This window comes from Oncorhynchus keta, chromosome 31, assembly GCF_023373465.1.
Source record: "Oncorhynchus keta strain PuntledgeMale-10-30-2019 chromosome 31, Oket_V2, whole genome shotgun sequence".
Lineage (NCBI taxonomy): Eukaryota > Metazoa > Chordata > Actinopteri > Salmoniformes > Salmonidae > Oncorhynchus > Oncorhynchus keta.
This window is the reverse complement of record NC_068451.1, coordinates 2,406,496-2,550,674: the sequence shown is the minus strand read 5'-3', so window position 1 is coordinate 2,550,674 and position 144,179 is coordinate 2,406,496. Positions and strand designations below refer to the sequence as shown.

Below are 144,179 nucleotides of genomic sequence, written 5' to 3'. Positions count from 1 at the left end.
GGAGATGTATAGATAAACCACTTAAGGGCCACAAATATTGGTTATAACTAAGAACAAACAGCAAAAACATATACATGATCCATTATACATTTTAGAATCAGCTATTAAAGACTACCAGAACCTACTACTAGATTATCCAATTCCATTGAACAAGCTACAGGACAAAATACAAACCCAACCCAAAAAAGGCCTATAGTCGATGGTATCCTAAATTAAATTATAGCCAGACCAAAGTCCATCCTCAGCTCTGGCATCTTCCCCAACATTTGGAAGCTAGGACTGATACCCCAATTTCTCCCCCAATAACTACCGTGGGATATGCATCAACAGCAACCTCTGGAAAAATTATCTGCATCATTAAACAGCAGACTCCTACATTTCCTCAGTGAAAACAAAGTCCTGAGCAAATGTAAAATTGTCTTAACAAATTACAGTACGACAGGCCACGTATTCAAATGACTGTTTGCAGATTATCTAGTTCTTCTGTCCCCAACCAAGGAGGGCTTTTCCTCAGGGCTGTGGGGTGGAACAGGGTTGCAGCTTAAGCCCCATCCCTCTTCAACAGATATATCAATGAATTGGCGAGGGCACTAGAATAGTCTGCAGCACCAGGCCTCACCCTACTAGAATCTAAAGTCAAATGTCTACTGTTTGCAGATGATCTGGTACTTCTGTCCCCAACCAAGGAGGGCCTACAGCAGCACCTAGATCTTCTGCACAGATCGTTAACCCTGGGCCTTCCTTGAAAGAGAATCTCAGTAAGACAAAAATAATGGTGTTCCAAAAAAGGTCCAGTTGCCAGAACTACAAATTCCATCTAGACACTTACCTTGGATCACACAAAGAACTAAGTCTACCTCGACCTAAACGTCAGAATCACAGGTAACTTCAACAAAGCTGTGAATGGTCTGAGAGACAAGGCAAGGGCCCTTTAACATCATCAAAAGGAACATAAAATTCAACATCCCAATAAGGAGCTGGCTAAAAATACTTAAATCAATTGTAGAACCCATTGCCCTCTATGGTTGTGAGGTCTGGGGTCCACTCACCAACCAATAATTCACAAAATGGGGCAAACACCAAATTGAGACTGCATGCAGAATTGTGTAAAACACAACACCCAAAATGATGTATGCAGAGCAGAATTAGGACGATACCCATTCAAAATCCAGGAAAGAGCAATTAAATTCTACAACAAACGAAAAAGGAAGTGACTCCCAAATTAAGGGGAGACAGATGTATTTTACTCAAACCACCTACTGTTAACCACCTTACCTACCCTCTGGTTGTAAGGACATTACTGGATGGATTTGGTTTAGTCAGTGGCTGTTCTGGGTAAGGGAAAACTGTAAAGAACAGATGACCGTGAGAGAGGCAGAGAAAGAGAGGTCTGAGCTAGATATAGGTTATGTGACAGTGGCAACCAAGGATGACCACAGGCTACCCAAGAGGACAAGGTGGGTGAATTACAACTGACACGAAGTGTGTGTGTGTGTGTCTGTGAAAGAAATGAGATTGGGGGAAGAGATGTGGAAACACTCAAGGCTCAAACTTCAAGATGAAACACTGATGGTCCCTGTAAGGCAATAAGATATAGAGTGTATATATTATATATATATACACTCTGCTAAAAAAAAATAAAGGGAACACTAAACTAAACATCCTATATCTGAATGAATGAAATATTCTTATTAAATACTTTTTTCTTTACATAGTTGAATGTGCTGACAACAAAAATCACACAAAAATGATCAATGGAAATCAAATTTCTCAACCCCATGGAGGTCTGGATTTGGAGCCACACTCAAAATTAAAGTGGAAAACCACACTACAGGCTGATCCAACTTTGATGTAATGTCCTTAAAACAAGTCAAAATGAGGCTCAGTAGTGTGTGTGGCCTCCACGTGCCTGTATGATCTCCCTACAACGCCTAGGCGTGCTCCTGATGAGGTGGCGGATGGTCTCCTGAGAGATCTCCTTCCAGACCTGGACTAAAGCATCCGCCAACTCCTGGACAGTCTGTGGTGCAACGTGGCGTTGGTGGATGGAGCGAGACATGATGTCCCAGATTTGCTCAATTGGATTCAGGTCTGGGGAACGGGCGGGCCAGTCCATAGCATCAATGCCTTCCTCTTGCAGGAACTGCTGACACACTCCAGCCACATGAGCTCTAGCATTATCTTGCATTAGGAAGAACACAGGGCCAACCGCACCAGCATATGGTCTCACAAGGGGTCTGAGGATCTCATCTCGGTACCTAATGGCAGTCAGGCTACCTCTGGCGAGCACATGGGGGGCTGTGCGGCCCCCCAAAGAAATACCACCCCACACCATGACTGACCCACCACCAAATCGGTCATGCTGGAGGATGTTGCAGGCAGCAGAACGTTCTCCACGGCTTCTCCAGACTCTGTCACGTCTGTCACATGTGCTCAGTGTGAACCTGCTTTCATCTGTGAAGAGCACAGAGCGCCAGTGGCGAATTTGCCAATCTTGGTGTTCTCTGCAGACACATGCACATTTGTGGCCTGCTGGAGGTAATTTTGCAGGGCTCTGGCAGTGCTCCTCCTTGCACAAAGGCGGAGGTAGCGGTCCTGTTGCCCTCCTCCACGTCTCCTGATGTACTGGCCTGTCTCCTGGTAGCACCTCCATGCTCTGGACACTACGCTGCCAGACACAGCAAACCTTCTTGCCACAGCTCGCATTGATGTCCCATCCTGGATGAGCTGCACTACCTGAGCCACTTGTGTGGGTTGTAGACTCAGTCTCATGCTACCACTAGAGTGAAAGCACCGCCAGCATTCAAAAGTGACCAAAACATCAGCCAGGAAGCATAGGAACTGAGAAGTGGTCTGTGGTCACCACCTACAGAACCACTCCTTTATTGGGGGCGTCTTGCTAATTGCCTATAATTTCCATCTGTTGTCTATTCCATTTGCACAACAGCATGTGACATTTATTGTCAATTAGTGTTGCTTCCTAAGTGGACAGTTTGATTTCACAGAAGTGTTCACTTTATTTTTTTGAGCAGTATATATATATATATATATAACTTCTAAAAATGTATGTTACCCATTAGATGGAAATTCAGCTGTTACATTCTACGAAGGAGAATTTCAGGAGTTATCCACATTCATATAGAGCAATTCTGCACAGGAGAGCCTCTCTGGAGTATGTCACGTTCATTAGCGAGAGGTAAACGACTAACGAGGTAAACACTTCACATCATGTGCCTGTCAGTGAACTCGCTGGACCATTCCGACTTGACATGGAGCCAAGTCTTTCTGAGAGCCTTTCTGTGTAACACATCATCTCAGTTGACTAATTGAGCTTAATGGAGTAAAATCACTAGGAACTAGTCTCAGTCTCTGGCTGACTCCTGATGTCATACTGTATCGACTTAGGACTATTAGGACCCCTTAATCACCACCCTTCCTCTCTTTCCATGACAGGGTCATCACGGGTAGGCGTTTAATAGTTGTTTATTTATGCAGAGCACAGATGTTCGAGTGGAGAGAGGCACTGTTGTTTCCATTGAGATAGATTCAGCGAGAGCTACATTTGTCAGGGAGCTTGAGGGAGATTGCCTCCATTCTTGTGGGGACACTACAGACATCATACAGAACTATATAATTAGCCTTGGACATTCACCCACTTTCTGTTTCGCATAACACAAGACGGGTCTATTGTAATATAGCACAAATAATTATAAGACCAATTCTACAATAAGAGTAATAGAACCAGGAAACATGGTCATTGCACAGGTGAGTTTATTGCATGCCATTTTCTCACATCCAAAGTCCCAAACGAAGGGTGCTGCATGGAATAAGACTGGGTTTACATGGTCCGAGTCTGGGTTACCAAGCCAACACATCAGCTCCAGAACACAAAATAAAGCAAAACAACTAAAATACAGCCAGCAAGGAAGTAGTGAAATTATTAGTGTGTGTACATCAGAGGATCGTTAGGGTGGAAGCAAGGCACAAACACTCATCAGCTTGTCCTATAACTCTGATAAAAGGGAAACACCAGCGAACTCTCATATGCAATTAGCTCAAATGAGAAAACGGCAGGATGCATGACAGTCACTCGCTGCTACCCTCCTTTCATGATTCAACTACACTGCATCACACAGTATATCCAGAACACAAATAATTCCCCAACTCATAAAGTAGAACCAGGTAGCAACCAGATTAGGCTAGCCTCTGAACTCCAGGCTCTGACTTCCTTTCGTCCTAGTTCTTCTCAGAGGAACTCGTGCTGTAGGACTTTCCCTAATTGGCACACATGCTGAAACAGACCAATCCTTCTGGGTAATGTAGTGTTGGACCCAATTTGTAGTTTGGACTGCTCCACTTCCTTAAATGCTTTGTCTTTGGCAAATTCTTAACTACTGTGAACATACTTTAAATGGCTGAAACTTTTTTGGAAGAATATCTTTACTCATGTTTTGATTGCAAGGTGCAAAAAACGTGCATAACATGAGATCTTAACTTATATACCTCGATCTTTTCTCCCCCACTGTTCCTTCCTCAGGGACACTCGCAAAAGGTTAACACGAGAAAAGAACACTGGAGTTAAGCATAAAAGACCTGCGTCAGAACCAGCCCACTGGCACAACTGGGCACGGGGTATATCTTAACACTGACTGACAGGAGACATAAGGATATGTGGGTGTGGCGTCTCGCAACGCATGTGGGTGTGGCGTCTCGCAACGCATGTGGGTGTGGCGTCTCGCAACGCATGTGGGTGTGGCGTCTCGCAACGCATGTGGGTGTGGCGTCTCGCAACGCATGTGGGTGTGGCGTCTCGCAACGCATGTGGGTGTGGCGTCTCGCAACGCATGTGGGTGTGGCGTCTCGCAACGCATGTGGGTGTGGCGTCTCGCAACGCATGTGGGTGTGGCGTCACAACCACATGCGTTGTAAGACGTCTCAGTGTTTGTTCCAGAAGGGGGTGGCGATGGGCCCCTGGACAGACCTCTCCACCACAATCATCTCGTTGGGGTTGTTGCGGGCGCCATAGTGATGCAAAAGCTCTTGGATCGCTGCCTCCTCAATCTGAAAAGTGGAGAGAGGGGGAAATACAAGCACAGTTGGAGTGTTTTAAAGCCACAGCCAAGTCAAGGCAGCTGTCAAACGGCACAGCTGGAAACAAGTCATTTCTACTGACATTAGACAGAGGTGATGAAACTACATATTTCTGATTTCCCCTTAGAGACACTTATCAAGGTACCGAGTTGAGTATGTGCGTTGGACAGACAAGCTCACAGTGAAAGGAAAAGCACAGTGTGCATAGTAAACATTTGCTACAAATTTCTGCACACACACACACGTTACCTGAATGAGTGCAAGCAGTTTCTCTCGGCTACGGATTAGTGCAGCCTCCTGCTGTTTCTCCTCCTCCACGATCGAAGCAAAGGTTACCATGGAGGCCGTAGGGGGGCTGCCCGCCGCCCCCAGCACCCAGGGGCTGGTCAGTAAAGAAAATTACCTTGAGTTTGTGACAGGTTGAACATTATCCCCCTCAAACAACTGTTCCTTTTTCCCCCCTGTGGTTGTTCAGGTTGTTTTTTTTACGGTTGGGACAAGTTGACATGTGTTCGGTACATCCCGTAATAATTCTGACGCTGATCTGACAGAGTAAGACACAAACAGAGAAAGACCGGTCTGAACTAGATATATCATGTGACAGTGGTAACCAAGGATGCCCACAGGCTACCCAAGAGGACAAGGGTTGGGTGAATTACAACTGACACGCACACAGAGAGAGACAGAGTGTGTGTGTGTGTGTAAGAAAACGCTAATGAAACAGATGGTCTCTGTAAGGCAATAGAGAAACCATTCTACTATAAAAATATAAAAACTACACATATGGATATTACACTTTCCCCAGCCCTGAACTTTCCCTCCTTCCATCCCTCCCTCAGTGCTCATCAGCATGAGTAGATGAGAACCTGAATCAGACTTCCTGTTCTGAGTGATCACTTGTGACATGGAAGTCTTCTCTTATCAATGCTGATTAGGATCAGAAGCCAACAATACATCAGACTCACTGGCTGATTCATATTCAGGGCCCACTACTAGGTTACATCCCAAATAACCCCATATGCCCTACACGGTGAACTACTTTTGACCAGAGCATGGAGTGAGTCATTTGGGCCATGGTTAATTTTGTTTTGTTTTTTAACTAGGCAAGTCAGTTAAGAACAAATTCTTATTTACAATGACGGCCTACCCCAGCCAAACCTGGACGACACTGGGCCAATTGTGCGCTGCCCTATGGGACTCCAAATCACAGCCAGATGTGATACAGCCTGGATTCAAACCAGGGACTCTAGTGGCACCTCTTGCATTGGGATGCAGTGCCTTAGACTGTTGCGCCACTCGGGAGCCCAAATGTAGTGCACTACATAGGGAATAGGGTGCCATTAGAGACTGCAGTGGGAGCGGACGTCACAGACCAGAACGAGAGCGTTTCCAGTCTGTGGGCTCTAATCCATCTTGGCTCTGGGCATAGATAAAAGATCTACGTCTGGAAGACAGATGCCCCGAATGACCCTGATAGAAGAGGAAGTAAGCGAAAGTCAAGAGCTTCTGCAGAAACAGAGAGATAGACACCATTGGGTCACACAAGTGCACACACACACACACACTTCCTGTAATTCTTTGGCCTGATAATACTTGAGAGATGTCACAATTCTAAACATTGCTACCAAAGTTAAATTAAAACATCCACCCATTGGTTTCACAAGCATTCCTCAAACACCTCTGCCCATATTATGTGTTAATCTAGATGTCAACGTTATAGGATACAGCACCAGTACATAAACAATCTATCCCAAACTTTTTTGTTATGTCAAAACACCCATTCTGAAGTCGTATCGTTTACTGTCATTTCAAATCAGGAGCACACAGTATTCAGTTACCCTGGTCTCAGATCGGTTTGTGCGGTCTTGCCAACTCCTATGGTTATTTTCATCGTAGCGCAAACAGATCTGAGACCAGGCAAGTATTCAGCTCTTTTGGCATCTAAAGCTCTACCAATCCAGCTGGTGTCTGAGTGGTGGTGTAGTTCACAGTGCAGGTTGAAGTTGCACTTAGGGAAGCTGATCATAGGATCTGTTCTTATGAGAAAGTTCACCCGAGGCAAAGTCGACTAGGCAGTTCTTCTAACTGACGTGTCAGTCTTGTTGAATGGGAAGTGAAAAGGTCATAGTGACCATCAGCACCACAGCCCTAGCAGTGAGTCACACCCTGCTTCAGGCAGCTGCCTCCCTTTCAGTACATTGACCATTCACTAAGCCCCACCCCACTTGATTACTGTTGGAACCTCGGACAACATCCCAGGAAGCCAAATTCCCCCTTCCAATCACTGGCGAAATCCCATCACAATGATCTAAAAATGCGTTTTTAATACACAATGAAAAAAAAAAAAAAAAAGACTATGATTGGGTATGTTGTGGACTGTCATTACCAGTATTGATGCACAGACCGGTTTGGGTTTTTACTTTACATCCTATAACGGTATTTGAATGTCTGGTTTTTAAAATGTGATACGCCATGTGTAACATACACTGCTCAAAAAAATAAAGGGAACACTTAAACAACACAATGTAACTCCAAGTCAATCACACTTCTGTGAAATCAAACTGTCCACTTCGGAAGCAACACTGATTGACAATAAATCCTCCAAATCCAGACCTCCATGGGTTTATAAATTTGATTTCCATTGATCATTTGTGTGATTTTGTTGTCAGCACATTCAACTATGTAAAGGAAAAAGTATTTTATAAGAATATTTCATTCATTCAGATCTAGGATGTGTTATTTTAGTTTTCCCTTTATTTTTTTGAGCAGTGTACATTTGTAGTTTACTTCGCTACTTGAGTCATCCGGTCTCGCAAACGTAATTAGATATATCTATCACTCACACACACACACCGGTGACAGTGTAGACCTAAATCAGCATATCGTTTGTGCAACAGTATCTTATAAACCAGAGAGGAATACACAAAGCATGAATATGTTAAATACAAGAAGTAGCTAAGAGAAAACATTAAAAGTAGCAAAAGATTATTGGGTCCCCTCGGTAACACTTAACAAATTTGGTTCCTACCCTGTCACAATAACTCCTCCTTGGCATTTTTTAATTGTTGTCATGTCAAACACTATATTCAAAGCTCCCACTATTATATTTTATCTATAGAATTAGAATAATCATTATATTTCAATGACGCCAACAGTTCATGCAAGTGTTTTGCACTAAATCACATGTCAAATCGCAATTGCATAATTTGGTTAAAAAATAATGCCTATAAAAGTGTGGAAATACAGAACTTTATGAAAATAAAAATGGGTTGACTTGAACAGCATAAACAAAATCAGAAAGGAGCAAGACCCATTGAAATCACTTCGATTTGACAGTCACGTGTAACCGATGACGTGTAACCGATGTGAAATGGCTAGCTCGTCAACAGTGGTGCGCGCTACCAGCGTTTCAATCGGTGACGCCTTTGTGGAGCGACGGGTAACGATGCTTCGTGGGTGTCAGTTGTTGATGTGTGCAGATGATCCCTGGTTCGGGCAGGGGACGGACTAAAGTTATACTGTTACACACGCACTCGTATAGCAAATGTAGAACTTGTATTATTCAAAAACGTTATACCAACCCACCCTATGGGAACCTGGTAAAATGATCTTTAGGTTTAGAGTGTGGTTAGTCACTGAAGGGCTCAATGTACTGTGCATGCCGTGGCTTTTTGTGACACAGGCGATAGCGCGCCGGAGCTCGGGCTAGAAGGACGAGGGTTCGAGACCTGCTCCTTGCTGTATCATTACAGTATTAACCACGTTTGGTGCCAAGTGCTCTCAAATATTTTGCTGATGTCGATAGCAGATAAGTTACATAACTAATATAGCCAACATAGCAAGCTAACTTAGAGAAAAAGTTATATTAAGTAGTTAGCTAGCGAGGCAACTTTAGCAATGTTTGGTGCTCAATGAGAAATATGCTAGTAGTTAATGTTAACCAGTTGAGCTAGCAAAGTACAATTTTGTGTTAGCAAAATACTCCAAAAGTCTGCATTTCATGAATCACAGTGGCAAGTACCTCTCATGAATAGTTCAATTATTTAGCCATCCCCACTGGTTTGCATGTGCTCACAAGGTGCTGGACTCGACGACAGTCGCTATCCATTTGAGTGCTGCGATTGGTTGCCCAAAATTCCAGGGCAGGTTTAGCGAAGGCAGTTAGGGCTATATTTTTCCTCTCGCGAAAAGAATGACGACTTCGCCATTTTTTTGTGCCATCTGTGCATCTGCATAGATCACTTTGCACCCATGTAGGCAGGAGTTTCATGAGAGTGAGTGTAGAGAAGGCGGCTTCTTACCTTCTGATGACATTTGAACATTTCCTGATGCATCTGCTCAAACAAACCACAGACTCAGGGCTGGTTTCCCAGACAAGCTTAATCCTGGTCAATAGAGAGTCCAGGATTTGGCTTAATCTGTGTCTGGGAAACCGCACTCCAGAGCGTTTCATTTGGAGAGTAAAAGCTTAACATAGTCAACTCTAAATTCTCTGTATAAAAACAAGTAGTCCTCCAAATCCATTATTCCTTCTTTCGTCTGCTTCCCTTTGGAATAACAGAGAATCATCATAGAGAAACTCTGCCAGTCATTTGCTGCTTTCTTAGTGACTAGGTTTATTCTTAAAGAGATACCTCACAGAGTTTGAACTAATTCCTGTATGGTTAACCATCAGCTATAACATAGGCCTAATTAAGGCACAATCACCATAGATACAAGCTTTACCATCTCCTTACTATAACAAATTTGTTTCTCACCAAGGTAACCAAATGACATTTATGCTAGTAGATATGTTATTGTGTCAGATTCCTGTCTGATAGAAACAAGAATATGCATGAGCATGGCAACACACTAGAGACATCTGGTGGACAATCTGGGTACTTTGGGGTAAAGACTAGTTCATAGATTCTTATTTAATTTAACTCGGCAAGTCAGTTAAGAACAAATTATTATTTACTATGATGGCCTACTGGAGAACAGTGGGTTAACTGCCTTGTTCAGGGGCAGAACGATACATTTTAACATTGTCAGCTCGGGGATTCGTTCCAGCAACCTTTCGGTTACTGGCCCAACGCTCCAACCTCTACCTGCCGCCCCAAAATTAATCAGCCATAAGGGCATTCATCCCTTGGCCATACACAAATGCTAGTCTATATTGTGTGTTTATATAATGGACACCTCTGTATGTTGGTGACAAAATAAAATATGAGAGACAGCATATGTGTGCGTGTCTGTGCGTGCATAGTCTTACCCGGCGAGTCTCTCTGGCTCACTGGGGGGCTCAGCCGTACATTTGAAGGTAACCCTCCGAGCAGCAGAGACTGGAGGCCCCTGAGCTACTGGCCTTCCCGGGGCCCCTGGCCCCCCGTTCCTGACCCGGCTCTCCTCCTCCACCAGGAGGTCCCGGAACGCTCGAGACGAAGGAGGTGTTTGGAATGGAGTGGCCCTGAAGAGGTAGGTGGAACCACATTTGATAATCAAAAGTTCTACTTCAAAGCATTAAAAAAGTACTAACAGCTGAGGGAATAGGCAGATTTTGTATTTGTACATTTTCAACACAAAATGAGAGACCGGGACAGGACCTATTCTATTACATAGGGATTGTCGCACCAACCCACCACCTTCTGTGCTGGCTCTGATATTAGGAGCAATCCTTATGGAGAGGGGCTTACCATGTTTTCGCACTCTTCGAGGGAGTAGTCACTGGTGTCGATTTGGATAGGGTGCACTCAGCACTGCCCTCCTTGGTTGCCATGGCGATCATCTTCCTCTGCTTCTGGGAGAGCTTGGCTGGGAGAGGGGACTGCTTGCTGCTGCTGCCAACACTGCCAGGACTTTTGGGAGTGGCTCCGAGACTTTGTGTCTTTGAGCTGGCTTCCATATCCATGATTGCCCTGAGATCCAAGACAGGAAGTGGCAGAGCAGGACTGGAGAAAGAGAGAAATGACACAATGTCACATACAGTTCCACCCCTGACCTGGTCCACAGTGACCTGGCTCACCTGGCTGTGATCTTGGGGATGTGCTCTAGAGCAGAACTCTTTGGAGGTTCTGCAGGGAGGCCGTTCCTCATGGTGGTGGTGCTGGGTGGAGTCTTCAGCCTGGAACCTCCTCCAGCCCCCTCCTCCTCGGGCCTGTCGTGGAACACGGGACTCTGGAGGTCTCGGGGGCTGCCCACACCCATGTAGCTGCCCTCAGAGTCAGATGTCATCAGCTCCTGCAGAGACTCCATGGAGTTGGTCTTTCCTGACTTTACCAGGCTGGGAGAAAGGACTGAGACTAGAAGAGAAATATCATAATCCATATCAGCCCAACTCAAATGAAAGGAAATAATTATGTGCCGTGACAGAGTGTGTGTGTGTGTTCTACCTGCAGCAGGTGGGCTCTGGATGATGTCAGAAAGGGTGTAACCCCCTGAGCTGTCGGAGCGTCGCCTAGGTTTTCTCTTGGCCTTTAACTTAGCCTTCTTCAACAGAGTCTCCCTGAGAGGAGGAAGATGAGACAGATGATGAAGAGGAACAAATTCAACCACGGTTCAAATGTTAGGGAGGTTACTGGCTGGATGCATTTCATGCCAAAACATTGGAACCTAGCTTCAGCACCAATCCAGTCCCATCTCATTCATGACAGGGAGTGAACGAAGGAGCAACTTTGTGGAATGAGATGCAGCCACAGTGTTGTACATAGTTTGATAGATGGTATAGTACCTGCAGGAGTAGTTCAGTTCAGTGTCAGCTTTAGAGCTGAATGAAGAGTCCCAGTCCTCGTACACACTGAGGTCTGGGGCGTCTGGGTAAGGAGTGATCAGTCGCATCTGCATAGCGGGAATCTGACAGGAACAGGATGGTAACAGGTCAGTTAGTCAGAACCAACAGTCGTGTTCAGTAGGAATCAAATGGAAGAAACAAGTGAAATAGGGAGGGACTATCTGAGGAACCATCCAATAACAAACACCTATTGTAGTTTTCTGTTTGGAACAGTTTCTGTTGAGTTCCCCTAATGAACATATGCCAGGTATCTCACCATGCAGTTGATGCAGGTATGGTAACGGCACTGAGGAGAAGTGACTCACCATACTCCTGTAAGAGGCAGAGAGCTCCACCAGCACGTCATCACTCAAGATATCCAGCGCTCTGAAGAGAGAGTGTTACGGATATATAAACAGAGAGAGACGGAAAAAGAGAGGGAGAGAGAAAGAGAAGATAGTCTATTGAAGAATCCATAGACTAGCCACTTCTGGGAAGATTGGAAAACAAACAACACGAAGAGTTATTGATCCAAAATGGAGATGTATGGATAAACCACTTATCCAATCTTTTTGGCCATATAAGAAAGTAAAAACAGCAAAAACATATACATGATCAAATACAAATCAACTATTAAAAGACTACCTGAACCTACTGGATTCTCCAATTACATTGAATGAACTACAGGACAAAATACAAACCCTCCACCCCAAAAAGGCCTGTGGTGTTGATGGTATCCGTAATGAAATGATAAAATATACAAGACAACAAATTCCAACTGGCTATACTGAAACTCTTTATCATCATCATCCTCGGCTCTGGCATATTCCCCAATATTTGGAACCAAGGACTGATCACCTCAATCCACAAAAGTGGGGACAAATTTAACCCCAATGAGTCAACAGCAACCTTGGGAAAATCCTCTGCATTTCAGTAACAGCAGACTCCTACATTTGTCAAATTGGATTTTTACCTAATTACCATACGACAGACCACGTAGTCACCCTGCACACCCTAATTGACAAACAAATCAAAACAAAGGTAAAGTGTTCTCATGCTTTGTTGATTTCAAAAAAGCTTTTGACCCAATGTGGCACCAGGGTCTGCTAAACAAATTGGGGGAAAAACATACATCATAAAATCCATGTACACAAACAAGTGTGCGGTTACAATAGCAAAAAAACATTTATTTTCACAGGGCCATGGGGTGAGACATGGATGCAGCTTAATCCCCACCCTCTTCAACATACACAAATTAATTGGCGAGGGCACTAGAACAGTCTGCAGCACCCTACTAAAATCTAAAGTCAAAGTCTACCGTTTGCTGATGATCTGGTGCTCCTGTACCCAGCCAAGGAGGGCCTACAGCAGCACCTAGATATTCTGTACAGATTATGACAGACCCGGGCCCTGACAGACCCGGGCCCTGACAGTAAATCTCAGTATGACAAAAATAATGGTGCTCCAAAAAAGGTTCAGTTGCCAGGACTACAAATACAAATTCCATCTAGACACAGTTGCCCTAGAGCACACAAAAACAATACATAGCCTAAACATCAGCGCCACAGGTACGCTGTGAACGATCTGAGAGACAAGGCAAGAAGGGCCTTCTATGCCATCAACAAGGTACAAAATTCAACGTGCCAATTAGGATCTGACAACAACAACAAAAATACTTGAATCAGTTCTAGAAGCCATTGCCCTTTATGGTTGTGAGGTCTGGGGTCCGCTCACCAACCAACAAATCACAAAATGGGACAAACAACAAATTGCTAAATTCTGCAAAAACATCCACTGTGTGCAACATAAAACATCAAATAACGCATGCAGAGCAGAATTAGGCCGATACCAGCTAATTATCAAAATCCAGAAAAGAGCCGTTAAATTCTACACCCACCTAGAAGGAAGCGATTCACAAACCTTCCGTAACAAAGGCCATCACGTACAAAGAGATTGACCTGGAGAAGAGTCCCCTAAGCAAGCGGGTCCTGTGGCTCTGTTCAAACAGACTCCACAGAGCCCCAGGACAGCAACACAATTAGACCCAACCAAATCTAGAGAAAACTAAAAGATAATTCTTTCCAATGTGTCAACTAATTAACATAAAAAAACTGAGCAAACTAGAATACCATTTGGCCCTAAACAGAGAGTACACAGTGGCAGAATACCTGACCACTGTGACTGACCTAAACTTAAGGAAAGCTTTGACTATGTACAGATTCAGTGAGCACAGCCTTGCTATTGAGAAAGGACACCAAAGACAGACCTGGCTCTAAAGAGAAGACATTTTGTGGGCAATGTACACATAGCCTGAGGTGGAAACTGCCAAATATATGACCATATTAGAGACACATATTTACACAAAGAATTCAAAAACAAATCTAATTTTGATAACCTCCCATATCTTCTGGGTGAAATACCACAGTGTGCCATCACAGCAGCAAGATGTGTGACCTGTTGCCACAAGGGAAACCAGTGAAGACCAAGCACCATTGTAAATACACAGAGAGCGAGAGCAAGAGAATCATCATCGGTTTCCTAAGTAGTATACAGCATGTTCACATAACCCGTACGTCCAACAGAAATATCTTATTTACATACGTATTCAGACCCTCTGCTGAGACTCAAAATTGAGCTCAGGTACATCCTGTTTTACACTGATCATCCTTGAGATGTTTCTACAACTTGATTGGAGTCCACCTGTGGTAAATTCAATTGGTTGGACATTATTCTGAAAAGGCACACACCTGTATATTTAAGGTCCCACAGTTGACAGTGCATGTCAGAGCATAAACCAAGCATCGAGGTCGAAGGAATTGTCCATAGAGCTCCAGACAGGATTGTACAGATCCAGGGAAGGGTACCAAAACATTTCTGCAGCAATGAAGGTCCCTAATTAACACAGTGGAATCCATCATTTTTAAACAGAATATTTTTTTGTTGCCACCAAGACTCTTCCTTGAGCTGGCCAAACTGAGCAATCAGGGGAGTATGGCCTTGGTCAGGCAGGTGACCAAGAACCCAATGGTCACTGACAGAGCTGTAGAGTTCCTCTGTGGAGATGGGAGAACCTTCCAGAAGGACATCCATCCCTGCAGCACTCCACCAATCAGGCCTTTATGGTAGAGTGGTCAGATGGAAGCCACTCCTGAATAAAAAAGGCACATGACAGCTTGCTTGGAGTTTGCCAAAAGGACAGACCATGAGAAACAAGACCCTCTGGTCTGATGAAACTAAGAGTAAAACTCTTTGGCCTGAATACCAAGCGTCACATCCAGAGAAAACCTGGCATGGTGGTGGCAGCATCATGCTGTGGGGATGTTTTTCAGCGGCAGGGACTGGGAGACTAGTTAGGATCAGGGGAAAGAGGAACGACTCGGGTCCTCAGACTGGGGTGAGCCAAGACGACGCAGGAGTGGCTTCAGAACAAGTCTCAGAATGTCTTTGAGTGGCCCAGCCAGAGCTCAGACTTGAACCTGATCAAACATCTCTGGAGAGACCTGAAAATAGCTGTGCAGCGACAGTCCGCATCCAACTTGACAGAGCTTGAGAGGCTCTGCAGAGAAAAAAGGGAGAAACTCCCCAAATATAGGTGTGCCAAGCATGTAGCGTCTTACCCAAGAATACTCGAGGCTGTAATCGCTGCCATAGATGCTTCAAAAAATTAATGAGTAAAGAGTCCGAATAATTATGTAAATGTAATATGTCAGTTATTTTATTTGTAATACATTTGCTTTATGGGGTATTGTGTGAAGATTGAGGGGACTTTTTTATATTTTTCGTATATTTTTTAAATCCATTTTAAAATAAGGCTGTAACATGACAAACTGTGGAAAAAGTCAAGGGGTCTGAATACTTTCCGAACGCACTGTATACACACACACACACACACACACACACACACACACACACTCACTTGGACTCGAGCAAGGCAGCCATGTTGAGCACAATGAACTGGATGCAGGACAGTTTGAGCTGCTCAGCGTTGTACATGGCAGAAAACTGCAGCAGCTCCGCAGCGTTCTTCAGTGTCACTGAGGAGACGGAAGAGAAAGCCTTTTTTTTTTTTTTAAACAAACAGGACAGTGCTCTCACACGAGTGCTTTTTAAGACACAACAAAGCTGTTTGATATCATGTTGAGAGGCATGAGAGAGAGGAGAGGACAGAGGGATGAGACGAGAGCAGAGGAGGCTAAAAGGACAGAGGGAAGATGAGAGGACGTACGGTTCTCAGTAATGGCCACTTCACACATCTCCTTCAGTCGGGTGATGAGAAGCTGATCGGCCACCACCAACACGTTGCAGACAAACTCCACATTCAGAGACTCTGGAAGAGGAGAGAGAGAGAGAGAGAGAGAGAGAGAGACTTTGCTTCCACCATGTAGCTTTCAACTAACTACCTTGTGCATCAAGATCAAAGTCAACACGATGAGGTTCATAAATATTATTATGGGTAGCCACATGACACTTATTTTTAACTCAATATTTATTTAGTGCACTTATTTGACAGGGACAGCGCACACGTATTTCAGAGTCAATGTATATGTACCCAAGTTGGCAAAAGAGCTATTTTCCATCCATATTCCCAAAGCATTTTTTTCACTGAGTATGTGTGTGTGTGTGTGTGTACAGGTTGTATATGCATGATCTGGTGTGTCCTGTGTACCTTTGATAGTGGGAGACTCGTCACTGTACACATATTCGAGGATGACCTGCAGTATCTCTGAACTGGTGGGCATCTCCAGTGCACTACATGAAGTGGCCTGTTGGGAGCGCACGACAACAACATTAGCAACACTGTTCACAAGTAGCAGCACACTTACTCAAGCACAATGTGAGACAACGTTTTCAGAGACAACGGTTACTTATGGCAATATTAAAAGGAAGCTTTCGCGTACAATGAGCAAGACCTCCCAATTGCCAGCGACTAAAACAGACATTTGATCATTTGTATAAACTAATACAGATTGATAAAACTGAAATAACATCAAACAAAACATTAGGACATACCTCTATCCAGGGGTTCGCCAGCATACTGTGGAAGTACTCTGAAAACACATACATGACATGTTTACAATGCAACCGCCACTAAGACATTTCTATTATTTCTATTTCTATTTTTTGACATATTAAAATCATCTCCCAGATACTGATTCATCTTAGTGCTTAATTAAAAATAATCTTCAATTTAGATTTTCCATTGAGCATGCTTTTAGGCTAGGCTCAATCTGTGTACGGAGAACCGGCCCCCATAGCTTCAACAAATGACTGGAAAATCTAGCGTCAGATGTCGACAACATTGAATAACCCAAACCCGTTCACCCCTCACACTCCCAAGAAACGCAACAATATGTTGACACACTGAAGCTCACCAAGTCTGGCACACAGCACACACTTGTGACAGGGGAACTCCTTGCCATCCACAGATCTCAGAGTGACGTCACAGAGGTAGGAGCTTCGGGGAGACAATTGAATAGAGTCACAGAACATTGACTTGAATAAGAATGTCCATTCTAGTAGTTATCTTTCTATGAACACAATATTTTCTCACGTAAATCTGCCACATGGCAATTACTCACCACTTTTTCTGGTTACATCGTGGCTTGTTGGCCGTCATCTTACGCGCCAGATTGATCTTCCCGTTTTCATATTTCACTCCATCCAAACTGTAATGAATGTGTTTGACAAAATACACTACATGTTAGTAACCCCACCCTAAGGTCAATGCCCGTGCGGAAATCAATTTGAACATAATATAAAATTGCTATCCAAATCCGACGGAGTTAGACTTTTATGTGCATGGGGTTGTGTCTCAATCTAACGCATACGGCGATGTCCTCCTGCCGCATCCGCAATGGAAGATGGCAGAGCTACAGAGGTGTTTATCAGACCAGGAGACTTCCAGAAAAAAAATGTGTTTTTCACGAAATGTCCGCAGTGTCAAAACAGTTGTGGCTAGAAACTATTTGAACACAAATGGTGTTCTCTGTTTTGCTCTACGACACCCACACGCTTCACAGGACTAGTCTCATGTCGCGAACACCGGGGTCTCAACTCCGGACACTTTTATCACGTCCGAACGGTTTGAGCTACAAACTTATATGACCCCACCATCAAAAGCGAAGACTCACAAATGTGTTCTCCGTTTTGCTCATTAATGCCCACAAGTTTCACGAGACTCTTCAAGGTAACCCGGTAAAAAATGAATGAAAATTAATAGGATTTTCTGGCACAAGGTTACACATGTAACCTTTTTTTTAATGTTTTCCTATATACACACTCACACTATCTCAGATGCATTTCAGACACCTCAACCCATACTTAATTTTGATACATTTTTTGACTGTATTGTCACGTATGAACGTTATCAAATGTATCTATAAATCCCTATACAGAAACCCAACCTAAAACCCCAAACAGCAAGCAATGTAGGTGTAGAAGCACAGTGGCTAGGAAAAACTCCCTAGAAAGGCAGGAACCTTGGTAGAAACCTAGAGAGGAACCAGGCTCTGTTATTCAATGTGTTTAAGGCTAATAGCAGAAGCCCAAATTCAATGTTTCAAATATTATTTTTTGTATATATATTTTTTTATACCTACAGGGGTCCTAAAATTCCAAATCAAATAGCTAAATGATCTATGGTATGACCATCTAAAAACAATTCCAAATGTTAAACCCCCAAAGGCTGATGGGGTTAATAGCAAGACAAATAACAGTAAACATGTTGTCCCCCACAAATGTCAAAATTGGGCAAGTGGTGTCTGAGAGAACGTACAGATGATTACTATAGCGCCCCCCTTGGGCCAATCAGTGTAATTTTGCAAATGCTGGATTTCTATGGCAAGGCAAAAAGTCACACGAGACAAAAATCAGCCAGTGTTGACTGAGATATCTCATGGGTTAGCTAGACTCATATCCTGAGCAAATGTGCCAAATTCTCACGCCGAGTCAAACAGATCAAGAGATATAACATATGCCTGTAATGGCGCCACCGTGTGGTCGATATGAGTCTTGACAGTGTTTGCGAAAATGTGTACTTTTTTATATATATATTTTTTTATAAATACAAATATCCTGGACTGATTCATATGCCTTTATGTGCCAAACTACACCAACCTGAATGTTTATTGGTCATGTTTCAGGTACTATTTTAAAAATATTGCATTAAGAGACATTTTTCCATTGATGCCACATATCAAATTTCATCAGTCGGTGCCAGAAGAGCATCTTAAGTGTTTTTCACTCAATTCTAAATGACAGAGTATCCATCATGGCAGACATTATGTGTCCCCGAGGCAAATTTGTTCCTTGTGGGGATAAGAACCTGTTTTTGAATTTCATGACTTCAGGTCAAACCGAGGTGAGGTGCATTACCTTTCAAACTTGGCATTTTCAATCTCATTTTATAGCACCACCACCTGGCCAATCAGTATAATTTTTGAAATGCCGGATCTCTATGGCAAGACATCATTCACCAAAGTTGTCAAAAATCGGGCCAGAGCGGTCTGAGATATCGCGTGTGACGAAGGTACTTACGGACAAAGACAGACGCACAGTACACTACCCGATTTCATCGTGGGGGACAACAATCATAACCAACTCAGTCCTCACCGTGCCGACAGACTGCCCATGCCGAGCTTCTTGGCAACACCCTGTAAGGTCTTGACCGGGTTGACTTTCCCTCCCTCTCCAGCCTTGCCTCCCTTGCCTTTTTTCCCAGGCTTGGTACTCTTGCTTTTGGGCTTGTCTCCGTCTCCTCGGGCCGAGGGGGTCAGCGAGCGGTACACTTCCAGGGCCGAGCGGTCCCTCAAGTTGCCCTCATGGAAGCCCAGGTCCTGCAGGCTGCTGATCAGCTGCTCCTGCTCCAGGTCCTGTTGTTTCTGGTTCTGGCCGAAGACCCGAGCACAGTGGCCCTGCACCAGCAGATCACAGGAATCCGTATAGATGAACTTCAGGACGTGCTCCAGCATCTCAGGGCTCACCGTCTCCACCACCAGCAGGTCACAGCCCACCGCATCCTCGCTCCTCCTCACCTCCCGGTCTCCCTCCTCCCCATCCAGCACCAGCTGCTTCCTGAAGAACTCGGACCTCATGGACAGGAGGTACTTGTGGGCGGGGAAGGTGCGGTCTCCGGCCTGCAGGGTCACGTCGTGAATACTATCCGTCTCGTCCGCTTCCTCCAGCAGGCTCTGGAAGTGTTGGGAGAAGGAGGAGGGAGATACGCTGGGAATCTCATACAGGCTGGGCGGGGGGAAGGAGAGAAATCAGACATTTTGTTCAGTAGGCACAAAATGCTCCAAAAATGAGTTAGTACATCCCTGTTTATGTGAATTTACCCAACAAACACTTCTTGTCCATTTCAAAACTTTGTTACAGTGTGGCCTAATGACGACGACATAGTTCAAATGTTTTAAAGAAGCGACAACACACAGAGGAACAGTACCTGGTTTTGGGGTCCGACTGCAGCACTCCAAAGTTGCGTCCCTTGGAGTCCATGGTGATGCTGACCGCACGGTGGACATAGGGGAGCTTCTCCAAGCGGATTCGCTCGTACACACTTCCACCCTCTGGGTAACCACACACCTCCACACTCCCCTCTAAAGCACACAGGGGGAAAACGCTTTAGTCAAATTACGATGCAGTGATTCCAACTTACAAAACAATTCTGATTTATCTTAGATGATACACAAGTACAGAGAAATAGTAAACAACATTACTTTTGAATCCAAGTCTTGTTTACTATTTTTCCATAATTCATTAAGTTTATCATCCACCATATATGTAAAGGAGGAAAGTGTGAAATACTGATAGTATCATTATGTCGTCGCTGAGCTATGAGAGTAAACCACTTTCTCATCTCACCTTTCTTCTCCACACTCTTCCTGTACTCGCCGTGCCACTGTCCGCTGAAGCCCTCCCCTTCCCGTGTGACAAACATCATGTTGTTCCTGCTCAGGGCGATGTCCGACATGAACACCTGGCGCCCGTACACCCACCTGCATTGTCTCACCGAACCGCCCACTGAACGCCAGCAGAACACCTGATGGCGGGAGACGGAAATCAATTGAATACAACTTTAAATAATCCAGAGGGACAATTAGAAAGGCATCGTCAAGCGAGTGGCGACAACAAATACATCGGATAAACACACAAGACCATACAGATCAACACACAACATCCAAACTTCATAACATCCAGACACAGAAAAAAAACACAGTGAGAAAGACTGGGATAAGATGATCAATGACTCAAATACATTGGCTTGAGGTGATCATATGGAGTGAACATTAAGAATCCACCAACAACCGGCTGTAGCTAGTCACTACTAAGTACTAGGTATTTTTTCAGTGTATCGGAACCAGCTGGTCCTTACCCGCCCAGCTTCATCCAGGGCCAGGATGGCCACCTTCTCTCCACCTCCCTCGTTCAGGACCTGGGGGTCCACACGATGGTCCAGGCTGCCTCCGCTCACAAGGACCTTCCGGATGTTCAGTTGTCTGAAAGAGGCATCGGGCATGGGAAAGAAAACGGAGTTGACAGCGAGCGAGTGACTGAGTAAAATTATCACATCTCTCACGCTCTCCCTCTCCTGTTAACCCATGAGTCTAAACTGAAGATCCCGTACAACGCTGTGTACAGAACAGCAAGAGGATAAGTACATTAGAGTGTCTAGTTCGAGAAACAGATGCCTCACAAGTCCTCAACTGGCAGCTGAATTAAATAGTACCCACAAAACACCAACACAAGTATCAACAGTGAACAGTCGTTTCTAGCTACAATAGTCATTTACAACATTAATAAATGCCAACACTGCATATCTGATACGTTTTATGTTATTTTAATGGACAAAAATGTGATTTTCTTTCAAAAACAAGGGCATTTCTAAGTGACCCCAAACTTTTGAACGGTAGCGCATGCGTTCATGAGTCTCACCTTTACACAGAGGGGTCAATTTAGTATGTTGCCTAAACTGTTCTGCCACTACAGACAGAAGCTGGGAGACCGGCTATACCGACTTCAGACGAGTCCTAAGACACTTGTGGGGGTCGTAGAGGAAACACTATCGTGTTTGTGAGAGTAACCTTTCCATAGAGTGGACATAATATTTTGTAGGCCACAAACTGGTCAGATGCTCCAGAAGATTTGGTGATTAGACTAATTTTCGGGATGTCTCATGGTCTGACAAACACCCCTCAAGCTCTGTCACCTTTTACAGCAAATGTGGAAGTGTTAAATAGGCAGATGCTGTGGATTGTGACGCATCCAATGCAAAACAGATATCTCTAGCTTAAACTGACATGTTTGTATTATGCTAATTAGAGGGATCTTAGGTTAATGTCATCTCTATCATAAAGAAAATGTCATTTGGAATTCAGTCAATTCAGGAGGTAAATTTGAATTACAATTCTCCTCAATGAGAAATTGGAATTGCAGTTTACTTCCTGAGATGACCGAAATGGAATTGACGTCAACCCTGGTAGTCACTTCTCGGTGAAGTCACCTGGATGCCAACTTCTTGCACTGATAGTTAGCCAGCAAGTAGACATCTCCCTTCTCTGTCACCACCAACGTTGCCCCATTACTGGCCACTGCCATGGCGATGGTGACATCCTTGTGGTAGAGGGCAGACACCTGGCGAGGCGTGGTCACACACCTCTCCCCGTTTGGGTCCATCAGGTAGCCTAGATGTCAAAAGTCAATCATCACCATGTATAATGGTAGGGGAATAATAGAGCATATCATTATAGTGGCCGTGGCTTAGCTTCAAGTTTCATGTTTTGCTATGGTGTGCCAGTCATAATGACTTACCCAACTGCCCTCCATTCAGTCCCACTGTGTAGAGAGCCTCCCTGGTCCACAGCACTGTGTGGAATCTCCCTGCAGCTACACCAATCACAGTCCTGCCTTTGAGGGTCTTGGAGAATACCTGTATCCAATTGGTCAAGACCAATGTCAGTCAACAACCAATCCAAACTCGAATTCAGCATACCACACATTCAAGTGTCTGCTCTGTGTACGCGTTTGCCTTATGATGGGGGCCGGGGGCCGTGAATGTCACGTTCATAAATCATTAATATAAAACAGCATTTACATAAGTTTAAGTTGATTGAAAAGGAAAACAACATTTATGCAGTAAGTATTCTTGCATTGATTTTGTTTATGCAATTGTCATAATAAATGAGACCCCAGGAGTTTCTTAGCTTGTCCTACTCCGGTCACATGGTAAGGGAAAACTCCCCATCTGGCTGCCTTGCTATGATGGCCAGGTGCTCTCTTACCTGTTTTGGCAGGTGGCTAGAGGCGGGCGGGGGAGCCAGGCCCAGCTGGTGGAAGGTGTTGAGGCCGAAGGTGTAGACATAGCCCTCCTCGGTCAGCACCACTGTGTGATCCTTGGCTGCAGCCACCTGGGAGCAGTGATGAGACAGGAGCCCCTCCACCATCCGAGGAACCTGCCAGATAGGCACATGAGCCCAAAAATCCACAGCCCTATTTGACTTTTTAAATATATCAAATACTTTGAGCGTTTGCTTGAGCCTGCCCTGGAGTACCTTCAAAAATGGGGCAATATTGAAGTTGACACTTTTGGAACTATTCCATTGGTTCCATTGTGCCAGACAAGCTCAAACATATCAAAAACTGTTTGAACCCAGGTTAACAAAATGGTGTTAGAGAGAGGAGGCGGCAACTAAACCCCAGGTACACTCAGGGTGGAGTGGTTACCGCTAACCAAGCTAGAAAGAAGCATGTGAACACAGGCAGCATTACAACAGGTAGCCTAGCAGTTAAGAGCGCTGGTCCAGTAACCGAAAGGTTGCTGGTTCGAATCACCGAGCCAACTAAGTTAATAATTTGTCAATGTGCCCTTAAGAAGGGCACTTAACCCTAATTGTTCCAGGGTCGCTGTCAATAATGGCTGATCCCTGGTCATGACTCCCTCTCCAAGGGTGTCTCAGGGAGAGTAGGATATGCAACAAAAAAACACATATCCAATTCACACGCGCGTGGAATATACATGTGAAAAAGGACAAAATGTAAGCACCAACAGAATTATTATAATACAGGTCTAAACAGTCGGAGTAGGTCAAGCATTTCGCTACAACCGCAATAACATCTGCTTATCACGTGTATGTGACCAATAAATGATGTTAGGTCAGATATAATACAGCAGAGGCGTGGCCTCCAGTCACATGACTTCAACACCAATGACTCGACCCTGAGCCTTGTGAGTCGACCCTGAGCCTTGATACCCTTCCCAAGCCCAAACATTTTTTTTAAAGTATGAGATTTAAAAAAAAACTCCTCATTTAACGGATTACAGTTTGAATCGGACAGCAGCCAATCAAATTGTGCCAGCTGAGAAAAAGCTGTGCGTGGAGGAATGTCGGCGGGTGAATTCAGATGGAGCCCTTGGAAGGATGATACCCCAAATTATTATTTTAGGATATATAGACTACGCTGTATCAACAAAAAACAGATTGCAACTTGCAAAACATGTGGTAAGAAAATCAGACGGAGGCGCAACAATGTCCAACTTTGTTCGACATTTGAAGCTGCACAAAGAACGGTAAATCGTGGCTAATATAGCCGACAGCTACAGCGGGGAGAACAAGTATTTGATAACCTGCAAAAATCGGCAGTGTTTCCTTCTTACAAAGCATGTAGAGGTCTGTAATTTTTATCATAGGTACACTTCAACTGTGAGAGACGGCATCTAAAACAAAAATCCAGAAAATCACATTGTATGATTTTTAAGTAATTAATTTGCATTTTATTGCATGACATAAGTATTTGATACATCAGAACTTAATATTTGGTACAGAAACCTTTTTTTTTTTGCAATTACAGAGATCATACGTTTCCTGTAGTTCTTGACCAGGTTTGCACACACTGCAGCAGGGATTTTGGCCCACTGCTCCATACAAACCTTCTCCAGATCCTTCAGGTTTCGGGGCTGTCGCTGGGCTATACGGACTTTCAGCTCCCTCCAAAGATGTTCTATTGGGTTCAGGTCTGGAGACTGGCTAGGCCACTCCAGGACCTTGAGATGCTTCTTACGGAGCCACACCTTAGTTGCCCTGGCTGTGTGTTTCGAGTCGTTGTCATGCTGGAAGACCCAGCCACGACCCATCTTCAATGCTCTTACTGAGGGAAGGAGGTTGTTGGCCAAGAACTCGCGATACATGGCCCCATCCAACCTCCCCTCAATACGGTGCAGTCGTCATGTCCTCTTTGCAGAAAAGCATCCCCAACGAATGATGTTTCCACCTCCATGCTTCACGGCTGGAATGGTGTTCTTGGGGTGGTACTCATCCTTCTTCCTCCTCCAAACACGGCGAGTGGAGTTGAGACCAAAAAGCTCTATTTTTGTCTCATCAGACCACATGACCTTCTACCATTCCTCCTCTGGATCATCCAGATGGTCATTGGCAAACTTCAGACGGGCCTGGACATGGGCTGGCTTGAGCAGGGGGACCATGGCGTGCGCTGCAGGATTTTAATCGATGACGGCGTGGTGTGTTACTAATGGTTCTCTTTGAGACTGTGGTCCCAGCTCTCTTCAGGTCATTGACCAGGTCCTGCCGTGTAGTTCTGGGCTGATCCCTCACCTTCCTCATGATCATTGATGCCTCACGATGTGAGATCTTGCATGGAGCCCCAGACCGAGGGTGATTGACCGTCATCTTGAACTTCTTCCATTTTCTAATAATTGCGCCAACAGTTGTTGCCTTCTCACAAAGCTGCTTGCCTATTGTCCTGTAGCCCATCCCAGCATTGTGCAGGTCTACAATTTTATCACTGATGTCCTTACACAGCTCTCTGGTCTTGGCCATTGTGGAGAGGTCGGAGTCTGTTTCATTGAGTGTGTGGACAGGTGTCTTTTATACAGGTAATGAGTGGAGAACAGGAGGGCTTCTTAAAGAAAAACTAACAGGTCTGCGAGAACTGGAATTCTTACTGGTTGGTGGGTGATCAAATACTTATGTCATGCAATAAAATGCCAATTAATTACTTAAAAAACATGCAATCTGATTTTCTGGATTTTTGTTTTAGATTCAGTCTCTCACAGTTGAAGTGTGCCTATGATTTTAAAAAAATACAGACCTCCACATGCTTTGTAAGTAGGAAAACCTGCAAAATCAGCAGTGTATCAAATACTTGTTCTCCCCACTGTATATATTTTATTACTTTACTAGTGTATCATGTATGCTAACATAACGTTTAATCAATGAGCCTCCAGAGTCAGTCAGGGCGTGAATGCGATCATTGCACCCAAGATTGAGCAACAACTGGCTAGGCAGTTGGTAGCCTAAATCCTGCCTGATGTTATTGCTATTCCTAAAACAAAGGTTGGGTGACGGTGTACAAGCCTACATCGCCCGATTGCACCCCATAGCGATCCTCGATAGTAATACACTATTGGGGGAGGGGTAATAAATAGATATTTTTAGAAGCATTCATGATTTGCGTAAATGTAATATACTAACTATTACTCTTGTTAAAAATATGAAATGGTATTACATTTGGTGAAGAGTACATTATGAATTGTTTAGGACTCGAAACTTAATGGTCTTGACTTGAGACTTGAGTGCTCAGAGTAAGTTGTGACTTGTAAAACAATGACTTGGTCCTACCCCTGCAATACAGTATAGTATTCTCACCAGATATGTTTGTTCGTCCCCGTGTCCCAGCCGACCTCCCTGCCCGTGTCCACAGGTATACACCTGTCCCTTCTGAGACAGGAACACTGTGTGGAACTTACACAGCACCACCTGAGAGGAAAGGAAACACATTTTTTTTGGTCATCAATAACGTAGGTCGATTCATGGAGACAAATTCTGCTCCGTTGTCAAATTGTCTTTACAAGAACTCAAAGACATCAGCATGTTTGATTGTTGATTGTGCGCTTCTTCCATTTCCGTGGCCAAAGCCCTCTCGTAGTAATAGTCAAATAGTGGTGATACTTTAGGCCGGGGCACAAGTGGAAAAGTAAACATCATTAATAATGCATCACTCCCCTCCAGCTCGCAATAGGGCGAAAGGGATGTTTCCCCCGAGTATCACATTGATAACGAGACAGCCCCACACACACACAGCCGTGGCTCATTTAATTAAAGCATGGCATACTGGATTAAATATTTAACACCCAGCACCTGCTGAACTGTGAGCAGGTAGCATTGAGGACAACGGCTCTCTGCTCCATGTAGGGGGTACCAGTAGGTCGCTGAGAGGTCTTGAAATGGAGTCTGCTCCCCACTGAGCAAAGGTCATGAAAATGCCCAGGTCATGAAAAGGTGTATAAAATATAGAAGCTCAATAGCAACCTGCCAGAAGACAATTATGAAACTCAAAAGTTGTCATTACATTTCAATATGACATCTGATATATCTATAATGTATCTAACCCAAAGACTTTTGTCAAAATCTGTAGTAAACTAGGAATGCATGCCACCCTATGACATCATGAGCTGTAGCAGAGCACTAGAGCTGATGTCATAGGATTGCATTCCCTAGCATAAGTCTAAATAACCGCTGGAAAACGGTTCTAACCACAGTTAGGGTCTACATCTTTACAACGTTATATCACAGATCTCTAGAACATTACCTAAAAAAAAATACAAAGTTACCTTACAAGGTTTCTTCCTCAGACCTCTCAACGCCCTCTAAACCAGTGCTGGATTCTGGGTTCTAACTCCTAAACTTTGAATAGGGTAAATTATCAGGTATCATACTGAAATTTTAAGTGATTAGGTTTAGGTCTACACCAGAAGTTAATGATCACGTGGAAGCACTGAAAAAAATGGAGAGAGCAGTGGATTAGTGATGAAGGGGGTTGAGGTCAGGTCACGTTAAGGAAGAGTTTATTGCCCGCGTCACTTCATTTCCTGCCTAACAGAGAAGTAGTGTTTAGAGAGGAGGAGAATCCACATACCACCACCACCATTGTAAACATGTTGTCGTCTGTCCAGCTGTTTGATCCTTTAGGAAGAATAAACTTGGTTTAAGCTTTCAAAGTGTCCGTCGAATTCTTACTCTGATAATTAAAACCTAACACATGGGACCATTAACTAGATTCAGCCGCGGCCCGATTTGTTTTTGAGCGGATGATAGGGGCCGGAACATACAGTTGAAGTCAAAAGTTTACATACACTTATGTTGGAGTCATTAAAACTTGTTTTTCAACCGCTCGACAAATGTCTTGTTAACAAACTATAGTTTTGGCAAGTCGGTAAGGACATCTACTTTCTGCATGACAAGTAATTTTTCCAACAATTGTTTACAGAGATTATTTCACTATCACAATTCCAGTGGGTCGGAAGTTTACTTACACTAAGTTGACTGTGCCTTTAAAGAACTTGGAAAATTCCAGAAACTATGGAATGGCTTTAGAAGCTTCTGATAGGCTAATTGACATCATTTGAGTCAATTGGAGGTGTACCTATTGATGTATTTCAAAGCCTACCTTCAAACTCAGTGGCTCATTGCTTGACATCAAAGGAAAATCCAAAGAAATCAGCCAAGACCTAAGAAAAAAAAAAAATTGTATAGCTCCACAACTCTGGTTCATCCTTGGGAGCAATATACAAACGCCTGAAGGTACCACGTTCATCTGTACAAACAATAGTACGCAAGTATAAACACCATGGGACCACGCAGCTGTCACACCGCTCAGGAAGGAGACGCGTTCTGTCTCCTAGAGATGAACGTACTTTGGTGCGAAAAGTGCAACTCAATCCCAGAACAGCAGCAAAGGACCTTGTGAAGATGCTGGAGGAAAACAGTAACAAAAGTATCTATACCCACAGTAAAATTAGTCCTATATATCAACATTACCTGAAAGGCCACTGAGCAAGGAAGAAGCCACTGCTCCAAAACTGTCATAAAAAAGCCAGACTATGGTTTGTAACTGCACATGGGGACGAAGATCGTACTTTATGGAGAAATGTTCTTTGGTTTATGAAACAAAAATAGAACCGTTTGGCCATAATGACCGTCATTATGTTTGGAGGAAAAAGGGGAACGCTTGCAAGCCAAAGAACATCATCCCAACCGTGAAGCACAGGGGTGGCAGCATCATGTTGTGGGGGTGCTTTGCTGCAAGAGGGACTGATGCACTTCATCAAATAGATGGCATTATGAGGGAGGGAAATAATGTGGATATATGGAAGCAACATCTCAAGACATCAGTCAGGAAGTTGAAGCTTGCTCGGAAATGGATTTTCCAAATGGACAATGACCCCAAGCATACTTCCAAAGTTGTGGCAAAATGGCTTAAGGACAACAAATTCAAGGTATTGGAGTGGCCATCACAAAGCCCTGACCTCAATCCCATAGAAAATGTGTGGGTAAAACTGAAAAAGTGTGTGCGAGCAAGGAGGCCTAAAACCCTGACTCAGTTACACCTGCTCTGTCAGGAGGAATGGGCCAAAATTCACCCAACTTATTGTGGGAATCTTGTGGAAGGCTACCTGAAACGCTTGACCAAAGTAAGACAATGTAAAGGCAATGCTACCAAATACAAATTGAGTGTATAAACTTCTGACCCACTGAATGTGATGAAAGAAATGAAAGCTGAAATAAATCACTCTACTATTATTCTGACATTTCACATTCTTAAAATAAAGTGCCGATCCTAACTGACCTAAAATAGGACATTTTTACTAAGATTAAATGTCAGGAATTGTGAAACAGATGTTTAAATGTATTTGGCTAAGGTGTATGTAAACTTCCGACAACTGTAATTACAAATCATTTGTAAACTGCAAATTGACTGCAAGATGCCCAAAAAGATAGTTTGACTAAAACAATCATTTCAAACCTTGTTTAAATTTGTATACGATGACGTCTCCATTTTGCGTGGGAATACTTGGAACAGATTTCTTAAATTAAAATCACTTCGAGCAGATTTCCTGGTGTTTTTACAGTCTTATGTCCAACAATGAAAACTCATTTTATCTCCGAAAACTTGGGGGGCCAAATAAAACAAGGGGCCAACAGTTAAGAGAACCCTGCTCTATACTAAAGAGAGAGACAGACTGGGCAGTGACACAGGTGCAGTCTGGTGCCAATAGCTATAGTCACAGTAAGAGCCTCCACATGGCCATCAGTGACACTGTAGAGCAGATCGCACATAAGGCCAACGTGGGTTAAACCATGCAGAGCTGGGCTTAGACAAAGCCAGACACAGAACCCAAGCCCAGTGCACCTGTCCTACTCCTCTCATTCATTCACCCTCTCACTCAGCAGCTCACTCCTGATATTTCAATTTCTAAAATCTCCCAAATCCATAGTGATAGGAGGACAATGATGTCAGTCAGTGTTTCCCCTGTATTCGCATTACACCAAAAAAAAATAAGCAATGCTAATGATAACTGTCTTCTGGTAGATGGAAAGGCTTTCCCAAAAACCTAATCAATTATAACAATAACTAACTGGAGTAGCCTCTGCCTACCTGGTAGAACTATTTCAGGATTATTTTCATCAGTGCAGTAGGCATTTGTTTTGCTAACACTATCACGTGTGCTACAGAGAAACACAGCTAACGAAACAGTGCTCGGTGCATGTGCACTTGAATTAAAAGGTAACTACACAAAAAAGTGTGTCTTATATGTTTCCCAGACTTCAAAAGTGGTGCCCTGATGTAGTTTTTGTTAATAGATGTAGTTTTTGTTAATAGAGAGCTTCATAATAGCCAGTTACCATTGCTGTGATTTTACCCCTTATACTATACACAACCACCCAATAAGAACAATGCCAACTGATACAAAACATGCCCGTTGTTCCTGGGAGAGCAGCCTGTTGTGAGGGCAATATCCCAGGAGGGGGTCTGTTTTGCAGGAGGTGCGGGGGGTGGGGGCAGGTGACGTGCCTGTTATCCAGGAGACGCCGCAGATGGTACAACCGTGTTTTTACATAAGCATTGTTGTGATGGATCCCCCTGGTGAACCATAAATTGAGGCCAAGTCTGTGTGGGGGGGTGGCCCAGGAGACTAGGGTGTTTAAGGTGGGGAAGCCCTATAATGACTCATGTGACTAGCTAATGGCTGGTGGCTAAGAGAGGCAGAACATCTTCTCCACTTAAGAAGAACGGAACAGAGCGTAGACTGAAAATAATTCAAGAGAACATTTATTGGATCTCTATAGTCTCACTGTTGCAGCTTGCTATTGACCTCCCTCTGCCCCCAGCTGTGCCCTCGACACTATATGTGAACTAATGGAAACTAAGCTTGATGCCCTCAATCTCACACAAATCATCAATGAAACTACCAGATACAACCTCAAATCAGTAAACACGGGCACCCTCATAGATGTCATCCTAACTAATTCACCCTCCAAATACACCTCTGCTGTTTCCAATCAAGATCTCAGCGATCACTGCCTCATTGCCTGCATCCGTAATCGGTCTGCGACCAAACGACCACCCCTCATCACTGTCAAACGCTCCCTGAAACACTTCTGTGAGCAGGCCTTTCTAAATCGACCTGGCCCGGGGTACCCTGGAATGACATTGACCTCACCCAGTCAGTAGATGATGCCTGGCAATTCTTTAAAAGTACCTTCCTCACCATCTTAAATAAGCATGCCCCTAAAAAAAAATCTGAACTAGGAATAGATATAGTCCTTGGTTCACGCCAGACCTGTCTGCCCTTGACCAGCACAAAAACATCCTGCGGCGTTCTGCATTAGCATCGAATAGCCCCCGTGATATGCAACTTTTCAGGAAAGTTAGGAACAAATATACACAGGCAGTTAGAAAAGCTATGGCAAGCTTTTTCAAACAGAAATTTGCATCCTGTAGTACTAACTCAAATGTTATGGGACACTAAAGTCCATTGAGAATAAGAGCACCTCCTCCCAGCTGCCCACTGCTGAGGCTAAGAAACATTGTCACCACCGATAAATCCACTATAATTGAGAATTTCAATAAGCATTTCTCTACAGCTGGCCATGCTTTCCACATCGCTACCCCTACCACGGTCAACTGCCCGGGCACCCTCCACAGCAACCCGCCAAAGCCCCCACCATTTCTCCTTTACCCAAATCCAGATAGCCAATGTTTTGAAAGAGCTGCAAAATCTGAAACCCTACAAATCAGCCGGGCTAGACAATCTGGACCCTCTCTTTCTAAAATGATCTGCTGAAATTGTTGCAACCCCTATTACTAGCCTGTTCAACCTCTCTTTCGTATCGTCTGAGATTCCCAAAGATTGGAAAGCTGCCGTGGTCATCCCCCTCTTCAAAGGGGGTGACACTCTAGACCCAAACTGCTACAGACCTACATCTATCCTAACCTGTCTTTCTAAGGTCTTCGAAAGCCAAGTTAAACAGATTACTGACCATTTCGAATCCCACCATACCTTCTCCGCTATGCAATCTGGTATCAGAGCTGGTCATGGGTGCACCTCAGCCACGCTCAAGGTTCTAAACGACATCATAACCGCCATCGATAAGAGACATTACTGTGCAGCCGTATTCATCGACCTGGCCAAGGCTTTCGACTCTGTCAATCACAACATTCTTATGGCCTATTTCCTTAACTTACCTCATTTGCACTCACTGTATATAGACTTTTTGTTTTCTTTTGTTCTACTGTATGTTTTGTTTATTCCATGTGTAACTCTGTGTTGTTGTATGTGTCGAATTGCTACGCATTATCTTGGCCAGGTCACAGTTGCAAATGACAACTTGTTCTCAACTAGCCTCCCTGGTTAAATCAAATAAATAAAAAATAGTAGTCGGTTTGTTTACCTGTTTGACGTAAACCCCGGTCCGGGAAAACAGATCCACAATCTCAGGATGATGCCTGCTCTCCTGGTTCCCGTGCCCCAGACTGAAATTGGTGTTGTTCCCCCAGGTATAAACCTCAGTGGGGTCTGAGAGAGAGAAAACCAAAAGTTTGGTAAAAATGCCTGCCACAGCCAAGACTTCCAACACTATTTCCTACAAGTAGGCAACAACGATTGACAACAGTCTTGACTATGTGCTTAAAAGAAACATCCGCTTTTCCCTTATCATGCATAGTACAAATGAGAGATCGATATGAAATGATAAGCGATCCTCACCAGTCTTTGTAAATACAACGTGTGCTGGTCTGTCCTTCATGGTTAAGTCCAGGACAGAGAGGCCCTCCTTATCCTGGGTGGAGAGAATGCCGCCATGCTGCAACACAGAAGCACCATTCTAGACTAGAGCCACAATATTATTTCCATTTAACTACACCTAGCTGTAGGCCAGTGATGAAGCAAGCAAGAAAAGAGTAGCTACAGAACAAAAGTACTGCCAATGGAAGTCATCCTCCACATACCAATCATTTACAGTGGCAAGCAAAAGTATGTGAACCCTTTGGAATTAACTGGATTTCTGCATAAATCGGACCTAAAAATTTGATCAGCTCTTCATCTAAGTCACAACAATATACCAACACAATATGCTACAACTAATAACACAAAAAATATTGTATTTGTCTATATTTAATACATAATTTAAACATTCACAGTGTAGGTTGGGAAAAGTATGTGAACCCCTAGGCTAATGATTTCTCCAAAAGCTCATTAGAATCAGGAGTCAGCTAACCTGGAGTCCAATCAATGAGACGAGATTGGAGATGTTAGTTAGAGCTGCCCTGCCCTGTAAAAAAAAAATCTCACAAAATGTGACTTTGCTGTTCACAAGAAGCATTTCCTGAAGTGAACCATGCCTCGAACAAAAGATCTCAGAAGACCTACGATTAATAATTGTTGAAAGGCCTAAACCTGGAAAAAGTTACAAAATGATCTCTAAAAGCCTTGATGTTCGTCAGTCCACGGTAAGACAAATGGTCTATAAATAGATTAAGTTCAGCCCTGTTGCTACTCTCCCTAGGAGTGGCCATCCTGCAAAGATGACTACAAGAGCAGTGCAGAATGCTCAATGAGGTTAAGAAGAATCCTAGAGTGTCAGCTAAAGACTTACAGAAGTCTCTGGAACATAATAACATCTCTGTTGACAAGTCAACGATACATAAAACACTAAACAAAAATGGTGTTCATGGGAGGACACCACGGAAGACACTGCTGTCCAAAAAAAAACATTGCTGCACATCTGAAAGAGCACCTGGATGTTCCACAGTGCTACTGGCAAAATATTCTGTGGACAGAATAAACTAAAGTTGAGTTGTTTGGAAGGAACAAACACAACACTACGTGCGGAGAAAAAGAGGCACAGCACACATCAAAACCTCATCCCAACTGTAAAGTCTGGTGGAGGGAGCATCATGTTTTGGTGCTGCTTTGCTTCATGCTATCATCGAGGTAAAAAATGATTTGCTAAGTTCATCAAGACATTTTGCAGGAGAACGTAATGCTATCTGTCTGCCAATTGAAGAACAGAAGTTGGGTGTTGCAACAGGACAAAGACACAAAACACACAAAAGAATTCAATGGCTTCAAAAGAAGCAAATACACCTTCTGGAGTGGCCCAGTCAGAGTCCTGACCTCAACCCGATTGAGATGCTGTGGCATGACCTCAAGAGAGTGGTTCAACCAGACATCCCAAGAACATTGCTGAACTTAAACAGTTTTATAAAGAGGAATGGTCCAAAATTCCTCCAGACCGTTGTGCAGGTCAACTACAGAAAACCTTTAGTTGAGGTCATTGCTGCCAAAGGAGGGTCAAGGGTTCTCATACTTTTCCCACCCTATAATGTGAATGTTAACACTGTATGCTCAATAAAGACATGAAAACATAATTGTTAGTGTGTTATTAGTTAAAGCACACTGTGTTTGTCTATTGTTTGACTTTGATGAAGATCAGATCAAATTTGATGACCAATTTATGCAGAAATCCAGATAATACAAAAGGGTTCACATACCTTTGTCTTGCCACTGTGTTGTAGAGGCCAAAGGAGGCCCAGTCATCTCAACATTAGTTCTGAAACACAGAGGGAGACTCACCTTAACAAGTGACATGAGGCAGTGGATGTGTCCGTAGAAGACGCTGCGGTGCAGGGCAGTCCAGCCAGACTCCTTGTCCTTCACCATGAGGTCAGCGCTCTTCGTCTCCAGCAGCCACTCCAGCAGGGCCCTCTTGCCCAGCGAGGCGGCCAGGTGCAGGGCCGTGCGGCCGAAGGCGTCCCTCAGTGTGGCCGCATTGTGGCAGTGAGTGTTGAGGAAGGCCCGCAGGCGCCCCTCTGAACCCTGCGTCAGCGCCGCCACCACCTCATCTGCATGACGCATGGAGCGGCATTTTGGCGTGCAGTCTGGGGTTGCCATCACCATGCTCATCCTGAGTGTCTTCTAAACCTTGCTGTGAACTCCCCGCTCTAACGTGTTCAGGGAGATCCTGCTCCCCCCAAACTCCAAACTCTAAAACAAACACTGAAACACCCTTCAGTACAACAACAAAACCTAAGATAACGCTTTAGGGCAAGTCAGTTTGACTTTGAAACTATAATGTTTTAATGTAGCTGCTCTCGGAAGAAAATAGAAAAAGGTGGGAGATTGTTTTGGGGTGCTAGAATTGTGCTTGTGTTGAGGTTCCACCGCACCCTAGCAACCCCAGGGCCTTGTTTTAGGTCATCTCAGTCCACCATGTCAACCCAAAACTCAACACAACCAAATGTGTTTGAAACATTCAATGGCATCAGGAATTCATTAAATAAACATCTATAAATACTATACTTATATAAAATACAAATATACTACAAATATTTTCAAAAATACCTTCTTTTACAATTGTTATTATATATATTTTTTTAAATACAATATTTTACAAAGGGCAACAAGTTCATTAACCCTCCAGAAGGTCCCTTCAAATAGTCCATCCAAATTGAGGGGAAAGGCCCCCTTTCCCCCCAAGACACACAAAACCCTTCTCAAAACTCCATAATTGTATTCGGAACCTGGGGGAGAAAGGGTGGACAGTCATTAGTTGCATGTACTTCCAGTGTTTTACAAGGCAGAGAAAACAACTGCTACACAACATAAACATGGCATGTACTAAATGTGTCCACAAAGCCACAGAACAAGCTTATTCAAAGCACAAAGAACAAGTACATGCTCTGGAAAATCCAACATACCCATCTTGCTCTTTAACTGTACTATGCTACATAGATGAAATGGTTCAAACCTAGCAAGACATGTGGAAAGGTCAACGTGCAGTTCAGCACCCCAGATATACAGAAACAACCATCAAGGGTCAATTGACTTGGCACTACTATGCCTATAATAGCAGCCGAGCTAGGCTGTCTATTGACTCCAGGCCAAAAATATTGCACAAACGTTTTAGTAACACGAAAATGGGTATCAAAACAGGAACATGCAACAGTTTGACTGTTTCCACATCATGCACCGTTTGGAGTTGTGAAAGTGAAAAACATGAGTATAATAAAAAGGTATTTAAATAAAGATGCATTGGTCTGCAAAATACCTGTCAGGTGTATGGTGTGCATTAAAATGTCCACCATGTAGTGAACATAGCTAACATATATTGATTAGCTAAGTTAGAAGCGGATACAGTCGATGCTGCTTCAATCTACCCCACTTGCTACTTAGCTAGCTGACTAACATAGTTACCTAAACGTTAAGACTCTTAGGGAGAACTGCACCAGACAATAGGCCACCATTTGTATTCATTGTGCTGCTAGTTAAAGTAATCCAGTGTTATTGCAACCAGCTATATACATGTACACCAACGTTTTTCACCATGATTTAACAGTTTCCTTTAATCTTTCATTCTCTAAATCATGGCTAGTTACCTGCTAACGTTACATTGATAGCTAGCTAGCATTTGAATTTGGAAAGATAAAAAATTAGCTACAAACTATTAACATATTGGACAATATCTCAAATACTTTAATCTAAATCAAACTTGTTATATACGGCACAGGTGACAATGTATCGTTGGTTGTTACTCTGATGTGACCATCGAGGTCTGAATGATGTTACTGACGTGATGATGTTTAGTTAGATTAGCTATGCTAGCGAGTTGCATTGAAAATAGATTGCCACGATCACATTTCACTTTCTCACCTGTCGCTAGATGAAGACGAAAGTGCTTATGAAGCTTGCGCCAATGATACACATCCACTGTGTCATCGTTTCAAAAATATACATTGCTAAAAGCTCTTATTAAACCTAGATATTTGAACAAAACAGATGCTATTCCACTGTTAAGTAAGGATCCAAGAAGGAGGGAGGCTGGGCAACACGGAGACTTCTGATTGGTTGAGAGATCTTGCAATCCCGTTTTCTATTGGACGGTTTCACTATAATCGCTTAAATAATTCCTCTCGATGATTGACGTCACTGCTTAGAGAAATATACTTTTTTTTAATTAACGAAAAGTGACACCTACACTGAGTTACGAGTTGGGAGTAGACTAATTACATGAACGTATTGATTGTTATATCAACACAATATGTTTTTTTTTTTTTACCTTATCACTGGTTTCTCTGGTCCTGGGGGTGCCCAGAGTAGGTCCAGGTTTGCCTACCCTTGGGCCACTGGTTTACAACTTGAAAATAATACATTATGGCCTCAAGTAATAAATGCATGAAGTTTCCTGCAAAGGAAGAATGATTTCTCCTCCACATCTCTTAGTTTCAAATGATGGTCACTTGGGCTCCAGTTAAGAATAGATAAGGGGTCAAGGTTGGAGTAAAGGTTAGACTTGTGGTTCACACCAGGGCTTGACACACATTTACATATTGATGAGTCGTTCCTTCTCTAGTCATACATTTACTTTTTTTGCGACAATAGCAGCATTATTCTTCTTAATCCTAGGAGAACAATTCTGCAGCTGAGTAAGATTAGGAGGCCAGTCATTAGAAACCACCACTAATGAGGAAAGAGTCCAGTCAGAAAGACTTTGGTACATACTTTGGTAAAACTTTAAATTAGGTTATTCTTCAAAACTCATGCCTGTGTAGTTATGAAGAGTTTCAATTCAAAACACTATATATCGATTTTAAGAAATGTTGGTAAATACGATTTTTTAGTTTAAAGAACGTAGGAAGGAGATTAGTGTGTCTGTTCACCATCTAATCCTGGCATGGGGTTGTTAAATGACAGGCATGTATTTGTTTGAAACCTATCACTAGATGGTTTTATTTCATGGAGACAAAGATTTTGTTGCAAAACGAGATACAAATGCCCAAAAGTATGTGGACAACCGTTGAAATTAGTGGATTTGGCTATTTCAGCCATACCCGTTGCTGACAGGTGTATGAAATCAAGCACACAGCCATACGATCTCCATAGACAAACATTGGCAGTGGAATGGCCTTACTGAAGAGCTCAGTGACTTTGAATGTTGCACCTTCATAGGATGCCAGCTTTCCTACAAGTCAGTTCCTCAAATTTCTGCCCTGCTAGAGCTGCCCCGGTCAACTGTAAGAGCTTTTATTGTGAAGTGGAAACGCCTTGGAGCAACAACAGCTCAGCTACGAAGTGGTAGGCCACACACGCTCACAGAACAGGACCGCCAAGCACTGAAGTGTGTAGCATGTACAAATAATCTGTCCTCGGTTGCAACACTCACTACTGAATTCTAAACTGCCTCTGGAAGCAACGTCAGCACAATAACTGTTAGTCAAGAGATTCATGAAATGGGTTTACATGGCCGTACAGCCACACACAAGCCTAAGATCACCATTTGCAATGTCCCACGTCCGCTGTAGTGGTGTAAAGCTTGCCGCCATTGGACTCTGGAGCAGTGGAAATGCGTTCTCTGGGTTGATGATTCACGCTTCACCACCTGGCAGTCCGACGGACTAATCTGGGTTTGGCGGATGTTAAGAGAACGCTACCTGCCCAAATGTAGTGCCAACTGTAAAGTTTGGTGGAGGAGGAATAATGGTCTGGGGCTGTTTTGTGCCCCCATGCACAAAACGAGGTCCATACAGAAATGGTCAGTCTAGACCGGTGTGGAATAACTTGACTGGCCTGCACAGAGCCCTGACCTCTACCCCCTTCGAACACCTTTGGGATTAATTGGAAAGCCAACTGCCTAATCACCCAACTTCAGTGCCCGGCCTCACTAATGCTCTTGTGGATGAATGGAAGGAAGTCCCCGCAGCAATGCTTCAACATCAAGTGGAAATCCTTCCCAAAAGAGTGGAGGCTGTTGTAGCAGCAAAGGGAACTCCATATTAATGCATATGATTTTGGAATGAGATGTTCGATGAGCAGGTGTCCACATACCTTTGGCCATGTAGTGTTATGTCTGCCTCACTTTGAGAAAAAAAGTTGCACTACAAAGTTTTACACCGTTAAATGTGACACATAATTACATTTTAATAAAGAACTGTACATTTGTATTTATGTACTTAAATATGAAAAAAATAGGCCTATATTTAACCATCATATGAGATCTGGGCTCTGGTCAAAAGTAGTGTACAATACAGGGAATAGGGTGCTACTGGGGACGAGCCCAACTAAACGCTATAGCATGAGGCTAGATTCATTATAGGTAGAATTTATATGTTAAATATACAGGATACTTCTATTCCAGCTAAACAATGGGGTATATACAGTGGGGCAAAAAAAGTATTTAGTCAGCCTCCAATTGTGCAAGTTCTCCCACTTAAAAAGATGAGAGAGACCTGTAATTTTCATCATAGGTACACTTCAACTATGACAGACAAAATGAGAAAAAAAATCCTGAAAATCACATTGTAGGATTTTTAATGAATGTATTTGCAAATTATGGTGGAAAATAAGTATTTGGTCAATAACAAAAGTTTATCTCAATACTTTGTTATATACCCTTTGTTGGCAATGACAGAGGTCAAACGTTCTGTAAGTCTTCACGAGGTTTTCACACACTGTTGCTGGTATTTTGGCCCATTCCTCCATGTAGATCTCCTCTAGAGCAGTGATGTTTTGGGGCTGTTGCTGGCCAACACAGACTTTCAACTCCCTCCAAAGATTTTCTATGGGGTTGAGATCTGGAGACTGGCTAGGCCACTCCAGGACCTTGAAATGCTTCTTACGAAGCCACTCCTTCATTGCCCGGGTGGTGTGTTTGCGATCATTGTCATGCTGAAAGACCCAGCCACGTTTCATCTTCAATGCCCTGGCTGATGGAAGGAGGTTTTCACTCAAAATCTCACAATACATGGCCCCATTCATTCTTTCCTTTACACGGATCAGTCGTCCTGGTCCCTTTGCAGAAAAACAGCCTCAAAGCACGATGTTTCCACCCCCATGCTTCACAGTAGGTATGGTGTTCTTTGGATGCAACTCAGCATTCTTTGTCCACCACACACGACGAGTTGAGTTTTTACCAAAAAGTTCTATTTTGGTTTCATCTGACCGTATGACATTCTCCCAATTTTCTTCTGGATCATCCAAATGCTCTCTAGCAAACTTCAGACGGGCCTGGACATGTACTGGCTTAAGTAGGGGGACACGTCTGGCACTGCAGGATTTGAGTCCCCGGCGGCGTAGTGTGTTACTGATGGTAGGCTTTGTTACTTTGGTCCCAGCTCTCTGCAGGTCATTCACTAGGTCCCCCCGTGTGGTTCTGGGATTTTTGCTCACCCGTTCTTGTGGTCATTTTGACCCCACGGGGGGAGATCTTGCGCGGAGCCCCAGATCGAGGGAGAATATAAATGGTCTTGTATGTCTTCCATTTCCTAATAATTGCTCCCACAGTTTATTTCTTCAAACCAAGCTGCTTACCTATTGCAGATTCAGTCTTCCCAGCCTGGTGCAGGTCTACAATTGTGTTTCTGGTGTCCTTTGACAGCTCTTTGCTCTTGGCCATAGTGGAGTTTGGAGTGTGACTGTTTGAGGTTGTGGACAGGTGTCTTTTATACTGATAACAAGTTCAAACAGGTGCCATTAATACAGGTAACAAGTGGAGGACAGAGGAGCCTCTTAAAGAAGAAGTTACAGGTCTGTGAGAGCCAGAAATCTTGCTTGTTTGTAGGTGACCAAATACTTATTTTCCACCATAATTTGCAAATAAATTAATTAAAAATCCTACAATGTGATTTTCTGGATTTATTTTCAAATGTTGTCTGTCATAGTTGAAGTGTACCTATGATGAACATTACAGGCCTCTCTCCCCGTAGCACTCACCTCCGTCATCATGAAGTGCTTTGAGAGACTAGTCAAGGACCATATCACCTCCACCTCTACCCTACCTGACACCCTAGACCCACCCTAGACCCACTCCAATTTGCTTACCGCCCAAATAGGTCCACAGACGATGCAATCTCAACCACACTGCACACTGCCCTAACCCATCTGGACAAGAGGAATACCTATGTGAGAATGCTGTTCATCAACTACAGCTCAGCATTTAACACCATAGTACCCTCCAAACTCGTCATCAAGCTCGACCCCGCCCTGTGCAACTGGGTACTGGACTTCCTGACGGGCCGCCCCCAGGTGGTGAGGGTAGGTAACAACATCTCCACCCCGCTGATCCTCAAAACCTGGGGCCCCACAAGGGTGCGTTCTGAGCCCCCTCCTGTACTCCCTGTTCACCCATGACTGCGTGGCCACGCACGCTCCAACTCAATCATCAAGTTTGCGGACGACACAACAGTGGTAGGCTTGATTACCAACAACGACGAGACAGCCTACAGGGAGGAGGTGAGGGCCCTCGGAGTGTGGTGTCAGGAAAATAACCTCACACTCAACGTCAACAAAACTAAGGAGATGATTGTGGACTTCAGGAAACAGCAGAGTAAACACCCCCCTATCCACATCGATGGAACAGTAGTGGAGAGGGTAGTAAGTTTTAAGTTCCTCGGCGTACACATCTCAGACAAAATGAATTGGTCCACCCACACAGACAGCATCGTGAAGATGGCGCAGCAGCGCCTCTTCAACCTCAGGACGCTGAAGAAATTCGGCTTGTCACCAAAAGCATTCACAAACTTCTACAGATGCACAATCGAGAGCATCCTTTCGGGCTGTATCACCGCCTGGTACGGCAACTGCTCCGCCCACAACCTGTAAGGCTCTCCAGAGGGTAGTGAGGTCTGCACAACGCATCACCAGGGGCAAACTACCTGCCCTCCAGGACACCTACACCACCCGATGTCACAGGAAGGCCATAAAGATCATCAAGGACAACAACCACCCGAGCCACTGCCTGTTCACCCTGCTATCATCCAGAAGGCGAGGTCAGTACAGGTGCATCAAAGCTGGGACCGAGAGACTGAAAAACAGCTTCTATCTCAAGGCCATCAGACTGTTAAACAGCCACCACTAACATTGAGTGGCTGCTGCCAACACACTGACTCAACTCCAGCCACTTTAATAATGGGAATTGATGGGAATTGATGTAAAATATATAACTAGCCACTTTAAACAATGCTACTTAATATAATGTTTACATACCCTACATTATTTATCTCATATGTATACGTATATACTGTACTCTATATCATCTACTGCATCTTTATGTAATACATGTATCACTAGCCACTTTGAACTATGCCACTTTGTTTACATACTAATCTCATATGTATATACTGTACTCGATACCATCTACTGCATCTTGCCTATGCCGCTCTGTACCATCACTCATTCATATATCTTTATGTACATATTCTTTATCCCTTTACACTTGTGTGTATAAGGTAGTCGTTTTAGAATTGTTAGCTAGATTACTCATTGGTTATTACTGCATTGTCGGAACTAGAAGCACAAGCATTTCGCTCCACTCGCATTAACATCTACTAACCATGTGTATGTGACAAATAAAATTAGATTTGATTTGGATTTGATCTTTTTAAGTGGGAGAACTTGCACAATAGGTGGCTGACTAAATACTTTTTTGCCCCACTGTATATACATAGCGTTTTGCAGGGGGAATTTTTTTTTTTAATACACATCTAAGAACAGTAATATTTTACACACACACATTAAAGGTACACATAAACATGTATTTCTGATGAAGAAAAAAAGCGAAAAATTGGTGGATATACCATTTTGGAAATAAACTATTTTAATGCTGCTCTCCTTTATTTGGACCAGATTAAGTTTTGGTGAGCACCAGTTTAGCTATTTTGCAAGGGGATAAGTTTCTCTTATGTAATTACAAAAACATTACAATAGATCACTAAAAGTTATGTTAATAGGTTTTTATCATTAACATTTTAATAGAATGTTGTTACTAGAGTAATTACAGTGCAGGTAGCCTAATGGTTAAGAGCGTTGGGCCAGTAACCAAAAGGTCACTGGTTTGAAAAATCTGTTGATGTGCCCTTGAGCAAGGCACTTAACCCATATTGCTCCAGTAAGTCGCTCTGGATAAGAGTATCTGCTAAATGACGTAAATGTCACTACATGTATAAGAACATGAATTTTACTGTAAACCTATGTACTATTTCTCTCTCAATCACACACACACACACACACACGCACGCACGCACGCACACACGCACACACACACACACACACACACACACACACACACACACACACACACACACACACACACACACTAACAGCAGTGCTTGGTTTCTCTCCACCCCAGAACTTCATCAGTGTTATGCCCTGGACCCTGGGGACTTTGTGCTCCTCATCAATCAGTTAGGATTATATATTGGCTGTTAACTAATATAAATTAACGATCACTGTCTAAAATGACACATGTATGGCCCTGGGAAGATGTTCTGGGTTGGGGGTGCTGTCGGGTGAGGGGGTTCTAGTTCACTAATTTTGTGGGACAAAAAAAAGTCTGATTTTATTTATTTATTATTATTATTATTATTATCTATGCTCATATTTTACTGCTGGCTATTCAAAAAAGCACAGCCCAGTAGGCTATAGTACATTAAACAACCCACATTATGCTCTATCTTTTGATCGTCATTCCCCTCTAAAAGCATATAATAGCCTACATTAAGTGAGGAAGTGCATTACGCAACCAAAGTGATGGATTTTCACTTGACAATAATTTTTCAATTGAATCATAAAGTCTAAAACTAATGGCTTCTTGTGTTCTGAGGTTTAAAACTGCATTCCCTTAGCTCTCCGGCACATTGGCTGAGTGGCCCTGATATCTACAGTGTATCTGAGATGTAACTAATTATATTAAATAATATGCAATACTTGTTTACAGTTTCCAATAATTGAGTATAGTTGATGATGTGTTTGATTTTGGATCGAAAACCTTTCATTAGATTAAACTAGGCTACTTCTGCTATGAAGCAGTGGTTTATTTGGTGCACACCCATAGCATTTTCTTGACCATTAGGCAAATGCCCAATAGAGACTGCACATATTGTGATTGTATATACATTTAAATAAATAAAGGAAACAAGAAATGTGAGCAATATTAAGGATATATAACAAATATTGAATGTGTTGAATGCCAACATTAAGTTACAAAAGCGTCATTGCTCACCCATCGTAATGGAACATGGTATAGCCTTAGCCTTGCAGTGGTTTGGCCGTCGCGGACTAATTTTTCGCATACCCCACTTGGAGAAGGGTCTATTCTTTTTATTCGAGGGAAGCATCGTTGGACCAAGTGTGCTCAGATACTTTTGTTCGAACATTATATCGTGTTTGCTGTGCTTTATCGGACTCCTCGAAATCTAATGGCTATTTACGCACTTCACGTCAAAGGCTGACTCGAGCGTGTGCGAATACAGTTTAGTGAGAACTGCGATAAAACGAACGTCAACCGGATTTGAAAGCCCCACTAAAACGATGAGCATGGTGAGAGACTGGTTGGCACCAAAAACTTTTCTCTTCGTAAATGTATGCGAGGATGCTGTTTAGCTAATGAATGTAATCGTTGCCACCCAGTTTAAATCGGAAGTGAAGCTATTTCCTTCAGGAAAAAGGTTGAAAAGTAGCATTTTGCATGTGGAGGACAGGAACTTGAAGGTGGATTGTGTGACTCGGGGGGGAAAAACATTTGTACACGTTCTACGCGTTGTGCTTCGTTTTATCTATCAGACTCATTGGAACCACGGGTGAGAAAATGCGTTTTTTGAGCTCATTGTTATGTTGTAAACTTGAAGAAACCCGAGAGAATACGACTCTGCTTCGTTTGTGGTTTTTCTTTGCTGTTCTTGTTTCAAATTCAGCCTGTCCTGACAAATGCGTCTGTTTCACATCCACGGTCAAATGTTTGAACCAGGGCTTATTCGCGGTTCCACAGCCATTGCCAGCAAACACTAAAACCCTGTTCATTACTGGGAACAACATTTCCCACCTCACAGCTGAGTCTTTCCCTGTGCCCCTTGAGCAGTTAACAGACTTGTATCTCACAGGAAACCAGGTGGAGCTGGTGGACCACAATGTATTCAACAACTTGCCAAATCTCAGGCTGCTAGACTTGAGTAACAACAGGATTCTGCATTTTAGTGCTCAAGCCTTCCCCGATTACAACAAACTGCTGGACCTTAACCTCAGCAGGGCTTTTTACAACCATACTTCCATGGATGAGCTCTTCAGTCTGCTACGGCATGGCGGAGCCCTTCAACTTACCCGCTTAGACCTGTCCAACAATGACTTGGTGGTCCTCCCTGAGGACATGTTCTCCCACCTCTCCAACCTCACCATCCTCAACCTACAAAACAACTCGCTCATTTTCATCCAGAATGGGACGCTGAGTGTTCCTCGGCTTCGTGAGTTAGACTTGAGGGACAATGCCCTGAGGGAACTACCCAACACTACACTGATGGACTTCAGCCTCAAGCCTGGGCTTCAGGTGCATCTGGCAGGGAACCCTTGGCTCTGTGACTGCAATATCGAGGACCTTGTGTCCTGGCTGAAAAGCTCTGAGCAGGTCACAGACAAGCAGAATATGACCTGTTCTGACCCTGAGGTTCTGAGGCAGTTACCGTTGCTCCAGATAAAAGAGTTGGAGTGTACCTTTTCGGGTGAAATGAAAGGTGTGCTGGAGACCTCGTATGTCTTTCTGGGCATGGTGCTGGCCTTGATTGGAGTGATCTTTCTGTTGGTCCTCTACCTCAACAGGAAGGGGATCAAGCGGTGGCTATACAATATTCGGGACGCATGCAGGGACCACATGGAGGGCTACCATTACAGGTATGAGATCAACTCGGACCCCAGGTTGGCCAACCTCAGCCTCAACTCAGACATTTAAGAGGACTGCTATGTAAGCCAGGGCCCCACAGTGACTGAGGCATTATGACATGGTATGAGCAAGAGATACAGGAGCAACTCTTTAGTTCCGGAGTGCTCCAGCCTGCCTGCAACCCCCTCCATGGTACTGTCCAGACTTCCACAGCAGTTATGACTCCTCAGCCATGACGACCCACAATCTGCCACCACGCATGCCCTTGGCCCCTGCAACGCAGTGTCTGTTTGTTTTTACTCCTTTTCATGCAGTTCCATGGATTGAGAATCATGACTCAGACGGGGTTTGTGAGCGGGCTCTCTGTAATATAAAATGTTCCCTCCCTTGAGCAAAAAAGGATGGTACGTAAAACTCTAACAGACTTATTTTGACTGGTAATAACTAGGCTATATATACACACACATCTATATCCTTTCTGCTGGTTATATTTGAATCACATTTTTGTTTCCACTTTCCTCCCACTGTAAAGTGTTGCTATGCTTGTTTAGATGTCTTTATTCCTTTTTAATATAATGTGATTATTAAAGCATTTGCTAATTTATCTCACTCGTATTGCACTTGTTAGGTGAACATTATCAACATTTTTTCATGATGTACAGCTGAATAAAATGTATTGCGTTGCTGTTTTCCTTTCTCGATTGAGGTCCTTTAAACTCCAGAGACTGAGGAATGTGGAGGTATTTTGGGCAGCAGAGATTCAGGGTCATGAAATGGAGAAGTGCACACTCATTGCAGATTCAAACACATGCAGCAGACAGGTCATCATGCTACAGTCGGTACCAACCATACCACACAGGCAATACTTTATATGTCACCTCCATACATTTAACAAGCTCTCTGTCAGCTCGTGCATATGAGACATTACAGGTAGAAGCCATTGTGTCCAAATTTTACTCTTAAGGAGGTGGGGAAAAGGGTAACTGGGACTTTCGAAGGTGGTAGAATGACTTTGAAGATTAATTGATTTTGAAATACTTTCCAATTAAAGGTAATTAATCTAGAATCTAGATGTGAAGGAATGTTCCTGTCCAATTTAATCCCTGCAAGGATTTGGTTAGAAATCCCTGGCGCGATAGCCAAATAATTGCATAGCGCCGAACCATCCAAAATAATATTTTGACGTCTAGCCAATGGTCAGTGAACAAGCTCTTTGGTTCAACTACACCAAGTACAGGAATGGCACTCATTCAAAGCATTCCAGTGTTGTGAGTGCAAACAGCTGGAAAAGGGGGAAGTTAAGTGCTGTGTTTCCTGACAAATGCTAAGGAAGGTACACAGTACCCAAGTTTCTTACCAGGAGGGCACTCTACAGGCAGTATGGTATGAAAATTGGCTCAAACTGCTTTAATCTGCACTGTTTTAGGGGTGTGGCATTAAAGTATCTCATTTTCAAGTATTGTTTCCTAACTAAACACTGATCTGTTTCTGGTGTCAGTATGGATGAGTAAATATCAAACGTGGAACATTATTTTACAGTGAAAGTGGTCAGGCATAGTCGACATATAATTTGGATGGTAAAGTAACTGCACAGTTGGTGAATGTGTGAGTCATTTTTTTATTTATATACCTGGCCATTACCTCACCATGCACATGGAAGACCACGGGACAGGAAGTATGAGCTAACGAGCACAAAACAGAAACACAGTCTCTGTGCACAACTAACTACTACCTTTGTCACTAGTGATATGTGCTTTTCAGGCAATGTGTTTGAACGTTAAAAAGTGGCCCTTGTGTGAACTGTTTTTGTATTTCCCAGGTTTGTGATCAGAGATTTTGTGTCCAAATTTTATGCAGTGTGTGGGTGTTAACCATGTTTCTTCATACCTCACTTTCAATACAAAGACAGTCTGTGTACAGGGTCCAAAAAGGATAATGCATTAAAACCATTACCCAGTAGATACATTTTAACCCAGGATTGACTATGGAGATGAGTTTCAAATATATAGGCCTATCACGTATTACGTCTGCAATCAATCTTCCCAAGGCATTGTTTGCTTTTAAATAAGCCAATAAGGTATCAGAAGTAGAGGCTATCCATTTCAGGAATTCAGTGTTTTTGTCATTCATATATATAATTACTATTGTAGCTGGAAACGGCTGATATTTAATGGAATACCTATATAGGCGTACAGAGGCCCATTCTCAGCAACCATCACTCCTGTGTTCCAATGGCATGTTGTGTTAGCTAATCCAAGTTTATCATTTTAAAAGGCTAATTGAGCATTAGAAAACCGTTTTGCAATTATGTTAGCACAGCTGAAAACTTGTGCTGATTAAAGAAGCAATAAAACTGGCCTTCTTTAGACTCGTTGAGTATCTGGAGCATCAGCATTTGTCGGTTCGATTACAGGCTCAAAATGGCCAGAAATAGAGAACTTTCTTCTAAACTGGCTTTAACCAGAATAGAAAGAGGTTTGGGAGGCCCTGGTGCACAACTGAGCAAGAGGACAAGTACATTAGAGTGTCGAGTTTGAGAAACAGACGCCTGACAAGTCCTCAACTGTCAGCTTGATTAAATAGTACCCACAAAACACCAGTCTCAACAGTGAAGAGGTGACTCCGGGATGCTGGCCTAGACAGAATTCCTCTGTCCAGTGTCTGTGTTGTTTTTCCCATCTTAATCTTTTATTTTTATTGGCCAGTCTGAGATATGGCTTTTTCTTTGTAACTCTGCAATATATGTAGTGTTTTCAGTAATATCATTACCGATCTCCTTAATCCCACCCCTCAGTTTCTCTCAGCCCATCCCGTCATGGCCTGCCATCTCATTCGGCAGATTGACAAGGGCGGAGTTTGAGGTAAACTGACCAAGACGCGCCTCCAACAACACATAAAACCTCACATAATTCTGCCCAAAAACAATGACAATTTCTCTTAACCAGAGGCATATTGGCTTTTTAGGTGAGCGATGATGCCTCTGTGACAAGCAGTGCCCGCTTTATCAAAGGCAGGGACGCAAAAATATTTTGCGTTGTCCTTTCCCAGCGCGCCTCACTTGGGTGCTGTTGGAGAGACGCATGCTAAGGCACTCTACCAACGTTGCGTCAAAGAAATAATCTAACATAAATCATGTAGCAGATATAGGATATGGTAGAAAGAGTATGTGACCTTTTCTGTAGTCTACAGGCTCGAGATAAAATGTATGACAATGCAATGAAACGGACACTTTTTACATTATGCAGGTTTCTCTGATCAAATAGCCTAACCTAAATAAATCAAATAAAAAATGTACTATCACATCAACAAAACATGTCCTAAAAACAGTGAAACAAATGAACAATATGGAATGGACAATCAAAACTATTGTCCAGGAGTTTCACCCCATTGAAATGATCAGTGATTTCAAGTTTGTGTCCATAATTCTTTGACAAGCTGATCATAGCGAAAAATAAAATAATTCTGCATTTCCCGCTGTGTAAAGACATTGCAAATAGGCTCACGATAACTGCTTGAAATTTGGGTAGCTGATTTTCAGTGCTTAAATAGCCAAATTGATTAGTCACATGAGGCAGGACCAATAAAGCCAATGCATCAGCCCATTTTACGAACGGTGGGCCTACAACATGGATGGGCATTCATAAAATCCCATTTTTATTTTTATTTAACTAGGCAAGTCAGTTTAAGAACAAATTCTTATTTCAATGACGGCCTAGGAACAGTGGGTTAACTGCCTGTTCAGGAGCAGAACGACAGATTTGTACCTTGTCAGCTCGGGGATTTGAATTTGCAACCTTCCGGTTACTAGTCCAATGGCTACCCTGCCGCCCCATAAAATTCCATTGCTGGCCAACATGGTAGGATACCCAATAAGCAAGAGCAGACGTCTTTTGGACACCTTTTTTTTTATCCAGTAGACTTACCACATAGATGGGCATTCATAAAATTACATTTCTGGCAACGCTGTCGGTTACACCCCAGTAAGCGCGGACAGTAATTTGGACGTCTTTTTTTTTGGTGAGTCCGGACTTAATTTCCACATCGACAGACATTGGTCTTTGGTCCGGTCTGGACCAGCCTTGATTTGGCCCAAACACAGAAGTCTATAAATTACTTATTTTCTACTTTCATTCAGAGCCCAAAATGTGCCTGATTTCAACATTCATAAAATAGATCTAGAAAATACATATTTTCAACATACAGAAAATAAAGTAGCCTATTTTCAACTTTCATTCAGAACGGAACATTAACCTGATTTCATCGTCTGGAAATTATGTATTGTTCAACACCCAGAAAATGTTAAACATATGGAAAATATATTTTCAAATTTGATTCACAATTTAAATTGAACCTAACTTCAACGTCTGGAAAATATGTATTGTAATGACCTGACTAGATCATAAATGAACAATTGTCCAGACAGAGGCTTGAGTTTGCGAATTGACGGTTTATTAAACCAACTTTACACCGGCTACTGTTTGGGCCGTAGCACACGCCAAATAGATGACAGATAACCCACAAGCCAATCGTGACCTTCTCTTGTGAAGCCCAGATGTAAGAGAGAGAGAACAAAGGCTGAACCTGGTCTTAACTTCCAATGCTCCACCCCCCTGCCCAACCCCCCTCCACGCCACTCCGCCAACCACCAGGATGCCCGGCATCAGAACATTCCAGGCATTCCCGTGATTGGCAGATAGCAGGTTGATTGACATGTCGGACCCCGCGAACACCGGGTACTGGTCAGTACAACACAACCACCTCCTAGCCTAAAACATAACACATGTCATTTTGCTTACTTTTTTGGTTTTGCCTAGAGCGGCAGAACGGGAAAGACAGGTTCTGCATTCCACCTATCACCATAGACCACCCTCATATATAGCATTCTGTTTTTGGCAAGAATTTTGTATAATAATTAAAATTGGAAAAACTCGAACTGATGAATCAAGTATTGTTTTTTGTATCGGTTCATATTCCATGTGCCATGGAATCAGTACATCGAAAATCTCTTCCCAGCTATTTGGCGCCAGGAACACAACGACAGCCACCCTCGAAGCAGTGTTACCCATGCAGAGCAAGGGGAACAACCACTCCAAGTCTCAGAGCGAGTGACATTTGAAATGCTATTAGCGCGCACTAACTAGCTAGCCATTTCACATCGGTTACACCAGCCTAATCTGCTGGCAAACGCACGAAAGTGCTGTTTGAATGAATGCTTACAAGCCTGCTGCTGCCTACCATCACTCAGTCAGACTGCTCTATCAAATCATAGACTTAGTCATAACATAACACACAGGAATGCGAGCCTTAGGTCATTAATTAATATAGTCAAATCCGAATCATCTCGAAAACAAGACGTTTATTCTTTCAGTGAAATACGGAACCGTTCCGTATTTTATTTAACGGGTGGCATCCATAAGTCTAAATATTCCTGTTACATTCCATAACCTTCAATGTTCTGTCATAATTACGTAAAATTCTGGCAAAATAGGCGGCCCAAACTGTTACATATACACTGACTCTGCGTAACCCCTTAATGTTCTTGTTGGATCTAATTTTAATTGCTAGCATTTCGATGGTTATAATACATAGATATGGAGACAATGGACAGCCTTGTTTTACTCCGACAGCTCAATACTTTCTGAGATGTAACAATTATTTACTATTTTATGCCTGGGGTTGCCATACATACAGTGAGGAGAACAAGTATTTGATACACTGCCGATTTTGCAAGTTTTCCTACTTACAAAGCATGGAGAGGTCTGTAATTTTTACACACTTCAACTGTGAGAGACGGAATCTAAAACAAAAATCCAGAAAATCGCATTGTATGATTTTTAAGTAATTTATTTGCATTTTATTGCATGACATAAGTATTTGATACATCAGAAAAGCAGAACTTAATATTTGGTACAGAAACCTTTTTTTGCAATTACAGAGATCATACGTTTCCTGTAGTTCTTGACCATGTTTGCACACACTGCAGCAGGGATTTTGGCCCACTCCTCCATACAAACCTTCTCCAGATCCTACAGGTTTCGGGGCTGTCGCTGGGCAATACGGACTTTCAGCTCCCTCCAAAGATTTTCTATTGGGTTCAGGCCTGGAGACTGGCTAGGCCACTCCAGGACGTTGAGATGCTTCTTACGGAGCCACTCCTTAGTTGCCCTGGCTGTGTGTTTCGAGTCGTTGTCATGCTGGAAGACCCAGCCACAAACCATCTTCAATGCTCTTACTGAGGGAAGGAGTTTGATGGCCAAGAACTCGCGATACATGGCCCCATCCATCCTCCCCTCAATACGGTGCAGTCGTCATGTCCCCTTGGCAGAAAAGCAACCCCAAAGAATGATGTTTCCACCTCCATGCTTCACAGTTGGGATGGTATTCTTGGAGTTGTACTCATCCTTCTTCTTCCTTCAAACACAGCGAGTGGAGTTTAGACCAAAAAGCTCTATTTTTGTCTCATCAGACCACATGACCTTCTACCATTCCTCCTCTGGATCATCCAGATGGTCATTGGCAAACTTCAGACGGGCCTGGACATGCGCTGGCTTGAGCAGGGGTACCTTCGTGCTCAGTTGTTGCCTTCTCACCAAGCTGCTTGCCTGTAGCCCATCCAAGCCTTGTACATGTCTACAATTTTATCCCTGATGTCCTTACACAGCTCTCTGGTCTTGGCCATTGTGGAGAGGTTGGAGTCTGTTAGATTGAGGTTGTGGACAGGTGTCTTTTATACAGGTAACGAGTTCAAACAGGTGCAATTAATACAGGTAATGAGTGGAGAACAGGAGGGCTTCTTAAATAATTTCTTACTGGTTGGTAGGTGATCAAATACTTATGTCATGCAATAAAATGCAAATTAATTACTTAAAAATCATACAATGTAATTCTCTGGATTTTTGCTTTAGATTCTGTCTCTCACAGTTGAAATGCAACTATGATAAAAATTACAGACCTCTACATGCTTTGTAAGTAGGAAACACTGCCGATTTTGTAGGTTATCAAATACTTGTTCTCCCCACTGTAATTTAACCCATTGTATAATATAATATAATATATGCCATTTAGCAGACGCTTTTATCCAAAGCGACTTACAGTCATGTGTGCATACATTCTACGTATGGGTGGTCCCGGGAAGAGATTCACCAAATTTAAAATAGTCCAGGCATTTATATATAAATTCTAGTTTTACTTTATCGAAAGTATTTTCAAAATCTTCTATGAAGACCAGGCCTGGTCCTGCATCTATGATGTTTCATAATGTGCTACAGTTTCAATTCATTGTTTTATATTATCTGGTCAAACCTTTTTTTAATAATTTTCTTTGCCAGAATTTTCACATTGCAACATTGCAGTGTAAGAGGCCTGGATCTTTATACTTACCACCTAGATCCTGTTTTAGTAGTAATGACATCAGACCTTGCTGAGTACACAATACACAAACATGCTAATAATGGATCTTTGAGTACATCAAAAACGGTCTGATATACCTCTACTAGTATACCACCAAGCCCTGGTGTTTTTCCAGATTGAAAGGATTTAATTGCCTCAAGATGTTCCTCCTCTCTAAGTGACCTTCACACAAGTCTTTCTGTACATTTAGTTCATTTTAGATTATTATTATAAGGAAAGAAGTCCTTAAAGTTAACATCTTTCAGTTGGAGATGGAGGAGATTGAAAAGCAATCATATGCTTAAAATATTTTGCTTCCTCTTTCAAAATATAATTTTATGAATCATTGGATGACTCCTTCGTTTGTAACGAGTTTCTGTAGATTATTTTTGGTAGCATTTCTATGTTGAAGATTCAAGAAACATTCTGTGCATTTTTCACAATTTTCCATCCAATTCACTTTATTTTTGTGATAAATTACACTTGATTGTTCTTGAATAAGTTCCTCCAATTATTTTTGTTTTTCCTCTATAGTAGTTTTATTGCCATCCACCTGTGCTGTTATTTCCTCTATTTCCTTTATTAGACTATCTTTTGACCATGACTGATTTACACAAGTTTAACTTACAATCTACCCCGTCAAAGCCATGGCAAGATAGCAACGAAGCGCATGCAGTACGAAAATCTAGAGTAGGGGTGTCCAACCCTGCTGTAGGATGGGGTGTCCAACCTACAGGATGGTAGCTCTCCAGGAACAGGTTTGGAGAACCCTGATCTAGAGAGCGTAAACCTGCAAAACCAACCTCACACATTTTATTGTTTTATTCCAATGAGATTTACTGTCACTGGCCTACACACAATGTCAAAGTGGAATTATGTGTTTTGAAATGTTTACAAATTAATAAAACATGTACCGTATATGTAATATCTTGAGTCAATATGTATTCAACCCTTTTGTTATTTAACTGAAATGTGTCTTCCGCATTTAACCCAACCTCTCTGAATCAGAGAGGTGCGGGGGGCTGCCTTAATCAACAGCCACGTCTTCCACGCCCGGGTTTGGTAACAGGAGTATTATAAAGGTAGGGGAGGGTGTGATGGGGTTAGGGTTTCAGACTACGGTAACGGGTATTATAAAGGTAGGGGAGAGTGTGATGGGGTTAGGGTTTCAGACTACAGTAACGGGTATTATAAAGGTAGGGGAGGGTGTGATGGGGTTAGGGTTTCAGACTACGGTAACGGGTATTATGAAGGTAGGGGACAGTGTGATGGGGTTAGGGTTTCAGACTACAGTAACGGGTATTATAAAGGTAGGGCAGAGTGTGATGGGGTTAGGGTTTCAGACTACAGTAACGGGTATTATAAAGGTAGGGGAGAGTGTGATGGGGTTAGGGTTTCAGACTATAAAGGTAGGGAGAGTGTGATGGGGTTAGGGTTTCAGTAATAACGGGTATTATAAAGGTAGGGGAGAGTGTGATGGGGTTAGGGTTTCAGACTACATTTACATTACATTTAAGTAACGGGTATTATAAAGGTAGGGTTTCAGAGAGTGTGATGGGGGTTAGGGTTTCAGACTACAGTAACGGGTATTATAAAGGTAGGGGAGAGTGTGATGGGGTTAGGGTTTCAGACTACAGTAACGGGTATTATAAAGGTAGGGGAGAGTGTGATGGGGTTAGGGTTTCAGACTACAGTAACGGGTATTATAAAGGTAGGGGAGAGTGTGATGGGGTTAGGGTTTCAGACTACATTAATTTATATTTAAGTATAAAGGTCTTATCCAGAGGTAGGGGAGAGTGTGATGGGGTTAGGGTTTCAGACTACATTATAAAGGTAGGGGAGAGTGTGATGGGGTTAGGGTTTCAGACTACGTAACAGGGTATTATAAAGGTAGGGGAGAGTGTGATGGGGTTAGGGTTTCAGACTACAGTAACGGGTATTATAAAGGTAGGGGAGAGTGTGATGGGGTTAGGGTTTCAGACTACAGTAACGGGTATTATAAAGGTAGGGGAGAGTGTGATGGGGTTAGGGTTTCAGACTACGGGTAACAGGTATTATTTCAGAAAGGTAGGGGGAGAGTGTGATGGGGTTAGGGTTTCAAACTACGGTAACGGGTATTATAAAGGTAGGGGAGAGTGTGATGGGGTTAGGGTTTCAGACTACATTTACATTACATTATAAAGGTCATTTAGGGTTAGGGTTTCGCTCTTATCCAGAGCGACCAGTAACAGGAGTATTATAAAGGTAGGGGAGGGTGTGATGGGGTTAGGGTTTCAGACTACGGTAACAGGAGTATTATAAAGGTAGGGGAGAGTGTGATGGGGTTAGGGTTTCAGACTACAGTAACGGGTATTATAAAGGTAGGGGAGAGTGTGATGGGGTTAGGGTTTCAGACTACGTAACGGGTATTATAAAAGGTAGGGGAGAGTGTGATGGGGTTAGGGTTTCAGACTACGGTAACAGGTATTATGAAGGTAGGGGAGAGTGTGATGGGGTTAGGGTTTCAGACTACAGTAACGGGTATTATAAAGGTAGGGGAGGGTGTGATGGGGTTAGGGTTTCAGACTACAGTAACGGGTATTATAAAGGTAGGGGAGGGTGTGATGGGGTTAGGGTTTCAGACTACGGTAACGGGTATTATGAAGGTAGGGGAGAGTGTGATGGGGTTAGGGTTTCAGACTACGTAACGGGTATTATAAAAGGTAGGGGAGAGTGTGATGGGGTTAGGGTTTCAGACTCCGTAACGGGTATTATAAAGGTAGGGGAGAGTGTGATGGGGTTAGGGTTTCAGACTACAGTAACGGGTATTATAAAGGTAGGGGAGAGTGTGATGGGGTTAGGGTTTCAGACTACGGTAACGGGTATTATAAAGGTAGGGGAGAGTGTGATGGGGTTAGGGTTTCAGACTACGTAACGGGTATTATAAAGGTAGGGGAGAGTGTGATGGGGTTAGGGTTTCAGACTACAGTAACGGGTATTATAAAGGTAGGGGAGAGTGTGATGGGGTTAGGGTTTCAGACTACATTTACATTACATTTAAGTCATTTAGCAGACGCTCTTATCCAGAGCGACCAGTAACAGGAGTATTATAAAGGTAGGGGAGGGTGTGATGGGGTTAGGGTTTCAGACTACAGTAACGGGTATTATAAAGGTAGGGGAGAGTGTGATGGGGTTAGGGTTTCAGACTACGTAACGGGTATTATAAAGGTAGGGGAGAGTGTGATGGGGTTAGGGTTTCAGACTACGTAACAGGTATTATAAAAGGTAGGGGAGAGTGATGGGGTTAGGGTTTCAGACTACAGTAACGGGTATTATAAAGGTAGGGGAGAGTGTGATGGGGTTAGGGTTTCAGACTACGTAACGGGTATTATAAAAGGTAGGGGAGGGTGTGATGGGGTTAGGGTTTCAGACTACGTAACGGGTATTATAAAAGGTAGGGGAGAGTGTGATGGGGTTAGGGTTTCAGACTACAGTAACGGGTATTATAAAGGTAGGGGAGAGTGTGATGGGGTTAGGGTTTCAGACTACGTAACGGGTATTATAAAAGGTAGGGGAGAGTGATGGGGTTAGGGTTTCAGACTACAGTAACGGGTATTATAAAGGTAGGGGAGAGTGTGATGGGGTTAGGGTTTCAGACTACAGTAACGGGTATTATAAAGGTAGTGGAGAGTGTGATGGGGTTAGGGTTTCAGACTACAGTAACGGGTATTATAAAGGTAGGGGAGAGTGTGATGGGGTTAGGGTTTCAGACTACGTAACGGGTATTATAAAAGGTAGTGGAGAGTGTGATGGGGTTAGGGTTTCAGACTACAGTAACGGGTATTATAAAGGTAGGGGAGAGTGTGATGGGGTTAGGGTTTCAGACTACAGTAACGGGTATTATAAAGGTAGGGGAGAGTGTGATGGGGTTAGGGTTTCAGACTACAGTAACGGGTATTATAAAGGTAGGGGAGAGTGTGATGGGGTTAGGGTTTCAGACTACAGTAACGGGTATTATAAAGGTAGGGGAGAGTGTGATGGGGTTAGGGTTTCAGACTACGTAACGGGTATTATAAAGGTAGGGGAGAGTGTGATGGGGTTAGGGTTTCAGACTACGTAACGGGTATTATAAAAGGTAGGGGAGGGGGATTCCCTCTGTGTGCAATAATAGTGTTTAACATGATTAGTGAATGACTCTCATCTCTGTACACCATACATACATATAATTGTAAGGTCCCTCAGCCGAGTAGTGAATTTCAAACATAGATTCAACAAAATAGACCAAGGTAGGTTTTCCGAAGCTTCACAAAGAAGGGCACCTATTGGTAGAATTGATATATGACTTCCGGCACCGACAGAGATGGCCACCTCGCATCTTGTTCACAAAAGAATTCTCTTCACAAGAGAATTCTCTTTGATTATAATCACAGTCGTATATATTCCCCCCAAGCAGACACATTGATGGCCCTGAACGAACTTCATTGGACTCTATGTAAACTGGAAACCACATATCCTGAGGCTGCATTCATTGTAGCTGGGGATTTTAACAAGGCTAATCTAAAAACAAGACTCCCTAAATTTGATCAGCATATCAAATGCGCTACCCGGGAGGAAAAAATCCTGGACCATTGTTACTCTAACTTCCGCAATGCATACAAAGCCCCGCCCTGCCCTCTTTTTGGAAACTCTGACCACGACTCAATTTTGTTGCTCCCAGCATATAGACAGAAACTAAAACAGGAAACGCCCATGCTCAGGTCTGTTCAACGCTGGTCCGACCAATCTGATTCCACGCTTCAAGATTGCTTCGATCACGTGGACTGGGATATTTTCCGCATAGCGTCGGACAACAACATTGATCATTACGCTGATTCGGTGAGTGAGTTTATTAGCAAGTGCATCAATGATGTTGTACCCACAGCAACTATTAAAACCTTCCCCAAACAGAAACTGTGGATTTATGGCAGCATTCTTGCAAAACTGAAAGCACAAACCACTGCTTTTAATCAGGGCAAGGCGACCGGAAACAAGACCGAATACAAACAGCTATTCCCTCCGCAAGGCAATCAAACAAGCTAAGCGTCAGTTTAGAGACAAAGTAGAGTCGCAATTCAACAGCTCAGACAAGAGCGGTATGTGGCAGGGTCTACAGTCAATCACGGACTACAAAAAGAAAACCAGCCCAGTCACGGACCAGGATGTCCTGCTCCCAGACAAACTAAACTTTTTGCTCGCTTTGAGGTCAATACAGTCATCAACATATTTAATTTATATGTTACCCAAAATATTGTAGTCTGATCTCTCAATTCATGAGGATTTCACTTGTTCCATTGTTGCTTTTGAGTCTGCTAAACCAACTCCTGCCAAAGGCAGCTGGCCTTGGGGCCTTTTTAATAGCAGAGAGCTGTGTGTGTGTGTGTGTGTGTGCGTGCGCACACGTGCATATGTGTATGTGGAGACTGGCGAGTAGCCTAGCGCAGGCAGCAGTGGATGAATCCCAGTGGGCGTACAGTAGCCACACCTTCTCCTCCCAACAGGGGAATGTTCTGTCCTTCTGTCCCGGGAGAAGATACAGGTGCATGCTGCTCAATATGCACGCTCACGTTTCCACGGCGACCATCTCACGCTACTCAAGGACGTTCTGCGAGGAACAGCACTCAACATATTTTAACAAGGGTGTGCAACGTGCCCCTGGGCATACTTGGAGGAGCAGGTGTAATTATGTGGGAGACAATGTGAGTAGTTGAGTGGGGGGGTAGTGGGGGAGTAGTTGAGTGATTTATGTTGTTAAGGCCAGGCCAGAAAGGCAGGAGTCTATCACACAGAGAGAGAACTGTCTCTGGTTTTTTATTACCACACACCAGCCTGTTGCCAGAATCCAATTCACATTCAGAAAAAGCAGGACTGATGTTGTTTGTCACAGACTAGAAGCTTTGTTACAGATACACTGAATGTGAATGGGAGTGTGACAGTGAGACATTCTCCTTATTTTGCTTCTCCTGTTGTCATCCTCCTGCCAAATATGTACCCTACTGATTTCCACCTCTCTTCTTCATCTCCACTTTCTACTAATACAATTGTTGAAATGACATGGGAAAAACATGGATTCCAACCTGTTTTTGCCAAGTGGGTATTGTATGCTCCAAAAAAACTAGGTCACTTGTATTATTTTATATCAATGCAATTGCTCAGTGAAAGAGACTAATAATTTATTTTCTCAAAAAGTAGGGGTCAAAACTATTGAGACCCTTGTTTTCAATACTGTTAAATAAAAATCCAATCAATCAAATTGTATTTGTCACATGCGTTGAATAAAACAGGTGTAGACCTTACTGTGAAATGCTTACAAGACCTTCACCAACAATTCAGTTCAAGAAATAGAGTCAAATATTTACTAAATAAAAGTTTTTTTTAAATCTAATCAATCAAAAAGTAACACAATAAATGTATATATGGGGTGTACCGGTAACGAGTCAATGTGCGGGGGTACAGGTTAGTCGAGGTAATTAGTAAAGTTAATATGCATAGATAATGAACAGCGAGTAGCAGCAGTGTAAAAACAAAGGAGAGCGGGGGTAAATGTAAATAGTCCAGGTGGCCATTTGATTTGTTAAGTTGTTCAGCAGTCTTATGGCTTGGGGGTAGAAGCTGTTAAGGAGCCTTTTGGTCCTTAACAGCACTCCAGTACCACATGCCATGCGATAGCAGAGAGAACAGTCTATGACAAGTCTAATATCTCACTTTGCAGTCTAATACCTCACATTTCAAGGATAACTGCAGTGAGCCTTTTTATAAAATGTTTTATGAGTTGGAGAACAGATTGGGAGGGATCTTAGCCTATTCGTTCATACAGAATCCTTCCAGATCCTTGATATCCTTCGTCTGCGTGGCCTAAGAGCTCTATTTTCATGTCATCCAACAAATGTAAGTGCCTGGAGTTTGCTAAACAGCATCTGCACTTGGATTGGATCCAGTGCTTTGGTCAGATGACATGAAAATAGAGCTCTTTGTCCACGCACACCAGTGGTGGGTTTGGCATCAAAATGAGAATGCATAAGCGTAAAAGAACCCCATACCGACTGTAAAATATGGTGGTGGATCTTTGATGCTATGGGGCTATTTAGCTTCAAATGGGCCTGACAGCATGAACTTTACCCAGTACCAGGGCATTTTAGCCAAAACCCTGGTTGTTTCTGCCAGGAGGCTGAAACTTGGCCGCAAGTGGAACTTCCAGCAAGACAATAACCACAAGCACACATTAAATCTACGAAGAACAATTGCTAATTGGCCACAAAATTAACATTTTGCAATGGCCATCTCAATCTCTGGACTTGAAAGTGATTGAAAACCTGTGGTTTGAATTGAAGAGGGCAGTCGCAAACAAAGGATATCAAGGATCCGAAAGGATTCTGTTCGGAGAAGGACTAAGAATCATCCTTCCCAATGTGTTCTCGAACATTTTAGAAAATGGTAATCTTTGGTTGAGACATTGATCAATGAGATGTCAACCTTTATTCACCCACTGAAAAAGACAGCCAGAGGTTTGGTGAATTCGCAATGTATTATCACTATGCTATCAACCATCTAAAAGTACATTCAAATTCCAATCGAAAAACAATGTCAGATTTTTGGTTTAGCTGTCATCCAAATGTGTTATTTCTGCGCTTTGAACCATTTAAAAGCTCAAAAAGGTTCAAATGGGAATACAATGTCAGATATTTTGTATTTATAAAAAAAATGATGTGTTATCACTGTGCTTCATCTAATAGCACAACCAAGTGACCTGGATTGTAGTTGAGATTACATTAAAAGTGCATAGTGCAGGTGATCAATGCTGTTCAATATTCTGCGCAGATTATTACAGACATGTGATCTTTGCATGCTAATTTGAACATGCATTTATCAGACATTGAATATCCGTGAGCATGGTTAAGTTATTAATTACACTTTGGATGGTGTATCAATACACCCAGTCACTACATGCAGGGATTTCACTCAGAGAGAGAGAGAGAGAGAGAGAGAGAGAGAGAGAGAGAGAGAGAGAGAGAGAGAGAGAGAGAGAGAGAGAGAGAGACTTATTTTAACTTAATATAATACATCAATAAAAATCCATTTAGCCTCTAATAAATAATGAAACATGTTCAATATTGTTTAAATAATGATGCAAAAACAAAGTGTTGAAGAAGAAAGTAAAAGTGCAACATATGCCATGTAAAAAAGCTAACGTTTGAGTTCCTTGCTCAGAACATGAGAACATATGAAAGTTGCTGGTTCCTTTTAACATGAGACTTCAATATTCCAAGGTAAGAGGTTTTAGGTTGTAGTTAATATAGTATTTATAGGACTATTTCTCTCTATACTATTTGTATTTCATATACCTTTGACTTTGGATGTTCTTATAGGCACTTTAGTATTGCCAGTGTAACAGTATAGCTTCCGTCCCTCTCCTCGCAACTACCTGGGCTCGAACCAGGAACACATCGACAACAGCCACACTCGAAGCAGCGTTACCAGTGCAGAGCAAGGGGAACAACTACTCCAAGTCTCAGAGCGAGTGACGTTTGAAACGCTATTAGTGCGCACCCGCTATCTAGCTAGCCATTTCACATTGGTTACAGTAGCCATTAGGCTGATAGGCTTGAAGTCATAAACAGCGCTGTGCTTGCGAAGAACTGCTGGCAAAACGCACAAAAGTGCTGTTTGAATGAATGCTTACGAGCCTGCTGCTGCCTACCATCGCTCAGTCAGACTGCTCTATCAAATCATTGACTTAATTATAAAATAACACACAGAAATATGAGCCTTTGGTCATTAATATGGTCGAATCCGGAAACTATCATTTCGAAAACAAAACGTTTATTATTTCAATGAAATACGGAACCGTTTGGTATTTTATCTAACGGGTGGCATCCATAAGTCTAAATATTCCCATTACATTGTACAACCTTCAATGTTATGTCATAATTATGTACAATTCTGGCAAATTAGTTTGCAATGAGCCAGGCTGGCCAAACTGTTGCAAATACCCTGACACTGCGTGCAATAAACGCAAGAGAAGTGACACAATTTCACCTGGTTAATATTGCCTGCTAACCTGGATTTCTTTTAGCTAAATATGCAGGTTTAAAAATAAATACCTCTGTGTATTGATTTTAAGAAAGGCATTGGTGTTTATGGCTAGGTACAGTCGTGCAACGATTGTGCTTTTTTCACAAATGCGCTTTTGTTAAATCATCGATAATGCATCGATTATATGCAACGCAGGACACGCTAGATGAACTAGTAATATCATCAACCATGTGTAGTTAACTAGTGATTATGATTGATTGATTGTTTTTATAAGATAAGTTTAATGCTAGCTAGCAGCTTACCCTGGTTTCTACTGCATTCGCATAACAGGCAGGCTCCTCGTGGAGTGCAATGCGAGGCAGGTGGTTAGTGCATTGGACTAGTTAACCGTAAGGTTGCAAGATTGAATCCCAGAGTTGACAAGGTAAAAATCTGTAGTTCTGCCCCTGAACAAGGCAGTTAACCCACCGTAAAAAAATTAATCGGCAAAATCGGCGTCCAAAAATACCGATTTCCGATTCTTGTGAAAACTTGAAATCGGCCCTAATTAATCAGCCATTCCGATTAATCGGTTGACTTCTAGTTGAGAGGGACCATGCAAAAGAAAGGGCAAATAAGTCTGTACAACTGATTGGCAAACATACTGCAAATAGAGAAATCATGTGACTAAATTGAATAAAAATAAGAAGAAACGACACTTAGAAAAATATCAATTACATAAACAATGATAGTAAAATGCTTTGGAGCAAATTCAATGACATTTTTGGCAAAAAGGCTAATTCTGCTCCATCATTCATTGAATCAGATGGCTCATTCTTCACAAAACCCACTGGTATTGCCAACAACTTTGATGATTTTTTCATTTGCAAGATTAGCAAACCTAGGCCTGTCATGCCAGCAACAAACGCTGACACTACACATCCATGTATATCTGACCAAATTATGAAAGACAAGCATTTTCATTTGAATTCCGTAAAGTGAGTGTTGTCTGTCAACAATGACACGCCACCGGGGTCTGACAACTTGGATGGAAAATTACTGAGCATAATAATGGATGATATTGCTACTCCTATTTGACATATCGTCAATTTAACCATCAGATCCTCCTCTCCACCCTCTCCGAGTTGGGCATCTCCTGCGCGGCCCACGCTTGGATTGCGTCCTACCTGACAGGTCGCTCCTACCAGGTTGCGTGGCAAGAATCTGTCTCCTCACCACGCGCTCTCACCACTGGTGTCCCCCAGGGCTCTGTTCTAGGCCCTCTCCTATTCTCGCTATACACCAAGTCACTTGGCTCTGTCATAACCTCACATGGTCTCTCCTATCATTGCTATGCAGACGACACACAATTAATCTTCTCCTTTCCCCCTTCTGATGACCAGGTGGCGAATCGCATCTCTGCATGTCTGGCAGACATATCAGTGTGGATGACGGATCACCACCTCAAGCTGAACCTCGGCAAGACGGAGCTGCTCTTCCTCCCGGGGAAGGACTGCCCGTTCCATGATCTCGCCATCACGGTTGACAACTCCATTGTGTCCTCCTCCCAGAGCGCTAAGAACCTTGGCGTGATCCTGGACAACACCCTGTCGTTCTCAACTAACATCAAGGCGGTGGCCCGGTCCTGTAGGTTCATGCTCTACAACATCCGCAGAGTACGACCCTGCCTCACACAGGAAGCGGCGCAGGTCCTAATCCAGGCACTTGTCATCTCCCGTCTGGATTACTGCAACTCGCTGTTGGCTGGGCTCCCTGCCTGTGCCATTAAACCCCTACAACTCATCCAGAACGCCGCAGCCCGTCTGGTGTTCAACCTTCCCAAGTTCTCTCACGTCACCCCGCTCCTCCACTCTCTCCACTGGCTTCCAGTTGAAGCTCGCATCCGCTACAAGACCATGGTGCTTGCCTACGGAGCTGTGAGGGGAACGGCACCTCAGTACCTCCAGGCTCTGATCAGGCCCTACACCCAAACAAGGGCACTGCGTTCATCCACCTCTGGCCTGCTCGCCTCCCTACCACTGAGGAAGTACAGTTCCCGCTCAGCCCAGTCAAAACTGTTCGCTGCTCTGGCCCCCCAATGGTGGAACAAACTCCCTCACGACGCCAGGACAGCGGGGTCAATCACCACCTTCCGGAGACACCTGAAACCCCACCTCTTTAAGGAATACCTAGGATAGGATAAGTAATCCTTCTCACCCCCCTAAAATATTTAAATGCACTATTGTAAAGTGGCTGTTCCACTGGACGTCATAAGGTGAATGCACCAATTTGTAAGTCGCTCTGGATAAGAGCGTCTGCTAAATGACTTAAATGTAAATGTAAATTTAAGCCTACTAGCATGTGTGTGCCCTCAGGCCTGGAGGGAAGCAAACGTCATTCCCCTACCTAGGAATAGTCTAGTCCCCTTTACTGGCTCAAATAGCCGACCAATCTGCCTTTTACCAACCCTTAGTAAACTTCTGGAAAAAAATATGTTTGACTAGATTCAATGCTTTTTACAATAAACAAATTAACAGAAGACTTTCAGCACACTTACAGGGAAGGATATTCAACATGTCACGTTCTGAGCTTTATTTCCTTTGTTTTGTATTTATTTAGTATGGTCAGGGCGTGAGTTGGGTGGGCAGTCTATGTTTGATTTTCTATGATTTGGGATTTCTATGTTTCGGCCTAGTATGGTTCTCAAACAGAGGCAGGTGTCATTAGTTGTCTCTGATTGAGAATCATACTTCGGTAGCCTGGGTTGCACTGTTTGTTTGTGGGTGATTGTCAATGTTAGTGGCTTGTGTCAGCACAGGTCTCATTTGTAGCTTCACGGTCCTCATTGGTTTATTGTTTTTTGGTTACTCTTTTGTATAGTGTTGCAGTGTTCAGTGTTCTCTTTATTAAAATTCACTATGAACACATACCAAGCCGCATTTTGGTCCTCTGATCCTTCTCGCCTCTCCTCTTCAGATGAAGAGGAGGAAGACCGTGACACAACAAGCACAGCACAGCACTTACACAAATGACTGATGATTGGCTGAGAGAAATTGAGGTTAAAAAGATTGCGGGGGCTGTTTTATTAGACTTCAGTGTGGCTTTTGACACTATCGCTCATAGTCTGCTGCTGGAAAAATGAAAGGGTTATGGCTTTACACACCCTGCTCTATTGTGGATAAAACCTGTCTAACATAACAGAAGGTTTTCTTTAATTTTTTTGGGATAGGGGGCAACATTTTCACTTTTGGATGAATAGCGTGCCCAGACTGAACTCCCTCCTACTCTGTCCCAGATGCTAATATATGCATATTAGTATTGGATAGAAAACACTCTGAAGTTTCTAAAACTGTTTGAATTATGTCTGTGAGTATAACAGAACTCATATGGCAGGCAAAAAACTGAGAAGAAATCCAAACAGGAAGTGAGAAATTGATTTCAAAACAGTGCCTATTGAAATCCCAGTGAGATATGAATGATGATGCACTTCCTAGAGCTTCCACTAGATGTCACCGTCTTTAGAAACTGGTTTGAGGATTCTACTATGAAGTGGAACCCCTGCTCTAGAAAGGTTAATTGTAAACTATCCAACATAATCCAGGTAGAATCAGGAATTCCCCAGGGCAGCTGTTTAGGCCCCATACTTTTTTCAATCTTTAGTAACGACATGTCACTGACTTTGAGCAAAGCGTCTATGTATGCGAATGACTCAACACTATACACGTCAGCTACTGTTGCGGGGTAAATATACACAGGGGTAAATATACACACAGAAATGAAAGCAAATGAAAACCAGGTGTGAATGAACCAAAGACAAAACAAACGGAAAAGGAAACATGGATCGGTGATGGCTAGTAACCCGGTGACGCCGACCGCCGAGCACCGCCCGAACAAGGAGAGGAAGTCGAGAGCCAGACCCGGTCCCCCAGGGCCTCACTGCGGTGATGGTCAGCGCTTGCCTTTTGCCGCCCAGGTCTCCTTCGAGCGCATCACACATTCGTCCACCACAGGAGTTTCGGTCTGGCACTGATGCCATGGTACCAGAACCGGCTGATACCCCAACACACACTGGAAGGGCGATAAGTTAGTAGAGGAGTGGCGGAGTGAGTTCTGGGCCATCTCTGCCCATGGAATGAACGTTGCCCACTCCCCTGGCCAGTAAGGCTGCCCGAGACCCCCAGGCCCTCCATGAACGCCTTCCAAACCCTGGACGTGAACTGGGGACCCCGATCAGAAACTATGTCCTCAGGCACCCCGTAGTGCCGGAAGACGTGTGTAAACAGGGCTTCCGCAGTCTGTAGGGCCGTAGGGAGACCGGGCAAATGGAGGAGACGACAGGACTTAGAAAACCGATCCACAACGACCAGGAATGTGGTGTTGCCCTGTGACGGAGGAAGATCGGTCAGGAAGTCCACCAACAGATGTCCGCTGTGGAACGGGAAGGGGTTGTAATTTCCCTCAAGGCAGGTGCCTAGGAGCCTTGCACTGAGCACACACCGAGCAGGAGGAAACATAAACACTCACATCCTTGGCCAAAGTGGACCACCAGTACTTCCCACTAAGACTTTTCATCGTCCTACCGATCCCCGGATAACCAGAGGAGGGTGACGTGTGAGCCCACCAGATCAATCTGTCACGAACATCGAACGGAACGTACACCCATCCAGCTGGACACTGAGGTGGAGTAGGCTCTGAACATGACGCCCGCTCAATGTCCGCGTCCACCTCCCATACCACCGGTGCCACCAGACAAGAGGCCGGAAGTATGGGAGTGGGATTGATGGACCGCTCCTCTGTATCATACAGTCGTGATAGTGCGTCCACCTTAGTGTTCTGGGAACCTGGTCGATATGACATTGTAAACCTAAACCGGGTGAAAAACATAGCCCACCTTGCCTGGCGAGGGTTCAGTCTCCTCTCCGCCCGGATGTACTCTAGATTACGGTGGTCAGTCCAGATGAGAAAAGGGTGATTAGCCACCTCAAGTCAATGTCTCCACACCTTTAGAGCCCTGACGACAGCCAACAACTCCCAGTCCCCCACGTCATAGTTTCGCTCTGCCGGGCTGAGCTTCCTCGAAAAGAAAGCACAGGCGCGGAGCTTCGGTGGTGTACCCGAGCGCTGTGAGAGCACGGCTCCAATCCCAGCCTCGGACGCGTCCACCTCCACTATGAATGCCAAAGAGGGATCCGGATGGGCCAGCACGGGAGCCGAGGTAAACAGAGCCTTCAGGCGACCAAAAGCTCTGTCCGCCTCAGCCGACGACCGCAGATGCACCGGTCCCCCTTCAGCAGTGAGGTAATGGGAGCAGCCACCTGCCCAAAACCCTGGATAAACCTCTGGTAGTAGTTGGCAAACTCTAAAAATCGCTGCACTTTCTTTACCATGGTGAGAGTCTGCCAATTACGCATGGCTGCAATGCGGTCACACTCCATCACCAACCCCGATGTGGAAATGTGATATCCTATGAAGGAGATGGCCTGTTGGAAGAACAAGCATTTCTCAGCCTTGACGTACAGGTCATGCTCCAACAGTCGGCCAAGTACTCTGCGCACCAGAGACACATGCGCGGCTCGTGTAGCGGAATATATCAGAATGTCATCGATATAAACCAACACACCTTGCCTCTGCAGGTCCCTGAGAATCTCGTCTACAAAGGATTGGAAGACTGCAGGAGCATTCTTCAACCTTTACGGCATGACGAGGTACTCATAATGGCCTGACGTGGTACTAAATGCTGTCTTACACTCATCTCCCTCCCGGATGCGCTCCTGAGATCCAGTTTTGTGATGAAGCGTGCCCCGTGAAATTATTCAATCGCTGTGGCGATGAGAGGTAGCGGGTAACTGTACCCCACTGTAATGACATTTTAGACCTCTATAGTCAATGCACGGACGCAGACGTCCCTGCTTCTTCTTCACAAAAAAATAAACCAGAGGAGGCAGGTGACGTGGAGGGCCGAATGTACCCCTGCCCCAGAGATTCAGAGACACATGTCTCCATAGCCCCCCGTCTCCTCCTGTGACAGGGGATACACATGACTCCTGGGAAGTGCGGCATCTACCAGGAGATTTATCGCACAATCCCCTCGTCGATGAGGTGGTAATTGAGTCGCCTTCTTTTTACAGAAGGCGATAACCAAATCAGCATATTCTGAGGGAATGCGCACTGTGGAGACTTGGTCTGGACTCTCCACCGTTGTTGCACCGATGGAAACTCCTACACACCTGCCTGAGCACTCCTCTGATCACCCCTTCAGAGCCCTCTGTTGCCATGAAATCTTGGGGTTGTGACGGGCCAACCAGGATATCCCCAGCACCACGGGAAACGCAGGAGAATCAATAAGGAAGATACTAATTCTCTCCCTCTGACCCCCCTGCGTAGCCATGTCCAGTGGAGCCGTGGCTTCCCTGATTAGCACTGACCCTAATGGTCAGCTATCTAAAGAGTGCACTGGGAAGGGCTTATCAACCTGAACAAGGGGGATCCCTAGACTATGAGCAAAACCAAGGTCAATAAAATTCTCCGCTGCGCCTGAATCTCAGCCTTATGCTGGGAATGTGGGGCAAACTCTGGGTGAGTCTGGTGCCTACTCACCTGGGGTTCCCGAACAGTGCCCTGCCTGTCGTCTCGACTCCCAGAAGAGCTCCTCCAGCACCGGTCAGCAGTGTGCCCTCTCCGACCACATCTGGTGCAGGAAAGGGCTCCTCCTCTGGTCACCCTAGCTGCAGCGTTCGCCCTCGCTGGGGGATGAAACGGACAGAGCCCGATCCGGATGTCCGCGGGTGGCCAGCAAATTGTCCATCCGAATGGACATGTCCACCAGCTGGTCCAAGGTGAGGGTGGTATCTCTACAGGTTAGTTCCCTACGGACATCCTCATGCAAACTACACCTATAGTGATCGATCAAGGCCCTGTTGTTCCATTCTGCGCCGGTGGCCAAGGTCTGGAACTCCAGTGCGAAGTCCTGCGCGCTCCTTGTCTCCTGCCTGAGATGAAACAGACAGGCAAAGCCCTGGAGTGGGCCAACACGGTCTGGAATGATGGAGACTCGGCGAGGGACCATTATCCAGAATTCACCCGCCGCTTTCGGGCAGTGTTTCGACCACCCTCCGGAGGGCCGAGCAGCAGGTGAACTCTGTATAATGGTCCCTCGCCGAGTCTCCATCATTCCATTGGCCCACTCCAGGGCTTTGCCTGAGAGGCAGGAGATGAGGTCGTTCAATGACACCCTGCAGCCGTCCCATCGTATGCCACTGGAGCCAGGCGAGCCGAATGTCACTGGAGCCAGGTGACGAATGAGAGGGTTGTGGGAGTGGTTGTAGTGTGGCTGGTGGAGGAAGGCCACCTCTCTCCCACCTGTCCATCGTCGCCATCACCTGATCCATTGCTGTTTCCAGACGCTGCAGTACGGCAGTATATTGTTGGACCGCTCCTCCATTGATGTCGGGAGAGCGTCTGCTCCTGCTGACTCCATCATGCGGGTGCGGGATTCTGTTGCATTTACGCACTGAAGGTAGGTGAGGAGTCAAACGCAGGAGAGCAGAGATGTCAGTGTAGTGTACAGTACAATACCCCAAAACAACTCCCAAAACAACGGGAACTAACAGTACTCCAGTAAGGCGCAAAAACACAACGCACCTTACTATAATAACCACACGCGAAATACACCGAGGAAAGCCTCCACAAGAAACAAGAAAAATAATCCTGCACAAACCTAAGCGGGGAAACAGGGGTAAATATACACCAAAGAACCAAATACAAAATAAACGTAAAATAAAACATGGAATGGTGATGGCTAGTAGGCCAGCGACGCCGCCTGCCGAGCACCTCCAAACAGGGAGAGGAACCACCTCCAAACAGGGAGAGGAACCACCTTCGTTGGAAGTCGTGACAGCTACTATGGCAACTGAAATGACTGCAACACTTAACAAAGAGCTGTAGTAAGTTTCAGAATGGGTGGCAAGGAATAAGTTAGTCCTAAATATTTCAAAAGCTAAAAGCATTGCATTTGGGACAAATAATTCAATGAACCGCAGCTAAATCTTATAATGAATAATGTGGAAATTGGTCAATTTGAGGAGACTAAACTGCTCGGAGTAACCCTGGTGTAATGATGTACGCTGAGAGTCGAGAAGCAGGTTCAGGTAGTGAATACATTTCATTAATAAATGAACAAAACAAGAAACAAACAGCGACATGAAAGCACCGACATGAAACAGAAACAGAAACAATGACGATTGTCGAAGAAACAAAAGGGAGTGACATATAAAGGGCAGGTAAACAAGGAGGCGATAGTGTCCAGGTGAGTGTCATTATGCTCGTAAAGCTGATGACAGGTGTGTGTCATAAACGAGCAGCTTGTTGACCTAGAGGCCGGAGAGGGAGCACACGTGACACCTGGATTGTAAACTGTCATGATCAAAACATATTGATACAACAGTAGCTAAGATGGAGAAGTCTGTCCCTAATAAAGCGCTGTTCTACCTTCTTAATAGCACTATCAACAAGGCAGGTCCTACAGGCCCTAGTTGTCGCACCTGGACTACTGTTCAGTCATGTGGTCAAGTGTCACAAAGAGGGACTTAGAAAAATTGCAATTGGCTCAGAACAGGTTAGCACGGCTGGCCCTTAGATGTACACAGAGAGCTAACATTAATAATATGCATGTCAATCTCTAATGGCTCAAAGTGGAAGAGAGATTGACTTCATCACTACTTATATTTGTGAGAGGTATTGACATGTTGAATCCACCGAGCTGTCTGTTTGAACTACTGGCACACAGCTCAGACACCCATGCATACCCCACAAGACATGTCACAAGAGGTCTCTTCACAGTCCCCAAGTCCAAAACAGACTATGGGAGGCATGCAGTACAACATAGAGCCATGAATACATGGAACTCTATTCCACATCAAGTAACTCATGCAAGCAGTAAAACCAGATATAAAAAACAGGTAAAAATACACCTTATGGAACAGCGGGGATTGTGAAGCAACACAAACATAGACACAGACACATGCATACAAATACACAATAACAGACGGACTATACACACAAGTACATATGGATTTTGTGTTGTAGATATGTGGTAGTAGGGTAGGGGCCTGAGGGCACACACTTAATCTGTTGTGAATGTATTGTAATGTTTTTAAAATAGCATAACTGTTGTAATTTTGCTGGACCCGAGGAAGAAGGCAGCAGCTAATGGGTATCCATAATAAATACAAATACACCATAAGTATTTACTCATGAAACTTATACCTCCGCCTCTCTTCTTTGCAGAGAGTTCTTTATTCCTATCTGCATGTACTGAGAGCCGAGCTGGCTATATGGACAGGGACAGTATTAGAGGTCGACCGATTAATCGGAATGGCCGATTTAGGGCTGATTTCAAGTTTTTATAACAAACGGAAATCTGTATTTTTGGGCAGCGATTTAAAAACATTTTTTTTTATATACCTTTATTTAACTAGGCAAGTCAGTTAAGAACACATTCTTATTTTCAATGACAGCCTAGGAACGGTGGGTTAACTGCCTTGTTCAGGGGCAGAATGACAGATTTTCACCTTGTCAGCTCGGGGGATCCAATCTTGCAACCTTACAGTTAACTAGTCCAACGCTCTAACCACCTGCCTCTCGTTGCACTCCATGAGGAGACTGCCTGTTATGCGAATGCAGTAGGCCAAGGTAAGTTGCTAGCTAGCATTACACTTATCTTCAATCAATAAGTTTAAAATAAATAAAAACAATAAAAATAATCAATCATAATCACTAGTTAACTACACATGGTTGATGATATTACTAGTTTATCTAGTGTGTCCTACTTTGCATATAATCGATGCAATGCAGGGGGATAATTTAACAAAAGCACATTTGCGAATAAGGCACAATCATTGGATGACTGTACCTGTAGAAAAGGCCTATGGAGTTGGTTGAATAATCCTGTAATTCATTGCCACTTACTCAGCTGGGCCAGGGGCGCTTTAATTAGGTCAGGTGGAAATGTCCGACAGATCCATAAAAGGAGGAAATTACCATCGCCTGATCTCGCTGCTTTCTCTTCCTTAACTCTGTCTGATCCAGAAGTTCTGTGCCTCCATGAATCCACGTTTAAGTCCACCGAATCTGAACTATCTGTGGCGATCGGGGGAGTGGACCATCAGTTATTGCTTACAGTTATTACCGTGGAGCACAGCTTGGAGCGCACGCTTCAAACATATTGTGTAATGTGAATTGTCAATGATCATGGCCCTACGGATCCTCATAGGCCAATTATGCAATCGATATGGTTAATATGTAATGAAATTAATTATATGTACACATGAAGACAATTGAAAGCGTGAAATGAGAAACGTCATTGTTTGCTAACTGATCGACTTTGATACCAAACTAATGGGGATTGTAGATTGAATAACCATTCACTGTTTGTATTATTTCATGATTTATGATAAATAGTTACGAGCCTAAATGAGTCACGGATGATTACTATTGACTTCTTAATGAACTGGATTGTTGACTTCCCTAATTATGTTAATCATGAATGATTATTATGATATGATATCTTTGGGATGAGGAATTTGATCAGATACATGTTATTTGTTTCCTTTGTGATGCAGCACAGACTACTCAGTAAATATACTACTTTATGGTTAGAGGAATTCCTGCCTCAGTCTCATCCATTCCTCTGTCACCTGACACGTGACCACCTGTTCACCTTCACTGTCAGTCATCCTACCTGTCCAGCTACCCACACAGATTCCACTAATCTTTCAGTACCTAACCATAAACACTAATGCCTTTCTTAAAATCAATACACAGAAGTATATATTTTTAAACCTGCGTATTTAGCTAAAAGAAATCCAGGTCAGCAGGCAATACTAACCAGGTGAAATTGTGTCACTTCTCTTGCACATAGAGTCAGGGTATATCCAACAGTTTGGGCAGCCTGGCTCATTGCAAACTAATTTGCCAGAATTCTACGTAATTATGACATAACATTGAAGGTTGTGCAATGTAACAAGAATATTTAGACTTAGGGATGCCACCCGTTAGATAAAATACTGAACGGTTCCGTATTTCACTGAAATAATAAACGTTTAGTTTTCGAAATGATAGTTTCCAGATTCTACCATGTTAATGACCAAAGGCTCGTATTTCTGTGTGTTATGTTATAATTAAGTCTATGATTTGATAGAGAAGTCTGACTGAGCGATGGTAGGCAGCAGCAGGCTCGTAAGCATTCCTTCAAACAGCACTTTCGTGTGTTTTGCCAGCAGCTCTTCGCAAGCACAGCGCTGTTTATGACTTCAAGCCTATCAGCCTAATGGCTGGTGTAACCGATGTGAAATGGCTAGCTAGTTAGCGGGGTGCGCACTAATAGCGTTTCAAACTTCACTAGCTCTGAGACTTGGAGTAGTTGTTCCCCTTGCTCTGCATGGGTAACGCTGCTTTGAGTGTGGCTGTTGTCGATGTGTTCCTGGTTCGAGCCCAGGTAGGTGCGAGGAGAGGGACGGAAGCTATACTGTTACACTGGCAATACTAAAGTGCCTATAAGAACATCCAATAGTCAAAGGTATATGAAATAGTCCTATAAAAACTATATTAACTACATATTAACTACAACCTTAAAACCTGTTACCTTGGAATATTGAAGTCTCATGTTAAAAGGAACCACCAACTTTCATATGTTCTCATGTTCTGAGCAAGGAACTCAAACGTTAGCTTTTTTACTTGGCACATATTGCACTTTTACTTCTCCAACACTTTGTTTTTGCATTATTTAAACCAAATTGAACATGTTTCATTATTTATTTGAAGCTAAATGGATTTTTATTGATGTATTATATTAAGTTAAAATAGGTGTTCATCCAGTATTTTTAATTGTCATTATTACAAATCAATAAAAATTGTCTGATCCCCCCCCAATTCTCCGATAATCGGTATCAGCATAATCGGTCGACCTCTAGACAGTATATCCAGAGAAAGCCATGATTCCTTGAAACAGATTATGTTACAGTCCCTGATGTCTCTCTGGAAGGAGATCCTCACCCTGAGCTCATCTACTTTATTGTCCAGGGACTGAACATTGGCAAGTAATATACTCGGAAGCGGTGTATGGTGTGCAAGCCTCCTGAGTCGAACTAGAAGTTCAATCTGAATACCTCTTCTCCGTCCGCCAGTGGTGTCTTGGAACAGCCTCAGGGATAAGTTAAATTGCCTAGCATCCAATCCAAATTGTATAAGTCGTATTTCTGGTCAGAATGCTGATGAGTTGCTGCCACTCTGATATCAAAAAGTAATTTCCGTCTGTATATAAAAACGCTAAAAACATTCTGAACTAATAATGCAAGAAATAACACACAAAAATGTCTATCGGCGCCATTTTGAATCTAAAATAAGCAGCAGATAATGTCAGATTACATCAATTGTTTCATAATTGGTTATCCAATGTATGAAAGTAATGAAGTGGGATACCTTTTTGTATTTGTACAAATTCTAAGTCTGCGAAAGCTGTTGGCGCTGACAGGTGAAGGTTGCTGGCCGGATACTTCCCAAAATGTGGCTGACTTTTCCATTCATTGGAATGCTCACAGCGAGGGCATGCCTGTATAATGCTGATGATGGCCCCCTTGCTGGTCTTCTCTATGCTGCATGTTGGGCTGCAAACTGGACTGCGCCTACTACCATACACCGTTCAAAGGCACTTCAATATTTTGTCTTGCCCATTCCACCACTGAATGGCACACATACACAATCCATGTGTCAAGGCTTAAAAATCATTCTTTAACCAGTCTCCTCCCCTTCATCTACACTGATTTAAGTGGATTTAACAGGTGACATCAATAAGGGATCATAGCTTTTACCTGGTCAATCTATGTCATTTTTTTTGTATTTTATTTTTTAAAGCTAAGCAGAGTACATAGAGGTAGGTATCAGGATGATAGACTTGTTCTCACTGAAGTGCATTACCCCTCATATAACAATAAAAGTAACTGTTCAGTCAGAAATCTTGGGACTGTGGAATTACATTATTTCAATGTACCTCTTTATTTAGGATGATACTGTAGCATGACGTTGAAACAATGATGTTGATTCAAACATACCATTTTACCATCAACATTGAAACAAGGTCAAATAAAATGTCTTATCAAATATGAAATTCTACATAATTTCAACCATCCAATATAGGATGATTTTATGTGGAATTTTCAACGCAATTTCAACATTAGATTGAGCTAACAATTTGTTAGTCAGGTTAAGTGAATATTTTTAAGTTGAAGTTTTACCCTAATTTACAACGCTGGTTGAAATGAGATGAAAACAGTTCTGGTTGATCACATTTTTCAAATCCGATGTATTTTCCACGTTGATTCCACATCACAATACATTGACAAATTACGTTGAAACAATGTTGATTCAACCAGTAAAGGTTATAAAACTTCTGGTAAAAAAATATGATGCAAATCAGTGAATAATGACTTCACCACCACAAAGGCATAGCGGTGGAGGCTAGAGTGTCAGAGGGAGGAAGGTCTACCATGCATCACATCAAAGCACAGCTGCGACCAATGCCAGATGGAGGCAACCATATTTAAAAAATATTTATTTCTTCCAAATTAGCTGTGTCCCTGCCATTGATCTGTCTGCCTGAATGTTGGAGACCGGTTAAGGAAATCTGTCTCTCAGATATTCTATTTTAGATTGTTAGGTTCTAATTCTTCAGAGTTAATAAGTCACGGACACTAGAGAAGCGTAACCAAGTTGAATTCTTCCCAAAGGGTCATTACAGCTGTAATTCAGACTAAGACATGGCTTCTCCCGTGGTGGTAATCATACCCCACTTTGGGTGGAGTCTCCTCCTTATCTCGAAACATTGCATCATTCTTGCCAAGCAGGGAACTAAGTGATATGAGTCTTCAACGGTTTCTCCTCTTATCAGTACTGTCGCATGTTTCCGCTGCACTCAGCACCTCCCAAGCTTCATTATGGCACCCCTCATGTCTCCTTTGTAACTAAATGTTCCCATACTCGGAGTATTACAATGTTCAAAGTTTACCCCAGAATCCAACGAGATACACTATGATGTTTTACAGGGTTACACACGGGTCCTCCACAGATGGTGTGCTCATTGATTCAACTCAAATGCACTTTGCTCAAAGGTGTTATGACTCATAATTGTAAGCCTGGTTGAATATATTAACACTGTTCTTATTCCCTATTTAGGTGCAAACGAGTCCCCACCTGGGTCTGAGAGGTGTGGAGTGTTCTATGTCTGAAACAACATGAACATACCATGCCATACCATGCCATTGTGTGTGTGTGTCTTTGTGTGTGTAGTGTATACACGTGTGTATACATTATGCACTTGCACACATTCATGACAACCCCAGAGTCCATCCATCGAACCTGAGTGCTAGTGGAAACACTCCCATACTACATTTCTCTGGTTACAATATGAGCTCCTTGTTGTCAACTGCATTGTCGTTCCGCCCGCCTGATCTCCATCTTGTCATTTTCCATTCTCTTTATGAAATGAGACGAGTCGCCTCACCAGGGACGCTTACTGGCATTCGACACGGGGAATAATGAAATAGGCCTGAGACAGTGAGACACAGCCACAGACCGCCTCCCGAGTCCCGACAGATGTAATGAGATATTCTTAAAGTTATGTGTAATCTGAGTATTATATGTAGATATCAGATCAATTATGTGGCACTTGACTAGACTTCCCGCTATCGTCTACAATCCAAAGTTTTGTGCAATTGTGCCCCTCCACTTACTACCACCTTCCAATTGGCTCATTCACCCCCCCCCCTCCTTTCCCCTGTAACTATTCCCCAGGTCGTTGCTGTAAATGAGAATGTGTTGTCAGTCAACTTACCTGGTTAAATAAGTGTTAAGTAAATAAATACAAAATAAAAGTCTATGAGCTCAGAGGAGATGACAAGGATAAAAGATCATTTAGGTTTGTAGGGACTTGCTAATCTCCCTCGTGCCAGCCCATGTCCAACCACAGACCACACCCAGGTACATTGTTGTTTCAAACACTGACATAAGTGATCTCCAGTTGCCCGGTTTCACCGTTTGTACTCACGACTCGTGATTTCAAAATGGAAATCCAATTTGTCCTGACAAAAGCAAATTCCTGAAATGCGCTGGAGTAGAGCAGAGCTGTAGAGAGGATTCATCTCTTGTGCTCTCCAACAAATCCCCTTAACTATGTGAAAATAAACAGTGAATAGAACAAAAGACGGTTAGACGGTACCTTTTAAAACCCGATACGACAACTTAGCCTTGAGTTAATAACCTGCCCAGGGACTGCAGTTGAAAATTAGCCGGCTGGCTAAAACCAGGCACTTTTACTGAAATGCTGTACCTGTAAAAATAAAGTAAAGTAAAAAGTTGAATGATAGGGCGACCTTTTTATTTCTACCTAAATAGACACCTCCAAATAAATATTTTTAAAGGGATGGCCATCAACAATCAATCGTTCTGGAACTGACCTTTCTTAAAATAGTTAAAAATTGGGGAGGGATCCTCACTTTTGAGGACCCAAGCTCAAGTACATAGTACAAAAATTATTTAACAAAGTGGGGCAATAGGGCTTGAAATGACTGAAATGCTTTCTAAATATAGTAACAATACAACTTACTATAGGATTTCACATTTCTTATAACTGTAAAATTAATGATAGTACAATATTGGTGTAACGGTCGTCGTAGGTGGAAGAAGGAGAGGACCAAGGTGCAGCGTGGTAAGTTTACATGTTGTGCATTTAATCAAAACTGAACACTAAACAAAATAACAATGAGGAATAACGAGAACGAAACAGCTGTCAGGTGATCCACACAAAACAGAAAACAACTACCCACAACCCATACTGGGAAAACAGGCTGCCTAAGTATGGTTCTCAATCAGAGACAACGGGAACCATACCATACCAGGCCAAACACATAGAACTAGAAAACATAGAATCTAAAATCTAAAATATATTTTTATTTGTTTAACAATTTTTTGGTTACTACATGATGTGTTATTTCATAGTTTTGATTCCCAAGTCTTTAATGGCTTCCATTATTCTTGCCTACAATGTACCTCCAGAGAATAGTATCCACCTCTGGCCTGCTCGCCTCCCTACCACTGAGGAAGTACAGTAAAAAACTGAAACCACTTGAATGAGTAGGTGAAACCCCACCTCTTTAAGGAATACCTAAACCTTTGATTTAGATGCACTATTGTACTGTTCCACTGGATGTCATAAGTGGATACACTGTAAGAGCAAATGACTAAATAAGAATCCCTTGAATGAGAATACGGTACACCAATAATATGCTGTGTATGCTCTCTGCCAATGAAATTGAATTTGCACTTGTCTATCTCTGATACTCTACTCTACTTACTTCCCTCAAATACTTTCTGTCTCTCTTTCTTCTCTCTTTCCCTAGAGCAACTTGAATAATGCTGAATTCAGATGAATCATTTTAATCACATCACAAAAAACAAATATGCCAAGATCTGGGGAGGAAATCTTCCAAAACAATGGCTGCAGGGCACTGTTCCTTCCAAGTGCATGAAGAAGGAACACTATACACCCCAATGCATGCTGGGAGCTATTCTGTAAATATCTCTGTGATTAGAGAGGATATATGATGATCAGAGCAACAACAGGCAGACCATTCAATTCAAATCTCTTTCATTCTGCATTTGTATTCAGCTCGAGTCCCCCTTGTTTAGCTCAGTTTTACCATGCAGTGAGAATATTCAAGTGCATTGAAGACTGACAACAAAGGGCTACACTACAAGCTCATTCAGCCCGGCAAGACAGCAGGTGAGGCTCCGGCAGTAATTAGAGGGATAGATTAAGAAAGACGGATAGAAGAGACAACATGTTTTCTGTGAGAGGGAGAGAGAGGAATCAGCAGAATGGAATAAAAAGGGGATTGGGGGGTTGTAAGGACAGAGTCAAGCTGACATCTGCTGTGTTAAACGACTGTTTCCTCTATGTGGTTCATTTAGGCAATGGCTCATCAACGCAGAGCCACAAAATGAACTCAGAGTGAGGGCTGAGATGGGTGTGTGTCAGGGACATGACCTAGGGCACCTACATTCTGAAGATATTATGTCACAAAGGAGTAGTTCTGGCCCTGGGGTAAGTATTAAACTATTTTTACCTACATCATAATGGCACTCAAACATAATACAACATAATAAAATATGCTTATACAGAATGTGCATGCATACATCTTTATTTGATTTGTTTTACTTACGTATATGCATATGAACATATGTAGTTGGAGTGTACACATGCACAAACTAATGGCCTATAGTGTTCTGATGTGAGACAGTGAGTTTAGACTCCACTCCTCACTGCCCTTTACAGCAGTAAACTCCATTCCAATAATATGGAACCCAGTCAACTCCACAAACCAATCCTCCGGCCCGCTCATCTGAACAGAGTGCCCTGTGATTGCATGGCAGAGACAGGCATTTGAGCAGAGGAATAGAAAGAGAGAGAGCGAGAGAGATTCTAATTCAGAGATGGAGACAGGCTTGTGAGACGTCAGATAAACGATAGCTAACATTACACTATGACAGCCAAAAGCTCCTGTAAAGTGCGAGGGCATATAGCAAATGTTTTGTGTGTGTGTGTGTGTGTGTGTGTGTGTGTGTGTGTGTGTGTGTGTGTGTGTGTGTGTGTGTGTGTGTGTGTGTGTGTGTGTGTGTGTGTGTGTGTGTGTGTGTGTGTGTGTGTGTGTGTGTGTGTGTGTGTGTGTGTGTGTGTGTAAATTAGCAAGGATATGCCATGTGACACAAAGATAAAAATGTGTTACTGTGTTAAAAAGCCACATTTTCTCCAGTTACAATACACTACACAATAACTTGAAATGTCTCCTAACTCTCGATGAGAAGCTGCAATGTGACTGTCAGATCATTTGCACATAAAGTCAAAGTCAGTTGACTGATGAAATAAAGATGGCAAACAAAATCATTTAAAAGCAGCAACACAGCAGCACAGACATTGTATCCAAAGAAATCCCCTTAAAAGAAAAATAGCAGAAGTACATCTTCCCTTTTTTCCATGGGCGACGAGGCATTATGATGAAATAGGGTGCCAGGGGGCGCTTTGACGAGCGAGACCAAGAACTAAATGTATGACGTGCTCTATATTTGTTAGGGTGAGTCCCCCGCCGCCCCCACTCACTTCCTCCTCACCCCATTTGGTTGAGTGTAGGTAGGTCTTTCGTCTGTCAGAAGACATGGTAATATCTCCATCCCAGAATAAAGTCTGGGATCGGATAGAGGAAGCTGCCTCCGAGACCTTTGTTTGGGGTGAACTACAATCACCTGAGACTGCTTTGCGAGACAGAACTCACAGATCACAAAGCACCTCAGCATAATGTGGAAAGTGCATGCCTCATTCAGCAAGCCAAAGAAAGGTTTTGGTCACAATGACTTTCAAGTATGCCACCAAACTCAGATGAATCCAGGGCATGAGACTTCATCTGCAGAACTTAACAGAAGTAGAACAACCTTTAGCCGTACACAGACACACATTCTGGATACTGGCCAGCAGGATTATCTGCTGGACATTATTTAATTTGGTTTACAGCTCTCTTGAGCTAATCACATGAGTGGGATATGGCTCCCGTGTCCTGAGGCTTCATCTCCCACACAAACAGCAGCCCCTCTCACCATGACCATGATAACTGAAAACAGATAGACGGAGTAGGAGTGGAAGAGTGAGTGGGAGAGAGAGAGAGAGTGAGTGAAGGCGAGAGAAATAATTTTCTTTACAGCCCCAATTTTCTGATCCTGCTATGACCCGGCAGTTTGAGGTGACAGAACATCTTTCCCTCTGTGCTGATGCTCCTACATGGGTAAGGTAGGCTCAGGACACAGCTGCTGCAGGGAGGGATGACATGAGGCTAACAGAAGACACATTGGGCTGCTCTAATAGGGCCATTCATCTTGGCTTTAGAAGCTAACAGATTGCCCTGTCCATAACCTCCATCCATCCATGTGTCTATTCACCTCTCATATGTAGCACTCAACCAGAGAGGTCAAGTCAGCTCAGAAGTTCATTTGACTGACATGTCATTTGGGACTTGGTGAGAGATTCATCCCTGTGTTGGGAGTAAGTGGTTATCATCCCAACTAACTGTCTTTTGTCATGGGGACCTCACCTGGTCTAACTAGTCAAACTCAGGTACCATAACTCATACAGCCACAAAGACAATGCTAAAATATACTGAACCAAAAATATAAAACGCAACATGCAACAATTTCAAAGATTTTACTGAGTTACAGTTCATATAAGGAAATCAGTCAATTGAAATAAATGTATAAGGCCATAATCTATGGATTTCACATGACTGGGCAGGGGGCCCGGGAGTGCATAGGCCCACCCACTTCGCAGCCCAGCCAATCAGAATGAGTTTTTCCCCACAAAAGAGCTTTATTACAGACATAAATACTCCTCAGTCCCCTATTTATAAATAAAAATGGTTTACCTTTATTTAACAAGTCCTTTATCAGGCAAGTCAGTTAAGAACAAATTCTTATTTTCAATGACTGCTTAGGAACAGTGGGTTAACTGCCTTGTTCAGGGGCAGAACGACAGATTTGTACCTTGTCAGCTCGGGGATTCGATCTTGCAACCTTTCGGTTACTAGTCCAAAGCTCTAACCACTAGGATACCTGCCGCCCTATCATGTTGTTTAATCAGTTTCTTGATGTCACGCCTTGGTCATTGTATTTTGTGTTTTCGTTATATATTTGTTCAGGCCAGGGTGTGACATGAGTTTATTGTGTTGTCGTATTGTTTTTTTTGTAGGCATTGGGATTGTGGTTGATTAGGGGTGTGTCTAGTTTAGGCTTGGCTGCCTGAGGCGGTTCTCAATCAGAGTCAGGTGATTCTTGTTGTCTCTGATGGGGAACCGTATTTAGGTAGCCTGGGTTTCACTGTGTATTTCGTGGGTGATTGTTCCTGTCTCTGTGTAGTGTTCACCAGATAGGCTGTAATAGGTTTTCACGTTCCGTTTGTTGTTTTTGTATTTGTTAAGTTGTTTCATGTATCGTCATTTGTTTCATTAAAGACATGAGTAACCACCACGCTGCATTTCGGTCCGACTCTCTTTCGACAAACGAAGAACACCGTTACACTTGATATACCACACCTGTAAGGTGGACGGATTATCTTGGCAAAGGAGAAAGGCTCACCAACAGGGATGTAAACAAATTTGTGCACAACATTTGAGAGAAATAAGCTTTTTGGATAAGCTTATTTGGTATGGAACATTTCTGGGATTTCTGAGACCAACACTTTACATGTTGCGTTTGTATTTTTGTTTAGTGTAGATTGCTATCTTCATTATAGAAACCATTCATTTTCCATTTATTTGCTTCAGCGGTCTGCTCACCAACTATACTAAGCTACTACCCAGTGTGCATTTTCGTTCCAGCCCTACACTAAAACATATGATTCTACTAATCACCTAGTCATCTCCGGTGTCTGCATATCCTGTAGGTCTTTATGACCAAGGTTGATCCCATCTTATTCTATGGTTACCACATCATGGATCTTTTCCATATTTATACTATGTGTACATAATGACCGTAATATACACTGAGTATACAAAACATTAAAAACAGACTGACCAGGTGAAAGCTATGATCCATTATAGATGTCACTTGTTAAATCCACTTCAATCAGAGTAGATGAAGGGGGGAGGGGTTAAAGAAGGATTTCTAAGCCTTGGGACAATTTAGAGATGAATTGTGTATATGTGCCATTCAGAGGGTATATTCAGTGTATCTAACTGCCCCTATGCAGTTGACCTCGGGCAGTGATGTTTATATCTCACTCTAAAAGACTGAGCAGCTGTTCTGTTCCTCTTGAAAGGTAATAAAATATCTACTGCTACACCATACAGGCGCTGTACACCCCGGTCTCATCATTACCAACACTCCAATCGCTCCTGTCAACTGTCACTGGAAGGTCTATTCTCCTGACTGTCAGGCCTACCCCTCAGACACTCCATCAACCTACTGAGAAATCCAGGCTGCCTTTAAAGAAAACATGTTTTTTCTTCTCATATACAGAAACAACAACAAATTGCTGTTCAAATGTTTATCTTATATAGTGAAGATACACAGGTAACTGCAAAAAAAAAAATGGAAACACATAGTGTCTTAATAGGGCGTCGGCTGCCAGAACAGCTTCAATGCACCTTTGCATAGATTCTACAAGTGTCTGGAACTCTAATGGAGGGATGGACACCTGCCTTCCATGAGAAATTCCCATAATTGGATGTTTTGTTGATGGTGGTGGAAAACGCTGTCTCGGGCACTGCTCCAGAATCTCCCATAAGTGTTCAACTGGGTTGAGATCTGGTGACTGAGACACACACACCCTTTAAACACCCTATGCTCGTTTGAGACCCCTCTTTCAAATTCACTCTTCTTCGAGACACGGTAGCCACAATAATGGGCAACTGGGCATTTGTATACATGACCCTAAGCATGATGGGATGTTTTAATTGCTTAATTAACTCAGGGACCAAACCTGTGCGGAAGCACTTGCTTTCAATATACTTTGTATCCCTCATTTATTCAAGTGTTTCCTTTATTTTGGCAGTTACCTGTTTATAGACAGATATAGAGAGTGTATTAAACATTAGGAACACCTTCCTAATATTGAGTTGCACCCCCTTTTGACCTCAGAACAGCCTGAATTCATCAGGGCATAGACTCTACAAGCCCATGTTGACTCCAATGCGTCACACAGTTGTGTCAATTTGGATGTCCTTTTAGGTGGTAGACCACCCAGTAGCATTGCAGCTATTGACATACTCAAACTAGTGCACCTGGAACCTACTACCATACCCTGTTCAAAGGCACTTAAATCTTTTGTCTTGCCCATTCACCCTCTGAATGGCACACGCACACAATCCATGTCTCAATCCATGTCTTCTTTAACCTTTAACTCATCTAGACAGATTGAAGAGGACGTCAATAAGGGATCAAAGCTTTGACCCGGTGAATCCAGGTGAGTCTATACCATGCAAAAAGCAGGTGTTCCTAACGGCTTGTATATATCATAACATATAGATACTGAGCACACAGATTCTGATTCAGATTGTTTCGATTACAATGTTAAAGTTGACTGACTGCATGCCATCACACCATCTTGTACTATCACAAGTCTTAGTGGACATCTGTGGGAGTACAAGTCACCAATTAACAGTTAATTAACATGTAACATACAAGTAGTGTGTTTATCATTGTGTGTCTGCTATGCTATGGCTTTTTATTTTGGGGAGAACAGTAGCACAGAATCCAGAGCAAGATTTATTATTGAGCATCTCATGCCTACTGATGTGGTGGTACCATCCTTGCCCAGGGGAGGGTTAGCACTACTGTATACTCAAACCTTTCACTGCGGGCATGGCATTTTCACGGGTTCTTGTCCGGGGGTGGCACCCAGGCCAATGCGCAAACTAATGAGTCACAGGGGACACGCAGATACACCCCGATGCCATATTAGTGAGCGGTAGGAAGAGAGCGGGGGGAAGAGAAGAGCAGAGGAGTGAGAGAGAGGGATGGGAGAGAGAGGAGCATAGGAGGGCAGTAGTGGAAGTAGCTGAAGGTTTGGAGAGTGATAGAGAGGGGGGAATGAGGGAGGGGTTAGGAAAGGATGAGAGGAAGCTGACAATGTAGTCGTAAGAGCAAGAAGAGAAATGTATCAGACGAGAAAATGAGAGAACGAGTAGAATTATAGAAAGATGTGAAGAGTAATAAGCATGCTCAAAGAGGGGAGGAAAGAGAGAAATAAAAAGATGCCAATATTATCTTGGAGTGCCCTTACAGCAAAGAAAGCGATCATATTAATTCCACCTGCTATCAATATCATATTTTTTTTTACCCATATCTTTTAACCCCAGTAATGACACTGATTCACAAAGAGCGATCATCAAAGGTTCAGGAATCATTCGTAGGGGGGATTGAGCTTGAAGATGCACTTAGGCAGAGACAACAGTAGGGCTGGTTGACTGCAGCAGGAACTCTATCCGATGCCTCATTGACTAAAATAACTGAGGTAGGTTCCTCTGACTTTATACCAATGGATCTCACCCTTTACACAGGTCAGGTAATCTCACACACCACCCGTCGCAGTTAATCTAAAAATAATACAGAACGAATTCATTTTGGCACATGCCCGGAACATCCAATCTGAAATTGATATCGGAGAGCTCTGAATGGGTCTGTCTGCACGTATGTGATGTTATCTAATAATGAACTATCTACAATGGGAGCTGGGAGAAAACGGAAAACATTTGCAGGGGTTGGAGAGTCAAACGGGGTATCAATGTCTTATACTCACTGGGCTGGTTTCCAAGACACAAATGTAAAAGAAATTACAAAATCAGTCTCCATTGAAAATGTGTCCTCGTCCCGGATTGGTCTTAACCTGTGTCCGGGAAACCGGCCTACTGTGTCAGTTTTGGGGGCACTGAGAACTCCAGAGAGTCAGTGAGGATGGGCAGAAATGTCTATGAAATGTGAATGAGTTTGAATGGGTCCCCTTTCTTAAATTTGGTGTGTGTGTGCTCTCCAGAAATAGTGTGTGCCTAATCTCACACGCAACACATTTTCAATCTTGCAATCACATACGAGCTCCCTGATTGAGAAACACGCTCACACACAGTCGCACACTCAGCCAGTGTTCACCCCTTAGATTAGATGCAAATGTAAGTCCGTAATCACATTTGAGAGTTCCAACCATTTATTCTCTCAAGGTAGGTTTTGATCCCTTCCTTTTCTACTTTCTACCTTTTCTAAGGCATCCTCTGAGATGAAAAAAAAGAAGAAAATTATTCCTGAAAATGTTTTTTTGTGTGTGTTTTTTTTGCAGTTGTGCATTTCTCTAGCGATAACTAGGAGAGGAGACTAATGAGCAGTACAATGACAACACGGGGCAGCCCAACATCACCTTGGAGGATCCTTAAAACAAAACATTTTTTACACCGTTTTCTTTGATCAAAGACGAGAGGAATGAAAGAAAGCATCTCAAGGCTACCAAATGCAGCGATTCCGAACAATAAACACTGTTAAATGTATCTGTCGTGTTTGTGTGTGTGTGTCTTCAGAACGAGGGCAACTCTTCCAGTACCTCTTCCCACTCAGTCTGCTTCGGTTCATACTGATGGTTTATATAGAGAGCTCGCTTAATTGACTCTCGTGTGACAAGGGCTGGAAAGAGAGCCGAGACCCTCTTGACCATTCAACACAGGATATATTTAATTAGCCAATTCCCTCTCTGCTTTTCCACCTCAGTGAGCACAATGTGCCTTTGATACAATACAAAGTAATTGTCAGTTGCCGCATCAGCACATGGCAGATCCAGGGAGGAAAACCAGAGGAATCTACATCTAAAAATAACGTTGGACACCTTATGTTGGCAGAGACACAATGCTGAATCGTCTCTCATTGTCTGCTACATAACCTACGCAGATAGCTTGTCTTATTCACAAAACAATGATGGAGGGGTAGGCCGGAATAGCTCCAAAACAGAGACAGCAAAAATATATTGAGGAATAGAGCCTAGAGCTTGATACATTTGTTATTGCTGTTGGATCCGTGTTGGCGAAGCTTAGTCCCCCCCCCCCCCCCTCGTTATACAGTACTGTTAAGGTCTACCTTTTATCTTGCTATAGACAGTTACATGCTGGTCAAACTCTGCATCTACATCAGCTAGGGCTGATGTTACAGTTTACAGTTACTTGCTGTTATACAGCTACCAACAATGACCCCCTTATACTGTACCTGTGTTGGGATTCACTATAGTTATGTCCTAATATTGGTTCACAAAACCATGATAGACAAGATGGGTCTGAAAAGCCCCAAAATAGAGAGCATTTTTTAAAATGTTATTTTATTTTTTAAATCTATACATTTGGTTAACTTAGTTTGTCATGAAGCTCTTGCTCCTGGTACTCAAACCATGACCTTTTAGCTTGCTCACTATAGACATTAAGTGATACTGAATAGAACTATTCCCTTATTCTAAATAGTGCAGACCCTGTTCCACTTCATTGCTATTCTGTTTACAGTTGCTACCAACAATGACCTCCTTATAGCCTATGGGGATGCACAATATGTGTGTCCTATGATCGGTTATGCCTTGTTTATAGACCCAGTGTAAGAGAACATCCAAATCCTCAAAATGAAACAGAATCACACTGGCTTTCCTTGAGTCTAATGGAGTTATAGAACAATACTCTGCATAATATATAATCATATTCTGCATCGACCACATGTTGTCATGTACTTTTAAAGCTGGCTGAGTTTCTATTGCACATTCATCTAAGGAAGTATTTGTAATTAAAGCTTGACTAGCTGACATTCAGAAAACTCTGGAGCTTTCGATCTCATAAGCAACCACATAATCACTAGCTCTCTGGTAAATAAAAAAAAAAAAAGTAATTATAGCTGAGTTATTGTAATGATGCTGTCAGTTGATTTTCCTCTCACACAGTAGCAGGTAGTGTTGAAAATTGGGTAGAGGTCAAATGAAAAGCCTGTCACAGAGGTTACATAGAGCCCTCTGTAATTATTGGGACAGTGAAGCATTTTTTTCATCCAATTTTTGGCTTTATACTTCAACAGTTTGGATTAGAAATCAAACAATGACTGAGGTTAAAGTGCAGACTGTCAGCTTCATCTTGAGGGTATTTTCATCCATATCGGGTGAACCGTTGTTTGTTGTTGTTGTACACAGTCCCCCATTTTTAGGGGAGCAAAAGTATTGGGACAAATTCACTTATGTATGTTTTAAAGTAGTAAAAAGTTAAGTGTTTGGGCCCATATTTATAGCACGCATTGACTACATCAAGCTTGTGACTCCACACATTTGTTGGATGCATTTGCTGTTTGTTTTGGTTGTGTTTCAGATGATTTTGTGCCCAACAGAAGTGAATGGTAAATAATGTAGTGTGTCATTTTGGAGTCACTTTTATTGTAAAAAAAAAAAAAGAAAGAATAGATGGATAATCCTGAAGGAATCGCGAATAACAAGTGAGAAAGTTAGATGGCATCTGTAACTTTGTCACTCATCATTATTCACGATTCAGTCAGGATTATCTGTAATCATGGTAGCATCCACATTCATGCAGAAGTGTTTAGAAACATATTCTATTCTTATTTACAATAAAAGTGACCCCCCCCCCTCTAATAAACATGCACTTCAACATAGGCATGTTAGTCAGATTCACTATTTTAATCTGGGCAGGTCATCAATAACTCAGACATTCCAATGGAATGGAATGATACAAGTCTTTTTTACATGGTCTGCATTACAGCAGCTATCAGGGTCATGTTCAGTAGGACCAAAAATGAATGAACCTATTCAAAACGTATACTGGAATGAGCGTTCTTTTTGGAAAATGCTCGAAACTTGGTTTTCCATTACGTGCCTCTTGAACACAGCCTAAGACATAAGTCACTGTACTCTAGTGTTCCAGTGCTTCTTCTGCTGGTCCTCCCTCTAGGAAAGATGAGTGGATCCATGGCTCTTGACCTCTGACATTACAGTCTCATGTACGCCACCTGTAGAGAATTCAGACAGATCGGGTTAGATCTCTAAAGTGTAACAATAAGAGATACAGTATTACTTTTCTCACCTGTTTATGTACATTCAGATATACAGCCAGCAAAATATAATCTTCATTACATACAAGGAAACTGACTTATGATGAGTATACTGTATGGATTGTTTTAAAAACAATGGTGAAAACAGTGACATTTAGGTAAACAATGTGCTCAGATAAAATTAGGGTATTTGTTGGCTCGTGGCATGTCCTGTCCTTTTTCATGGTCAGATGGCTGACACAACAGTACATTAAGAATAATTAAAAAACACAGGTCTTGCACATACACAAAACTCAAAGCCATCTCCTAGTCCTGGTTGTTTGCCTGGAAGAGGGTCACAGCTATGCCTGACTGTATCTCCAGTGAGACCGCTATATTGGGATGATGCATGAGGGCATTGGCTTCACTCAAGGCTCCCTCCCGAAACTCATGACTCAGCCTGTACACCGCATCAAGACAAATTATAATTTGCTGTCACAGACTAATTTGTTAAGCCCAAAGGTGAATGTGCTACAAAATAGCTAAGCCCCCAAAGAATACAAGAAAAACTAAGCAAGAAACAACTATTTATTTCCTTTGACTGAAGAGAGTGAACCTCAACCTCTAACGTTAATGCTTTCAAGGATGTACCTTTGAACCAGCTGCTGTCGTTGATAGATGGTTGCAATGGCGCCTAGCGGCAGACGTGGTAGTTTACTCCTGCAAAGTTATTCTGAATTATTTGTTTTTTTTATGTGCATTGTTTTTAGAAACTTAGTTTTTTTTTGCGTTGAACACATATCTAGTTTTTCTTTTTTTAATCAACAGCGTTAAAATTAGTTAACATATTTGACTCCAAGCTAATTTATTTGGATTCAAATACCAGCACAGATCCTTAGATCTCATCTCTTCTTGTCTAATATATAATAATAATAATATATTAATAATATATGCCATTTAGCTGACGCTTTTATCCAAAGCGACTTACAGTCATGTGTGCATACATTCTACGTATGGGTGGTCCCGGGAATCGAACCCACTACCCTGGCGTTACAAGCGCCATGCTCTACCAACTGAGCCACAGAAGGACCTTGTCTCATATCTACTGCACCAAAGGCTGGGCAAAAAGATACAGAAATGGCAGCAACTGTCACTCACTACACACAAGGTTTCCTCAGATGTTTTGAACATATTAAAACAACCCTGTGCAGGGAGCTGAAGAGAACAATCTTATGCAATACGGGATCCTCCGGGAACAAAATGCAGACGGCAAGGAGGACGGCGCGGTAGGAGACTAATGAACCAACTTATATCTGTTGTGTGCACTCGCAATGTGAGCAGTCGATCGTGCACACCGGATGTGGATCATAAAAGACACTGGCCAGTTCTGCAGATTTCCCCTCAGGCAACTTCCAAAGTAATTCAACTGAAGCTTTCAAATGCAACATTCATATGCAACAAAGGCTAACTACTGAATGACATCATCACTGACAGAGTTCTAGACTTTTGCTGCCTCACAGACTGAGTACATATCCCTCAACAAATGGCACTCTACCTGGCAACACCTACCTGGACTGTCCTCGCACATCTGGACAGGTTTGCTGGATTGTCTTATCTGCTGTACCAGCTGTCTCATCTTTTGAATACATGGCTTTCAAAATCACTGGCTCTGTATCAGTACTTGCTGTGCTGATTTATCAGCCTCTTAAGCTCAACTCTGACTTTTCTTTGTGAAACTATCTGTGGCTCAACACAACACCCACCTGGTGTCTTTCTCCAAATATTCTCCCTGGTACACTGAGGAGCTACGCTCTCTTTAAGCAACTGGCCGTCGTCTAGGACGACGGTGTAAGAAAACTGGGCTAACGGTACATGCGCAGATGTTTGAGCAACATCAGCAAGAATACAAACAGAGAATACAAATTCAGCTCGGACAATCTACTTCTCCCAGCTGATCAACAACTCCCGGGTGCTGTTCTCTATTGTGAGCAAGCTCCTCCAACCTGTCAACAATTCTGCTACCTCAGCCTCCTCAGAAGAGTGCAACAAATACCTGCGCTTCTTCCAAAGCAAAATTGAAAATCCCAAAACACCATCCTGTCCTTTCCAGCCCCTGTAGTTGGTCTACCCAGTCCTACACTCCCTGAGTCTAGGTTCTCCACCTTCACCACAGTCACTGCAGCTGATGTAACCAAGCTGGTTAGAACAACTTGCTCACTTCACCCTATCCCCACCTCCCTCCCTATCCCCACCTCCCAAGACCTGCTTACCTGCTCTGGAGCCTTTCTTCACAGAAAGTATCAACAAGTCCCTCATCACCGGATGTGTCCCTCCTCAGCTCAAACTGTCCACAGTCACACCAGTACTTAAAAAGCCTGACAACCTCCAGCCTATTTCCAATCTGCCCTTCCAGAGTAAGCTCCTCTCTCAAACGTGCTGTTTCTAACCAACTCCAAAACCACCTGGCCACTCACAACCTACTTGAGCACCTCCAGTTGGTTTTCAGAGCTAGACACAGTACCAAGACTGCCCCGGTAAGGGTCACCAATGACGACCTCATGAACGCTAACTCTGGGGCTGCCATCGTCCTCATAACTCAACACGGTCAGCCACACCATCCTGCTGGACCGCATGGAGAAGCACCTGGGCCTGTCAGACACCGTTCTGGTTCCGGTCCTATCCCACTGCTCGCTACCAGTTTGTAGGCATGGGTCCTAGTAGGTGAGACAGTTGTGGTCCGACAGGGGGTCCCCCTCAAGGCTCGGTTCTGGGGCCACTACTGTTTTGTATCTACATGTTGCCACTGAGAAACATCTTGAGGAAACACAGACTGGGCTTTCACTTCTATGCTGACGACACTCAGCTGTATGTCTCCACAAACACTGACACTGCCACTGCCACCGCACTCCTGGTCAGCTGCCTGCAGGACATCAAAGCATGGATGCAGTTTAGTTTCCTGCAGTGAAGACAGAGGTCTTCCTGATTGGCACTCGCATCATCATTGGCTAAATCAGCAGCTACAACCTCAATATTGATGGTGTCAAGGTCCTCCCCTCCAGAGAGGTTCACAACCTGGGTGTGATATTTGACAGTCAGCTCTCGTTTGTTGCCCTATCTGCCAAGTGCCTAAACAGGCTACAATTTGTCCAGAACGGTGCAAGACGTGTCCTCACCCATACCTCCCCCCGTGAGCACATCACGCATCGACTACAAAATCCTGGTTCACACCTACTGAGCTATCCACAACTCTGGACCCAAGTACCGGTCTGACCTGGTTCTATCCTCCTGACTCAAACGCACCCTTCGCTCCTCCAGGTCCAGCAGTCCTGCAGCAGACTAAAAACGACAGGTGGCAGGGCTTTCAGTTGTGCGGCTCCGCAGCTGTGGAACACACTTCCAGACATTATTAGTGCAGTGTCTCTGTCCTCCTTATAAGGCACAGCTCAAGACCGTGCTGTTCAGAAAAGCTTTCAAGGACCTCAGCTAATTCTGTTCTCATGACCTCCAGAGTTGATGATACCTGTATATATCTTTGCTTCTTGTCTGTCTATGTTCTGTTTTGTGGATTGTTTTTATGATATATATTTATATATATAATATATAAAAAAGAAGGCGCCTTGGGTGTGAGAAAAACACTTTACAAATTAAATGAATTATTATTGACATAAGGTCCTGCTGCATTCCAAGAATAGTTGTGATATGCTAATGTTCTTACCAGGGGTGAACCAGTTTCTCATCCCAGCTTCGTCGTGAGCTCACAAATTACAAATTAGAATAATGGAAATACAATTTTAGACCGCCTCCTTTATTAACGTCTATTCTCCCCCGACGTCCTCGGGATATTCTTTAAAAAAATATATATTTGTTTGTTTGTTTATTTGATCTAGTGGCGAGTGGCGCAGCGATCTAAGGCACTGCATCTCAGTGCTAGAGGCGTCACTACAGACACCTTGGTTCGAATCCAGGCTGTATCACAACCGGCCGTGATTGGGAGTCCCATAGGGCGGCACACAATTGCCCCAGCGTCGTTCGGGTTTGGCCGGTGTAGGCCGTCATTGTAAATAAGAATTTGTTCTCATCTGACTTGCCAAGTTAAATAAAGGCAAAACAAATAAAAATAATAGGCTACTGACTGAGGGAGGTTTCTGATTCTGATTGAGAGCCACAGCAACTGACTGAGTAATCTAAATTATGGGGACCAGCCACACTGACTGAGTTTCACAAGTCATTCATTCTAATACAATAAAGTGCGGGTTAGCAGAGAATTCCCAAATCCCTTTTTTCATGCATCCCCTGGCACAGAAGTAATGAAACGAGGCGCGTGTATCTGAGGGAGGTAATTGATTTCAATGCGCCACACTAGTGTTCAAGACATCGTTAGGGTGAGACTTGATATAGATCAAATTTTTCCTGCATTCTGCCCCTTACCTTTTTCTGTCCAGTTTTATCTTCCAGTGTGCCTCTCTGCGTGGGAGATGATGAGCTGGCGGGGGGGTCTGTCTGTTCCCTGATGCAGGGGTGGCACTCTGCACTGGAACTACTTTACACCCCATTACACCGCAGCACAGCTCAGAGGTGGAACACAACATCCCAGACAACACACCATTCCTCCTCCAATAAATGAGAGGGTAGATCTGGTTAGAAAGGCTAACACAATAGACTGGCACACTCACCATTTCACACACTCTTCATCAGTCCCCTCTTGTCTCTTCTCCCGTCCTAAAACAAGTCCCTCGTCAGCAGCAGGATAATCACTCATGGTCAGGACAAGACATTGATGTCCTCCATTTCCAGGCTTTCCAGCTGAGTGATGAACGGGACATGGGAATATGGGGGTGTATGGCATTGCAACTATAGACAATTGATGGTTTCTATGGAAAATATGTATGTAAACTAAAAATACTTATTGCGACATCTGGAATGTACGGAATTACTAACTCTTAACACCCTGCACGCCTATCAGACTGAAATACGACGAACTGAAGAGAACTTCTTTCCTTACTTTTTCCATTTTCTCTCTCCCCTCCCTCTAAGTGGAATTGATAGCTTCTTCCAGAGTCAAAATTGAGTTCCTCCTCCCCTGTACAGACCCAGAGGGCAAGTAACAAGAGTTTTGTGAAAGAGGGAAGGAACACAAAATATGAGATTGCAGAGAGAGAGAGAGAGAGAGAGAGAGAGAGAGAGAGAGAGAGAGAGAGAGAGAGAGAGAGAGAGAGAGAGAGAGAGAGAACTTATTTACAGCCACAATGAATATGCAGGAGCTCAAATGTTTGTTATGTTTCATATGTTTTGTGGATGTTGGGCTACTTCAACTTCTTCAACTATACGTCTTGCTCTCAGGTGAGTGTTGCTGTGACAGGTAAAGAGGCAGGGATGAGACAATGCTGGTAATTACTGTGCAACTGTCTGGAAGGTCTTTGGAGAGTCCCTGGTGAGGTCAGCAAAGTTCACACCTCCTAGTCTTGCCTTGGTGCAAGAAAACTCTCCCTTTTGTACTGTCGAGGAGACTGTTTTTGTGTGCACTAATAAGTTAGACTGCCCAACAGTATTGGCGGGGCTCCAGCGTCTTCTCTTTTAGAAAATGAGCTTAAAAAAATGGGCGCAACGATAGCTACTAGGCAGAGGCTGTAAATAATGGATAGCAGCCATATGGAATCAAACAGTGTCCTACTCCTCCTGCCAAGGGGAGAAGCTCTGCCTATATTACCCAGAGGCCCTGTTACCTGGTAGGAGTTCATGGAATGCAGCGACAGAGGGAGACTTGAAGTACTGGCTGTCAGCACCGACAAAAGCTCCTGGCACGTGGTCTGAGGCAGGTCTAGGGGGTGGACACCGATGTCCTTCTCCCAGGTGTCTACAACACTGGACACACACAGAGATAAGGGATAGCGAGAGAAAGAGACAAAGAAATGTAAAAAAAATAACGAGACCGAGAGAAAGACATGAAGAAAAATTGTACAGCACTGCATCAGTCAGAGTAATACACAAGTCAAATATCTCTCAGAGGTTCACATCTTCTAGGCAAGGGGACATAAATCCCAGTTTGAAGTGTTATGATGTTAATCAAATCATTTGAATCTACCACTGGGTAATGTTGAACAACGAGAGTTTGAAAGGGATGGAGGAATGAGAAAGTGAGGGAGAGATTGATTCCCTGTCACAGGTTGTGGAAGCGATCCAGGTTTTTTCATTACATTTGGCCATCTGTGCAGTAGCCCTGTGAGAGACACTGAGTTAAAATGCTGATAAGCCCTTAGTATCGAAAGTAACACTCACTTAGTATACAGTGAATACAACTGCTTTTACAGTCAAGAAAAGCATAACACATGCAGCGCTGGTCATAACACTTCAACGGTCACCCAAGTCCACCTGGGGTGTAGTGTTGAGGAGCCATTGTTCAAACAGAAGCAAATGGCTGAAACAGGGAGGGACTAACCTCAACTTGTCCAATAAGAAACCCTCGAATTCATTGCAAAAAAAAACGTTTTTCGACCGTTTGTACTAATGAGTACACCCCTGGTCATAAATTAGATTCGTTCTGCAGTCGTCAACTCTACACTAATCAAGTCATTGCCCTCAGTGACAGCCACAATTAAATTAAGCAGAGGCTCACCGATTCTCCCACTAATTAGAGACACATTACTGGCGTGCATCTCCAACAAACACCACGTCACCTCCAGTACGTTCAACCAAGACAGATGGTGCTCCGTGACTTACACGGCTGAATTAAAACATGGTCAGGGATAAATGTCTCATATGTAACAGTATGTAACGTTAGGCCTAGATGAAACAGATGTTTCTCTACCACTTCCCCACCTTCATATAAGCTGTGTCAGCCAATAGCCACGCTGTTTTCTTCCCGAAATGTTGCAGGAGTGATCCGTTTTAAGCTAGTGTAGGTCAGGGCTCTCCAACCCTGTTCCTGGAGAGTAGGTTTTCGCTCCAACCCCAGTTGTAACTAACCTGATTTAGCTTATCAACCTACTAATTATCAACCTGCGTGCTAAGGTTGGAGAGAACCTACAGGATGGTAGCTCTCCAGGAACAGGGCTGGAGAGCCTTGGCGTAGGGCGTAGGGTGTTTGTGTATTCAAATCCAAGCCTGGCTCTGATCAGGCCCTACACCCAAACAAGGGCACTGCGTTGATCCACCTCTGGCCTGCTCGCCTCCCTACCACTGAGGAAGTACAGTTCCCGCTCAGCCCAGTCAAAACTGTTCGCTGCTCTGGCCCCCCAATGGTGGAACAAACTCCCTCACGACGCCAGGACAGCGGAGTCAATCACCACCTTCCGGAGACACCTGAAACCCCACCTCTTTAAGGAATACCTAGGATAGGATAAGTAATCCTTCTCACCCCCCTAAAAGATTTAGATGCACTATTGTAAAGTGGCTGTTCCACTGGATGTCATAAGGTGAATGCACCAATTTGTAAGTCGCTCTGGATAAGAGCGTCTGCTAAATGACTTAAATGTAAATGTAAATGTAATTTCCAGAGTATTGCAGGCTTTCTGTTCTTACCTGATATTTAATTCCACCCACCTGGTGTCCCAGGTCTAAACCAGTCCCTGATTAGATGGGAAGAATGAAAATCAGCAGTGGAACTGGCTTCGAGGTCCAGATTTGAATACCCCTGAATACCTCCTGTCATACTTAAAACAGCAGGCAATTTCCCATCCTACATGCAGTTAACAGCACCGATGTGATGCGCTGAGTTACGCTGTACTGTAGGGCCGTGCGGATAGGAGTGGAGTCCTCTCCTTTCATCTACAGTTTGTTAATTACAGCTCGGCTGCCAGTCTGCCTGAGGGGCCGTCACATCCTACAAAGCAAAACCAGACTTCTCTAAGGTGACGAAGGAAATCGTAACCGAAGTGAAGAATCCTCCTTGCGGGGAACTCGGCATGGAGGAACATGGAGCAGCCACCACATCTGTCTGTGACTCATTTCTGTTCTCAGTTGCAAAACACAATTTTAGAATAAATAAAAACATACTCTAGCAGAAATGCAGAGGCTGTCGGGCTGACATTCAGCGGGAGATTGGTATGTAGGCTATATCTCACTCTTGGTGTGTTGCTGCCAGTGCTTTGACGGCGCTGCCAGCCTTAGTGGGTGATTGACGCTCAGAACACTGGCGGTGGCCGGGAGAGGTGACAGCATCACCTCTGACAGCCGATGGCATAGTGGCAGAGAGAGAGACGATGAGGGAGTCACTGTTCAGGAGCCAGAAGAAGTAATTGAACACTTCACAATCCGCTCTGTTAAAGCCACACACACATTTCACCAATGCAAACGCCGTCTCTACCTCACATATTTCAAGCGCTCTCGCTCACACACATATGCACGCACGTTCACACCTCTTACCAATATGAAGGCTTTTCCATCTGGGGTCTGGATAGAGAAACGAAACATGCTCTGGGAGGAGGACAGCTCCACCAGTCTGGCAGCTATGGTCTGTTCCAGGAACAGTGACCTGTGGAAGAGTAGGGCATGGTTAACCATCATTATGAATTCAACCTTCCTGTGTCGAAAATAATATTCTACATCTCATTGGCATTGTAGTAACAAAAGGTCATATCCGGCATCTGCATCATGACGAACGATACATTTCCATTTGATTTGCACTTTGAGAAGCTGAGTATCCGTATGATGATGAGTATCCACAGATGTTACAGCAACATGCACCAGTCTGAGAAGCGTCAGCATAGTTACCTGTCTAGAGAGGTATCAAACTGGCTGTCTCCCACACTGGGTCTCACCGTCACCTCTGTGATGGAGAGTTTCAGGGTCCCTGCAACATTTCCAGAAACTGTTACTATTGAGCGAACCCTCATGCAGACAGAACCTGGCCTGGGCATCTTTCCTAATGCAATGTAACTTCATTATGGTTCAAGCCCCGGGGTAGATGATAAAAGTTGGTAATTGAACTGGCAAACGAAGGGCTGCTGATCTCATGCCATTTACTGCCTTTGTGCCCGTGAGCAAGGAACTTAAGCACTAAAATTGCTCTGGTCGTGCCGCTCTGAGGCAGACGCTGTGCTGCTCCCAACCAGTGTGTGTGTGTGTGTGTGTGTGTGACATTGGGTATTTTGACATCAAATCAATACATTCCCGTTGAAAAAATGGACAATATACTGTATCTATTCTATAATGACTGTTATGTACCTGGTGCCACAGCCTCTCCCAGGCCGGCTGTACAACTCTTACAGGAGACAAGTGTACGCCTGCGGTTGGGTTTCTACAAAAAAGAACAGAAAAATACTAAATAAAGCTAAAGACAAGAACACACAGTTCTAATTTAAGTTCCTCCAAAACGGAAATCGATAACTGCAATCAAACAGCCTAAAAAGAGGAGAGAGCAATGGGCAGGCAGAATTCCTCTCCTCATCTCTCTTTCCACTTCCCATCCACTCAACCACACTAAAAGGCCCAGGCTGAGCCACAGATAGTGACTAATAGATGGAGAGGGAAATCAATCCCACTCCAGATAGTGATGGGGAGGGAGAGAGAGAGAGAGATAGTGATGGAGAGAGAGAGAGAGAGAGAGAGAGAGAGAGAGAGAGAGAGAGAGAGAGAGAGAGAGAGAGAGAGACCTGGCTGTAAGCTCGGGCTAAAGTGGCTCACGATAAGTGTTGATGTGCTGCCTGTCTGCCCGCCTCCCCAAGTTTCCTCTCTAAAAGGGAGTGCTGCTAGCTGCTGCTGGTAGTGAAGTAGAATTTGTCCATCTCCTCCTGCCAGTCTCGGGCCCAGTGGGATGGGGGGTATACAGATACAGTCTCCCACTAACAATGAGCCTGAAGCACATGCACTGCTCATGTGACTACAGTACACTTTCCAAACATGAGGGAAACTTTTGAAAATGTAGCTTTACTTTTTGGTAGGTATACAGCACATTGGGGAGGGATTGAGAGCGAGGTGAAATGTCAAAATGATGTATCTAACAAACATCAAAGTGATGAGCAATGCTAAAAACAGCATTGATATTCTGCCTCAGAGGTTCCTTCCTTCCTTACCTCCTCTCACCGGTGTGTCCTGATTTTGACCATCAGCCATTTTGTTGGTGACGGGCCTGGGGCTGAGCTCCTGGGTGAGAGTCTCCTCACAGCCTCTATCCCGGGGCACAAGGAGGTGAGTGTCGCTCAGTAAACAGTCCTCCGCTCGGGGCAGCAGCTTCAGGTTGGCAAAGGGGTCCGGATGGCAACACCAGTCATCCACCAGGGAGCTCCAGTTGCCGTTGGGGAGAGGGAGCAACCGCTTGAACACCCTGAGAAAAGTGAATGACATTACATTGTTACACAACGGAGACTATTTGTACTGCGATGAAATTAATCGATAACATCAATCAAAAACCTATTTGCATGAATCAATCAAAAACATATTTGCATTAACAGGGAAAGCAGGGCAATATTCCAGTTCTACCCATTTTCCATGACATAATGTCACAAACATATGTATTCCCTAAGCAGGTGTGCATGTATCCCCCTATCCAATGTCTCCATGACATCTGGGAGATGAGCTGAGACAGAACACAGCACTGTCCTCTAGCTCAAACAGCCATCCATCTCCCTCACTGAACCCATCTTCTCCACTACTGTGAGCGGCATCACTTCCTGTGTCTGAACAGAGGACGTAAATTAACCAACAAACCAACTTCCTTCTCGTAGTCGTCTCACCTCTCCTCTAGCACCCTGGTCCCACAGGACTGGCAGTGGAAGCAATAACTCTCTTGGACCAGCAGCCTCTCCATCACACGCCCCAGGGCCCCTGTCAGGAGAGAGTAGCCACAGAAAACATAAACAACTCTATCGGCGGAATAGAGCTTCACCTAGAGACGGAGCAAAAGTCGATAAACACTGGGGTGGTGGCGGACTGGCGGTGGTGAAAGAAGCTGGGAAGAAAGCTGCCAATCAATCTGTTTTTGATTGGACTTGTCAATGAATTACACCCCCCCCAGCTGTACTTGTGTTGTGTCGGCTGAGCCGTTGGGTGGGGCGCTAAATTACTCCCTCACACCATAAAACAGAGGGAACAAAGGCAGGGAGATGAAGGCCTGGGGTCTGGGCCCATATCCAAAAAGGATTTCAGAGAAGGAGTGCTCAAAAACAGATTAATTGCCAGCTTTTTGCCAAGCTGATTTCACCACCGCCAGTCCGCCACCACCGCAGTGTTTATCGACTTTTGCCCCCTAGATCAGACTTTTTGTGTATATGGATATGACCTCTGTTCTCTCAGGGAGAGAGACATGGGATCAATCTCCTCTTGTTCCCAGGTTAGTGCTACAATGACTACAGTTAATATAAGCCAGATCTGATGAGTGAGACAAAGTAAACCTGGGGTGGACACCAAACGGAAGAAAACAGACTGGTGCGAGGACAACAACCTCTCCCTCAACGTGATCAAGACAAAGGAGATTATTGCAGACTACAAGAAAAGGAGGACCGGGCCTCCCGGGTGGTGCAGTGGTTAAGGGCGCTGTACTGCAGAGCCAGCAGAGACTCTGGGTTCGCTCCCATGCTCTTTCGTAACCGGCCGCGACCAGGAGGTCCGTGGGCCGACGCACAATTGGCCTAGCTGGTTGCATCACTGCCTGGTATGGTAACTGCTCGGCCTCAGACCGCAAGGCGCAAGGCACTACAGTGGATAGTGCGTACGACCCAGTACATCACTGGGGCCAAGCTTCCTGCCATCCAGGACCTCTCTCTATACCAGGCGGTGTCAGAGGAAGGCCCTATAAATTGTCAAAAGACTACAGCCACCCTAGTCATAGACTGTTCTCTCTGCTACTGCACGGCAAGCGGTACCGGTGCGCCACGTCTAGGTCCAAGATGCTTCCAAACAGCTTCTACCCCCAAGCCATAAGACTCCTGAGCATCTAATCAAATGGCTACCCAGACTATTAGGAAAATCAAGTTACAGCTGATTCAGGTCAAATATTTACATTGTCTGTATATCTATCAGTGTGTGTAGCTTTATGCACCAGACATGACGGGCCAATTACTGAGCCGATGACTCAGTCCTTTATAGATCAGTACCGTGTGGGCTGATCAGGCTTCAGAGAGCACACAGGAGGACTACTCCACTGTTTCAGTTTGAGGGAATGCTTCACAGCCACGGACTAACCGACTCAAGCCAGATGAGAATAAATTATATAAATAACAAATTATCTGCTGATACTGTTCCATCTTGCCTGAAGTGGAGGTGGTAATTAGGCTATGTGAGAAACATACATTGACATGGTGGTAATTCTCTGTCTCTGTGTGTGTGCGTACGTGCACACATTTATTTTTGAGTGTCGTCCATACAGCTAGCCTCACCATTACCTGTGTCATCTGTGTGCTGGTCCACATTGAGGCGCATTCTGAAATGTATCTCGTCTCCTGTTCCAGGTGCCTCCCTGCAGGAGCCCTCCACGAGGCTGACCCCTGCTGGCAGCTCCACGATTAGCAGGACCCGAGGAGTCCGGATGTGGAGGGACAAATCTCCTCCTGTAACGCTCACCTCTGCATAGCTCTTAGCCACATCTCTCCTGGGGGAGGGACAGACAGAAAGTGTCTTAATTTTTCTAAGCACAGGTAAACCTGGTAACAAAACATATACGATTGGATTAATGACTCAGCATAATGGTAGACTTCTGCACAATGGCTAAGAGACAAATGAGACCACGTTCCTTGACAAGTGGATGATAAACAAGTGAATGGTAGACCAGTGTGTGTGTGTGACAGTACTGAAGTCATTTATCATAACCTTCCAACCTGTCCTTATCCCCCTCTACCTCCTGCCTGTTGCCGTCTCAGCACAAAGTAGAAGTCTACTAAGTTAGAGGAAAACGTGCAAAGAGAGAGGATGCACTCACTGCTCTGAAGGAAGAAGGGAAACGAGCTGTAGGCCAACTGAAGGGAGAGAGAAATAAAGAGATGTATATTGTGTGTGTGTGTAAGAAAGAGAAATGAAGGAAGAAATAAAGAGTGGTGGGTAGGGGAAAGCGCATGTACAATGTTTGTCTATTAGAGAAAAAGCCCCCCCCCCCCCCCTCGAAACGACACCCCTGATGCACTCATGCATGGATGATATGTTGCCCTCTGCTCAATCTCTTGGTTCGATGCAATTATTTTCACTCGCCATGCAATGCGTCTCTGTCCATGCTTGACACAACTGCTGTCCCCCAGGAAGAAAAACATATTTCCCATCGAAGACAGCTTTAAAGACTTGGGTCAGCTGCATTGGATTTTCTCACTTCCAAACGAGTGGAGGAAGCAACAACAAACAACTGGAAGGAACCATCATCAGATTTGCTCTAAATTATTTGGTCTACAATTAGATATTTGGGCTACTACTGCCTCACCAGACAATACACAAGCGATTGGCAAAACAAGGGTCTCTAACCAGTAAAACCTGCTATTTTTTTACAAGATATTATCCAACTATAGAACAATTAGGCTATGCAGCGAAGCACCGACAAGGCTATAGGCCTAACCTACCGACAAGGCTATAGGCCTAACCTACAGAATCCCACACCAATAAACTGTAACACATTTAGGAGACTTTTATGTGTCCATCTACCGTGTCTCAATGGGCCATGGCTCCAGCAGGCCTGCTCTCACTTAGGGCAACAGCCAGGCCACTGGTACTTTTCAGATTGTGTTTACATAACAATGGCTAACTGTGAACTTTAACACCTTCTCACAAAGCAACTGTTTTGATAACCTATGCAGAGGTTGTTGATTCTGCTCTTCACAAGTCCTCACTGTCAGCCCTGTGGAACAGTGGAAACACAATTTCCCAAGTATCACAGAAGGGTGTATACACTTGTATAACACTGGTGTTACAGTCGAAAAGCAGCGTTAAGTGAGAAGAGTATACATTTATTCTCAGAGATGAAAAGATTCATTAGGGGACGATTCAAATTTGAGATAAGCAGACTTAACATGGACTTAGGTCCATAAAACATGGATTTAAGTCAAAATATTTTGTTTTAAGTCCATCTTAAGTCAACTTATCTCAAGTCTGAATAGGGCCCTAACACTGTTTTTGTTAACAGTCCAAATGCAGCATTAGGGCCCTATTAAAACTAAACATTTTGACTTAAGAGCATGTTTTATGGACTCAAGTCCATGTTAAGTCTGACTAGCTGCCACAGCTGGAATGGCCCATTTAATTTTATAATATCAACGAAACAAAAAAATAGCCCAATGTGAAACTGTTCATTTCCTACTTCAAAACCACAACTGGTGTCAAAATATAGCATTACATCCATGAGAACATGTTGGCCCAATATATGTGATGTAAGGGCAGGGCCATCACCTGTTTCCTAACATTCGGGGGTCATATCGGAAGAGCAGGAGCTGAGTGGGTTGTAGGTCAGAGGAGAAAAAGAGGCCCTTTTCTAATATAACTTCCTGCAATTCTATGTGATTTTATATGACTGGAGATATGAATCATATTTTTTATACCACACAAATGATCAAAATGGCAAGTTACTCTGATGTTGAAATAGGCCTACCGAGATCAATAAAACGAACTGCCCATGTCTTAAACGCAACCAATAGCATAGGCCTGTGAAAAGAGAGGATACACATATTTTAGGCCTACAGTATGAGGAAATTAAAGTACACCAACTTTCTGGTGGCACTCACTTATCCAAACAGATGTTTCCCGCAATTGTATTTTGAAATATATATTTAAAAAAATGTTGTTCATTGATAGCTACAACAGTCGGCGGTTTGATATTTGGCGCCTGGGCTGCAGCCTTAGCGCTCATGTGACAAAACACAATCAACAGCATCAAAAATAAGAGAGATATTGATCATCTATGGCTATATTATGCTCTCTGGTGTAGTATTTTCAACGATTTCATTTATTTCTGTAGAGACGGGAGTAGTTACATAATTGGCACATTCATTTCAATTTAACTGCAGCACTTCGAGCGCCCCTTCCTGCAGCGCGCTGTATTCTCCAAGGCCAAATAATGAACACTTCTTATTAATTCAATTGATCGTGGTCAATAATCCTATGAGGTTATTGTGAAGGTAGGCCTACTGTAACAATGATATATCAGCAAAGTAGCCTAGCCTATTACAAGATAATAAATTCAGAAAGTCAATGAAGCCAATAGTGGTTTCAGCTACGCTGTTATAGAAGGCCTTGTGACCTTTTTAACCAATAAGAAAAGATGTCAAATGACTTGAATAGCCTATGTGAAAAGTGTACACGTGTATTTGCATCAGTAGGCTATGTGACTGAAATGCATCAGAAAAGTATTGGAAAGTTGGGCTAGAGGCCTAATGTGTTGCTAGACTAAAGATCATGTGCACTCACCTCATTTTAGCTAATATTTCCAAGCATAAATGTAACCAAATATCCAAACGGAGATTCACTGAAAACAAAAATCGGACATTGTTTGATTTATCAAGATGAGTTCCCATGAGTGTCTCAAAACAGCGCAACGACTCTGTTCTCAATCAAAACGGTGCTGGTATTATCAGTTGACCACACATGGCAATTGCGTTACATTTATTATAACCAGCGGTGTAGTGATATTTTTTTAGCTTGCCTACAGGACCACAATTTTGCATTATTATTACGTCATCATTTCTGAATGAAAGTATGTACCGACATTGTATAAGATCATTTTATAATATACATACAATGCATAATCCAAATTGCACGATTGCCTACACATACTGTAAGTAGCTCAAGGAAAATGTTATATATTTTAAATCCTAAAACTCCACATTATGCCTACTTTATTATAAATTAGGCCGTCATCACTGTCAATCGTGAATGATAATTATTCACGTTTTACATGTGAAACGTACATGCTGCATGCATGCCAACCATTTGATCCAATCAGTTTCATGGCAATATGCATTTCAATCTTGAATGATGTAACGGTGGGTAACCGGCCTAACTACTGTCTAATCGAATTTTCTAGCAGATGGAGTTAAACACAGCCACAGCATGAGAACAAAAATGGAACAACTTCAGCACAATCATCCTAAATTGACATAAACAATTACGTGGTGTTTTTGGTATAACAGTAGCCTGACATTATCTATGATATTATGGTTGGTGTGTTATGTAGAATACTAATGAATCATTAAGTGATCTTGCGAGAAATATCACTATTCTGAGAAGTGTCACCAGCCACACTACACCCCTGATTATAACCGTTGGATGAAAAAGATTCGGGGTTGACCCAAAATCAATCGGAACTAAAGCCAGGTCCTGGTTAAGTTCCTGTGATGTAAGGCCCGGAGTTGATGTTATAAATATCCCATAAGTGTGTGGTCCTTGCTTGAGATGTTGAATCCCTTTCTTTGCGTTTGTTCTGCGAGAATTTGTGCACGGCACGAACGCACCTCTATCCTGTCCTGCGAACGTTAGCACAACTAGCTGACATTAGCTAAGACTAGCTAACGTTACCTCGCTAGAGCTTGCTAACTGTTTCGCAAATAATTAACGGAGAAAAAGAAGACCACTTTGCAACCGCTTCCTTAGGTCGATAAACACCCCACTGGGGTCCCCAGCTCCTTTGGTATTTTCTCCCATGGTGTGTCTGTGTTTTTCTTCTATGTACTTCTGGTACTCGCAATGGCTAACATTTAATAACAAAGACACATGCAGTTTACTTTTTGCCTTAACAGAGATAACGAAATGGCTGTGCACATCTGATTGTCAGTATGGTGAATTAAAGTACACGTAGCAATAAAAACCATCAGCCTACCAATTTAAAACGGTGAAGACTTCTAAGGCATATATTTGACGAGCTATCAACAAGAGCCGGAACTTCTATATCGCTAGGATGGATTGCAGTCGGGCAAATGAAGTAGACGTGCAACAATCTGCAATGCAGTCTGGGACAGCTGTAAACGGGATTGTTTGGGCTTTGTGAACCTGAACGTAGGGCAGGTGTGGTTTTGATGGTAGTTTGTTATTCAATAATAAAGGTAAAGACATCGCTATCTCAGAATATGTAGGTTACACGTTATTATCTGACCCGTGAGCGTTGTGTGCTTACTTGACAAGTGCCGGTTTAACTGAGTCGACGACGGGGGCCCGGCAGCAAGCAACATCAATACGGGCATTGCTATCACATACCGTTAGCTTGCAAGGATACATTTCCCACTGTGCCAATAGCGCAGACTGATTTTTTTTCTTCCATTCGTCAAGCTGGATAAATAATTTAGTGATAGAGGTTTTCAAATATCCTACTAACGGTAAGCATTTATCGTTGATTGTCACGGCCGAGAAATAACTGTCGTTGCTAGCTTTCGGACAGACTAACTCCCGATGTTGTGTCTGAGAATGTGTCCCAAAGCTAGTCGTTGCAGGCTGTAACGTTACAGCGAAATAAGTTACATGGTACTATTGTAACCATCTGGGTGTTGGTTCCATGCCTTGACTGAGTTATAGCTAGCTAACTTATTACGATAGGTGATGTCATTCAAGTTTGGTTGCGAGTTATTTTTAGCTGCCTTAAAGTGTATAACGTCGTCTGCCTTCGAAACAACACTTGTTGTCTTGTCTCCATCTTTTTAAAGAGGTGACTTGCTAGCTAGTTTGAGCTTGCGTTATATCATTTGCATATCATTATATAGTTCTTGTCAATATCTAGTTGGTGTCATTATGAAATTAGGCTCTCTTGCCAACGAACTACAGATCCATATTGCAGCAAGTACAAAGACTAGGGCTGTCATCTAGTTTCCTGTGTCGCCCACCCCACCAATAACACATTTTATTGTGAGGAAATGGGCAGGGCTGTCATGTGATGCACGTACTCGTACCACGTAGGTCTGTCCCTTCCCTGATTACCAGGCGGCAGGAATGTAGGTTTCTGCCTAGGTTGACATTGTATTCGATACTGGTATTCCCTGTATCAAGCCATGTTATTTTCAACTCCCTATACATAGCCATGTTTTTTTTTTTTTTTACTCATGATTTTTATTTGCTATTCACTGTGCAACTATTTCCATGTTTAAAAAAAAATAAAAAAATCTGTAACTGCACTGTTGGAAATGGACCCATAAGTAAGCATTTACTGTTAGTCTACACCTTGTTGTCTACAAAGCATGTGACAATTAAAATGTTATTTGATTTGATTGTAGTTGGAACCCAACTCTCTCACACACATCTTTCTCTCTCTGTTCACTTGACTTCTGTATCGTCTGTTGAAGCCCGCCCATCTATCTACCTCTTCCATGTCTTTGTGAAACAGATGCCTGTTTCACTAAGACGTCTGGAAGAAGACACACATGATTACGCACTCTTCACATACCAACACTAACCGTGTCAATTTCTTGTACCCTGTCACACTTTGTTCCTAATAAACATTTGTCATTTGTATATGACTGGTCAATAAACAGCTCCATCTGTGCACCATCATCAATCCATGTACTTCTCCTCTGTAATGCTCTCATTCTGACAAATTGACTGGCACTGGCCTTCACATTAAGGACAAATATGTAGTGTGGGACTAATGAAGCTTCCATACGCAATGTTCTGATTAATCACTCACTATGACTGAGTTATGATCTCACCCCCCTGACTCATTCACTCCAGGTGTGATGTGTGTATGTGAGCTTGGTGTTGACAAGTAGCAGAATAACCACCCAGGAGGATGAATGCAGAGGAAGTGGAGCTGCTCAGTGACTCCAAGTACAGGAATTATGTGGCGGCGGTTGACAAGGCCCTCAAGAACTTTGAGTACTCTAGCGAATGGGCAGACCTCATCTCTGCACTGGGCAAACTCAACAAGGTAACGACCACAAACATTTACGTGTTTGGATATTTCACATATGTACATTTTAGTTTGGAATGGATACACAATGACCACATCAGCAATTAAAACCAGATCTGCATAGTCTCTAATGCGCTAAATGCATATATTTTTTTAACTCAACACTATTGTGGAAAGATGTAGATTGGCCACTGGTACTCCACGTCTGATGTTTGAATCTGTTTCTCAGGTTTTGCAAAGCAATGCCAAGTACCAGGTGGTGCCCAAGAAGCTTACGATAGGCAAGCGTCTGGCTCAATGCCTCCACCCAGCTCTGCCCAGCGGGGTGCATCGCAAGGCACTGGAGACCTACGAGATCATCTTCAAGATCATAGGGCCCAAGAGGCTGGCCAAAGACCTCTTCCTCTACAGGTACCGACTAGGCTACTGGATGTCAACACTTGTTCAGGACAGTAGGAGAAGTACAGTAGCTTTATTGTAACTGGAGAACATTACATAAACTGAATTTGAACTAGTAAAGTAAGTAAATAAGCCTTGTCCAAGCCAGAATGGTCCATAGGCCAGGAGCCTGTTTCTCCTGTTTCTGTAGCGTGAGGCAGCATGATGTAGAAGTACACCCCCTGGACAGAACGCTAGTCTATCGCAGGGCCTTACCCTCAATCCATCTCCTTTGAACTAGTAAGAGAATGAAAATAAGGCATATTTTTCTACAGTTGACCTATCTGCCCTATATTTTCCCCTTTACTCTATTACCACACCACCTAACACCTGCCCCCTGCTTTCTGTTTCAGCTCTGGGCTGTTCCCTCTACTCTCAAATGCTGCTATGTCTGTGAAGCCGGTGCTGCTTGGCTTGTATGAGACATACTACCTGCCCCTGGGAAAGACCCTCAAACCTGGCCTGCAGGGGCTGCTGACTGGGGTCCTACCGGGCCTGGAGGAGGGCTCTGAATACTATGATAGGTAAGAGATGGAGGGCTGGAGAAAGATAAATTATGTAATTGAATGAAGTGAATTGCTAATTATGAAGGGAAAAAAATATTCAGTCAGAATCAACCTTAGTAACAATTCAATCATCTGGGATTCCGTATGTTTGATTTGCAACCCAAATTCAGTTATTTCAATTCAATGCAATCCTCTCCAGGACCAACATGTTGCTGGAGAAGGTGGCTGCGGCGGTGGAGCAGTCGGCCTTCTACAGCGCCCTGTGGGGCAGCATCCTGACCAGCCCTGCCGTGCGCCTGCCCGGGGTCACCTTTGTCCTGCTGCACCTCAACCGCAAACTCTCCATGGAGGACCAGCTCTACGTCATGGGCAGCGACATCGAGCTCATGGTACACAAAAAGAAGAATCATTTTCAGAGACACTTGTCTTTTTCCTTTATTCCCCCCCCCCAAGATGCACACAACAAGTAGAGCTTGTAGTGCCTGTGTTTGGGGAACATTTAGAAATCATTAGTAGTGTATTCATGATGCAGACTGAGATATTAAATCCTGTGAACTTGTATTGAGTAGGTCCAGGAGTTTTTCCTAATAAAAGAAAAACTTAAACTTTGGGCCCTACTTCTTTCCTGAAGAACAAGCAACAAATGCAATAGGAGTCAACCTCGTCTGGTTGTTCTGAAATTCGACATATTCACAAAAGTATTTGCAGTACATTAGATAGATGTAAATGGGGCTTGATTTAACCCTGTGTGGTGTCGAACCCTGCAGGTGGAGGCAGTCAGCACCTCAGTGCAGGACTCTAGTGTTCTGGTCCAGAGGAGCACCCTGGACCTGATCCTCTTCTGCTTCCCATTTCACATGAGTCAGGTAAGGACAGATCTGCACTACTCTGTCAGCACTGCTCAGCACACAAGACAGCAGTCACAGCACTTTGGGGAACTGGCCATTCTTGATGATGAGGCTATCCAACATCCAGTTAGAGGGAGAGCATGCAGTGACTCACAGTGGATGCTTGTTTGGCTGTTCACCTCACCATTCAATCATCGAAGCACAATGTGCCTCAGAGACCAAACAGCCCAAATTACGGCATCCTTCTAATTAAGAACTCGTCTGACCTCAGCTATTATTTCCTTACTTTTGTTGTGTGTGTGTTGCTGTTCCAGGCCACCCGTCCAGACATGATTCGGATCCTCTCTGCAGCGCTGCACGTGGTTCTGAGGAGGGACATGTCACTCAACCGCAGACTGTACGCCTGGCTGCTGGGTAAAAGACACACTCACGCACATGCAATGGTTTTCATTAGCCGGGTTCTGGGCGTAATTTTTTTGGGAAAATCCGATAAATAAAATTGGCACCAGCAAATTGTCTAGGAGAAGAAGAAAATGAACCCATTGTTAAATAATGCTTTTTATCCTATTCACTGATGGAAATACCAGTATATGTAAATACATTTGACGGGTCATGCTTATCAGTCGATAAGATAATTAGCATAATTTAGTGAAATTAAATTGGTACGCGTTCAGTATATTTGTTATGTATCCTATTTATCACATGCGTACAGCATAGCATACAGAGCGTTTTAGCAGAGAATCTGTCGGACAGCGCGCTAGCTGCTGCTACAGCAAAGGCTTAGGCAACCGAAAACGGGCTTCATCAGCGCGTCACACCAATTTACAATTAGTTGTGTCAAGTTGGCTGGATGTTCTTTGGCTGGTGGACCATTCTTGATACACACGGGAAACTGTTGAGCGTGAAACCCAGCAGCGTTGCAGTTCTTGACACCAACCGGTGCGCCTGGCACCTACCACCATACCTCATTCAAAGGCACTCCAATTTTTTGTCTTGCCCATTCACCCTCTGAATGGCACACATACACAATCCATGTCTCAATTGTCTCAAGGCGTTAAAATCCTTCTTTAACCTGTCTCCTCCACTTCATCTACACGGATTTGAAGTGGATTTAACAAGTGACATCAATAAGGGATCTTAGCCTTCATCTGGATTCACCTGGTTAGTGTATCATGGCTTTCCATGGAAAAGAGCAGGTGTTCTCAACTTTCTTTCATTGTCCAGTAGCCAAAGACATAATCCTAGTCATATTAACAACCCATGCTAGTGGCTGCATATTAGATCTCCCCTCTCTCTGTCACACGAAACCACTAGAATGTGGGGTGTGCTTTTGTCAACTGTGTTTTCCCACTAATTGCATTATGGAACGAACATTCACGCCTAACCTACTGCCTTGTGCTGCTTTGCTGCGCTTATAATGTGAATAAATAATAGTTTATCAACATTTTTAAGCTAAACGTTCTGATCTGTTGCATCAGAATCATTGCTTTAAAAAAATAGATATGTTTTTACGTAGCCTAGACCTACAGGTTGTATGAATTTAGGATCTATCGTGCCACAACTGTCCCAGAGTCTGTTTTGGAATTGGCTATTTCTTTCTTGCACAGAACGACAAGATGACCAATAGAATAGGTCAACCTTTCTATGGGGGATAGTAGGTTGGCATAGGCTAGTGATTTTGCTGTTCATTACTCCCTCGTCTTGTTGGCTGAGGAAAAGTAAATCTGGACAGTTATTCTAACATCTTCAGAATTTGGTAAGAACTTTCTTGCCTCCTCGTCTTGCATGTTCTTTTAATATGAATTACTATAATCTAAATGTGATTTCTGTTATGGGTTCGGTATATTTCCGGTAATTAAAGTGCCGCTGGTCAAATGTCCGGCGCCACATTTTCATAATGGAAACCCTGGTGTACAGGCACAAACAAGCACATGCACACATACATACTAGAGGTCGACAGATTAATCGGAATGGCCGAGTTCATGTTTTCAGAACAATCGGAAATCGGTATTTTTGGACACAGATTTTTACACCTTTATTTAATCTTTATTAAACTAGGTAAGTCAGTTAATAACACATTCTTATTTTCAATGACGGCCTAGGAACGGTGGGTTAACTGCCTCGTTCAGGGACATGCAGAACAACAGATTTTCACGTTGTCAGCTCGGGGGATTCAATCTTACAACCTTACAGTTAACTCGTCCAATGCAATAACGACCTGCCTCTTGTTGCACTCCACAAGGAGTGCCTGTTACGCGAATGCAGTAAGCCAAGGTAAATTGCTAGCTAGCATTAAACTTATCTTATAAAAATCAATCAATCATAATCACTAGTTAACTACACATGGTTGATGATATTATTAGATATTATCTAGCGTGGCATGCGCTGCGTATAATCTGACTGAGCATACAAGTATCTAAGTATCCTACAGAGTGGTGGTAGGCAGAAGCAGGTGCGTAAACATTCATTCAAACAGCACTTTCGTGCGTTTTGCCAGCAGCTCTTCGTTGTGCGTCAAGTATTGCGCTGTTTATGACTTCAAGCCTATCAACTCCCGAGATGAGGCTGGTGTAACCGAAGTGAAATGGCTAGCTAGTTGATAGCGTTTCAAACCTCACTCGCTCTGAGCCTTCTAGTAGTTGTTCCCCTTGCTCTGCATGGGTAACGCTGCTTCGAGGGTGGCTGTTGTCGTTGTGTTCCTGGTTCGAGCCCAGGGAGGAGCGAGGAGAGGGACGGAAGCTATACTGTTACACTGGCAATACTAAATTGCCTATAAGAACATCCAGTAGTCAAAGGTTAATGAAATACAAATGGTAAAGAGAGAAATAGTCCTATAATTCCTATAATAACTACAACCTAAAACTTCTTACCTGGGAATATTGAAGACTCATGTTAAAAGGAACCACCAGCTTTCATGTGTTCTCATGTTCTGAGCAAGGAACTTCAACTTTAGCTTTCTTACATGGCACATATTGCACTTTTACTTTCTTCTCCAACACTTTGTTTTTGCATTATTTAAACCAAATTGAACATGTTTCATTATTTATTTGAGGCTAAATTGATTTTATTAATGTATTATATTAATTTAAAATAAGTGTTTATTCAGTATTGTTGTAATTGTCATTATTAAAAATAAAATTAATCGGCCGAATTAATCGGTATCGACTTTTTTGGTCCTCCAATAATCTGTATCGGTGTTGAAAAATCATAATCGGTCGACCTCTAATACATACCACTGCATGCATTCTGTACAACTTAGTATAGCTGCGCTGTTGGACTTTGCCTGTTGGAATGATCATCTGGTCATTAATGTCTTGTGCAGTAACATGTCTTGTAACAAGTCATATGCCAGTGCTTATTTCCCTACTTTGTTTTGTCTTATTTGCATCTTACTCGCTGTGGATTTTTAAAAAATGCTGGTAAGTGTCTGCTTGGTTAAGCAGGGCTCATTTTTTTACACGCTGAAAAGCTTGTTTGTTTACAAAATTACTGGTAACTCAATCTCACCCCACCACCTTCTCCCTTGTCTTTCGTCATATTGTGTGTGTGTGTGTGTGTGTGTACTCTGCTCCTAGGCTTTGACAACAATGGTGTGAGGACAGGCCCTCGTAGCTCTCGACAGAGCAACCCTGAGGACCATGCTACCCAGTATTTTAATACCTACTCCAAGGACATGCTGGTCCAGGTACGCCTTGTATGCACCCCCCCCCCACACACACACACACACACGGCCTTTATAAAAATGCATACAAAAACAAGACTAGCTGTTCCATGTGCATTTGCTCAGCCTTTAAATACAGATTGCTAACACACACTTACAAGACAAGCTGTTCCATGTGCATTTGCTCAGCCTTTAAATACAGATTGCTAACACACACTTACAAGACAAACTGTTCCAAAGCTATTTGCTTAAATTATTATTTTCAAAGACCTCAAAGTTTGAGTTGTTCGTCTGAAAGGGAGCAAGGTAAATGCCATTTTTCAGCAGGTGAAATTCAGACCCCTACTGCTCCCACTCTGTGCCCCCTTTTAATCTCTAAACTACCCCCCACCCCACCTACACACACACACCCTTAGGGGTTTGCCTGTAATGCCTGTAGCCCCCTACTTCCACACCCCTCCTAATCCCAGGGACCTTCCCTTTGAAGCTCTTTGAAATACTGCTCTGTGCCTGGGCCATGATCACACACTATTCCCCCTTGTAATGCACTGTCACGCTCCAACAGCATTGGCCCTTATGATGGCGGGGCCTACATGTGATGTGTCCTGTTACTCCAGGGGTTGGGACAGACAGACCAGGGCTTTAATTTGTTAATCTGCCATCTGTTCATGGACACTTGTTGGGTCTCCTCCTGCCGGGAAACGGGGCTACTGCAGGGACCGTCTGTTCCCCGGACCCATCCGCTTCTGTGTTAGACGAGGCGTGAAACACACACACACGCACACGCACACACACACACACACACACACACACACACACACACACACACACACACACTGAAGGACAAAAATAAGACTTGCCTTGGAAAATGTCCCCAGGCCCTAACCCAAAAATGTAATCCCAACCAGAAACTAGATAGCTAACCAGCTGAGTCCGTGTTCTGCCGCCTGTCTCTGGAGTTGCTTTGATCGTTCTGTATTTTTGAATGCGGTTTGATCCAGAAGTTTTGACCGTGTGTGTGTGTGCAGGCAATGGTGGGGATCCTGCAAGGGAAGGCCCGAGGCGGGGAGGAGGAGAGCATCCTGATGCATGACCTCAAGCCTTTCCGCATTCTCATCAGTCTGCTGGACAAACCTGAACTCGGTACGGTATATTACTACATCCATGTCACTTTTACACACCGAATAGAACACACACAGCATTTTGGTCATAGTGACCCACTACTGGGCCGCTTTCAGAAGGGAACACCATAGCAAAACGTTTCACAGCTGACAATTAAAATGAGCGCTTCTTATTGGACAACTCCAGGCAGTCCGTCCCCGTTTCAGTCCATTTCCTTCCATTTGGTGCCTAAATGACCCTATTTCCCTTCAACTGTTCAAGATACATTTGTAAATGATCAGTGACTGATTTGTAACCCTGTGTGTTCCAGGACCAGCCATCCTGGAGGACGTTTTGATCGAGGTCTTCAGGACATTACACACACAGTGCCGAGCAGAGTTGGACCTGCAGAACCACAACCAATTCAGCAAGGACCATGCTCATCTCAGCAGGTTGGCCAGCGTGTGTGTGTGTAACACTAAACACATGAAAAAAGCCAAAGCTTTAATAATAACCATTGTAAGCTAAGGGTCGTATTGATTGTTTCCCTCAGCAAACTGCGAGAAAACAAGAAAACTGCAGAGCTTATCAAGACGGCCAATCTCCTGTTCAACTCTTTTGAGCCGTACTACATGTGGGACTATATCGCTCACTGGTTCGAGGACTGCTGCAGGTCTGTGTGTATGCGCTGCTCCATGTGTTAATGCTGACATGGTAAGATAGCGAGATAGAGCCTGAGTCGTGTTGAGTAGGCCACACCATAGCAAAATGTTTCGCAACAGAAAATAAAGTTTGTCATTTCTTATTGGACAAATTTTACTCTGTTTTTTTTGCGGAATGAACACCCACCTGTTTTGTGTTTGTAAATTGGTCACTCTGTCCATCTTGCAGCAAGGCAAAGAATGGACCAGGGAATGCTGGGAGCACAGAGTCCTCAGGGCTCTCATTGGTGGAGTTCTGTCAGCTGGTGGACTTCCTACTGGACATTGTGTCCTTGGTGAGACATACACACACCCTTCTCTCCTTGCCTTCCTTTAGTCCCTCTATACAGAACAACAGCCATTGAAATATCAGTACTCATACAATAGAATATTTACTAATTATAAGTCGCAGTTTCTGAATGTGAGTGCTCATGGCAATCCCTTATGGTGTGTGCTGTCTTTCTATCTGTGTGTGTGCAATGCATTAACAGGTTCTAGAACTGCCTGTATTTTGTGTCATTGCATCTTCTAGTAGAGAGAATGCTTGTCTTCATTTCCAATCTGAAATGGTTGGAAAGCCCCTGACACCTTTTATTACTGTCTGTGTGCGTGCACAGCGTGTGTGTGAGTGATTGCTGGTGCAGCTGTTTGCGTGTGTGCGTGTGTGTGTGACCGTGTGCAGATGTTTCTCTGCATGAGTATGTTTTGCATACAAAAGTGTCCTCTGGCCTATGCTCTGCTTGCTCCTGTCTGTTCAATCTATCTGCTCTCTTTCCTTGAAGCCTACTAGAAGCATGAGAGTAATCTGCCAGGTAAAGTACTGCTGTCTCCTGCTTCTTCACCCTTCATCCTGCCTGCCTGCATTACTGTGCTTGGATAACATTTTAGCAATGTCCCAGCAACATTCCTGTTCCTGTATTATTGGGAATATGGGAGGAATGTTTACCTAGTCCAACAGAATTGGGATTTTTGTGTAGTAATATACTGTATATATATTCATAGTTTGGTGGGGGATGTTGTGAAAATTACATTTCAGCCTGGTGTGTCATTATCCTGCATGCACAGAATAATATGCTCCCATTGCTCACATTTAAAGAAGTAGCCTATGGCTTTTTGAATATTTCACTTTTGTTTATTCTTAATTTGTCCATTGTTCTGTTTTCGTTTTGCAATCTGCAATTGCAATTTTTGCATAATTTTTGAACATGTAATTTGTAAAGAAAATGTCCATTACAACATTCAAGGAAAAGGTACAATGTAAGATGACAATGATTTGAGGAAGCCTGCTCATGATGAAATATTTTAGTAGGGTTGTATTTTTCAAAGGGTCTAACCTATTAAACTTTGATGGCCTCTGATGGCTTTTTCTAAACAACGCATAGTATTGTGTACTACCCTCATAAAATACAATGCTTTCAGAAAGTATTCACACCCCTTGACTTTTCCCAATGTTTATTTTTTTTACAAAGTGTGATACAAATTGATTTAGTTGTAATTTTAAGTGAACAATCTACACAAAATACTCGTGTCAAAGTGGAATATATTTTTTAATGGAAAATAAAACATGAATATATCTTGATTAGATAAGTATTCAACCCCCTGAGTCAATACATGTTGGAATCACCATTGGCAGTGATTATAGTGGTGTGTCTTTCTGGGTAAGCTTTGCACATCTGTAATATTTGCATCTTATTCTTTAAAAAAAAAAAAAAGCTCTGTCAACTTTGTTGATCATTGCAAGACAGCCATTTTCAAGTCTTGCCATAGATTTTCAAGCCAATTTCAGTCAACTGTAACTCGGCCACTCAGGAACATTCAATGTTGTCTTGTTCAGCAACTCCAGTGTAGATATGGCCTTGTGTTTTAACTTGTTGTCTTGCTGAAAGGTGAATTTGTCTTCCAGTGTCTGTTGAAAAGCCGACTGCACCAAGTTTTCCTCAAGGACTTTCCCTGTGCCTAGCTATATTCTGTTTATTTTTATCCCCCAAGAAACTCACTCGTCTATAACATGATGCATTTTGTTGGATTTGCCCCCAACATAACACTTTGTATTCAGGACAGAAAGTTAATTTATTTGCCACATTTCTTGCAGTATTAGTAGTGCCTTATTGAAAACAGGATGCATGCTTTGGAATAGTTATGTTTTGTTCAAGCTTTAGTATTTTGGATTTATGTTAGTGTTGTTGAGCCACACTCGGTTATCTCCTCTCACAGCCATTAAACTCTAACTATTATAACATCACCGTTGGCCTCATGGTGAAATCCCTGAGGTTTCCTTCCTCTCCGGCAACTGATTTGGGAAGAGCACCTATGTCTTTGTAGTGACTGGGTATATTGATACCACCATCCGAAGTGTAAAATTAATAACTGACGCCATTCTCAAAGGGATATTCAATGTGAGCTTGAGGTGCCTTTCTTTGCGAACCATAGGAAAACCTCCCTGGTCTTCGTGGTTGAATCTGTGCTTGAAATTCACTGCTGGACTGAGGGACCTTGCAGATAATTGTATGTGTAGGGTACAGAGATGAGGTAATCGTTTAAAAATAATGTTAAACACTATTATTGCACACAGTGAGTCCATTCAACTTATGTGACTTGTTCAGCAGATTTATACTCCTAAATGTATTTAAGCTTTCCGTAACAAAAGGGTTGAATACTTATTGACTCAAGACATTTTCTGGTTCAGTCTGCTTTTAGACCTGTAAACATTTCTAAAAGCAGACTGAGCCAGGCTTTCCTCTATGGTTTTATGTGTGCCTAGCTATATTCCATTTACTTTTTATTAACAAACCAAAACATTCCCTAGTTCTAGCCAGTGACACAATCTCAATTCAGGCTGTAACACAACAAAATGTGGAAAAAGGGGTTTGAATACTTTCTGAGGGCACTGTACATTTGTAAGTTTACAAACACATGCTTAGTACAGTTCGGAAGGTAAGAACTGTTGGATTCTGATAAAGAAAAACTGTGTGACTACTACAGAGCCTGAGATGCAGCAGGCAAAAAAACAAACATTTTTTTAGTTAATTTTTTTACTTTGGTGGGTGGGGGGGCAACGTGCCATGCCTTCATTTTTTTGTCTTGCTGGAATGATATACAGTGCCTTCAGAAAGTATTTATACCCCTTGACTTATTCCACATTTTGCTGTTAAATATTTTTTTCTCTCACCCATTTACACACAATACCCCATAATGACAAATTTATTGAAAAATGTATTGAAAATGAAATACAGAAATATATCTCATTGACGTAAGTATTCAGACACATTATAGTTTATTGCATTCAGTTATACAACTGACAGGGTATCCCCCTTTACCTCCTTGGGGTGGGGGTACCCCCCCCTCCCCCCAAATCGTTGGACGCGGTTCTGGGTCCAAAACAACCACAGATTATTCTGGAAATGCCTACAAAAGCCATGGTAATGGTATATTATTTTAAATAATTGAGAGGTTAAACACAAGCGTTGTACTGATAACTAATGATAATAAATAACTATATAGATTCGGAATTGGATTTTAATTACATCAAGCTCCAAAAAGAGCTTTCTCAGATATGCTTGATGCTGCCTTTTTATTTTATTACGTTTATTTGATAGGGTCTATTTACAGTTAAAACACAAATTAGGTAATGTCATGCATTGTACCAGATGAATCTAATGTCCATCCCCAGGCGAGTGGCGACCCTATTCTCCAGAGCCCTCTCACCCTCCTCTTCCTCCTCCCTTCAGGAGACCTACATAGAGATCCAGACGGAGCACCTTCCCCAGCTTCTGCTGCGCATGGTTTCTGCCCTGACCTCTTACCTCCCGGCCCTGGGCCTTGGGGAGCTCACCCACTGCCTGCGCCTCTGCTCTAAGATCCTCAGCAAGGTGCAGCCCCCCCTGGTGTCCCCCCTGTCCCTGCCCACGGGCCCCCTCGCCTCCACAGTCTCTGCTAAGGAGGAGAAACGGGTAAGACGTACTGAGATGGTGCTCCAGCCCGGGACACCTATATGAGTTAGATTAACCTTGGTTCTTACAGCCAGAGCATATTCTATAGCTTTTGTTTTTTGAGTTTTTTTATGCATATGTAAAATGTATGTAAAATAAATGCTTAGATGTATGATGAATCAATATTTCGTGCAGACATTTCCCAGGTAATAATGATAACCTGTAGGCTACTTTTTCATGAAAAACGCAACTGGACTTTGTCTATCCTGATTTACGCTTTTAACCCAGTTACATTTGATCCCGTAAAGCATTGGTGATGATGGATGACCTTCAGTCATCACCTCTGCCAAGTCTGAAAGCATCCTGTTGTCTTCCGAGTTCTACCTTGCCTTTACACGGTTTGCTTTAGCAAATTGTCCCTGAGCATTTGGTTGATCATAAAATAACACCGTTCCTTTTATCTCAGTGTTAAATCGTTTTTGCCTTTTGTCATTGTCAAGCGGATGTTCAAAGGCAAACATACAACCCCCTAACACTCCCACATTCATTTATTCTCACTTTGAGAGTTAAAACTTTGTCAATTTTTCAGTTCCTAGCTGATGTGATGCTGATACCTTTTTGATAGTACACAAATGTCACTTCTTTCACTTCCTGCCAAATAAAATCATCAGAGCAGGGCTTCTCTGTTGTTGACCTAGCAGAGACGACAGCAGTTTGGCCTGATTACCTAGCCCTCAAAAACATAAACACCCATCCAAGTCCCTCATGGTGTCCCCTGGTCCCAGTGCTGGCCACCACCCCTCTACTCCCTCAATTTGTCTGGGTGGTCCCCGCTCCAGGACTGGAGGGGAGCTGGAGAACTGTCCTCCCCTTTCCCCAGACAGAGGTGTTAGAAGCTGGGATCAGTCAACTATCTTTGTCCCCCTGTCTGTTACCTGGCGGTCTGGTAGAGTGTTTCAGTGCTCAGTAAGGCTTGACTAAAAGTTGAACGACTCCTAGGCTAGAGGTAGAGGCCAGGGAGAGGTGCAAGGGAGGGGGCACATAGAGACACACACAAGTGGTAACTAACAAACAGCTGAGCCCCTCTTTCTCTCAGAGGAAGGGTTTCCCCTTGGGTATGTCTGCTCCATTGGAGTGGAAGGTTTCCTTCCCTCCCTTCAGCTCTATCCATCCTCCCCCCTCTCCCTTCCTCCTGTTCTCCAGCTACCCTCCTGGGGACATTTACAGGACGTAGTTTGCCATCTGAGTCCTGCCGCCAGAATGTGTAGCCTCAGCCTGCCGCACTGCATGCTGGGAAAGCCCTGGGGCTGTTTTGTGGCATGGCAATGTGCAATGTGGGGCTGTCTGTCGATCTGTCCTAAGCTGGCTGGCATGATGCAGGGAGGGAGCTGTATGTAGGGTGTAGTTAAGGAGTCCATTCAGTTTGGGGCAACAGCTGTCCACTTCCCTGTCTGCGCTGTGGGTGCCTACGGTGTGTGTCTGGGGGGGTGTCTGTGCTTAGAAATCCTCTCCCTCCTTGTCTCCTGAGAGACCTGCGCTCTTCTCTTGACCTGATGCACTTTGGTCCCCACTGACAACCCTAAAACAGGCCCCGTCATAATTATTAGGAACTGTGCTGTTGTTACACGGTCAATTTGTTCACTGGAGGGTCCAGTTTTTGGTTTCCAGCTGGTTTAACATGGACACCTTTTGTTTCCACTCCTGATATGTATTGAATGCTGTCTGTGTTTGACCTCTTCTCCTTTCTCCTCTCTTCTTCCTTTTCTCTCTCCTAAGTCCCTGCCCTCTACTCTGGAGCTCCCCAGCGGCGAGGTGTTTGAGAACGGGGAGAACCCCAACAGCAGTCGCTCCTCCGAGAGTGGCTTCACCGATTTTGTCCAGTACCAGGCCTCTGAGGAACCAGCACTACCCACTCATCCTTCCCTCAAGACTGGCTGCAGCGGCTCCCTCCCAGCCTCCCAGAACAAGCCGCAGGACAAGCCCGTCATGCAGTGCTGCCTGGAGCATTTCCAGCACTTCCTCTTTCGCCTGGTCACCCTTTACATCACCCCGGGGATGGTAGAAGGATCTGGGGGTGAGAGGAGCGAAGTGGTACGAACGGAACCAGAGGGCGGCGCCCAGCAGAACGGGCGTGATGTGGTTGAGGTGCCGGGGCAAAGGGAGTGTCTGGCGGCCTTTACTGCCGCCTGCCAGCTCTTCCTGGAGTGCTCCAGCTTCCCCGTCTACATCGCCGAGGGCAACCTCAAGTCCACACCCCCGCCTAAGGACCAGACTGGTAAGACCACATTTGAGATACATTACAGGCTCTGCTCAGATGAACAGATCTTCACTATGGCTGGAGAAGTGTTTAATTACATTTCAGTTTGATATGATAATCCTATACCCTTCTCCGTATGTCAAACATATGGTCTCTTCTCTCCCCTTTGTGTTAGATGAGCACATCTGAACTACAGCTATTTACTGTTGTATGTCTTCTCCCCTTCTCTCAATATAGTATCGTCTCTATTCTCTCCTGCAGACAGAGAGCAAGTGTGTCCTGCCGTGTGGTTGCAGACCTTGATGGACGCCTGCTGCCTGGCCAGTGACTTCAGCGTCCAGGGCGTGGCCATCTCCCTGGTCATGGACCTGGTGGGCCTCACCCAGTCTGTCGCCATGGTCACTGCAGAGGGCAGCATCGCTGGTGGCAACGCAGACTCCACCCAGCCCATGAGCCCTAGCCAGGGCCGTGTTGCTGTGGTGATCAGGCCACCACTCACACAGGGAATCCTTAAGTACATCGCAGAGAAGACCGACTTCTTCAAGGTAAAAAAAAAAATATATATATATATATATATGCCATTTAGCAGACGCTTTTATCCAAAGCGACTTACAGTCATGTGTGCATACATTCTACGTATGGGTGGTCCCGGGAAACGAACCCACCACCCTGGCGTTACAAGCGCCATGCTCTACCAACTGAGCTACAGAAGGACCAGAAGGTAAGTGACAGGGAAGAGATTTGTGGCTTATTTGGATCTGATATTGTTGAGATGTTTAGAAGTGGTTCAGTACAGAGAACACAGAATGTAGCTCAGTATGATAAATGGAAACTTTTGAGATCTCTTTGTCATTGCTCACCATGATAAATGGTAGAAACTTATATGCATAAATCTGTTTTGCAGCATGATGAATAGTACAAACTTACAGTACCAGTCAAACGTTTGGACACACCTACTCATTTAATGTATTTTCTACATTGTAGAATAATAGTGAAGACATCAAAACTATGAAATAACACCATATGGAATCATGTAGTAACCAAAAAAGTGTTAAATAAATCTAAATATATTTAATATTTTAGTTTCTTCAAAGTTGCCACCCTTTTGCCTTGATGACAGCTTTGCACACTCTTGGCATTCTCAACCAGCTTCACCTGGAATGTTTTTTGAACAGTCTTGAAGGAGTTCCCACATGCTAAGTACTTGTTGGCTACTTTTCCTTCACTCTGTGGTCCAACTCATCCCAAACCATCTCAATTGGGTTGAGGTTGGGTGATTGTGGAGGCCAGGTCATCTGATGTAGCACTCCATCACTCTCCTCCTTGGTCAAATAGCCCTACACAGCCTGTAGGTGTGTTGGGTCATTGTCCTGTTGAAAAACAAATGATTGTCCCACTAAGCGCAAACCAGATGGGATGGCGTATCGCTGCAGAATGCTGTGGTAGCCATGCTGGTTAAGTGTGCCTTGAATTCTAAATAAATCACTGACAGTGTCACCAGCAAAGCACCCCCACACTATCACACCTCCTCCATGCTTCAAGGTGGAAACCACACACGCAGAGATCATCTGTTCACCTACTCTGCATCTGACAGACACAGCTGTTTGAACCACAAATCTCACATGTCCATTGCTTGTGTTTCTTGGCCCAAGCAAGTCTCTTCTTATTATTGGTGTCCTTTAGGAGTAGTTTCTTTGCAGCAATTTGACCATTCTCTGAACAGTTGATGTTGGGATGTGTCTGCTACTTGAACTCTGTGAAGCATTTATTTGGGTTGCAACTTCTGAGGCTGGTAACTCTAATGAACTTATCCTCTGCAGCAGAGGTAACTGTGGGTCTTCCTTTCCCGTGGAAGTCCTCATGAGAGCCAGTTTCATCAAAGCGCTTGATGGTTTTTGCAACTGCACTTGAAGAAACATTCAAAGTTCTTAATTTTCTGGATTAACTGACCTTCATGTCTTAAAGTAACGATGGACTGTCATTTCTCTTTGCTTATTTGAGCTGTTTTTGTCATAATATGGACTTGGTATTTTACCAAATAGGGCTATCTTCTGTATACCACCTCTACCTTTTCACAACACAACTGATTGGCTCAAACACATTATAAGAAGGAAAGAAATTCCACAAATTAACCTTTTAACAAGACAAACGTGTTCATTGGAATGCATTCCAGGTGTCTACCTCATGAAGCTGGTTGAGAGAATGCCAAGAGTGTGCAAAGCTGTCATCAAGGGAAAGGGTGGCTACTTTGAATAATCTCAAATATAAAATCACTTTTTCTCTTTGGTTACTACATGATTCCATATGTGTTATTTCAAAGTTTTCACTATTATTTTACAATGTAGAAAATAGTACAAATAAAGAAAAACCCTTGAATGAGTAGGTGTGTCCAAACTGTTGGCTGGTACTATATGTTGATAAATCTGTTTTTCAGCATGATAAATGCTATGCTATGCTAATAAATGACTCTATATCTCTCTCTAACACACTCTCTCTCTCCCTCTCACCCCTCCAGAGTGTGGCCCTTATCCTGTGGGGACAGTTGGGGGAGGGGACCCCTCAGCACCACCAGCGCAGTGTGGAGCTCTTCTACCAGCTCCACAACCTGGTGCCCTCCTCCAGCATCTGTGAGGACGTCATCAGCCAGCAGCTCATGCACAGAGACAAGGTTGGTCAGCTCAGTACATATGCCGTCAGACACACAGGAATACACACAGCTTCACAGTATGCTTGTAAGAATTCTGTATGCCTGAAGGAATACGCTCCAACACACACGCATCCACACACGATTTCTGTGTTTTTTTTTCTTTCAGAAAAGCCGTCTCGAGGCCCATGTGAAGTTCTCTGTGCTTTGGCATCTGACCAGAGATTTGAACATCACCAAGTCTTCCCCTTTCAACCGCACCTTTGACAGGTAGACTTTCCCTCTCTACTGACACCCCACTCAAAAGTTTGGTTTTATTCCTTGTTTTATCAAGGGTGGACAGAACAGCTGCTAATATATTCATGTAATGCATATCTTATACTCTTTTTCTGTCGGTCTCTCACACACACGCCCGCACACACACATACCGTTTGGACGCTAAAGACTTTCTTGTGTGAAGACCGATTTTTGGGGATGGCTCATGGTCCGACAAACACCGCTGTAGCGCGGCCACCTTCCTCCGCAGATTGAGATGCAGCCCGTGCAAAAGAAACATGTCTCTAGCGTAAACTGACCGGTTTTGATAGGGATTTTTTAAATGTAACTCAGATTGACACTCTGTGGATTATTAATATACACCATCACAATAAATCCATTAAGAAACATGATGTGTATTAAATATATTTCAGAGGAACAGGATAGCATAGATCTGGCTATGCGCCATGTCAATGGCAGCCTAAGCTGTGGACTAGTTCATTGAGCGGACAAGAAATGCTTATAATTCCCGTACCATTATTTTATAATATATCATTTTAGAGTTGTATGAATACAATTGATCTTAGTTGAATAATATAGAAAGGATATTTTCTCCAAACGATTATTGAGTGAGTGCGTACTTGGAGGTCCTATGCACTTGATTTAGAGCTAACTTTAACTGTGAATGATTGTTTTTCAATTTACAATGTCCATTGTCAGCTATGCAGGGGTATGGGGGGGGGGGGACAAGTAATCCATATGCACTCTAATAGGGAATGGAGGATGCCCTTTCCCGTGCTTCCTTTTTCAATCATGCTGGGTCGGCTACAGCGGGATTGTGTATAGAAATGTATGGGTTTATAAGAACTTACTCCACTCCATGCATCAACCAGCTCAAACGATGTATGCCAGACTCCACCCTAACCCTGCAAGCTACCCAGTGCTTAATTTGGGAACGGACAGTAGCCCACAACATCGAAAACCAAGTGAAATCTATTCGGAAACATCGATGGTAAACCCCCACCCCCCTTTGCCCTCAGAACAGCCTCAATTCATCGGGGTATGGACTCTACAAGGTGTTGAAAGTGTTCCACAGGGAAGCTGGCCCATGTTGACTCCAATGCTTCCCACATTTGTGTCAAGTTTGCTGGATGTCCTTTGGGTGGTGGACCATTCTCTATCCATACGGGAAGCTGTTGAGTGTGAAAACCCCAGCAGTGTTGCCGTTCTTGACAAAAACCGATGCGCCTGGCACCTACTACCATACACCGTTCAAAGGGAGTTCAATCTTTTGTCTTGCCCATTCACCTTCTGAATGGCACACATACACAATCCATGGCTCTATAATATTGAGGCTTAAAAATCCTTCTTTAACCTGTCGCTTCCCCTTAATCTACATGGATTGAAGTGGATTTAACAAGTGACATCAATAAGGGATTATAGCTTTCACCTGGATTTACTTGGTCAGTCTGTCATGGAAAGAGGTGTCCTTAATGTTTTGCACACTCAGTGTATGTATAAGCTTTTTTGGCTTGGATTCATTATAGGCTAGGCTTATGCATATGCATAAGCTCTAATATGCATATGAGGGTTCTGCATGTGACATCTTAAATGCTTTGAATTAATCAGCGAGGTTAACCAATGGGGACTAATGGCTAGTTTCGCAAGCATGATATTTCCAAACACCCACGCCAAAATAATCAGACTGCGGGTTGATAAAGATGTAGGACTCCCGCCATCACCAGTTATCCTCATCATTCAGGTTCTTATAATTCAGTCTTGAAATGTTTGATGTGAATTTTGGATGCATTTGAATTGATGCCAGACTGATTAGAGACAACGGAGTGCTGAGTACCAGGCCGTTAGCGAGTTGGGTACTACCAATGCATCAACTACAGAGTGGAGAATAGGAGGAGATTACTGTGACTCAGCAGTCACTTGGATTTTGACTGCGGTCATGACTCATGACTGCCGGTGTGGCTTCTCTCTCTCTCTCTCTTTGCTTTCTCTCTCTCTCTCTCTCTCTCTCTCAGGTCTCTGTTCATCATGCTGGACAGTCTAAGTTACTGGGATGCGTCAGCCAGCGCAGTGGGCCGTGCCTGGCTCAACCAGGTGCTCCAGAGGCACGACATCGCCCGGGTCCTGGAGCCCCTCCTGCTGCTGCTGCTGCACCCCAAGACCCACCGTGTGTCCATCCAGCGTGTCCAGGCCCAGCGCCACTGGGCCCAGGCGTTCCCTAACCACAACCCCCAGGCCCCCTCAGAACCCATCTACATGAGAGACTCGGGAATCTCTGACAGTGAGTATAGGGGAGACACGGGTTAGAATGGTGGTAGACAGGACAGCCATGGTCGTGAAGAGATACAGAGCACTGCAGGCTTTTGTTCCAGCCCAGCACTAATAGATTCAACACTCATCTCATGATTGTATAATGTTGGGCTGGAAGAAAAGTCTATAGCTCTAAAGGATCAGTGTAGTTTGGTGAACATTGGTTTGAATCTAGTTCAAGGTTCATTTCGACTCTGTAATTTATTTGCATAAACAGTATGTCACATATCCTCTTCTCTCAGACTTCAACCAGATGCCAGGGGACTCTTTGAAGTCAGGGCTCCAAGGGCTGCCGTTGAGCGACATGGAGCCCTTCTGCCTGACAGTCAACCCTCTGAGTGACAGCCTGTCCCTGCTCAGCCTGAGCAGTGAGAACCTGGCGCTGAGCGGTGACTACCATCCTCCTGACCAGCAGGGGGAACCCCACCTCCACGGCTCTGAGTCCAGCGGCTCCCACTCCTCCTCCATAGACAATGGCAGCTTCGAGGAGCCAGACGGCACTTGCAGCACAGTGAACGGATTAGGATCTGACCAAGTCCCTGTCCTTATAGAGTCAGACAGTATGGTTCCTGATGAGGAGGATTCACTAGAAGAGGTTGTGTTGTCGGTGTTAAATGAGTTGATAGACAGGGTGGTGAGTATGGGAGAGGATGAGGGGCCACCTGAAACGCCGTCCCCCCCTGAAGCGTGGGCGCAAACGGACTCAGATAGCTCCTCATCAGACACGCAGGCTGGTCTTCGGCTCGATTCGGGCCCCCACGCCCCCTCCCACCGCCTCGAGATGTTAGCGGGAGGCACCCTGGGGTTCTTTCATGTCACCCCACCGGACCAGACAGGGGAGGAGTGGGAGAGGCACCGCGAGGGCATCACTCGCCACAGCTCGTCCCCCTCCATCGTGACCCTGCCGGACAGCTCGGGCCCGGCCTCTCCTCACGACCAGAACCTCCGCTTGGACGTCGTGGACCTGCGGGCCCGTAAGCGCTCCCACAGCAGCACCCAGCTCAGCCTCAAGGGTAAGATCATGGAGCGTCTACAAGACAAGTCCCCCGGCGCCAAGCCCAAGGTGAAGAAGAGCAAGAGGAAGGAGGAGGAGAGGCTGAGGAAGGCCCTGCAGGCCGAGAAGCTCCGGCCGCCCAGCATCTTCTTCGGAGACAGCCTGGATCTGGAGAATTGGTACAGCTGCGGAGAAGGTGAGGTGTCCGAGATTGAGAGTGACACCAGCTCGCCGAGTGGGGGCGGAGGGGTGAGCGGGGGAAATGGTCCCAACGCGAGAGTGGAGCGTAGAGCTTCCGCCTCGCCACCTCAGTTCAACATCCACCCCCTCTACCAACACGTGCTGCTCTACCTGCAGCTGTACGACTCATCCCGCACACTGCATGCCCTTTCGGCCATCGCCGCCATGCTGCGGGCAGCGCCATCGGACTTCGTGGACGCCATCTCCACCACCAGCATCAACAACACCTACACGCCCCAGCTGTCACTGCTGCAGAACCTGCTGGCACGCCACCGCGTCTCTGTCATGGGCAAGTCACATTTCTTTTTTTATGCATAGAAACACAGATAAAGACCACATAAAATAATGTGATGTTCTATCTCCACCTCCTCCCAGGTAAGGACTTCTACTGCCCCATCTCCCAGGACAGCCACTCCCACTCGTTCCGCAGCGCCATGTTCCTAGAGATCATCATTTCCCTCTGCCTCTACTTCCTGCGCTCCTACTACTCTGCCCACGTGGGCACGGCCGCCACCGACCTGGCGGGCAACCGGGCCATGCAACTGACCAGCTTGGAGGTCCTCACCCTTCTCTTCAGCGAGCTGTCCAAGGTGACCGGCGGCTCGGCCAAAGGCTTCGCCAGCTTCATCAGCGACGTGCTGTCCAAGTGTAAGGTCCAGAAGGTGGTGCTCCACTGCCTGCTCTCCTCCATCTTCTCAGCCCAGAAGTGGCACGAGCAGCGGGCGGCCGGCGTCAACGTGGCCTCCCAGGAGGAGGGTCTCTCAGAGGACAGCGTAATCAACCTCTCTGAAGATCAGATGGACGGCTGCAGCGCCGTTCAGTCCCAGCTGCTGAGGCTTCTCCAGAGCCTGGTGGTGCTGGAGCACAGGGTCCTAGTGCCCGCCGAGGAGGGCGGCGACGGGGGGCCCGTGGTCGTCCCGGGGGTTGTAACATTAGGGGTTGTAACATTAGGGACGGGTAGCGGGGCAGGGACGGGCTTCGAACTGCTGGGAGGTGAGGTGGAGCACATGAACCCACAGCAGCCAATGACGTCGCTGCAGTACCTTCACGGGCAGCCTATCACCGCGCAGGGCATGTTCCTGTGTGCGGTGATCCGGGCGCTGCACCAGCACCACGCGTGTAAGATGCACCCGCAGTGGATCGGCCTGATCACGGCCACACTGCCCTACATGGGCAAGGTACTGCGCAGGGTGGTGGCCTCGGTCACACTGCAGCTCTGTAGGAACCTGGATAACCTCATTCAGCAGTACCGCTATGAGACCGCCATCACAGACACCAGGTAACTGCTATAGGATAGTTTCTTATGAGCCCATATGGGCTAGGCATTTTGAAACGGTACTGAGACATCCATATCCATCCATCAGTCCTGGTTAGCCATTGTAAAACCACACCACTGCTTCCTTTGTAGTCCACAGGACAATGGGATAGTGGCTATATTGGAAGGTTTTTTACATGTAATGTTAATGTGTGTGTTTTAGGTCTACCTACTTTATTTGATTGCGCTGATTGATTGTAAGTCACTCTGAATAAAAGTCTCTGCTAAATAACTTGTTGTTCCAGGATCTGGTGTGAAGGCAACTGCAAGCAGATTGTCAGTAATCCGGTTTCCATCCAACCATTTCATTAATTACCTGATGCAAAAAAATGTCACGACCTGGCTAATGGAAACAGGACATTTTGGGACAATTTCATAAATGTGGGGGGACAATTTGTTGATTCGACATGGTGTCAGTAAAATTTGGCTAATTATGCAAGAAATGGCAGTGGAAACGCTTTTATTGTACCTTTTATTTAACTAGGCAAGTCAGTTAGGAACACATTTAAATTTTTAATGACTGCCTACGAACAGTGTTCAGGGGCAGAACGACAGATTTTTCACGGGCAGAACAACAGATTTTTACCTTGTCAGCTCGGGGATTCCATCTTGCAACCTTTCGGTTGCACATGGGGCGGCTACCTGCCATTATACGCGATTATATTTTGTGTGGTCCTCCCACTACAATTTGGGGAAAGCATGCAGTTTATTAGGCGACAGATTAAATAAATTATGATGAACTTCAAAAGTTTGTGAAAGTGCACAGGGATGAGCTCGATGCGCCTTTACAATAAATATCAATGGTCTTATTCTGGTGACATGATAATCGAGGCTTGGCTGCCATTTGATAAATACAAAATAATCTCGCTCTTATCCATAATAATGTCACCATATAGGCTAGTCTAAATACAGCCCGCACTGTATTTGCAAACTGTTGTCCAGAGCGCACCTGCCAAGACCATAGTGGGCACATTTGCTATTTAACGCAACAGTTTTTGTGACAAAACCATTGGTACAGTTGAAAATGAGATGAATTCACATTGAACTATAGGTTTCTATTCGGTATAAATTTAAAGGATATTTCAAGATTTTGGCAGTGAAGCCCTTTATCTATTTCCCCAAAATCAGATGAAATTGTGGATACCATTTTTATGTCTGTCTCTTGCATCCAGTATGGAGGAAGTTAGAGGTAGTTTCATGAGCCAATGCTAACTAGCGTCAGCGCAATGATTTCAAGTCTACAGGAACAATGACTTCCAGTCATTGCGCTAATGTTACTTCCTTCAAACCGCAAACAGAGACATAAAAATTGTATCCAAAAGTTCATCTGGCTTTGGGAAAGTAGATAAAGGGCTTCATTCACAAAATCTCAAACCATCCCTTTAAGAAGAAAAAAAGATACATTTTTATGTTCTCTACTTCATCACGTAGTGCTTTTTATTCACAAGTCAGTTTGGTGGAAACGCCACTGGTGGGTAAATGCGCATATTCTTTTATGCAGATTTTTGAGTATTCATCTGAAAATCTGTCTCCAATTGGATGAACCTAGCTAGTAAAGTGACATTTTTGTATGAGGATGAATTGGTTAATTTAAGTGCATATCCAAGGCAATAGATTGTAAGAAGTTAGGTGAGTGATGCTGCCACAAGATGTCTCTCTTGACCAGCAGTTGCCTCAATTACCCACCTTTGACTAATGCCTTTGTGGATTCTAAATTGTTACTGTATATTCTATGACAACATAAATGGTTTATGGCAAAATAGTTTTTTTATACCAAATGATGACTATTAACTTATACTTTCCCCACTATCCCTCTTCCAGACCTCAGTGGATGGCCCTGTGCATCCCCCCAGATTTGATTCTAACAGTACTGGAAGGAGTGACCGCTATCATCCACTACTGTCTACTGGACCCATCCTCCCAGTACCACCAGGTGAGGGCGCTAAGTCAGCCGCACTGTCATATCTGCATTGATTTATTGCCGATGTCACTTATTTACACATCATAGACCTCCTTTGTTTATATTGCACACATGTATCTAAGAAGGATGGCATTTTCTGTACAAATCTACACAACCTACTACACCATTTTCAAAGTGAAAGAAAATGATTGGACATTTTCCCAAATTAATAAATAAAAAAATCTTTTGAAGATGTCAACATATATCCATTGTTATTGGGTATGCTTGGACAGCAATCAAACCGGCATTGTCACATGAAGTTATGGGTATGCGGCAGGGACTTGGGAGTTTGTCATGATCAAAATAAATATGAAAGAAGCAAAGCAAAGCCCAGGTAAACCAAACTGGGATAGAGTTTTATTTTTCAATGTGACAATTACACAAGCTTTAATGCCAAATACACACCATAATGGCTTTCCAAGAGGTGGTGAGAGTGTTCCTAAATAGTCCAGTCTCAGTCCTGACTTGAAAATATGCTTGAAAATGTAGAGTCAAGATTTGAATATTGCTATCCAACAATGACTCCCAACCACATTTATTGAGCTTGAGCAATTTTGTGAAAATTTGGCTGCCAATGTTGCTTCCACCAAATGTTAACTCTGGGGTGTGAGGACATACACAATCAATACATCTTCCTTTTACAATTTTTTATTAATTTGTTAATGTTTCTATAATATTTCTTTAACTTTGAAAATGTGGGGTAGGTTGAGTATATTGGTAGAGGAAAGAAATTGGATGTAATCTCTTTTTAGATGTAATTTTAGGGCAGATAAACGTGAAGACTGCAATGGGGGGTGTAGACTTTCACTAGTGACTGTATCTCCATGTCCCTGTCTCCTCTCAGCTGCAGGTGAGTGTGGACCAGAAGCATTTGGCGGAAGCTCGCTCAGGGATCCTGTCCATCCTCCACACCATCATGTCCTCCGTCACCCTGCTGTGGAGCGTCCTGTACCAGGCTGACAGCACAGACCGGCCAGCTGCCGCCTCCGCTGTATCCACTTCCAACATCAACCTGGGATCCACCAAGGTACTGCGGTTACACACTGACCCTAAGCCTTTTCACAGTACTGAATCGAACTAAGGCGAGCTAAACCAAGCTGTACTGAGCTGATCTGATTACTCACTCATCCATCCATAGTTGCTAGAACTGAGCTGAAATGGACAATGTAATAATAGCCATCAGTTTGGTCTAGGTCGACACGATACTGTGAAAAGAGTACCTGTAGTTTATACCTAGATCAGTGTTCTTCAATATATATATATATTTTTTGGGGGGTAGTGTACTTAGTTTAGCATGCGTTATAGTGGATGCAGCAAACTGCTTATGTTACAAGCTCTTAACTATATTGCTCCTAAGGACCCTACAGGGTGTGCAGACTTTTGTTTCAGCCCGGTACTCCTGATTTGAGGATTCGACTAAGCATCCGTTAGTGCTGGACTGGAACAAAAGCCTGCACAACATGTGTGTTTCCCCAGGACTCGCACATTGTTCAAGGAGGATGGACCGTCCACAGCCTGTTGGCTTGGTCTTATTTCTGGCACTGCGTAGAGCGCTCAATCTTTCCTCTTTCTCCTCAGAACTTGCGTCAGCAGATCCTGGAGCTGCTAGGCCCCATCTCCATGAACCACGGAGCCCACTTCATGGCAGCTATCGCCTACGTGTGGAACGAGAGGAAGCAGGTCAAGACCACTGCCGCTTACAAGGTAAGCTCCAGAAATCAACATGGCAGAAACCCTTACTAAACACGTACATTTTGTGTTATTAGTGTGGTTAATGGCGGTGCGCAGAGGTCTCTTACCCTGCCTGTGTCCATGTTCGCGCACGTGTGTGTGTGTGTGTGTGTGTGTGTAGGTGATCCCCACTGCCAGTGAGGAGCAGTTGTTGTTGGTGGAGCTGGTGCGGTCAGTCAGCGCCATGCGTACCGAGACCGTGATGCAGACGGTCAAAGAGGTCCTGAAGCAGCCGCCGGCCATCGCCAAAGAGAAGGTTGGTGCTGCGGTCTCCCAATAGCCTGGAATCTAAACTGACATGCTCTGTTTTACCATTACAATAAAGCAAATTAGTTTCCCAATACATACGCTTAGATCACACTGTGCTACTCTAACCTTGTTACAGTTTATGACTATATTTAAAGCTCCTAGCCTCCTGCTTCCATTAGTCCTAATTCACCCTAATGCAGGTCCTCTGTTACTGTTACATTGGACAGATGCCATCTTATTGTTACAGTATATCAAAGTAAATTGGCAGCTTCCCTGCCACGGCCTCATTATTTTCTAATTAAATGTAGTTCTGTCCAGTGTTACCTCTTCCTCAACCCTCTCTCTCCCTCTCTCACTCGTCTTCCCTCTTTCTCACCGTCTCGCCGTAGAAGCATCTGTCTCTGGAGGTGTGCATGCTGCAGTTCTTCTATGCCTACGTTCAGAGGTGAGACCAACAGACCTCCACCTGTCTGTCAAGTGTGTTAAGCATAAGTAGCAAATATATGTGATCCTAAGACGATCCATGCCTGGAAGACGTGTACCATCTGAGTTTCCCCTCTTTGGTAGTTTAGTTCATGTGATGTCATGTTTAGTTTGACATTTTTGTTATGTCAAGTGTGTTGAGCATGTAGAATAAAATCGAGTTCAATTCAGATAAAACCCCTGAATTTTGTTAGTCCAATTCATTGAGTTCTGTAGCTTTACTGTTATTGTTACTAAACTGTCTTACTTAAATGAGTACTTGACCCCTCATTAGAACATTGTTTGTGACTGTGTCCTTCTTGTCTGTCTATGTAGGATCCCTGTGTCCAGTCTGGTGGACAGTTGGCCGTCTCTGCTGGCTCTGTTGAAGGACTCTATACAGCTGGGGCTGCCTGCTCCTGGACAGTTCCTCATACTGGGGTTAGACCACACACACAGACACAGAGACAGAGACAGACAGCCTGGGTAGGCAGTCATTGTAAATAAGAATTTGTTCTTTTAACTGACTTGCCTAGTTAAATATACATTTAAGCAATAAGGCCAGAGGAGGTGGGGTATATGGCCAATATACCGCAGCTAAGGGCTGTTCTTGTGCACAACGTGGAGTGCCTGGACACACCCCTTAGCCGTGGTATATTGGCCATATACCACAAACCCCCAGGTGCCTTTTTGATATTATAAACTGCTTACCAAAGTAATTAGAGCAGCTGATATACCACAGCTGCCAGCCAGTCAGCATTCAGGGCTCGACCCACACAGTTTATAATTAGCTAATAATCAAGTCGGAGGAGGAGGGAGAGTCTTGCAAGCTAGCTTTGGCACTGTGCTGTATATGCCAATATCCACTGTGATGTTGTGAGCCCGTTGCTTGGAAGCTACACCCACAAAGGAGGAGAGCTCTGCGATTCCTTACTACTTTGTAGTTTTTGGTATAACTGCGCTTTACAACGCTCTCTGAGACACTGCCCTCTCTCACTTACACCATCACTCTCTTCCCCTTATGTACCCTTTACATACGCAGCCACCAGACTAACCTATCCATCGGTCTCTTCCCCAGAGTTCTGAATGAGTTCATCCTCAAGAACCCAAACCTAGAGAGCAAGAAGGACCAGCGGGAGCTGCAGGTAAGCCTCAGTCCCATGCAAAAGGATTCACTATTCTTCTGTCTTTAAGATGACATAATTCACAATTCGTATCTTCTAGATAAGATCATATTAATCGAGGTAAAAGCCCCATCGAGGACCACATTGGATTCAAGTGTTTTGAATAATAATTTTAAGTGCTGTCCCCTGGGAATACAATGTACCTATTGCTGAATATGTTTTTACCCAAATAAGTCAAATTCAAGAGTTCCGTTCCATTATTTACCCCAGCATCCCGATTAGATTGAAGCAGTGTATTGGGCATGCATTTTATTTAAGTGGTATGGTAGTATGGTTATTGTAATGAAGCCAGTATGATTATTCACCGTGTGTGTGTGTGTGTGTGTGTGTGTGGATGTGACCCACAAGGTGGTGGAGGCCATCGGCACCATCGCAGGCTCCTCTCTGGAGCAGACCACCTGGCTGAGGAGGAACCTGGAGGTCAAGGCCTCACCACAGATCATGGTGGACGGGACTAGCCTGGAGCAAGACGTAGAGGGTAGGAGTGATGCGAGGACCCTGGCTATCTGTGCTAGTTGTGTACAATATGTCAGCTTTGTGTTCATTGGGGCACCGGATTGTTATTGGACAAGTCCAGGGTAGTGTTTCAGTCCGTTTTCTTCCATTTGGTCCCTAATGAACACAACCTTAATCGGGAAAGTGCAGATTAGAGGTGTTTCTTGTGTGACTGAATGTATGGCTGTGTTTTCAATATCCACACTATCATACCACTTAGAATGACCCAATGTATTGGGAATGCATTCAAAGGGGTACATTATGTTAGTGTGGATATTTGATCGTGCATACAAACAGCATGCGTCTGCATGTGTGTGTGCTGGGTATGATCTGTCACTAATGGTGTGTGTGTTTCAGATCTAATGCTCACAGTGATGGAGGCGTCCAGTTTTACTCCATCGGTGTACAGCGTTCACGCCCTCACACTGCTAGCGGAGGTAAAACACCCAGCGCACCGTCTGGCCGTCTGTCTGTCGGTCTGTGTCCATCCGTCTGTGCATCCTCTCCACTCACGGCTACCAACAGCCTTGCTTCTGCTATTAGGACCCACACACAGTCTACTCTCACTCAGCTGATTTGCAATCAGCTCTCCCTCCCCCAGGCCCAACCTCAATCATTATTAGCAAAGCAATACGTTCTTCCCTGGACACTGTTGCTGCTGAAGCCAGATATAAACTGGAGGCTCTAAGTGTGCCTCTCTTGCTTTAGTGTTATAAACAGACCTCCCTCTCCGTTGTTTAGGCTTATGTCACTCATGTGACCCGTTTACTCATTGCAGTGCATTGGTGTTTATTGGTCGGTTGATGTCTGCTGTAGTGCTAAGTCTTATGACTTTTTAGTGTAGTACACTGTTGCCATGTATCCTATCTGAACAGTGCAGAGTATTGAGAGTAGTGATTGTGTGTTGTCAGGTGCTGGCCCATCTCCTAGACATGGTGTTCTACAGTGACGAGAAGGAGAGGGTGATCCCTCTACTGGTGAACATTATGCACTATGTTGTGCCCTACCTCCGCAACCACAGGTAAGGATGGACCAGCCAATACACTTACACTCCTTCACTAGAGCCTAGAGCACGCCCAGGTCCTCCGTTAAACACGAAATAACATGCCCATGGGATCTGCCAAGGAAACACTCCCAAGCTGTATAACTAGGGCCTAGTATTTCCTGGTCAGGTCATATCTGGGTCCTATCTCTAATGTGCAGTGTGTCTCTGTGGCCTCTTCCCTGGCAGTGCCCACAACGCCCCCAGCTACCGGGCGTGTATCCAGCTGCTGAGCAGCCTGAGTGGGTACCAGTACACCCGGCGGGCCTGGAAGAAAGAAGCCTTCGACCTTTTCATGGACCACACCTTTTTCCAGATGGATTCCTCCTGTGTCAGCCAGTGAGTTGAGCATTGTTGAGTGTTTGGGGGAGGGGAACTATGGGGGACGGGGATCGTGTAGTTTTGTCATATAATAGGATTCTATCTGAAGTCCTCTCCTGTATTGTCCAGTTGGAGAGCCATCATTGACCATCTTATGACCCACGACAAGACCACGTTTAGAGATCTTATGAGTAAGTATAATTGAGTAGCCTGATTCTTCTAAATGAGCATTTCTGTGTGTATATAATTTCTGTGTATAGTTGTATGTGAGCTCTACAGGTAGATATTATATTGGAACTGTTATAGTATAGTAGTTAACGTGCGTGTGTCTGCAGCTCGTGTGGCGGTGGCTCAGAGCAGCTCTCTGAATCTGTTCTCTAACCGAGACGCAGAGCTGGAGCAGAGAGCAATGCTGCTCAAACGCCTGGCCTTCACCATCTACAGCAGCGAGGTGGACCAGTACCAGAAATACCTACCTGACATACAGGGTAAACACGCACATGCAGACAGCATACAGACAGGCACACAAACACATACCCCTGCTTACCAACACACACACACACGCCTCTAAGAAATAAACACACACATCCTTCTGTTTTCAAATATTTATACACACACACACACACGCACACACACAGCGATGGAGTATTGACTTATGAGTGTGTGTTTCCCCTATCAGAGCGGCTGGTTGAGAGTCTGCGTCTGCCCCAGGTGCCCATCCTCCATGCCCAGGTGTTCCTGTTCTTCAGAGTTCTACTGCTGCGCATGTCTCCTCAACACCTCACCTCACTGTGGCCCACCATGATCACTGAACTGGTGAGAGACACAAGAGCACGCTACAAACATACACCACAAAAAACTGTACGCACTTAGTCTCTCTCACACACACACACACACACACACACAAGCGACAACTGCCGATGAACAGCCGGATGAAGGCCTTACGCCTGCTGTTTATAAATATTTCGATAGAATTAAGCCTAATGTAGGCTTTTTAAATCAAGCATTGAGTGTCTTGATTGGATAAGTAAGCTCCACTGTTATTCTTGCAATACTTTTCGATTGCCGAGTTGTGGTTGTCATCCCCTTTGTCTCAAACTACTGTACTATAGATCGTCGACCAAGATAATAGATTGTTATATATAATCCTTCTCCTATTTACTTACCTATGTGTTTCCTCCCTCTCAGGTTCAGGTCTTTTTACTCATGGAGCAGGAGCTGACTGCAGACGAGGACATGTCAAGGTAACTGTCAGTCCACCAAATGGGAGTGGACATTGATTAATACATGACAATGAGAGTGTGTGTTTTTCCTGCCATAGAAATGTGACTTGATGATGATGGATTGGATTTATCGAGTTTTCAGGTGCTCAACGCGCTTTAGATTGTATGGCGGGGGAAACATCCACTACCAATGTGTATCTTCAACCTGGGTGACTTTGTAGGGCTGGTTTCCTGGACACAGATTAAGAATAGACCGGAAATGTAAAATCATGTTCAATGGAGATTCTCATGTTCAATGGAGTCCAGGGCTAGGTTTCATCTGTGTCCAGGAAACGGCTCTGTACTGTCTTTGAGTCTATGCTGTGTGTATGCATTGGTCATGTTTCCATCTGGGTTTGACCTGTAGGACGTCAGGTCCATCGGTGGCTGGCCTGGAGACCACCTACTCTGGGGGGAACGGTTTCTCCACCTCCTACAACAGCCAGCGCTGGCTCAACCTCTACCTGTCTGCCTGCAAACTGCTGGACCTGGCCCTGGCACTGCCCTCAGAGAGCCTGCCCCAGTTCCAGATGTGTGTACTAACCCACTACTCCTGCCTGGGTTCATACACTACCATGCAGTACATTTATCTGCACACTGTACTGTATACAAGGTTCAAGCACATAACTTTTGTTTCACAACGCATTAAAGTATGTTGCAACACTTTTACCCAATGAGATCCTCAAGACTTTTCACACTCTCGTACTGAACGAAATCATTCAGTGATGGCTCATATATTTTCCTGTCACTTTGTCCTTTCCCTCATAAATTGTGTTTTTTTTTGCTCAGATGTGTGAAAAGGTTTATGTGTGTGTAATGTTTGGGCATTGGCTGTGTTCTTTCCCAGGTACCGCTGGGCCTTTATCCCCGAGGCATCTGATGACTCGGGCCTGGAGGTGAGACGACAGGGGACCCACCAGCGAGAGTTCAAACCCTATGTTGTCCGACTAGCCAAGCTGCTGAGGAAACGAGCCAAGGTAACTGCTCTGGTCTACCTTCAGAGCAACGTAATGCAAGGATGGACAAAGACCCACATTAGTAAAAGTGACCAATCCCAATGACCATGTTAACTTGAGCTATTACTGACATTTGGGACAACTTGCTGTACCCCTAAGGCCAGTAGTGTAAGAGCCTGGACACAGCAGGCTGAAAATCTTTTCTGAAGGCTATCAGTGGGCGAACATCAGCTGCAGTCCCACACGGTGTGTTCCAGGGGCCACCTGCCAGGTGGTCGGGAGTGATGGCAGTCTTTCACGATTCAACATGTAGAATCTTGGAGGAGCGTCAGGAATAGCTTCACACCCTTGAGCCAATCAGAGCGCTAGGGCGCTTTCCCCACGTGACAACAGAAATTAAACTTGAGAAATGTAAATGTCAGCTGTAGCCTGAACAGTGTGTTCCAGCAGGTTTTGTACTTAATTTGTGTAAAAAAAAAATATTTTTAAAATGAATATGTTAGAAAAATTCTGGCAGACAATCCAGTCAGATAATGGCACACCAACAAAGCACATACACTACCGTTCAAAAGTTTGGGGTCACTTAGAAATGTCCTTGTTTTTTAAAGAAAAGCAAAAAAAGTTGTCGATTTTAAAATAACATCAAATTGATCAGAAATACAGTGTAGACATGGTTAGTGATTTGTATTTGACTATTGTAGCTGGAAACCGCAGATTTAAAATAAAAAATAATTGAATATCTACAGTACAAAGGCGTACAGAGGCCCATTTATCAGCAACCATCACTCCTGTGTTCCAATGGCACATTGTGTTAGCTAATCCAAGTTTTTTAAATTTAAAAATCTAATTGATCATAAGAAAACCCTTTGGCAATTTTGTTAGCACAGCTGAAAACTGTTGTCCTGATTAAAGAAGCAATAAAACTGGCCTTCTTTAGACTAGTTGAGTATCTGGAGCATCAGCATTTGTGGATTCAATTACAGAATGGCAAGAAATAAATGGCAAGAAATAAAGAGCTTTCTTCTGAAACTCATCAATCTATTCTTGTTCTGAGAAATTAAGGCTATTCCATGTGAGAAGTTGGCAAGAACTGAAGATCTCGCGCAACGCTGTGTACTACTCCCTTCACAGAACAGCGCAACCTGGCTTAAACCAGAATAGAAAGAGGAGTTGGAGGCCCCGCTGCACAACTGAGCAAGAGGACAAGTACATTAGTGTCTAGTAGACGCCTCACAAGTCCTTAACTGGCAGCTTCATTAAATAGTACCCACAAACACTAGTCTCAACGTCAACAGTGAAGAGGCGACTCTGGGATGCTGTCCTTTTAGTTTCCAGCTACAATAGTGATTTACAACATTAACAATGTCTACACTGTATTTCTGATCAATTTGGTATTTTAATGGACCAAAAATATTTGCTTTTCTTTCAAAATCAATGACATGTCTAAGTGACCCCAACTTTTGAACTGTAGTGTAAATATAATACACTGCTCAAAAAAATTAAGGGAACACTAAAATAGCACATCCTAGATCTGAATGAATTAAATATTCTTATTAAATACCTTTTTCTTTACGCAGTTGAATGTGCTGACAACAAAATCACACAAAAATTATCAATGGAAATCAAATTTATCAACCCATGGAGGTCTGGATTTGGAGTCACACTCAAAATCAAAGTGGAAAACCACACTACAGGCTGATCCAACTTTGATGTAATGTACTTAAAACAAGTAAAAATGAGGCTCAGTATTGTGTGTGGCCTCCACGTGCCTGTATGACCTCCCTACAACGCCTGGGCATGCTCCTGATGAGGTGGCGGATGGTTTCCTGAGGGATCTCCTCCCAGACCTGGACTAAAGCATCCGCCAACTCTTGGACAGTCTGTGGTGCAATGTGGCGTTGGTGGATGGAGCGAGACATGATGTCCCAGATGTGCTCGATTAGATTCATGTCTAGGGAACGGGCAGGCCAGTCTATAGCATCAATGCCTTCCTCTTGCAGGAACTGCTGACACACTCCAGCCTCTAGCATTGTCTTGGATTAGGAGGAACCCAGGGCCAACCGCACCAGCATATAGTCTCTAAAGGGGTCTGAGGATCTCATCTCTGTACCTAATGGCAGTCAGGCTACCTCTGGCGAGCACATGGAGGGCTGTGCGGCCTCCCAAAGAAATGCCACCCCACACCATGACTGACCCACCACCAAACCGGTCATGCTGGAGGATGTTGCAGGCAGCAGAACGTTCTCCACGGCGTCTCCAGACTGTCACGTCTGTCACGTGCTCAGTGTGAACCTGCTTTCATCTGTGAAGAGCACAAGGCACCAGTTGCGAATTTGCCAATCTTGGTGTTCTCTGGAAAATGCCAAACGTCCTCCTCGGGCCCTCATACCACCCTCATGGAGTCTGTTTCTGACCGTTTGAGCAGACACATGCACATTTGTGGCCTGCTGGAGGTAATTTTGCAGGGCTCTGGCAGTGCTCCTCCTTGCACAAAGGCGGAGGTAGAGGTCCTGCTGCTGAGTTGTTGCCCTCATACGGTCTCCCGATGTACTGGCCTGTCTCCTGGTAGTGCCTCTATGCTCTGGACACTACGCTGACAGACGCTCAAACCTTCTTGCCACAGCTCGCATTGATGTGCCATCCTGGATGAGATGGACTACCTGAGCCACTTGTGTGGGTTGTAGACTCCGTCTCGTGCTACCACTAGAGTGAAAGCACCGCCAGCATTCAAAAGTGATCAAAACATCAGCCAGGAAGCATAGGAACTGAGAAGTGGTCTGTGGTCATCACCTGCAGAACCACTCCTTTATTGGGGGTGTCTTGCTAATTGCCTATAATTTCCACCTGTTGTCTATTCCATTTGCACAACAGCATGTGAAATGTATTGTCAATCAGTGTTGCTTCCTAAGTGGACAGTTTGATTTCACAGAAGTGTAATTGACTTGGAGTTACATTGTGTTGTTTAAGTGTTCCCTTTATATTTTGAGCAGTGTATATTCATAGCTGTATAAAGTCACAACTTTTTGCTCATTCTGCTGTCGTCTTTTTCCATCCATTCGTCAATAGAAGAACCCAGAGGAGGACTGTTCCCTGCGTACTCTGTCCTGGGAACGGGGCCACCTCACCCTGACACTCTACATGATCCGCAGCATGGAGCAGCTCCTCCCCTTCTTCAATCTGCTCAGTCAAGTGTTCAACAGTAAGGCCAGCAGCCGCAATGGCCCCACCCACACCACCGCCCCTAGCCACTCTGGCAACTCCTTCCCCAACAAGGAGGGCAAGCTGGAGAGCCAAAAAGTGTTCTGGAGCAGGGCACGGCAGAACATTGAGGAGATGGTGGAGAAAGACTTTCTAGAGGGCGTTATCAAGACGTGAATATGAGGGACAGAGGGAAATGTATTTTCCCAAGCGATATATATTAATAAAACTAATCTTGTATATAATGGAACATATTAGGGACAAAAACCATGGGAACTAAAAATGACTGAAGTTTGTACATTTTTTTTCTCTTTTTGTATTTATGACTGTATTTTACTTTTCAAAGGCTTTTAATTATTTGTATATACAGGGCAGCTGTGAAGACTGTCTTTGGCAGTCTGTGTATGCCCTCTGGGACAATGTGAAGATGCTGTGCAATTCTATATTGTTGTGACTTACTGAATTAAAGGCATCATGAGATCCACATGCCCTGTGTGTCTCGGTCTCACCCTCACCATGGACAGACATGTTATTTGAAATGTTTCAAGCATCATAGAGTGGAAAGCTCTTAAAGGTCCAGTGCAGCTGTTTTTATCTCAATATCACATTTCTGTTTAGCAATTAAGTACCTTACTGTGATTGTTTTCAATTAAAATTGTCAAAAAAGAATAACTTCTTGGTAAAGAGCAATTTCTCAAACAAGATTTTTGCTAGGACTGTCTGGAAGTCGTCTGAGTGGAGTGAGAAACTGAAAGCTTGCTGTTATTTGCAGAGAGGTTTGGAACTCTCTTTCTTATTGGTCTATTCACCAGGCAGGCCAAAACTCTATCCCACTAGCTGAAATTTCAGTCTTTTCAAACCGCTGTCACGCTGAAAGTGTGTGGAAACACATAAAACACAGGAAAATCATTTTTTACTGCACTGGGCCTTTAACATGTTCTCTCTCATATTGTACATAAATAGTGTTGATTGATTTGTGCCATTTTTATGTGTGAGGGTTGGGGACAGAAGCTGTAATTTGTGCTTATTTTGGCTTCATGACTAATAGAATGAATAACTAGAATGTTGCCACATTTGTGGTATTAGATAGATTCAAAAAAGACAAGCTACAATAACATTAGTATAATAAGACTAATACATTCCTCTACAAGGTCTTACAGTAGGAGGATTTTTTTGGACGTCTTCCTCAGGCATGAAAACATCCTCACAAAGAGGGAGCGCTTGCATGGTTTCTCCTGTGGTTGAGAGGTGGATTTTCTGGCAATATGTACGAACGGTGCTAGGCAGGAGAGAGGGTTGACATGAACATGAATTTGTGTCTGTCAAACATTTTCCTCCCAACTTTAAGATTTACTGTAATGACTGTCCATGTTGAGGCAATTGGAAGTACATTAAAGGCCGAAACATTCTTGATTGGCAGAATATATTGTAAATATTTGTTTCATTTTACGTACACAGTTAAACATAACCAAAGGGTCTTAATGTATGGACTTACAAATGCAATAGTGATCCTCATGGACAATCTTAGCCTGGTCCTGTGCTGCCTCTGAGGCCTGGCTGTTCTTTATATATATATATATATATATATATATATATATATATATATACAGTGCCTTTGAAAAGTATTCAGACCCCTTCACTTTTTCCACGTTTTGTTAGCTTACAGCCTTATTTTAAAATTGATTAAATAGTTTTTTCCCTCATCAATCTACACAAAATACCCCATAATGACAAAGCAAAAACGTTTTATCTTTTTTTGTGCTAATTTATTAAAGATAACTGAAATATCACATTTTCTTAACTATTTAGACCCTTTACTCAGTACTTTGTTAAATCACATTTGGCAGTGATTACAGGCTCGAGTCTTCTTGGGAATGACGCTACAAGCTTGGCACACCTGTATTCGGGGAGTTTCTCCCATTCTTCCTTCAAGTCCGGGCTCTGGCTGGGCCACTCCAGGACATTCAGAGACTTGTCCTGAAGCCACTCCTGTGTTGTCTTGGCTGTGTGCTTAGGGTCATTGTCCTGTTGGAAGCTGAACCTTCACCCCAGTCTGAGGTCCTGAGTGCTCTGGAGCAGGTTTTCATCAAGGATCTCTGTACTTTGCTCTATTCATCTTTGCCTCGATCCTGACTAGTCTCCCAGTCCCTGCCGCTGAAAAACATCCCCGCAGCATGATGATACAACCACCATGCTTCAATCAATCAAGCAAATGTATTCATTAAGCCCTTTTTACATCAGCCGATGTCACAAAGTGCTATACAGAAACCCAGCCTAAAACCCCAAACAGCAAGGAATGCAGATGTAGAAGCACTGTGGCAAGGAAGAACTCCCTAGAAAGGCAGTGTTGTGACGTTGGTACCATTAATGCGATTAACCATTTCTCAGCCGTGTAGTCACCGCTTCACGCTGTCTGGTCTGGCAGAGATGTTATTTTTCTCTGTTTTGTACCTTTCAGCTCACGCTGTCATTCACGCTGGTCTTATATGTT

The 144,179-nt window shown here is 43.8% G+C and overlaps 4 protein-coding genes across 17 annotated transcripts; 2 read left to right on the top strand and 2 right to left on the bottom strand.

The window, feature by feature from the left end:
• Nucleotides 1–3,754: 3,754 nt before the first annotated feature.
• LOC118364208 (inhibitor of Bruton tyrosine kinase-like) lies at nucleotides 3,755–44,307 on the bottom strand. 2 transcript variants are annotated; one of them, XM_035745539.2, is made up of 26 exons: nucleotides 44,185–44,307; nucleotides 34,767–35,713; nucleotides 32,898–32,994; nucleotides 32,584–32,708; nucleotides 26,497–26,607; nucleotides 23,116–23,286; nucleotides 22,646–22,763; nucleotides 22,338–22,518; nucleotides 21,210–21,333; nucleotides 20,699–20,876; nucleotides 20,280–20,433; nucleotides 19,448–20,077; nucleotides 17,416–17,502; nucleotides 17,209–17,291; nucleotides 16,847–16,884; nucleotides 16,503–16,599; nucleotides 16,062–16,163; nucleotides 15,753–15,870; nucleotides 12,163–12,223; nucleotides 11,798–11,919; nucleotides 11,460–11,572; nucleotides 11,093–11,369; nucleotides 10,764–11,018; nucleotides 10,343–10,537; nucleotides 5,341–5,473; nucleotides 3,755–5,061 (listed from the first exon to the last, which is right to left on the bottom strand). In XM_035745539.2, exons 2-26 carry the CDS (start codon nucleotides 35,094–35,096, stop codon nucleotides 4,936–4,938), a joined length of 4,026 nt encoding a protein of 1,341 aa, XP_035601432.1. In that variant the 5' UTR covers nucleotides 35,097–35,713; nucleotides 44,185–44,307; the 3' UTR covers nucleotides 3,755–4,935. The 2 variants fall into 2 exon arrangements, with proteins under 2 accessions (XP_035601432.1, XP_035601431.1); XM_035745538.2 differs by lacking the exon at nucleotides 44,185–44,307 and adding an exon at nucleotides 36,843–37,051.
• A 284-nt stretch (nucleotides 44,308–44,591) lies between these two features.
• Nucleotides 44,592–46,520, top strand: LOC118364209 (trophoblast glycoprotein-like). Its single transcript, XM_035745540.2, has one exon. It carries the CDS (start codon nucleotides 44,770–44,772, stop codon nucleotides 45,898–45,900), a length of 1,131 nt encoding a protein of 376 aa, XP_035601433.1. The 5' UTR covers nucleotides 44,592–44,769; the 3' UTR covers nucleotides 45,901–46,520.
• Nucleotides 46,521–87,165: 40,645 nt separating this feature from the next.
• Nucleotides 87,166–105,655, bottom strand: LOC118364206 (E3 ubiquitin-protein ligase E3D-like). Of its 9 annotated transcripts, none has more exons than XM_052489322.1 (9): nucleotides 104,191–105,547; nucleotides 101,196–101,401; nucleotides 99,549–99,639; nucleotides 98,889–99,139; nucleotides 98,041–98,113; nucleotides 97,588–97,666; nucleotides 96,939–97,348; nucleotides 93,552–94,740; nucleotides 87,166–88,857 (listed from the first exon to the last, which is right to left on the bottom strand). In XM_052489322.1, exons 1-5 carry the CDS (start codon nucleotides 104,295–104,297, stop codon nucleotides 98,079–98,081), a joined length of 690 nt encoding a protein of 229 aa, XP_052345282.1. In that variant the 5' UTR covers nucleotides 104,298–105,547; the 3' UTR covers nucleotides 87,166–88,857; nucleotides 93,552–94,740; nucleotides 96,939–97,348; nucleotides 97,588–97,666; nucleotides 98,041–98,078. The 9 variants fall into 9 exon arrangements, with proteins under 9 accessions (XP_052345282.1, XP_052345288.1, XP_052345290.1 ...); XM_052489328.1 differs by having other exon boundaries at nucleotides 94,602–94,740; XM_052489330.1 differs by lacking the exon at nucleotides 87,166–88,857 and adding an exon at nucleotides 105,599–105,655 and having other exon boundaries at nucleotides 93,370–94,740; nucleotides 104,191–104,248.
• Nucleotides 105,656–105,701: 46 nt separating this feature from the next.
• LOC118364205 (protein dopey-1-like) lies at nucleotides 105,702–142,172 on the top strand. Of its 5 annotated transcripts, none has more exons than XM_052489318.1 (39): nucleotides 105,702–105,821; nucleotides 107,434–107,629; nucleotides 107,841–108,022; nucleotides 108,403–108,573; nucleotides 108,755–108,944; nucleotides 109,323–109,421; nucleotides 109,718–109,817; nucleotides 112,979–113,088; nucleotides 114,093–114,207; nucleotides 114,497–114,617; nucleotides 114,719–114,838; nucleotides 115,057–115,162; nucleotides 115,649–115,678; nucleotides 118,595–118,816; nucleotides 120,572–121,070; nucleotides 121,290–121,597; nucleotides 123,568–123,720; nucleotides 123,866–123,966; nucleotides 125,985–126,250; nucleotides 126,522–127,802; nucleotides 127,889–128,792; nucleotides 130,650–130,761; nucleotides 131,633–131,815; nucleotides 132,367–132,492; nucleotides 132,641–132,775; nucleotides 133,158–133,213; nucleotides 133,567–133,671; nucleotides 134,309–134,376; nucleotides 134,749–134,892; nucleotides 135,267–135,346; nucleotides 135,821–135,930; nucleotides 136,141–136,290; nucleotides 136,402–136,463; nucleotides 136,608–136,760; nucleotides 136,952–137,088; nucleotides 137,461–137,516; nucleotides 137,902–138,066; nucleotides 138,382–138,511; nucleotides 141,557–142,172. In XM_052489318.1, exons 2-39 carry the CDS (start codon nucleotides 107,492–107,494, stop codon nucleotides 141,863–141,865), a joined length of 7,497 nt encoding a protein of 2,498 aa, XP_052345278.1. In that variant the 5' UTR covers nucleotides 105,702–105,821; nucleotides 107,434–107,491; the 3' UTR covers nucleotides 141,866–142,172. The 5 variants fall into 5 exon arrangements, with proteins under 5 accessions (XP_052345278.1, XP_052345279.1, XP_052345277.1 ...); XM_052489319.1 differs by having other exon boundaries at nucleotides 105,736–106,091; nucleotides 121,314–121,597; XM_052489317.1 differs by having other exon boundaries at nucleotides 105,736–106,091.
• Nucleotides 142,173–144,179: the final 2,007 nt, after the last annotated feature.

Coding starts and splice junctions, on each gene's coding strand:
- LOC118364206 (XM_052489322.1), bottom strand. CDS start 104,297: ATGGGAACTCATCTTGATAAATCAAACAATGTCCGATTTTTGTTTTCA. Junction 101,402..104,190: donor GAAATATTAGCTAAAATGAG/GTGAGTGCACAT, acceptor TCCCTCCCCCAG/GAGAGATGTGGCTAAGAGCT. Junction 99,640..101,195: donor CCAGCACACAGATGACACAG/GTAATGGTGAGG, acceptor CTCTCCTGACAG/GGGCCCTGGGGCGTGTGATG.
- LOC118364208 (XM_035745539.2), bottom strand. CDS start 35,096: ATGAGCATGGTGATGGCAACCCCAGACTGCACGCCAAAATGCCGCTCC. Junction 22,519..22,645: donor ACTGAATGGAGGGCAGTTGG/GTAAGTCATTAT, acceptor TTTGACATCTAG/GCTACCTGATGGACCCAAAC. Junction 11,370..11,459: donor CCAGAGCCCACCTGCTGCAG/GTAGAACACACA, acceptor TTTCTCTTCTAG/TCTCAGTCCTTTCTCCCAGC.
- LOC118364209 (XM_035745540.2), top strand. CDS start 44,770: ATGCGTTTTTTGAGCTCATTGTTATGTTGTAAACTTGAAGAAACCCGA.
- LOC118364205 (XM_052489318.1), top strand. CDS start 107,492: ATGAATGCAGAGGAAGTGGAGCTGCTCAGTGACTCCAAGTACAGGAAT. Junction 108,945..109,322: donor GCAGCGACATCGAGCTCATG/GTACACAAAAAG, acceptor CGAACCCTGCAG/GTGGAGGCAGTCAGCACCTC. Junction 127,803..127,888: donor CCACCGCGTCTCTGTCATGG/GCAAGTCACATT, acceptor ACCTCCTCCCAG/GTAAGGACTTCTACTGCCCC.